Source organism: Peromyscus californicus, unplaced genomic scaffold (assembly GCF_007827085.1).
Source record: "Peromyscus californicus insignis strain IS unplaced genomic scaffold, ASM782708v3 Scaffold_6__1_contigs__length_162567912, whole genome shotgun sequence".
In the NCBI taxonomy this organism is placed as follows: domain Eukaryota; kingdom Metazoa; phylum Chordata; class Mammalia; order Rodentia; family Cricetidae; genus Peromyscus; species Peromyscus californicus.
The window spans coordinates 43,506,036-43,612,181 of NW_026294584.1; the positions used below are offsets into that span (position 1 = coordinate 43,506,036).

Sequence of the window (106,146 nt, forward strand, 5' to 3'; positions counted from 1 at the left end):
CTTAGGGCTCAGGGAGTAGAGGATGTAGGATCAGGCTTTTAAATCATAGTGGAAAAAAAACCCCACCTTTTGAGTATAATGCTTTTGTGTGTAGTGGGAATTGGAGGCAGGGGAAGGGTTCATATTGAGGGCAGAGAAGAAGCCAGAAGTGCAGCTGGAGAGGTGTGGAAGGCAACCTCGGGGAAGGCAGACACAGGCCTTGACAGAATGGAGAGGGCAGCCTTCGTCAGGTAAGGGAGCTACCTGGTACCAGCTCACAGAAGACACAATTTGTCCTTCAGCCATTCAGCCATCAGAAAATTCCTGACCTGATATGCTTTTTTATATGTGGTGCCTAAAATTGAACACAGGGCCTTGGGTGTACTGGGCCAATCTAATCCTCTGTCACTGATAGAGTCTTGGTTGGTCTGGAACTGGCTATGTATGCTAAGCCAGCTATATATGCCAAGCCGACCCCACACTCATGGCTAGCCCTCTTGCTTCTGACTCTCACGTGATGGGATCACAAGCACACACCACGACATCTAGCTTTCTTCCTCCCCCCCCCAGGAGAAAAGGCCTTTTATTGCACAATTGGAGTTAAAAAGACAGAACAATATGATCCAGGCTGGAGAGATGGCTCAGTGAGCAGGTAAAGGAACCTGCTGTCAAGCTAGACAACCTGAGTTCAATCCCCAGAACCTACAGCGTGGCAAGGACCAGCTGCCAAAGGCTGTCCTCTAATTACATGTGTCTTTCTCTCTCACACACGTAGTCAATTTTCTTTGGACCACCAGCTCCCAACTAATGGCACAGAGACCTGTTAATTATATAAGCTTGGCCTTAGCTTAGGCTTGTTCCCAACTAGCTCTTAGAACTTAAATTAGCCTGTTTACACTAATCTACCTTCTGCCACGCAGCTTGTTACCTCTCTTCCATACTGTACATTGGACTCCCTCCACATCTTGCTGGTGAATCCCTCAAGCAGATTCCTCTCTCTCCCCGGAAGTCCCGTCTATCCTCTCCTGCCTAGCCATTGATCGTTTGGCTCTTTGCTAAACCAATCAGTAGGTGCCTTGGCAGAGACACATCTTCACAGTGTACAAAAAGATTATCCCACAACACACACATGTAAAAATTATGCCCATCAGGGGTGGAGTAAGGTAATACTTTTATTTTTGATGAAGACAATTGGCAAGAATCCAGTGCTGCCAGTAGATCCTGTCTGGCTTTACTGAAGGAAGTTTGGGAGGCATGGGGGAGGTGGTTTCCAGGGGTTCAGGGAGGCCCCATTCAAGCTACTTGACGTGCGGTTCCTCTGCCAAGTGTTCAAGTGACTTCTTCAGAGGCCAATATCGCCTTCAGTTTTAAGTTGAACTTCCAAAGTTATTCTCTGCGATAAATTCCAAATGACCAATAAATGTATTAAAGGGATGTTCAACTTCCCACATAAAGGAAAATCAATGAATTTTTTTTTAAAGTTTTAGATTGATGTAGGTCTAATTTCTTTCTTACTTAAAAAAATAATTCCAGTTTTGGGCAGATGTGGGAAGCAAGCTCTCTGGAAAGCATTGTTCACGATAAAGTTGACAATGTTGGAATATTAAAAACGTTCATACTCCATGACCAGCAATTCCATTATAAAGAATTCAGCTCTTCGGCTTCAGTAGCAGAAGCAAGATAACAAGGGGTCATCGTCATTTGGAGATCGCCACCACTGTGGCTCTCCGACCTGCCGCTTTCAGAAGTCAGCCTTTGGTAAATGTGGCTGCCCTGCAAACCTGAGAGCTGGTGTACCTGGAGCACCATGGCAAAGGGACTAAATGTGGCTGGATGGGGCGAGCCAAACACCTACACACTGTCTACGGAAGACTCAGGCGTGGACTCCGTGAAGGAGCAATAACTAAAGTCTCGGCACCCGGTTCATCTTGAGAATTTCAATGATTGGTCATAAAATCAATGTCCTGGCTTCAAAAACTCTAAAAAACAAAAAACAATTCCCACACAAATGTCCTTTCAGAGACACAAAAATAAGCACACAACCAAGTAGAGTCATTAAAGAAGACCATGTGCTTGAGTTCCCCAGAATGTGCCTTCTGAAAATGATATCTTTATTGTTATGTTTTTTTTTTGTTTTTTTTTTTTGTTTTTTTTTTTTTTTTTTTGAGACTGTTTCTCTGTGTAGTTTTGGTGCCTGTCCTGGATCTCAGTCTGTAAACCAGGCTGGCCTCGAACTCACAGAGATCCTCCTGGCGCTGCCTCCCGAGTGCTGGGATTAAAGGCGTGCGCCACCGCTGCCCGGTTATTGTTATGTTTTTAGATTAGACGCACTATGCACATTGTCAGATGTTCAAATAACAGTTTTGCTAAAGAAAAAAGAGAATTGAACCACCTGGGAGGATTCTTAATGGTTCCATGCATATTATTTCTGGCTGAAAATAATCAGACCTATTGCTTTGCAAAACAAAGAACCAAATAGATTTAAATAAATGTTTTGATTTTTTTTCTTTTCTTTCTTTCTTTTTTGAAACATGGTCTCACTATGCAGCCTTGGCTGGTCTGAAATTCCCCATTTAGACCAGAGTGGACTCCAACTCACAGAGATCCGCCTGCTTCTACCTCCCAAGTGCTGGGATAAAGGCATGTACCACCAATTGGCTTCAGACAAATATTTTGGGACACACTTTTCTTTTTTTTCAAGACAAGGTTTCTTCGAGTAACAGTTCTGGTTGTCTTGGAACTTGCTGTGAAGATCAGACTGGCCTCCAACTCACAGAGATCCACCTGCCTCTGCCTCCCAAGTGCTGGGGTCAAAGGTGTGCGCCACCACCGCCAGGTGATATACTTTCTCTTAATTCAATCTCCTGGTATTTGCTATCTAACTTGGAACAAAATACGTTGGGAAAATATATCATCCTTCACCCTCTGAATCCACCGCCTAAAGTTCAACTCCTGGTATCTCGATTTGGATATAAATAGATGTGGATAGCCAGGGGTAATTGTCAAAGTATTTTTTTCCCTTATACTAGCTACATTTAACACACATTATTCAATAATGGACCTTTTTTTTTTTGCATGCACACATCTATGACGTAATTTCTATTCATAGTTATCTTTTTCCTCTCTTTTCAATGGTTGCATACTATTTCATTGTGCAAGATGCATGTCTCTTATCCAAAATATTTGGGACCAGAAGTATTTCAAATTTCAGATTTTCCCAGATTTTGGAATATCATCATACCTACACTTACATACAAGACAAACTGGCTGATCTATATACAGAGAAAATTACATGGAATAAAAATAAATAGCCGGGCGGTGGTGGCGCACGCCTTTAATCCCAGCACTCGGGAGGCAGAGGCAGGCGGATCTCTGTGAGTTCGAGGCCAGCCTGGGCTACCAAGTGAGTCCCAGGAAAGGCACAAAGCCACACAGAGAAACCCTGTCTCGAAAAACCAAAAAAAAAAAAAAAAAAAAAAATAATAAAAATAAAAAATAAAATAAAAAAATAAAATAAAATCCAGCTGCTAGTTACCATTAGAGGTAAAAGTTGAGATGAGGGGTAAACAATAGACAACTCTGTGTGTTACATTTTTTAATTCTTTGAGAATAGTATTTTGTGTATGCAACAACTAAATATGAAAAGTATACAGAAAGGTATTGTTAAGGAACAAAATTTCAACAAATGGAGGTTAAGATAGGATTTGTGATAGGGTAGCATCCCGTTGTGACACAGAAAAGAGCTTGGACGAAGGTGGACTTTAGAGTTAGAACAGGCTGAAGACACAAACATTGAGCAAAAGCTGGGTTGGTCGCCACAGGTTACTTTCCCTACAAGAGTTATCACACCCTTTGCATCGGTTGTTACGAATTTCTCTTTTATTTTTTGAGAACTGGCCCATTTCCAAGTTCAGTTTGGTTACATGATATCGCACATGAGTGACTCCATTTTGATCTCGTCTGCTCAGCTGGGGCCTAGTGCAGAAGCTCACTTGAAAACAGCAGGCATCACACTTTATTTAATGGCTAGTATGCAAATGTTCCTCAAAACTGAAAAATTAGATGCCATAAATAAGGAATTAGTAAATATTAGTGTATCAGTTCATGTATTGATACTCCTTTCCCAATACAATATAATAATACACTCAATTAGCCTATAGGCACAGAGAGATGGCTCAGCAGTTAAGAGCAACTGGCTGGCCGGGTGGTGGTGGCTCACGGCTTTAATCCCAGCACTCAGGAGACAGAGGCAGGTGCGTCTCTGTGAGTTCAAGGCCACCCTGGTCTACAGAGCGAGTTCCAGGACAGCCAGGGCTACACAGAGAAAAAAAAAAACTTGTCTCAGGGTTGGGGATTTAGCTCAGTGGTAGAGCGCTTGCCTAGCAAGTGCAAGGCCCTGGGTTCGATCCTCAGCTCAAAAAAAAAAAAAAAAAAAAAGGAGCCATTGACTGACTGCTTCTTCCAAAGAACCCAGGTTCAAATCCCAGCACCCACATGTCAGCTCATAACCATCTGTAACTCCAGTTCCTGGAGATTTGAGGGTATAGGCATGCAAGTGGTTCACACACAGGCAAAACATCCATACATATGAAATAAATTTGTAATAGCAGAGTTTTCTTTTTGTTTATGTATTTCTATGTTGTTATCGTTATTATTATTATTATTATTATTATTATTATTATTATTATATTGTGTGTGTGTGGTGTGTGTGAGAGCGTGCAGGTGCACATGTGCCACGGCACACCTGTGGAGGTCAGAGGACAACTTTTGACAATTGTTTCTCTCCTTCCACATTGGTTGAGGCAGAGTCTCTCGCTGCCACACTTCATACTCTAGGCTAGCCCCTCACTGATGAAGCATTGCCATGCTTACCACAGGCTGGGCTCTGCACCTGGCTTCTACCTATGTGTATGTAAGTATGTACCTATGTGTATGTAAGTATGTACCTATGTATGTATGTATGTGTGTATGTATGTATGTATGTGTGTATGTATGTACCTATGTATGTATGTGTGTATGTATGTACCTATGTATGCATGTATGTATGTACCTATGTATGTATGTATGTGTGTATGTATGTACCTATGTATGTATGTATGTGTGTATGTATGTACCTATGTATGCATGTATGTATGTACCTATGTATGCATGTATGTATGTACCTATGTATGTATGTGTGTGTATGTATGTACCTATGTATGCATGTATGTACCTATGTATGTATGTATGTATGTATGTATGTACCTATGTATGTATGTATGTATGTATGTATGTATGTATGTATGTATCTACCTACCTACCTACCTACCAGCTACCTGCCTATCTATCTGGGTTTCTGGTTTTTTTTTTTTGAGACAGGGTTTCTCTGTGTAGCCCTGGCTGTCCTGGAACTCACTCTGTAGATCAGACTGGCCTCAGAGATCTGCCTGCCTCTGCCTCCTGAGTGCTGGGACTAAAATTGTGCACCACCACTGCCTGGCAGCACCTGGATTTTAAAATGTGGGTTCTGGGTTCTGGGGACTGACCTCAGGTTGTTGGTCTTTTCCGGCAAGCATTTTTACCCCCTGAGCAATTTGCCAGCCCAATGATTGTATAGATGAAACTTATCTTTAGTAGTATGGAATTTTCTCAGTTTCCTCTGTAATATTTTCATTTATTTTATTCTTGTTTTTTTTGAGACAGGGTTTCTCTGTGTAGCCCTGGCTGTCCTGGAACTCACTCTGTAGGTCAGACTGGACTCGAACTCAGAGATCTGCCCACCTTTGCTTCCTGAGTGCTGGGATTAAAGGTGTGCAGCACCTACCAACACCCAGGATGTATCTATGCAGCCTATATTGGCCTCGAACTCATGATAACCCTCCTGCCTCAGCTTCCTGAGTGTTAGAATTTTAGGTAGTATGTGCTACAACACTGCCTAATTTTTTTTCATCACCTAATGTTTTAATTAATTAATACAGATTGAAATTGGGGACTTTGTTATTATTATTGGGCAGAAACAACTTCATCTTGTTGTACCAGGTAACATTACTGTTTCGTTCACACTTTAGACTTTTCCACACACTTCTAGGAAACTTTTTTTTTTTTTTTGGTTTTTCGAGACAGGGTTTCTCTGTGTAGCTTTGCACCTTTCCTGGGACTCACTTGGTAGCCCAGGCTGGCCTCGAACTCACAGAGATCCGCCTGGCTCTGCCTCCTGAGTGCTGGCTGGGATTAAAGGCGTGCGCCACACCGCCCGGCTTGGAAACTGTTATTTTGATGTCAAGAGGCTGTTTACTTAGACATCTTTTTCCTCCCTAGACTACTGATGCACTATAGAAATTTATTGCAAACACATATGTAATTGTACAAGTGTTCATGGAGGCCAGAAGAGAACACTTGACCCCCTGGAGCTGGAGTTACAGGAGGTTGTGAGTTGCACACCGTGGGTGCTGGGAACTGAAAATTGGTCCTTTGGAAGAGCAGCAAGTGCTCGTTCGAGGCCAGCTTGGTCAACACCACAAGTTCCAGGCCAACCAGTGCTACTTAAGTCAAAATTCAAATAAATTTTTAAAAAAGTAGCCAAGGACCGGGCGGTGGTGGTGCACGCCTTTAATCCCAGCACTCAGGAGGCAGAGGCAGGCAAATCTCTGTGAGTTCGAGGCCAGCCTGGTCTACAGAGCAAGATCCAGGACAGGTACCAAAACAACACAGAGAAACCCTGTCTCAAAAAAAACAAAAAAAAACAGCAAGAAAGGTCAAGTGTGGTGGTTCTCAACTGTAATCCTAGTGTCTGGAAGACTGAGGAGGAAGACTGTCATGAGTTTGAGGCCAGCCTGGCATACAGAGTGGGTTCCACACCAGCCTGGGTCAAAAATAAATAAATAAAAAAGTAAAAGAATTAAAAAAATAAATAATATGTATATATTTTATATATAAAATAATAATAATAATAATAATAATAATAATAATAATAATAATAAAATTATATATATATTCCCCAATCATATTCCAAGAGCTTGGTTGGCCACGTGCGGCTGGTGTAGGGAACAGTGAGAGTGTAGGTCTAGAACACATCCTCTGAACACTGCTGATAGCCTAGACATTGACTTGTGGATGGGAAATGATGAAGGAAGAGAAGAGCAAAAGTGAGATTTTTACACCACGGTGTGGGTGGCCTTCTTACCTCCTACTGCATTCTATAGAGCAGGGAGTTGTTGCACTTGAGGACTTTAGAGCTTGGGGTTGCGATTAGCAAAGGAGTTGTGGAGATAATATATATTTTCTTCCCAATTGACTTAGTATAAAAAAAGTACTTGTGTACTGAAATTTTTGCCACTCAGTGGCAAAGGCTTTCTTTGGAAGAGGAGAGGTGGGTGTGAATCTGGACCTTTTGGGAACGACAGTGGTTGTCTGTAGGTAGCAGAAGGGGGCAGCAAAGAGCTGCCAGGGCTGCAAGCTCTGGGGCGCCCCAAAGGTTGGGTAAAGAGCATTGGGGTTTCCAAATCAGGAGTTCACAGGTCAAAAGGAAAGCCAGGTTGGAAAGTGTGAGAGAGAAGCCTAGAAGGAATGGGACCAAAGCATAATGGAGGTGCTGGGAATGTTTGGCTTCTAGTATGACTTAAGTAGGTTTGGCCTTTTTCCCTAACAAAAATGAAGAAAGTTAATGTTATTGTCCATCACGGGGGAGTTTTGGCAGTTGCCAAACCACTTAGCAGATTTCTTTCAGATATATACTCATCATTTAGTATATGTCTTTTGCTCTGTAAACTGCTTGAAAATGTTCTATGAGCTTCTTTTTATGTCTTTAAAATTCTCAATACTTTAAATGTTTAAAATTTAAATAATAAATGTCTGTATGTGGCTATGTTCCCTCAAGAGCTGGAGTTACAGAGGGTTATGAGCAGTCTGATGTGGGTGCTGGGAACCGACTTGGGTCCTCTACGAGTCTGAACACTTTTTTTTTTTTTTTTTAATGAGACAGGGTTTCTCTATATAACAATCTTGACTGTCTTGGAATTTGATTTGTAGACCACATTGACCTCAGACTCCCAGAGATCTACCTGCCTCTGCTTCCTGAGTGCTGGGATTAAAGACACATGCCACCACCGCCTGGCGAATGACTTATTTATTTTTATTTTCTGTGCAATGGTGTTTTGCCTGTGTGAGGGTGTCAGACCCGTGGAACTGGGATTACAGGTAGTTGTGAGCTGCCATGTGGGTGCTGGGAATTGAACCAGGGTCCCCTGGAAGAGAAGCCAGTGCTTAATCTTAGTACTTTTTACAGTGTGTGTGTGTGTGTGTGTGTGTGTGTGTGTGTGTGTGTGTGTGCATTTTCACCATTGTCTATATTAGTTGTTGGGTCCCCCCCCCCCCCAGGCAGGATCTCTTTAGACTAGGCTGGCCTTGAACAGCTAATCCGCCTTTTAAGTGGTAGGATTACAGACATATGCAACTATGTCCTCCAGCAGGGCTTCACTTTTAAAACAAATTTTCTATTTTAGAATCATTTTCAGAATAACTTTACATTTACAGAAAAGTTGCCAAGATGGTAGAGAGGTCTCTGGTTATTCCCTTTCCCAGCTTCTGCTAACACTCACGTCTTGTCAAAACACAGACATTCCATCAAGGTTTAAAGGTGTCTTGTGTTAAAGGTGCGGCAAATAATCAAGCGACTCTGATGGAAACTTTTGTTTAAAGTTTGGCTGATTGAAACCATAAATTCTGTGTATTTTTCAGTCAAAGCGCCATGCTCTGAAATAGTGTTGGGAGTGCATTAACTCCACGGCAAAACTCACTTTGCTACAAATAAACATGCTTCAACAGACAAAGAACGTCCACGTCTGGAGTTTTGATGTGGAAGACCTTTGGCGTCTGGAAACTGTTCTGAGGGATTTAATTTGTGGTTGGGTCTCCTCTGGTTCCGTACAGCAATCCCCTTACCCTGTGGTGAGGCTGTTTCACCTTCTGGGGTTAAAGGGCAAAACCCTGAGAAATGTGCCTAGCATCATCCTGGTAGGGAGCAACATACCATCAGAGCCATTTTCTTAAGGGACCTATCATCTTTCTCCTTCAAAATTACAGCTTCCCTGGGGATTCGTTGATAAAGGAACATTTGGTCAAAAATGGCCTTTTCCTAGACCTAAGTAGAATTACTTGGGGTAATTGGGCCCTGTGGAGGATCTAAAGCTAGGGACTAGGGCCGGGGACGGTGCTCTTGGAGTCTGCTCTACCTCAGACCAGCTCTGGGGGGTTGTGTAAGCTCTTTCCTCTGGGGGGTGGGTTTGGAGGGGTGTCGTTTTTTCATCCCTAAAGCATGGGCTGGGGGGTTGCTCAATGACCTCTTTCTGGCTGGAGATTTTCTCAGTGACTCTCAAAAACAGATTGTATCAGGGATGATGGGTATGCAGTGTCTCATTGGTTGTGGTGGCGTTGGGTAGATATCTATGCCAAAACTTATCAAGCCGCCTGCTTTAATACAGTTTAGTATATGTTATTCTTTTCTAGAATTAGAAGATGGAAAACAATGGCCTGACATGATATGGATCCTTTACATGGTCAGAAACAGAAACAAGAACCTCTTACAACTTCCTGCTAAGGCGTCCTTACCCCCTTTCCAGCTTCTTCTATTATTACTTTAATTGTCCCTTCTCTCACCCTCTCTCTTCTCCTCTCCCCTCCCCTCCTCTCCTCTCCCCTCCCCTCCTCTCCTCTCCCCTCCCCTCCTCTCCTCTCCCCTCCCCTCCTCTCCTCTCCTCTCCTCTCCTCTCCCCTCCTCATTTGACAACAGCTTTCCCCAATGAGGCCTCCAGCCTCTGCTTCTGGGTTCCTATTATGTTAATTTTCCTCATTCAGGTATTCTCCTCAAGTGCTCTTTCTCCTTTGGACTCAGGCGGCTACCGAAGCTTCAGGCCTGTTCCTACCAACCTTTCTAGGGAAGAAGTGTGTCCCTAACATGTCAGGAGGCTGAATTCATTGGTATTACAAAAATTCCTCTTTGAAAGGAAAGATAATTGAACTCGTTTTTGTTTTTTGTTTTTGTTTTTGTTTTTTTTCTGAGATAGGGTCTCACTCCAGCTGTCCTGGAACTTGCTCTGTAGACCAGGTTGTCCTTGAACTCACAGAGCTCCACCTGGCTCTGCCTCCTGAGTGCTGGGATTACAGATGTGTGCCACCGTAACCCTTGGACTCAGCTGGGTGCATGTCTCCCCGGATCTCCCCCATCTTGTGTCTGCCCACCACTAGCAACTCAGACCCGCTCATCCCTTTCACTGCTCCTCTCGGCCTTGAGGCTTGGCTAGAGAGTCATCTTTCCAAGGTAGCTTGATGAATGCTCCAAGTACAACCCTTTTTATTTATCAGTAATTCAAGACTGGATGTATTATAGTCTTTGCTTCTTGGGTTTATCTTCTTCCTATTTTTTTTTCTTTTTAAATTATATTTATTTTATGTGTACAGTTTGTTTGTTTTTTTCTCCCTGATGCATACCTGGGTACTGTGTGTGTGCCTGGTGTACATGCAGGTCAGAAGAAGGTGTCTGATTCCCTGAGCCTGGATTTACAGATGGTCGTTAGCTACCACGTGGGTACTAGGAATCAAACGGGTCCTCTGGGAGAGATGCCAGTACTGTTAACGGCTAAGCCATCTCTCCAGCCCCTTCTTTCTGACTTTTAAGGGACAGAAAAACCAGAGGTTAGAGAGGTGGCCCAGGTGGAGGAGTGCTTACCCAGCATGCACAAAGCCCTGGGTTGACCTCCATCACCACACACACTGGGCAAGGTGGCACAACTCTTCAATCCTTAACTCAGGAGGCAGAGGCAGGAGGATCAGAAGTTCAAGGTCATTCTCAGCTACATAGGTAGTTTGAGGCCAATCTGGACTCGAAAACAAACAAAACAAAACCAAAAAAAAAAAAAGAACACAAAATAAAAAAATCACACCACACCAAATCAATCAACCAACCAAACAACAACAACAAATCTAGAACAAAACAAAAACATAAGGCAAAGAGAAATAAAAACTAAACTAATTTAGTAATTTCTTCAACTAGAAACTTGATATGCGTACCTTTCTCCTTCGAGCAGTTATTTGAGAAGCTAAATCCAGGGATTTCAAGTGTGTTCAGATAAAAAATTTGATATACAAAGGGAAGTTGAAAAATTCTTTGCAGCTGTTTGTGGTTGATTCTTGCCAGTTTGAATATAATGTGTGGTTGACTACAATGTAATAAATAGAATTCCTAAAAGCAAATAGGTCCCGTGTTCCTTGTAAGCAGCGAATAAAGTTAGATTATTGACGATCTATGTGTATAGACAAAGAAAAAAATCTGTCTAAAAACAATTTTTGTTAGTACAATCTTTGCTTCAGAAAAAAAACAAAAACAAAGAAATGAAAAAACAACAAGTCATGTACAAAAAACACATGCCTGTAATCCCAGCACTTGGGAGCTTGGCACAGAGAAATCGGGAGTTCAAGGCCAGTGGTGTCAGCTCCAAAGCCAGTTTGAGGACAATCTGAGGTTAAGGGAGAGAGAGAGCGAGAGCGAGAGAGCCGCAAATTGTTCAGAGAAATATATACCAAATGGTTTTCTTAGGTGGAGGGATTACTCGTGATTAAGTGAAACATTTCCTCCAAATGCGAACTTTTTCAACAAGCGCCTTTACTGCTATAACCGGACATTTTCATTTTGGGAAAAAGCATAGCAATAGAGGTATTAATTTGGTACAAATGCAGATGGATCACTTTAGAGACAGCGTGGAATTAAAAATTACAAGGCATTCTGTTTTGTTTATTTAATATCGAGTGAGGGCTGGACCGGGCCACATCTACAGGGACCTTCGGCAGATGTGGACCAAGTCACTGCAGTGTTTCAGGGTAAACACTGTAAAAATAAACGAATGAGCAAACTAATAGAATGTGATAGACAGGATGCCAAGTAATTACTATAAATGCTTTGCCCCCCTTTTTTTTCTCTTTTCGTCAGAGACCCAGAAAGGACTTTAACCTCTGGGTCTATTAATCTGGCTTCTATCACCAAGCAGGGTGAGTGGCACTTTATGTTCTAAATCATAAATGTCTGATTTGCCCTTGGTGTGCTTTAGCAATTTTGTTTTCTTTCCATTGATATTTATTATCTCACTCTAAAAAGGGAAAGTGTACAGATGGGTGATAGCATACCCTGGTATCTGCGACCTTGAGAGTTTCACCAGCAGGTGAGAATTTCACCAGATGGGAGTCCCTTGAATTCTTGGAGGGCCAACAGACACCCTCAACTCTGCTCTCTATAAAGTTCAGGAAGGGCTCTGAACTCTCGACTCTGGGAAAAGCCTTGAGCATGAGGTTGATCCTGTTATTGGGAGCCCTATTTGGGCATGTCTACTGTCAAGACACATTTGTGGGGTAAGTGACACTTTCTAGTGATCATTTGACTCTACTTACCTGGTTCATAAAGCTTCTCATTTGCTCATGACTTGGTCCTAGAAGAAGGGGCGCATGCATTCAGTGCTGTCAGAGTTACCTTAGATTAGTGGGGTGGGGGACAGTGGGAAAAGTAGGACTCGATAAAGAAGAGATGATTGGCCATGGAAGGAGGAAATGAGTGGAAACTATCAAAAGCCAAAAACAGAGACCTTTTATCTGGGAATAAAGAATAGGACTACAATTTGGGACAGTCACAGTCTTGGTGGCCTTTGTGTACCAGAGAACAGAGGAAAGGCTAGGGATTTTGTTATGACAGAGAAGTGTATTTGAATGGTAGGTAGTGCCTTGGCACTATTGGTGCCTGTGGGAGCCGGCAGGCTCTGTCTGGAGAGTGAGGACAGTCACTGTGAGAAGTTAGTCTTAAGGTTACTTAAGACTGGGAGTTCCTTCATCCTTTGCTAAGTGAGAATAGTCTTAAAGATAGGGCAGGCTGTTCTTTTGCGGGGAGGGGAGGAGGTTGGCTCAATGAGACACATCCTGGAGTATGAATTCAAGGCCTGCTCCTCCGTTTTTCTCATGGCCCTAGACGACATTTTAGTGGGACGTGACAGGGATGATTCCATTTCATAAAAATAAATTTTCACAAGACTGCCCTTGCCCATCTCCCTCCAATGGTCAGAATGTGAGGCTGATAGGCAGCTGTTGCTATACTTGTCTCAGATGTCACAGTAAGTGCCCCTCTCCCACCCGCTTCCTGCCTCTCTGGGCTCTGTCCTTCCTGTCAGCCTCGGTCCTATGTCTTCAGATTTCTTATCTGGGTAGTGGGGCCTCCGAGACTAGGAAAGCCAGGGCGGTAGCTGTCAGCTAATGTCTCTCCTGGCTTTAGGAGTCATCTTTGCTCTGAAACGCGTTGATTCTACCATTTGTTCGTTTTTTGAGACAGGCTCTCACTCTGTAGCCCTGGCAGCCCCGGAACTCATATATAACTCAGGCTGTCTCCTGCACTCCCAACTTGTAGCCTTCCTTCTGCTTTTGCCTCCCAAGTCCCAGGTGTGAGCGCCCCCCCCCCCCCAATCAGTCCTGGTTCCATAATTCTGTAAGGGGGTTTGGGAACATTTTTGCAGAGTATTCTAAGGGAATTAATGAAGCAGTCTAATACATTTGCTCCATGAAAATAGCTAGCCAGTTCAATTCGGGAATGAGAGAGTTAAATGAACTTTAGGGTTTCTAGAATGTTGACTAAGTGTACATCAGAAATCTATGAGGTTTTTGTTTTTTTTTTTTTCCAGTCACATTCCTCCCATTTTGGCTGACCAACTCGAGGGGCTGTTGTTCCTCAGAACACACACCAGGAAATATTAGTCCAATGTGTTACTTTTCCCAGCACCTCATTTTAAAGGAGGACTCCTTGGGGTCCACGCATTAACTAACAGTAATGAAACCTAAACAGAGGAATTTTCAGACCATTTGTGGCAGATGGATACTTGCAGGCAGAAGGTCCAGAAGACCTTGCATTCTGCCACTTGTGTGTTACACTAGAGTTCACCGAAAACTGTGGGGAGCTGGTATCTGAAGGTCTGGCTTCCATCCTCAGCCTTTCTCTTGTGACTCATTACATCATTCCTTCTCAGCAGCGCTGATGAACCGGAAGTCAGCCTGCTTGGGAACCGGACAACGAAAGAAAAGGCTCTGTTACTAAGCAAAAGTTCTTCTGCCCAAACTCTTTCCTACAATATGCTTGCCAGTTTGGGGATTTCTCTTTGCTGCCGTGAGATCCTTTTCTCCTTAGAGCATATGTGGGCTCATGCATGTGGGTACGATACACCATTTGATTTGCCTGGGCCTCAATTTTTGTTAGCTGTGCCCTGAGTTCAGTCTCAAAATAAAACAAAGAGCAACCAAAAAAAAAAAAAAAAAAAAAAGAAAGAAAGAAAGAAAGAAGAGAAAAAAAGGAACAACAAGAGAAAACTTCACATCTCCCCAGATGTGGATCTCATTCCTCCTCTAAGCACCAAATTAATTATTCTCCTTTCTCTCTTTTTCTTGTTTTTTCCTCCTTGAAAAGCAGGAGCAGACAAGTTTTAAAAGCCAGTGCTTTACGAGCAGCAGGTGTTGTTTGACCAAATACTCATTAGCTCCAGGGAAGGAAACTTTCATGGCAAGCTTCCTGCTAGCAGCAGGTCCACCTCTTAATTATTATTTAGATAACATTTCCTTGGAGGAAATAAAGCCGTTTGATCACCTCCTCGTCCTGGGGATGGGGGTCGGTATACAGTTTATTAGTTTCTGGCTTGTGAAAGAGATCATTGATTGTTGCCTTCATCTCCTCCGCGCAGAGACTGATGGAAGCAGAAAGCAACAGGAAACGGTGAACGAGCTTTGCATTTAAGGTCATGTCTGTAATTAATGTTTCTTAGAGACCAAGTTCTTGAGATCATCCCAAGTAATGAAGAGCAAATTAAAACTCTGGTGCAATTGGAGGCTGAGGAGCATCTTCAGGTATTTGTCACAGCGTCAGCTTTTGCTCCCTCCAGTAAGTAAAGTCAGCACGATTAACATCTATTTCGGACTATATTTTGACTCCTTGGAGGTGATGTGGAATGCTGACTCTTGGAGCCTGGGTTCCAAAAATCTGGACTTTAGTGCCCAAGTATGTGGCACTGAGCAGATGACCTTCTTTCCCTGTGATTCATTTTCACAACCAGCAAATACACAGTTCTTCTACATCTCTCACAGGACTCTTGAGAGAATGAAAAAAGGAAGGAAATTGTGAAAGCTACTTTGAAACACTGCTGAACACCTTTAATTCATTATTTCCCTTCTAAAATAATTTATGACGTTAATATCCGATGATGAAATGAATTGGACCACTTGACTGCCAGATTGATTTTATTTTTTAAGACCTCCCATAATTTAAAATCATCTGTTCCTCTGCCAGTTTTAATATCTAGCCGTGGGATGTGTGTGCTAAAAACATAATGTATTTGCTGATGCTTGCGTACAGAGAAACTCTTGTTGCCCTATAATAGTGATTCTGATTTTGTAGACTCAAAATAAACAGGGTAACAAATTGCATTATTGAAATCCATCAGGGTACAACTCTCTATTTCTCCCAGAATAATTTAGTTATTACCTTGGCTTGGCCCTTTGTCCCTTTCAGCTTGATTTTTGGAAATCACCCTCCATCCCAGGGCAGATAGTCCACATCCGGGTTCCTTTTGTCAGCGTCCAGGCGGTCAAAGTTTTCCTGGAGTCCCAGGGGATTGCTTATTCCATCATGATTGAAGATGTTCAAGTAAGTATGCCAGAGAGCAGCCTTCCAGAGGCCTGCTGGTCCTCTCCCACTCTGCCCAGAAAGGGACCTGGGATTCACATGGGTCTCCATCAGTGTTAACTACTACTGTAGGGTGGTGGTGGGGCACATCTATTCCTCTTCGCATTTCACGCAAATGGAAGAAAAGCAATCTGTAATTCAAACAGTTTTTAATTAGAGGTTAACTCAGAAAGGCCCACTGAGCCACAAGACGGCCTGAAGGCCTTCTAAGTACTGTCAGCCTGTGCCTGCAGCTGCTGCCTGGCCCCCAGCCCGAGCATACCTGATTCCTTTGCAGAGTGCTACCATAATAAGAGAAGTGTCTGACCCAGAGCCTGTAGACAAGATATACACACGAGGAAAGCTTGGTGCTGGGGACCAAGTGTCAACACCTCATTTACATCACCAGGCTGAATGCCTTGCTGGCAACTAATCATAGAATTGCTTTATCTTAGGTCCTGTTGGATCAAGAGCGTGAAGAAATGCTACTCAATCAGCGAAAAGAGCGCAGTGGGAACTTCAACTTTGGGGCCTACCATACCTTGGAAGAGGTAGGCATTTCAAAATGAGTATCCGAGAAACAAGGCCCTCTTTTCTTTCCCTGAGGAAAAGGCTACTTCCACGTGGTGATTTGACAACCTAGATATCATGCTCCTTTTACTTCCTAGCTTCTTAGAGTTTCCCTCAGATTTCATGGGCAGTGCCTGCTTAGTGCGGGAACCGAAGTCCTCTTGTCCATCCAAACAGCCACACAGTTATTTTGGAGGTGTCCAGAATGTTTTAAGTGAGTCCACAAATAGCTCTTTCACACTCTTCCCACAACACTCCTTTGCTGATTTTTAAGCTGCATGGGCTACAGAGTCACTCAAGAGCCATGATTAACTATGGTCTTGGATGTATCAGGGGCCACTTTGAGTCTGCCGGCTCCCACCCCCACAAGGGTATCGGCGGCTTCCAAACTGCACTTTGATCCAAGGTCACACACAGGGTAGCAAAGTCTGGTTTCTGCTTTTCTGGGTCTCCCTTCCTTCCTTTCTCCATCTGGGCCATGTGCTGCTGTGTAGGTCCGCGGACAGCACCGCTGCGCAGAGCCTTTCTGGAAGCTGGTACAGATCTGTTTATCTGTACTGTCTGACTGGGGGTGTTCAGGGGTGAAGCGCAGAATAGGAGAAGAGTGAGGGGACACTAAGCCTCCAAACAAAGAAGTTTAAAATGCATTTAAAAAAATTCGAAAATTTTTTTTTCCTTGCCATAATTTATTTCGTAGTAAAAAGCTATTTAAAATGATCTGGGGGCAAAATATGACTTGAATGGATTTGTTCCTTTGTTTCACTGCCAGAAATATCGGTGCAACTGAACATGGGGCAACATCACCTGTGTAACATATACAATATATGTTTCTTATTACCTTCCTAAAATCCTCCCCCTCAAGAAAACAAGTATCTTAGTTTGACTAGAGGAATAAAAAGGCGTACTCTCCCCCACTTGCCGATCTAACAAATAGGTAGGTGTTTGCGACGACGGCAGATGCGGACAGCAACTGTTTGCAGGTCTCTGTCTCTGTGATGGTCGCAATCTGGATATGTGGAGAAGGTACAGAATCTCAATGAGCCTTCAGAATTGGGGTCGGAGTAGCCAGTGGCTGGAGGATGTCCCCATTGTCCCTGGGCCCGCACTGGCGCAGCTGCGCGCAGCTGCGCGCAGCTGTATTTTGTTAGCGCAAGCCAGCCACATCTCTTTGGGTGCCACCGCGGTTTGCTGGTGAGGGCGAAAGGCTTCCCTGCTGAACAGGGTCTAGAGGGGGGAAAGCCATAGACGTGCAAACCAGAGACGTGCTATTGTACTTTGCACAGAACTGGAAATAACCGGCTCTGCTGCGGCAAGATGGCTTCTCTTTTTCAGAGTGACTCATCATCCCGGCGACGGCTTGCAGCCGCCGGCGGCCGGGACGCGGCGAGACCGGGTGTGGAGGGGCAAAAAGACCCTATTAGCTGCATTCACTTGGTCATTAAATTACAGATGCCTGTTTATCATTTGAACCTTTCAGATTTACCAAGAAATGGATAACCTCGTGGCTGAGTACCCTGGTCTAGTGAGCAAAGTGAATATCGGTTCATCTTTTGAAAATCGGCCCATGAATGTGCTCAAGGTATAAAGGCGGCAGAGACTTTTGTTTCCCATCCCTCGATGCTTCTAGAATCCCTCTCCTCCCAGCTCGGCTTGCAAAGCAGGCTTTTTTCCCCTTTTCTTTCTCTCTCTCTCTCTTTTTTTCTTCCTAACCGGTCTTTGCTGGTTTTGAGCAGCCCCACCACCGCCCGCCCCCCTTTCTCTTTTCCTTTTTTTTTTTTTTCTCTTTTCCTGCACGCTGACGCAGGTCTGCAGGAGAGAATTAATGCTCATGTCCTGATAGATGCGCTCGCGGGGAGCCAGGCCGAGCGCGCCAATTGGAGCCGAGCAGGCGAGGCGGCGGGCGCCGGGGAGGGGAGGGCGAGCTCTGGGAAATTAATCGAAGTGGGAGTTCTTTGCGGATTTTTCTTTTCCTCTCTTTTCTTGTAAAAACCAGCTTAAAAACAAAAAAGCACCTAGTAATTGCCCGAACTGCATTAAAAAAAATTAGTTTCTCAATGTGCCGAGGATGACAGACAACCAAATTCAAAGGTAATGCCCTGGAATGACAGCTGAAAAAACGGCTAAGGCTCACTGCTTCTGTCACCCCTAACAGTCTTCGGACTGATAGTTTCAAGCATTTGCACTTTGTTCAGAAAAACAGCGAAAATTGTTTCCCCAGACTTCCTAGAAAGAGTTTGTTAAGGGGGGTGTGGCGGGGAGGTAATGTCACAACGTCCTACTAAATTTGGAAATGTTGTGGCTAGGAACCAACTAACTGGGACAGATGGACTTCCAGAGCGCTTTCCCCAAAGCTGGCCTGGGAGGGGTAGTCTGCCTACTGCAGACGGCGGGCCTGGGAAGGAATGCCTGCTAGCCCTTTCTCGTCTGTTTTTCATCGGCTGGCCTACCGCTGAGTCAGGGAACCCCAAGTTCTCCTCTGCCTTAGTTTTTCCTGGCCTTCGACTTTCCAAGTGGTTGGGTGGTTGAGACATTTTTTTTTTTTTTTGAACTTCCCTACCTACTACATCTTAGCACCTTGAAGGAAAAGGCTCAAAACATTTTCACCCCAAACTTCCCCAAACCTGTGAAATGTCAAGTTTTTAGCAAGAATTTGCATTTCTCATTTACCTTAATCTGTTGCTTGGAATGCCACACTGAGATAGAAGGTGATGGTGCAAAAACAGTCTTTTCCTCCCCATTTACTGATCCAGGTGGCAAGGCCACTGTCCCAAATAACGCAGTCACTTAGATCCTAAAACTGGAACTCCGGAGAGCACCATGGGGGCTTGCCGTCCTGTTCTGGTGAAGGGCCCGAAAGCTCTGATGAGATTCTTAGAACTAAAACAATATAATCCACGCATAAACATGGTAAACAGGAACCAACCAACCAACCAACCAACCAACAAGGAGGCAAGGAATATCTCTGGCAGTCCTAATTTCACAACTATAGGATGATAGCCGTAACTATTTTTTCGTTTTTGTCCGTTCCACCCCCCCCACTCCCCCCACTCCCCCCCATACATTTGCTGACATGCTTACTGCCACAGGAACTAACCTTTTAAATAATAAGAATGACGTTCTACCCGAAACCTGTTTTTCCCCCAGCTAACAACATGTGAGCATATTTTCATCACATTATCTGTGATAATTTTTTCGCAAACATCAAGGGAGGAAAAATTTGCTCTGCTTCTTAATCTCCATTTAAGCTTTTGTTAAAAGAAAGGGACCAAACAAACTGAAGAGTCCAGCCAATATCACCTGTCTATCTCCTCTTGTTCTCTTAATCCTGTGGAGAACAGAAAGGGGACAGAGAAAGAGCCCAGGGAGAAGCCCTGACCCCGGAGAAGCTGTTTCCATTGCCATGCTTGAGCTATGCTTGTGTTGCAGTTCAGCACCGGAGGAGACAAGCCAGCCATCTGGCTAGACGCGGGCATCCACGCTCGAGAGTGGGTTACACAAGCTACCGCGCTGTGGACAGCAAATAAGGTCATTTTGCTTAAAATTCTTCACATATTTTGTCCTCTGGGAGTTAGGCTCACTAAGTAAACACACACTGTCCCGGTGGGCCTGATTGCAAGCACTCCCAGGCAGATCCTTCTCTTACAACACCGACAGGAAACAGAATCAGCCAAGCTTTCTTTTCTTTGGTTTACCCCATTTAGGATCACGGTACTGTGTCCCTGGACCCCTTGTTAAAAACACAGCAAGCCAGAAGAATTAAAAAGGGTGGCCAGCAAGGCCTCTGGGTGTCGAGTGTAGCGCAGGAGCAGGAGAGAAGCTTGATACTCGGAGGGAGGTGCCTCTCCCATAAAATCTTGAAAGGGCTTCAGAGAACAAATGGAAATAAGTGGAGGAAGAGTTTGCTTTGAGCTACAGATCTAAAGCGAAGTGAGCTGAGGGTGTCTGGGTCGTTCTGAATGTTACCCAGATCTGAAGTTGGGATGTAGCAGTCTCTCCCTTCCACATGGTCCTTGGCACAGGAGTCAGGACACGATGCTGAGTGGGTGTGACCTAGGCTGCTATCTCTTAAGAATTCCAAAATGACATGCTATAAATCAGAATGTTAATTCATGAGCAAAGGAAATCAATCCACATCAGATCATTCAAGCATGTGCAACCACGTGCATGCCGACTGATACATTTTTCCCTTCAATTAAAATGCGGTTACCTTTAGGGTATTATGAAATGGATATTTAACAGTTGAATAGTAATGCCTTAGGATGGCTGAGCACAGGAAATGAATAAATTTTAATCCAGCAGAAACTTCAACTCTCCTGCAATTGATTGTAGTCAAAATGCAATTCCCCAAATGGAATTTAAGCGCTTCTCCATATTTTCAGCAAAGTCTTCGCATATTTAAGTAATCTGATGTTGGTCCCGAGTTCTTTTGGAAAGTCACCCCATGGGAGGATTAAGGAATATTATGTTTTTATAATTTGGTTCACAGATCCAAATAAACCATACATACTATTGCCTACCACTGCAAAAGGCGTCACTGCAAATAACAGGGAAAGAGTGTTGCTACTTTTAATAGACAGGTGATAACTGACACTTATTTAATAGAAGAAAATCATTGTCACCAGAAAGGGAAGTTACAGGCACTGGTGCATTAGGCTGTGGGAGACTGTTCTGCAAGGGATTTGGAAGTTTCCCATTGATCAACAATGGTCCCTAATTCATGTTTGGAAAAACAAAGCAAAACAAAACAAAAACCAGACCACAAAAACACAGTGCCATAGTATTTTGCAATGTGTTTTCTGGCAAAAGGGAGTTTGCAAGACTGAAATGTCTATGTCTCTACTCAGCTTGCTTCTGATTATGGAACCGATCCATCCATCACTTCCCTTCTGGAAACCCTGGATATCTTCCTGCTGCCTGTCACAAACCCTGATGGATATGTGTTCTCCCAAACTACTGTAAGCCACTTAATGTTTTATTTATTTGTTGTTGTTTTGTGTTTTATACATCCACAGGACTTAAGGAGACATGCAGGAACTCGGAAAACCAAACAAAAGTAATCTTTCTGTTCCTGATTTACTCTAAGCAGAGTGCCTAACCTCTCAGTAGTGGCCTTGAAATGAGGCACAGGGAAGTGTTTATAGTCACTTATTATTCTGACGTGCGATGTCTTTACATGTCGACTCAGCCAGAGCCTATTTCAGCTGTTATGTGGACTATTAGAGAGCTGTGTTCGCAGTGAGTCACCTAGGAGACTTGTCCCAATTATCTCCAAGATGTGTGTGTGTGTGTGTCTGACTGATAGAAAAGAGGCAGATATTACCTGCTGACAATTAGATTGCAACAAGATTTAAGTAGGCGGCACAATGCATCCTAGCATTTTTACTCACGATTTGTCAAAGAAATCCTCTGTAATATCTCTAAAAGGAGTTATGTAGGCTCCCTCCCCATAAAAGACCATGACAAAACCACCACTGTGGCATTGTGACCTCATGTATATTCAGAATGAATCAGAGTTTCAAGTTTATTCTTGTAGAGAGCAGATAACAATGACAATGACGGTTGCATTTCCAAAGAGACGTACATTCTCTCCTCACAGCCCGACACACTGCATGAATGCCGGGTCCACAGGATGCAAGCCAGAGAAATGCTGTCTCTGATCTCTCAGAGGTTCTTAAAAAACATTAGAACATTAAACACGCTTGGCAGTTCTGTAGTAAGCTTCCTGATTTAGCCCCATATTTTCCCAAACTGTTCTCTCAGAAATTCCATCTCTTTCCCTTTTTGTTGTGGTGGTGGCTAGAATTTAACAGAACCATGTTTTGTGGAACATGGTTTGGCAGGCATTTATTGGAGAGAGGAAATACATAACGTGAACCCCGTGTGGGGACCATTTGACAGCTGTGGGCAAAAGAAATACTGTGCAGTCCTGAAGCTAGGGAGCGAGGGAAAGGAACATTCGGGTGAGGGGCTTGCTGATCAGAAGGGATGACCACCTTTTCTTTCCCTCATATTCGCATGTGGTTGGATTTTTAAAGAACCGTATGTGGCGAAAGACCCGGTCTAAACTGTCTGGAAGCTTCTGTGTTGGTGTGGATGCTAATCGGAACTGGGATGCAAATTTCGGAGGTGAGCACAGGGTGTGGTCCCCAGGGACGGTCAGACTGCAGCCTGAGCAACTAACTGGTTTGCAGGGGCTCTGCAGTGCCGTCAGCCTGTTTAGTCCATTTAGAATCCAAGTCATTTGAAAAGCTCTTTGAAACACTTCACTAAATCCTCTCCCTTCATGGGAGGGAGCACAGCACTGTCGCAGCTCTAGGCAGCATTTCATATGGTCTGCCTCACATCTTGGTTTCCCTGCAGGCTGTAGCACAGTCCAGCCTCAGAGCTGAAGAAGCCAGGCTTTGCACAATGGCCGGAGCGCAGGAAACGCTGAACCAGCCGCTAGAGGGGGTTAGGATCTATTAGGAAGACAAGCATTACATCATCTGGTAGATTCTTCGAGAAGGAAAACTTACAAAAAAAAAAAAGTACAAATGGAATTAAGACATAGATTTTTGAAACAGAGTCAAAGATAAAACATTTGCTTGCTTGTCTAGTTTCTGTTTGGGGGTCCACTGGTAATCTAGTTGGGGGGTTCTTTCACGCTTTTAGGCACCAGGTAAACTTCTATTGCACTAATCAAAGAACTGAAATTTGTTCCTTTTCCTACTAGCTTCCAATAACAGTATATTAGTTACTTTTCTCATTGATGTGACTGAATACTCGACAAACTGCATCTCAAGGGGAGAGGGGCTTATTTTGGCTACAAGATTGAAGGAACTTGCCATCTTGGAGGTGGTCGTAGCATCATGAAGGATGTGGGTGCCTTGTGTCCCGAGTCAACAAGCAGAGAGAGAGAGATGCTGGGGCTCAGCTGGCGCCCTCTTCTTTCCATCTTGTATTCATTCATTCAAGTACTCCAGCCCACATTCAGGACGTAGGGTGGGCTTTGTCTCCTCAGCTGGGTGTCTCTGCAAAGACCCCAGAGCCCCCCAGAGGTGTATTTCCTAGGTGTTCCAAATCCAGTTAAATTGACAAAGCAGGTTACGCATTACCCACCCAGGGGCTGGCTGGGGGCTGCCTCTGTTTCCTAATGCCCGGCACAGAGTCTGCGACACAGAGCAGTCATGAAATATTTGTAAACCAAATGAATTATCGAGGGTTACAGAACTGAGACAGGACCCTCTAGGGACACGCAATGGGATATGCATGAGTGATAACTTCGTTCATTGCTTTAACAATTTATTATTCTTATTATTTTTTGCATAGGAAAAATAATCAAAGCGCCAGAGCCTGAATATTGAACCATATCCAGTAATTTGATGTCCCTTCCCTCTCTGATTCGTTATTCTTCAATAATTTTAACATAAGATGGCAGAAGTCATATTTCCATGGATTTTTGCCTGGTTCACTTAGAGAGCTTGGGAAGTCTCAGTCCCCACCTGCTCCCTGAGAGATTTTTCAAGCATCCACAGCTCTGCCAGGCCTACAGTGACCCCATTTCAGCTCTCTTGAGCAACTATAGCTGTGAGAGAATCAAGGCCAAAGGTGGCCTTTTCAAATGTTGTGATTTCTTCAGGGCAGAAAGAATGTCAGGGGTTCCTTACATTTGTGGCCTTGTGACTTGGAAGTTTAGATGCACAGAGACTTCTGCTCCTGGACTCCACAAATTGGAAGAGGCCCCAGAAAATGAACTTGCAGGACTCCCACCCAGTTCAGGAGCTCTTTTTCCAACAACTCCCACAGAGGGGAGACGATCTGATCTGATAGCTCTTTCTGCTGTATAGAGGAGCCATATTTTAAAAGAAGAGATAGGCCTAGGATAAATTCAGTTATGCTTCCGAGCCGTGCCCTCAGAGGAGGAGATTTGATCTAATACAAGGATGGACTTTCTCTGGTTTACACAGGAGGAGCTTATTCATGCACGTGGTAATCTTCACCCTGCAGTGTCTTTAAAGCTACTGGCCTAACTAGGCTTCTTCTTCTTCTTCCCCTTAGGACCTGGAGCCAGTAGCAACCCTTGCTCTGATTCATACCACGGACCCAGGCCCAACTCTGAAGTGGAAGTGGAATCCATAGTGGACTTCATCAAGAGTCATGGAAAAATCAAAGCTTTCATTACCCTCCACAGCTACTCCCAGCTGCTCATGTTCCCCTATGGCTATAAATGTAGCAAGTCAGATAACTTCGAAGAGCTGGTGAGTTCCTACATTTGTATTTTGATTTCAACAACCACATCTGTTGGGTGGACAAGTTAAGCTCCATTCATTAAGTTAGGTACCAAGACGGAGGTATGCTAGTGACAGGTTATGAAGGTGATGAGCCACACACCCAACATCAACTGAGTTTCTTTGGTGAGTAGAATCCATAAAAATTAATGTTACCTTAACATAGGTGATCCAAGAATCTGCTTTCCTTTTTTCTTTTTTGAGGCAGGGTCTCACTTTGAGCAGCCTAGTCCAGGCTCTAAAATTGCACAATTATGACTCTCCTGCCTGCCTCGGCCTCTTGGGTGCTTGGGTTACAGGTGTGTACCACCGTGGCTGGCCTCACCATTAACTCCCAGGGTGTACTTCCGAATCAGCCACCTGGATGTGGACTCTTGGACTGCTGGCCAGATGCCCTAGGCAGTGCAGCTCCCTGTCACTCACCTTGTGGCTTTTGGCTCGGTGACCTGAGGAGACAAGGCACTGGTGGATGGCGTGTGCTTACAACGCTCTCTTCCCTAACTCAGTCCCTTCTGTCGTCTTCCCCACTTCAGAAGGAAACAGATTGGCTGCAGCCTTGGGTCAGATGGTAACATCCCAGGAAGCTGTTCACAATTGAGCAACAGTTATTCCCAGATGAAGAGAATGTGCAAATATTTCCAATTTGGCTTTTAGGCTTGATTTTGAAACCCATCTGTTAGGGATAAGCCTGGAATTGAGACCTTTTGGACAATCTACCTTCAAATAGATTTTTTTTCTCAGCAGCCACAGGCTGACACAGAATAGATAATTCCAGTTCAAATGTATCTTCATCTTTAGACTTGTTAGGACAGTTTTCAGGGCTGAAGGGGACTTCTTACCAAAGTTATATCCCGGGGGGGGGGGGGGGAAATGTCAGGGTTGGAAGGAACCTAGGTGTACTCCCTGCTCCCATTGTTTTTTAAATTTAATATAATTTATTTTTTTTATTAAAAATTAGCATACAAAGTATAAGGTTTCATTTTGGCATTAACATTGTTTCTGTTGATTCTTGCCCCCATTTTCTTCCCCATCCCTCTGCTCCACACTGTTCTCTTTCCCAGCTATTCTTCCTTTCCCCTTTCACACAGCATGCTCCCCCACCCCATCATGCCTTTGGAAACACCTCTGTCCCTCTTGAGGTCTCTGTTCTACTTTCCAGGCCTATATCTACAGCCAGATAACATGCGTTGTCTAAATCCTGTGCTCAAGCGTGTGTGAGAGGAGATAGCTGTGTGACCTGAGGCCTAGAGCTGGGGTCTCTTCGGTCAAGGGAGCCTGGCCGTGCTGGGGGAGGGCTGAGAGTTAGACCTTCCTGTTTCTGTTGTCCTTCACCCCCAGCCCTGCTTTACCATCTGGCTATATTGACGAAGTTTCTTCTGTTTGGGAGATGAATCTCTGAATGACTCAACCACTAGAGACCCGCTTCTCCTGGGTCTACCCTTACTGCATCCAGCCTCCGAACTACCCTGATTCCTTTAAGAACTCACAAGATGGGGCCACACTCCCTCCCCAGTTGCTATTGCCTGAATGCCAGCTTTGGCTGCCTGTGTTCTTGAAAAGTAGTCCCCAAAGTGAACGTGAAGCCCACATTCGCATTTGGAGCAGAGTGTGGCTGTCACAGCTACCCCGCCCTGCAGTGTACTCTCAGGACGCATTTCCTGGGGTGCAGTCGAGAGTCCCCTGACTTCTTTGGCCCTTGCTGTTGTCTCATGCTGGGCTCAGTGACAACTGAAACCCCCAGGCTCCTCTCCGGGCCAGGTTTCCCCCATCTGGTATTTGTACAGTTGTTTTCCTGGACCCAAGTTCAAGACCTTACATTTATCCTTAGCAAGGACAGTAAAGCCTCAATCAGTCAAAATTGGAACCCTTGAGTAATGGAAAATATTTTGCTGAGCTCTGCTTCTTGGAAAAAGAGACAATCATAGGGAAATACGCCAGTGTAGGGATCAACTTGGAGGAAAAAAAACCCGACTTCCCAGGTACATACTGAGGTCAGTACATATATGTTCTTTTTAGGCCCCCTAAGCCCACTCAACTGTTTGCTTTATTTTGGTTAGGTTTTTTTTTTTTTTTAATGTTTTTTAATTTTTTTTTTAAATTTTTTTTTTTTTTTTGAGACAAGGTTTCTCTACGTAGCCCTGGCTGTCCTGGATCTCACTCTGTAGACCAGGCTGGCTTAGATCTCATAGAGATCCGCCTGGCTCTACCTCCCAAGTGCTGGGATTCAAGGTGTGCACCACATCACCCGGCCAGCCCACTTTCTAAAAAAATTTAAAACCACATTTGTTTACTTTGTGTGTGTGTGTGTGTGTGTAAGTCAGGGACCAGCTCGCAGGAGTGGGTGCTCTTCCTTTACCACGGGAGTCCCAGGGGCTGGGTTAGGTTCTCAGGCTTGGCACCAAGCACCTTTACCCACTCAGTGATTCCTCTGGCCACCCACACTGTTTTCATTTATGTTTCTGAACAAGGAGAGCTAGTGGTACAGTGGTGACCTCCGGAGCGTTGCAAACCCCTGGATGATGAAAGAATAACTGTGCCAGGTTGTGTGTTCGAAGGCAGGGGTAAACGTGTGTTCACTTTCTAGTGAAATGGTTGTGAGGAAAAGCAATGGTGTGCTTCTGTGTCAGCTGACGAAGGACTCTACTTAATCAGGCCTCTCAGGCTATAGTCTTCTACTGGTTTCCCAAGAGACAAGTTTTACCCATTCACTTTTCCTTCTAGGATGAAGTGGCCCAAAAGGCTGCCCAGTCTTTGACAGGACTTCATGGCACCAGTTACAAAGTGGGGCCGATCTGTTCCGTCATCTGTAAGTAGCTAATTTGCTAAGAGTTTGTATGAATGACCTACTAAGGCGAGAAGCACCATTTGAACTTGGGCTAACGCTTTTAAATGCCCTCCTGTGAAAGGCTAGACCTTCCCACACAGAACCCCATCTTCCCTGTTTCCCCTCAGTAGGCCTAGGCTCCCCATGAAATATGTATTATGTGATAACGAAGGCCTTCCTGGATATGTGTGTTTTGTGCATCTCCTAAGCTTGTCCAGGACCTTACATCTCAGTGCTGTTATATACAATTGCTTAGCCTAAAAATGAACCTTTATCAGAACTTACTCCGAAACTCTTGCTGTTTTACCTAATCTTCCCTTTCCTGGCTAAGAGGGGCTCCTGCCTTGAGTAAGCTCATGAACTGTGCGTGGGGTTTGAAAAATGGACGTGGCTCCTTTAAGAGGACCTGGTTAGGGGCTGGGGTGGTGGAACATGTGCTTAGCATGCACAGGGTCCTGAGTTCAGAAGCCCTGGGTTCAGTTTCCTGTATCAAAAACCCAAAAGCAAACCAAATAGCAACAACAGGAACCCGCTGGATGGCTCAATAGAAAGATGCTGAGACAGGAAGCTGTCTGTGCACGGGGAAGAGGAAGGGGACAGGCAGGGGTAAACCCAGCCTTTGTGAGGCTCTTCTTCCTCCCAGTGGGTACCACGGGAGGTCTCGGTGCACTCTGAATTCTGAACTGTTTAAATGCCCCTTTCTTACCGATAAAGTTAGAAACTCGAAACTACACAGCCAAGTGTCCATTTCCACGATGCTCCTGTGCCCAAAGGTCCTTTGGAAGCTAGGAGAGCACATGCCTCAAACGTACACTCATTCTACTCAACAGGTTTCATCCAGCCTCTGCCATGTGCTAAGCATGACGCCAAGTACTGCAGATACAAGAAACCTACCAAGAACTCAATTTCTTTTGCATTTGTGTGTGTGTGTGTGTGTGTGTGTGTGTGTGTGTGTGTGTGTGTGTGTGTGTTTGTACATACATACATGGAGGTCAGAAGACAACTTGTGGGAGTCAGTTCTTTCTTTCCACCTTCTGTGTCCCTGGAATCAAATTCAGATCATCTGGCTGGTACCAAGTGCCTTTACCTGCTGAACCATCTTGCCTGCTCAGCGGTCATATTTAAGAGAGCAGAACAGGAATTCAGAAGAATATTAGTGTGTATGCGCCATAGTAGGTTGTGGGTGGCTCAAGAGTATTGTAAAGCTAGGGTGGGGGTCTTAATGCTCTGAGGAATCTTCACGTAGGAAGAAAGCAGGGTGTTAAAGGTTGGCCGTTAGGTAGCTATGAAGGAACAAAGGAGTAGATGTTCTGAGTAGTCAGACCAAGGGTGTTGAAGTATGAACTGCATGAAGGACTCTGAGAACCACAAGCAAGTTTGGGCTTGCTGGGATGAGAGATGTGAAGAAGGAAGCCGAAGGGATATGGGCTTTGTGTGCTATGTGAAGACTTGGAGTTTAATTAGAAGGATTCTGGAAGCCATTTTGGAGTTTATAGTGAAGCAGTTGAGTATTGAGTGGTGGTTCAGTTCTGATGGACTGGAAGTAGGTGCGTTCCCCAGCAGGAGCAGGGGGAGTTAGGGCTGGAGATGATGGCCCAAGCCAGAACACAGCATGAGCATGGGCAGTGTCTGGGACATAGAGCCATTGGCCCCCTGTCCTTTATTGGAGGTGGAGAGTTCCTTGCTGAAGGTCATTGGGTTGTGCCACTCACTGAGAGGGACATTCTGGATCATTGGAAAGAGCAAGGGTTTGGTTGTAGAAATGTTGAGCTTGAAGTACTTACAGGGTTTGCAGCTTTCCGATGATATGGCCCTGAGATTCTGCAGACAGGGGGGTGGGGAGGGAGAGACAGAAGGGAGGGAGCTTGATTAGGGAGAGTTGTGTGGAGAGGGTGGTAACAGCAAACAAGGAGGTATTTGGAGTGGGAAGAACCTTGAGAGTTGAAAGGCGGTGGAGAGCTAAGCAGAGGGGCCTTGGGTTTCAGAAACCAGGGGGAAGAGCAATTATTTAAAAAAGGAGACAGCAGAGAAAATGATAAAGGCCATGTAAAGGTCAACACACGGGAAAGAACATGTTCCTCTGAATTTTTGTCACTAGTTCGTTAGTGACCTTAGCCAGAGCAGGTGGATGAAAAGGGAACAGGGAGATTCAGAACGGGAGGCTGTTCTTCCTTTGTTTCCTAGGATACACGCACACACATAGAAATCTATATGTGTGTGATGACTGGCGCAGTGTAGATGCCAAGAAGTAGGGAGGGTGAGAACAGGGAGTGCAGGGGTCAGTCACTGGAGCAAAGGGACCTGTCCTCTGCTATGCTGTGCCTATTGATACAGCCGCAGCCACGGGGAAGGGGAGGGCGTGTTTGTGGGAATGCCCACTTGTTAGTTGTCTTTTTCACCTGTTGCTTTTCTGTTTTGGAGACTATGTGGAGCAGACTGGTCTCAGACTCACAGAGGTCCGCCTGCTTTTGCCTCCCGAGTTCTGGGATTAAAGGCGTGGGCCACCATACCCAGCACTTGTGTTTTTCTTAATGGGAGTTTTAGAAAACAGCGGAGTGAGATATACTCATGAAATCCAAAACGCTTCATGGAAATGCAAAAAGTACTTCTAATGATATAAACAGTCTGGAAGTTTCTCTTCTTAGACTATGGACTTTTGGCTTTATGTTTTTTTGTTTGTTTTTTCTTTCTGTATCTACAATACACTAAAAAACTTTATGGGAAAAATAATTCAGTACTCAACATATTTCTTTAATTTTTTTCTTTTCTTTTCTTTTTTTTTTTTTTTTTGTTTTTTTGAGACAGGGTTTCTCTGTGTAACTTTGGAGCCTGTCCTGGAACTCACTCTGTAGACCAGGCTGGCCTTGAACTCACAGAGATCTGCCTGGCTCTGCCTCCCGAGTGCTGGGATTAAAGGCGTGCGCCACCACCGCCCGGCACAATATATTTCTTATCATGTTCAATTTCATGATAAGAAATTTAATGATTTTTTTGTTGTTGTCCATGAACACAAACGTATTTAACTGGAGGCAATGCCCGTGCATATCTTGTTTCATCTTTTTAAAGTTAGCATCTCTTCCTGTTGAGTGTTTTGTATTTACATGCTAGTTATTTGCTATTTCATTTTATTGATAAATCTTAGTTATTGAGTCCTTGGATTTATATAATTTTATATCAGACAATGCTACTATTTATATTTTATAAGCTCCTTTTCGGAATATATTCCCATGGCAAGATTAGCCACCCAGTGTGAATGAATGGCACTGGAGTTTTTATTATCTGTGTTGTAGGCTCTTTGCTAAGATTGATCTGCAAACTGTTGCTGAGACTTTCAAAACCATATGGACTTGGCCTTACCTTTTTTTTTTTTTGGTAGGATCTCATGTATTCCAGGTTTGCCTCGAACTTACTATGTAGCCAAGGATGATCTTGAACATCCAATCCTCCTGCCCCAGACTTTGGAGGGCTGGGATTGCAGCCATGGGTTTATGTGGTGCTGGGGGTTGAGCCCAGGACTTCATGTATGATGGGAAAGTACTCTACTGACTGGGCCATATCTCTAGCACTCAGGGAACTCTCCAAAGCTCCTGAGTATTGGAGTGGGCACAGAGAAGTGGACCTAACCTAGGACCTTGATGACAACTCACGTCTGAGAAGTACATGCCTTTGGCAGCCTTGGGGTGGAGGCTGGAGTTTAGGATGTTAGTAGAATGCCTTCCTGTATCCTTGAAGCCCCCATCCATGTCTCATCCATTTCATTACAAGGGATTTAAGCTTTTCATTTGCCTTGTCTTGAAGACCTTGGAAGGCTGAGGGTTAGTATATTTTTCTTGCTGAAGATACAGGTATCAAAGAGTTCCAATAAGCAAATATAAGACACACACAGGTTTGCCATATGATCCCTTAGAACCTGGTCCTTCATTCACGCAACTCCTGACTGCAGGTCTGCCCGGTGCTGGCTCTGGGATCCTGCCTCCTCCCAACCAGAGAAGCACTGCCTCTCAGCACGAGTGCTCTAGGAACTAGCTAAGTGCTTGCCTCATGACTCAGGTCGGCTTGCAGCTCTGGCCTGAGCACCTGCTCTCCAAGCAGTAGCCAGCTGCACATCTTTGGTAGGTGAGACATTTCCTGGGCAACTTCTTGCCTGCAAAGGGCTTTGAAGAGCTTCACATGCTCACAAGAGTTAGAAGAGAAGTAGGAGAAAGAATACAACCCTCGGGGACAGAAACCTGGCTCCGAATCATAGTCCTGCCTCTTTGGAACCAAGTCACCTTTGGCCAGTTGCTTATCCTCCCTTGTTTCTGTCCATCTGTAAAATGGCTTCCTGGGAGACTCAAAAGATAGTATGTGGAATGAAAGCGTTCACTGACTCTCTAGACCTCTAGAATTATTGGCTGGAGGCATGTTCCCCTCCATGTATCTCTGATCCTTGATGTGATCTCATTTGACCAGATCCTACTCATTCATTGAAAATGACAGTTATAATAATAACTAACACTCAGTTGATTTTATTTTTCACAGTACTGGGGATTGAACACGTGATTTACTGTGTGTCAGCAGGCAGTAGTCTATAATTAACATTTGCTGGATGCTCATTCTACATATATTGTCTGATCTCAGTTTCTTTTTCTGTATAATGGGTGCAATTCTAGTGCTTCCTCAGGCTGAAATAGGCATGAAAGGAGCCAACTAAGGTGCGTTCAGTGAGCACAGACAAATGCTGTGAGCATACTCACTGCTTTTTCGTGGCTAGTTCTCTATGCAGCTCATCCCCATTGGACACACGAATCTTCTGGAACTTAGAGATAAGTTGGCTTGCTTCAGATCACCAGCTAGTGATTTGCAGGGTCCAGATTCCGTCTGCAGCCCAGCATTTTTATCCTCTCTACACCTCTTAGTGAGATTGGTTCTGCTAAAGGTACAAGGTGGTAATTTTGGAAGCCACGAAGGTCCATTGCAGTCAGTCAGTAACCATTTAGTATTTTCTATTTGCTAGGCACTGTGGAGGCTGCTGGGGGGAAACAAACTCACCCATCATACAAACTCTTGGGCCTCACAGGTTGAGCACCCCAAATCTGAAAATCTCAAACCCAAAATGCTTCCAACTCTAAAACTTTCCCCCTGCCAATGGAAGGCCACAAGTGGAAAATTCCATATCTGATCTTACATGATAGGTCTGAGTCAAAGCTCAGGTACACCAACAGTACTGATAAAATTATCTCCAGGCTATGAATATATAAATTATATATAAAACCCAAATGAATTTTACCTTTAGAGTAGGGGTTCACCCCTAAGAGATCTTGGGATACATATACAGATATTCCAAAATCTCAAAAGTCTGTAATTTAAAACACTTGTGCTCGCAGCACTTTTGGATGAACAGTAGGTAACCTGTAATTCACAACACTGACCTTGAATCCTCCCTGTAACAGCCTCCCTGGTCTCTGTTCTTAGGTCCCTAGTGGCTTCCTCCAACTCTACCCCAACCTGACCTCCCTGGGAGGGGCCTCAGGGCCAGTCCATTGCTTAGCTTTTCCAAGTCACGAATGCCTCAGGACTTTGTAGCCTAATGCCACCTTTCTTCATCATGTGTCACATCATCACGCGCCACATCAATGGCCAGACTTAACACAGGTGCATAGCACTCTACTGGCTTACCCATGATCCCTAGCACTGGGCATGTGATTCGACATCACGTAAGAGCTTGCTCCATCCTCATGCTGAGAGTCCCCTGAGGCCAGGGACCAAGTCACTCACTTAATTTGTAATCCGTTCTATCCCACTAGAGAAAACAATGTGTGTGCCTTCTAAAGAAGGAAATGACGTGGCCTCCCTAAGCTGGGGGAGATGCCAATTAGGGCATTAAGCAAAGTTCGAGATGGGTAAATAAAGTTGGAAGCTCCACGATGACACCAAAGAAGGGCTAAATCCAGTGTCCACTTGAACACCTTTTTCGTTTTTGAACATACTACGCTTGTGCTTTTTTTCTGTCATAAGCATGAACCCCTCATAGACTCTATCTGTTCCTCTAGTCCATGCTTAGAGGGCCTGGTTTATCTTTGATCATGCCAGAGGTCAATGGAAACAGTGTCATCAGATTTCATTTCCATTTGCCCCTCAGACCAAGCCAGTGGCGGAAGCATCGACTGGGCCTATGATTTTGGCATCAAATACTCCTTTGCCTTTGAACTGAGGGACACAGGCTTCTATGGCTTCCTCCTGCCAGCCAAGCAGATCTTGCCCACAGCAGAAGAGACCTGGCTTGGCCTGAAGACCATCATGGAGCATGTACGAGACCACCCCTATTAGACAAACACCATTAAAGTCTCTGTGGTGTACAGCAAAACCGGCTTCTGATTATTCCTTCATCTGGAAACAGTAGTTAAGGGTATTTCCTTTCTTTTTTCTTTTCCTTTTTGGTGGGACTGGGATTTGAACCCAGAGACTTGCCCTTGCTAGGTGAGCACTTCCCCGTTGAGCTTCATTCTCAGCTCCTGTTCCTCCAGTTTCTGTTGTCCCAAAGCCACAAGTCCCTGTGTTGTACCGTGTCCTTTTCTTTAACCTGTTCTAAGGGAACTGTTCCCAACACCCTTTAATTTTTTTTTTTACTGTGGTCACTTATACATGATAAAAATCTGTTGTTTTATTTTTTTCAGACAGTGTCTTATGTACTTGAGGTTGGGCCTGAACTCCTGAGCCTCCTGTCTCTACCTCTAAAGTGCTGGGATCCAGGCACATGCTACCACACCCAGCTCTTGAAAATCTTGGAGGGGGAGAGGCTAACAAAAATATTTTAATATTTAGGTTAAGCATGAGGGTTAAGGGAAAGGGACGTGGGGCTAGAGGCGTGGCTCGGCAGTTAAGAGCATGGCTGCTCTTGCAGAGACCCCCTGTTTGACTCCCAGCCATGTGGTGGCTCACACCATCTGCAACCCCAGTTCCAGGGCATCTGGTGCCCTCTTCTAACCTCCACTGGTACCAGGGCAGGTATGGTACACAGACATCCATGTAGGCAAACACACATATAAAATCAAATAAAAAAAATTTTTAAAAAGAAAGAGAATGAGAAGAACTCAGAAGAAAGGAAGATATACCCAAGAGTTTGGATATAGGCTTTCCAAAGAAAAATCCCCCAAAGTACGAGAGACCAGCGTAGCGTGGGCTCCTCAAGGGAGAGTTGGCCCTTGGTCATTCTTTTTTTTGAGACAAGGTCTCTCTATGTATCCCTTGCTGTCCTGGAACTCTCTATGTAGACCAGACTGGCCTTGAACTCACAGTGATCCACCTGCCTCTGTCTCTCAAGTGCTGAGATTAAAGGCATAAGCCATGATGTTTGCCCCTTGATTATTCTTTTTTTTTTTTTTTTTTGGTTTTTCGAGACAGGGTTTCTCTGTGTAGCTTTGCGCCTTTCCTGGAACTCACTTGGTAGCCCAGGCTGGCCTCGAACTCACAGAGATCCGCCTGGCTCTGCCTCCCAAGTGCTGGGATTAAAGGCGTGCGCCACCACCGCCCGGCTGCCCCTTGATTATTCTTAAGGGTACAATTCATTAATATTAAGTGTACAACTCAATAGTATTAAGTGTATTTACTATGCTGTGCTACTATCACCAATATCCATCTCCAGAACTCTTTCAGATCGTCTCAAATTGAAATGCTTGCTCACTCATTAATTGGTAAATTGACATTGCCTCCCCCCAACCTGTTCTAACCATTATTGTGCTTTCTGTCTATGAGTTTTGCTAGAGCAGGTACCTCATGGAACCGAGATCCCATATCATTCATCATTCTATGTGGGGCTGATTTCACACAGGGAAATATTTCCAAGGCTCATCAATGCTGTAGCAAGTGTCAATCTTTTTTTTCATTCTCTCTCTCTCTCTCTTTCTTTTCTTTTTTTTTTTTTTTTGAGTTAGGGTCTCACGAAGTAGTACAGGTGATTCTCCTGTCTCAGTATGTCAAATGCTATAATTTCAGGTTTCAGACATGACTATCATGTTTAAAATAAAGCTGAGCCCCTTTATTTTAAACAAGTGGGTCTCAACCTTCCTAATGCTGAGACCCTTTAATACAGTTCCTCATATTGTGGTGACCCTCCAACCATAAAATTATTTCATTGCTACTTTGTAACTGTAATTTTGCTACTGTTAAGAATCAGAATGTAGGGGTTGGGGATTTAGCTCAGTGGCAGAGCGCTTGCCTAGCCAGCGCAAGGCCCTGGGTTCGATCCTCAGCTCCAAAAAAAAAAAAAAAAAAAAGATTCAGAATGTAAATATCTCTGATGCAGGATATCTGATATGCCATCCACTGTTTTAAACAGTGCAGCGTTTCAGAGTTAGCAATGGATTTGAGTTCCTTCAGTCACTCAATGCTAATCAACAAAGGTGCTGGGCATCTGGCTCCCGTGTATTCTTTGGTCTTGCTGCCTCGTGCCCCACTTAAGTTGGCCTCTTAGCTTGCACACAAATTCTCTTTAGATATGCACGTCCATTCGTGGTTTAGATCTATCCATCCATCCATCCATCTATCTATCTATCTATCTATCTATCTATCTATCTATCTATAGATTTGTTTCTTGGGAGACAGTGGAAAGTGGGTTTCAGCATCTAGAACTCTGGATCTAGAACTAAATTGTTCTTTTTATCGTGCTTCTAGCTGGTTCCAGTCTTTGTTTCTTTTACTATTAACTTCAACTCTGTCTTGGTGTGAGCTAGAGCCCCGCCTCTGCGGGGTACAGGGCGGTGTGGGTTCAGTTTAAGTGTTGGGCTGACAGAGCTCTGAGACAGGAAGAGATGATAGGGTCCCCAGTTCTGCTCTATCTGATGGAGGCTCCCCTTGGGACTCAGTGCCTCCTCCTCCTCCTCTTTCTTTTTATTAGGTTGGTTCTTGGGCCCTGTCAGAACCAGTATTAACAAAGACATGGCCAGTCATACTATCCCCATCTATGGAGATATGATTAACTTCCTCATCCCTCACTGTTCATGATGATGTATCCTTGACCTGCCTTTAGCAAGATTCCTGTTAGGGTAACTTAGTAAGAATCCCTCTCCCTTGATGCTTCCTCTTAGTAAATTTCCATCTACTGATTCCCTCATCCTGCTGTCTTTGCTGCCTTTGGCCTTGAGAGAAAACTAGCCCCTCCTACTACTATAGTCATGGTCTCCATGGCAACGATTTCCATACCGTCTTCCTTACTGTTTGACAAGTGTCAGAATAAATTTCAGCACTCCCAGCCATGACCTTGGTTCTATGTACTACCCCTCAGCAGGTGTGGAAAGGATGAGTGCATGGGGACAGTGGGAGGGGATGAATTGGGGTTTCTGGGACAAAGCCATATATGCCTGAAAATAAGCCATGGATGTCATGAATAGTGTTCACTTACTCTACTGACTCCACACTCACAGGGTAGCAAAACCCTAGGAAGACTTATTATTTAGTTTGATCAGAGCTGGGTTTGAGTACGGGCATGGTGGCACACACCTTTAATCCCAGTGCTTGAGAGGCAGAGGCAGGAGGATCTCTGTGAGTTTGAGGCTAGCCTGGTCTACATAGTAAGTTCCAGAACAGCTAGTACTATAAAGAGACCATGTTTAAAAAAAAACAAACAAACCCTGGGCTTCGTGGCTCAGGCCTGTTATCCCAGCACCTGGGAGGTTGAAGCAGGCAGATTGTGAGTTCAAGGCTAACCTGGAATACAAAGTGAGCTCATGTATCAAAAACAAAAATAAGTAGAAACTGTGGGACTGGAGGGATGACTCAGAGATCAAGATTGCATCTACTTTTGCAGAGGACTTGGGTTTGATTCCCAGTACCCACATGGTGGCTTCCAACTGCTTATAGCTCCAGTTCCAGGGGATCTGATGGGATCTGGTGGGATCTGATGGGATCTGATGCTCTCTTTTGAGTTTGGAAGGTACTTACACACATACATGGTCTATGTAAACTCACACAGGCACACATACATACACATAAATATATAATAAAAATTAAAAAATAAATTCAAAACAAATATCATCAAGCCTTATCTGTCATTTAGATCCCAAGGAAAACTGTTAATGTATTCAGAATAACACATCCTTCCTAGACTGTTTACCCCCCACATTCCTCTTTTCTGAATGGAATCCTAAGAATTAGGCCCTAGACCCGTGAACTCTCCCTGTGATCTGCTCTGCTGAATTCTCTTGCCAGGCTTCTTAAGTGTGTGGTCTTGGAGTTGGCTCAAGGTTCCTTGATATGATAGCCTTCACTTTCCAAACAGTTTTTTATCACTCTAGAGGTAACACCATCCCAGGTTTACAAACTGGCCTCTCTTATCAGTATGAATTCCAACCGGCGGTGTGGGATCTTTCCATTTACTCAAAAAACACCACGTAGATGCCAAGTGATGAGCAATGTGGCACCCTGGGTAAGACGTTCCCAGCCTGTGGAGCAAGTTCCTGCCTTGCAAATGGAGGCTGGGCCTTCATCACTAGAAAGGAATGGAGGAGGCCTTGGCTGGGGCCTGCCTTGTCAGAGCTGGAAGGATGCTGGAGAACCATATTAGCATTTTTGAGGATGTGAGTCTGCCTCAGGCTCCTTATAAATACAGCTTGACTCAGTCAGTATGTGACTGGCACCCGTGGGACATGAGGTGGTTACTGTTCTTTGGGGCCCTTGTTGGGTCAGGCATCTGTGGCCGAGATAAATTCTTTGGGTGAGTTTCTTTTGAACTTTATTATCATTATTTAGTTATTTCAGCAATTCGGGAGCCAAATGGAGTGATTATACTTTAGGTGGTAGAGCTTAGGGGAAGGACCTGGGCTTTTAGATCTCTTCTGTCCCTGTCATCCTGAACCAGCCACTTCTCTCTGAAACCTGATTTCTTCAGTGAAACCAAAGCTAGTGGTGTCCCAAGGCCCTCCCCAGCTCCCCAATCTCCTGCTAATTCTGTATTTCCCCCTCCTTCTTTCTAAGGTCACTTCTAGGCATTTCCTTCACTATTAACTAGGAAGGATGGCCAGAAAGACTTTGTCAGGTTTTTGCCAGGCTTAAAGGGAAAAGCTGGGCCACAGACTTTGGGGACAGATACCGTGTCAGTGGTGAAGCCTGGGTATCGCTGGTGCTTTCTCAAAGGCTTCTGGAACAAGGAGGTCAGATAGGTCTTGCCTAGCTATAGCTATGGCAATGCACACCAGGACTCTGTGTGTGTGTGTGCGCGCATAGGCTCCACATGCTCTACACAGAAAACTGTGGAGTTGATGGAGGATAGGACATCGGAGAGGAGGCAGGGAGATGGAAGGGATGCTCTGGTACCCAGGTAGAAGACTGTATTAGAATAACTCATCACCACATAACACTTGGCCTTTTGCAAAGAGCTTTCGTGTGCATTGTCTTGTGGATCATGTAACAGCTCTGTCAGGCAAGCGTGTTATTTTCCTCAATTTAAACATGAAAAAAAACCCTTGTCTTAAAAAGGTTAAGGAACCTGCCCAAAGCTACTTAGCTTATAAGCGGGGAAGCTGGAATGCTGAATGCAAAGCTTATACCCTTTTTCTGTAACAGAGGTCAGTCAAATGGAATCCTCTATCTCGCTGGTCTACCTGGATATGTGAGGAGTTTATTCTCTGTTATATTATCTGGCTAAAGGGACCCGAGGATTGTTTATGGAAGCAATTACTTACATGGGACTGAGTCATTTTTATGGGGATGATGGTTCATACCTGCCTCTGCTGCCAAATAGCTCGGAGGGGTTAGGCATAGCAGGTGGCCAGGGAGGAAGATTTTTCTGCAGGCAGCCCAGCAGTAGGTGTGTGATGACTACACTCGCTGCTGTGTGGGCTGACGCATGGAGCTGTCAGGCTCCCGCTGCAGTTATTCATGTGGCTGGAAAATCTCTATTTTTCAGGATATAGACCTTTCTTGTGATTCAGTGGGCACCTGAGCTGAGACAATGGGGCCGGGTTCTAGAGTATTCACTGCAGGAGTTGTGCACACAAAGGGCCGTGTGCTGGAGCTGATGACAAACGGTTTTAATCAAACCATGCCATGTCATCTCCAAGTCTGTTCTTACTTCATCATAGGTGCCTCAGTAAAGGTAGAAGAATCTTTGCTGGGATCCATCAGCATGTCCCAGACACCCAGTTCAGTGAATGTAGAGGGTGCAGGGCAGCTGGCCTCTGAGCATCTGAATGGTTGGGAAGCCAGGCTGGAGACTGGTTAACGGACACAAGATGGTGGTTTCTCCCTACCACCCTATCCCCTGCCCTTGCGACATGGTTCTCCTAGCTCCCTAGTCTCTCTTGTTCTGCTGGTATCACCTGTCCTAGTTTTCAGATATCTTAAGGATGAGACAGTGACCAGGATAGGTGGAGGTGTTGGGCAGGTGGAGAGCAGGAAGGAGCTGCAGAACTGGTTGTCGTGTCAGTGGTAGCTGGCAAGCATCCCAGGGTTTCCTGAGGCCATCTCTGAATACTATCAGTCATAGCTGCTAAGCTTGGGCAGGGATATAGGCGAGAAAGGCACAGAGAGCCGACCACTTAGCTGTCTTTCCAGTAATAGGGGAGGAATGGAAGCTGTCAAAACAATTATTGATTGTCCTGAGCATGGGACAGGTGTGAGGGTGAATGAGCAGACGTCACCAACTATGATGCTAAAGACATCTTGGTGTACTGGGAGTTGAAGAGAGCCAAAGAGCTGTTAAAACAGCCACACATAACAGGAGGGGCAGACAAGCACCTGCGAATCCCAACATTTCCCTTCACCGAGGTCACTTTCTATCTCCAAAAAGAACTCAAGGTCAAGGTCTTTGAGCGGAATTCCAGCTAGTGCAGATGGGGTGAGCTCAACCATCTGCATTGTTAGGAGCTGACAAAGATATCTTCCAAACAGAGATAAGGTCAATGACAGCAGGAAAAAGTTTGCCCTTCACATGACACCCACTGGTTTTAGACGTTACTGTGCTGATGTTCGTAAGGATAATGGCAGACCCTACTCTCCCACCACTACCAATTTTTAGTGCTATTGTACCAAGCTTTGGTTAGGGAAAGCTTCCTGAGTCACATGACCTTGTCCTGAAGGTTAGGTGGGAGACTACCAGGCACTTGAGGGAACACCATGTGCAAAGGCACATAAAGGCAATTGCATGGAATGAACATGCAATTCCAGGAGAGCTGGGACCAAGGAGGTATGCAAAGGTGGGGGAGAGATGGGGAAGGTGCCCCATTCTGTACCAGATCTTCCGCCTTGCCTCTTCCTGCACACTACAGATGTTGTGTCTTTGACCTTGGTAGCTTGGCTCATTAGAACATGATAGGATGGACTGTGAACTCAATCCTTTCCAGGGCCAGTAAGGTCACTGCGTTCCATTGTCATGGACTGTGCTTGGGAGCATGCAAGTTCTGCTGTGACATCACCACATTGGAGAAAGGGACACGTGCACACATTACGGCCTGGATCGATGTGCCATCTACTCTTCATACTCCAAAGAGTCCTTCAGCTGTCCTTTCCTTCCCCGTTCCTTCTCTGCCACCCCCTTTCTCTGTGGCCACTCTAGCCAGTGTTATTTTGCAAAGGCCTAATTTTGCCACCCAAGATGCCAATCCTTCTAGCATGTGCATTGAAAAAAGAACACTTTTATTAACTTTAATTATGTGTCTGTGTATGTACATGTGAGTGCTCAAGGAAGCCAGAGGCATCAGATACCCCGGGACTGGAGTCACAGGCAGTTGTGAGCCAGTCAACTGTGGGTGCTGAGAACCTAACTTGGGTCATTTGCAAGAACAGTACATGCTCTTAACTGCCAAACTGTCTCTCTGGCCTCTAGCATGCTCATCTTAAAGATACCCCCTTTTCTGGAGTGTTAGAGATGGTGGTTACAGGGTGTGCATTTGTCAAACTGGTCTTTGTCCTCAGTTAGAAGTGTTTACTCTCCACTGAACCCTCTTCGAGGCTGCTTGCCTGTGACAGAGAAATGGTAGTTTGATACTCCATCTTCCCTGGGCTGTAGTCCAACTCTTTGCAGGTCCATTGGGTTATGTATTAGTCAACTTTCTGTTGCTATAACAAAATCCTTGAAACAGAGTTACTTCTCTGTTGTGATAAAATATTCTGACAAGATCAACTTAAGGGAGGAAGGGCTTATTTTGGCTCACAGTTTGAGGATGTAGTCCATTATAACGGATAGTCATGGTGGAAGGGACTTGAAGCAGCTGGTCACTGGCACCCATAGAAGGGAGCAATGAGTACCTGTGCTTAGCTACATTTCTATTTTTGTTCAGTCCAGGTCCTAAGCCCAGGGAGTAAGGCCGCCTCCTTTAGGTTGTCTCTTCCCACCTAACCTATATAGTTCCTCACAGATGTGCCCAGAGGCTTGTCTCCTGGGTAATTCTAAGTCCTGTCAGGTTAATAATTATTGTTAACTGTCACACTAGATAACATACAAAGAGAAAAGATTTATTTCACTTGTAGCTTTGGAAGCTAAAAGTCCAAGATTGGGTAGCTCTGTCTGTTCTGCCTTTGGCGAGGGCTCCTGTGTGTGGCATTATGGAGGTAGCATGTGTGAGAAGGGGAGATCATGTGGCAAGACGGGTGCCTTGCTCAGTCTTTTAAACTTACTTTCTTAGGAACTGACTCTACAAAAGCAACTTCCAAGGGCCCACTAGACCCCACCCCTTAAAGCCTGCTACCTTTCAACTGGAGATCAGACTTGCAGGATCTGAATCCTTGGGGCATGGTCAAACCATATCTGAACCATAGCGGGTTCATCGGAGAGTGCCAAACTTGGCTTCCTCTAGGGTCCGCCGCAGTTTTCATGGGATGTTGTTAGCTGCAGCCTCCAGGAAACCAGGAGGAGGGCTAGGGTGAAAGGAGGTGAGCCTTGGGTATTGGCATCTTATCCAGCCCAGCCACCTGCGCTGAGAACAGCTCTACGGTGAGCCTTGTCTTTAGGTCCTGGCCTAGGTCTTCCCGGAACTTTCCAAAACTAAGTGAAATTCCGGAAGTCCATCCGGATTGAACCGGTTTTCTGGTAAGGAGCCTCCACGTGAGCCTCACATTTTGTTCCCTGTGACAGAGCCATTTACTCTGTCAACAGGTCCTTCAGCCCACATCCCTCTCCAGCAGCTCCTCCAGCATTCACTCATGGCAAAGGGATGACGCACGTGACAGAGTCGAGTGCGGATTCATTTGGGCCGTCACCTAGCAACGCCTAATGGGTCCGCTGGCTCTCCAAGCGAGCTGAGAGCTCAAAGAAGGCTTTTCAGGCCTAGCCTTCTCCCACCCACGCAGGGCTCGGGGGCCTCTTCCCCTGCCGACGCTGCAGAAGCTGATTCATGCACAGGACAGAGTGCAGGCCGGGCGACAAAGGGGGCTTCTTCCGGGCGCCCTCAGGGCCCGGTAGGCAGCCATGAGGCTCACGTTGAGCCTCATACCCTAGTCCCACCCAGTTCCATTGTCAAGCACACGCGTGGGGCTGGGGGACACGGTTAGTGCTCTCATCCTGGCCTTCCCAGGATAGAGGGTCTGTTCCCAAAAGTTCCCAGCTCTTCCAGGCATGAAGGTTCCGTCGGGGTTTCAGCCCTCGCCTTTGACAGTGAAGAAGTGTTTCTTTATGTCTTGAGTTAGCCTGGAGCCTAACTCAGGGACATTCCTTTCTGCAAAAATATATATGTTTTTCATTATAAAGTAATATGACCACATTACAGAAAACAGATACAGGAGGGGAAAAAGTAAGCCATCCATAATCCCACGACCCAAACGAGCACTGGCAGCCTTTGCTCTATTTCCGTTGTCTGTTTTCCTTCCAGCCCATCTGCTTTTTCCATCCTCAGAATCATGGCATACATACAATTCTGTGTCCTGCTCTTTCGCTTAATAGTCCCCTTAAAGTTATACATAAGCACTTTTTCATCCTTGCCACATAGTCTTGTTTTTAATGGCTATACATTATAACCAAAGACTAGACCATTTCCTTCCATCAGCACAGCCCTGTCTGGGATGGTGGGTTTGGGGGTCTACTTGCCAGCTGAAAACTTACCATTATCTTCTACTCTCCCCCCTTTTCCAGGGACCAAGTTTTTAGGATTAATGTCAGAAATGGAGACGAGATCAGAAAACTGACTCAGCTAGTGAATTCAGACCGCTTTAAGGTACGTGATTCTCTTCACCCTCTGGAATGTTCCAAGTCTGAAGGCGACACAGTCCTTGTATTTGTTTTTTATCCTTGTGAGTTTTCTGTTCATAATGGAGTATGAGTTCACATGCCATTCACACGAGCCAGAGGGATGCTGGTGGTGGTGGTGGTGGTGGTGGTGGTGCTGGTGGTGGTGGTGGTGGTGGTGGTGCTGGTGATGGTGCTGGTGGTGCTGGTGGTGGTGTAGGCCTGCAGAGCTCAGTGTTGCTGTGCTGTTAGATGGGAGGCCTAAGCCGTGGCCTCCCTACTTCTTGTAGCCCTCAGTGTTCCTTGAACTTTATTAGGTACTGAATGCTGGGCATGTCTGACCAGATATGCCTGTGAAATGGGCGATGTTCATCCTTGGGCAGGACATGGGGATCACCCTGGCTTTTGACAGTGGTTCTGAAGAACATGAGCTCATTTCATGTTTTACCCGGACTGTCTTTTAACCTGATTGTGTTTCTGTTCGCCTTAGCTCAATGTCTGGAAATCTCCCTCCACTTTTGATCGGCCGGTGGATATCCTTGTCCCCTCAGTCAGCCTGCTGCCAGTCAAGTCCTTCCTGAAGTCTCAGGGCTTAGACTACTCAGTGACAATTGAAGACCTACAGGTGGGTAGGCCAGGCTCTCTTGCCAGTCTTGCATAAGATGAAGCCACCAGTTAGAGTAGACCTGGGAGATTTAAAAGTGGCCAGGGTCATCCTTTTTCACCTCCCCAGGTGAAGACATTGAGACCAAGGGAAGCAGAGGTTAATAACTTGTTACAGGGTGAGTGTGCCATAAAGATAGGCCGCTAGCTGCACAGATCTTCACCTAAGTCTTGACTTTGCTAACCACTAGCCTGTGTCCTTGGGCAAGCGTTTACCCTCATGGGCCTCCATTTCATCGTTGCTAAAACGGTGACGATTCCTACTTCAACTATTCATCGAGACGATGCTTCTATTAACTGTATATAGTACATCTAACAGCAGTTGACACGTTAGATGCTTCCCCCTTTTCTTATATGAAGTTAAAAGCAAGTGTGTGTGTGTATGTGTGTGTGTGTGGGGGGGGGTGCTGGGAACCGATCAGAATAGGTGTTTTTTGAGAAAGGGGGAATGTCACCAATAGCTCCCAGCAGAGGGAACATCGCCATCCAGCCCTACATCCTACATTGAACAGCAGGACAGTGTCCCTGACTAACGCTCTCTCCTTCATCGAGGTAGGTTATGGACTAATTGGTGATTTGGCCCAGGATTTTCCTGATGGTGTGAACAGCTGTGAGCTTATTAATCATCCTCACATGTCACAGACATCTGCCAAGAACCTTCAAAGTATGAGTGGTTATAAGAATTTCTTTGTTTCTGAATGGTTTCCCAAGCTGTGGGTTTCAGAGGTACTGGATACCAGATGCAGGCTGATGTCTAGAGATTTCATACTATAGAAAAACTGAATCGCGCATATGTTACTTCCAGGGAGCAAGTGGATTTTGAATGGGATAATGTAAATCGGATATTAAAAAGTAAAGTTTTATAGATATATGGAAAAAAATCTGACCCTCCCTCCTTTTTTAAAATGAAAGACAGGATAGTTTATTATTTTTAATTGTGTCACACTGACTGTGATGATCAACACACATAATTATAGAGAGCTCTTCTTCTGGGTATGAACCCTGCACTAGTTTTATGTACTGAAAAAGTTTCAACAGAACCAAGAATGTTAAGGAATAAAGACCTTAAGCAGAAATGAACCCAGATAATTCCATTGTCTTACCCCACAGAATTAATGTAAACCCTTTGGGAATTAGCAGCATTAGAATGCTATGTAGTTCAGATTGAAGACACTTTGGATATATGCAGCATGAACTTTCATTCTCTGGAACTGTAATCTTCGGCTTGTATCACTTAAATGCTCTAGCCCCGTTAGACCTTGGACATGTGTGTTGCTTGCTACCCTGAGGGGGATGCCATCTTGGCCAGCCCATCTACCCAGATGAACCTCTGTCTCCAGCGGATCCCTTCACCATGTTGCTGTGTCTGGTTTTTTTTTTTTAAGGCCCTTTTAGATAACGAAGATGAAGAAATGCAGCACAGTGAAGGGCAAGAGCGGAGTGGGGATAACTTCAACTACGGCTCTTACCATTCCTTGGAAGCTGTAAGTGTTTCCCAGCAGCTGAAGGCCAACACTCTCTGCTTGCTCTCTTTTGTAACCTCTCTCTCTTACATCCAACTTCAGCACGGTATCGCTTCGCAGAGGGGCTAACCGGTGTGCACTTTTATCCCTTCCCCACTGGTTTTTGAACCCCCATCAGCGCCCCTGTGCCTGTGAAACACAGCTGCAGTTTTCCCTGCAGACACCCTTCTCCAGCAGCCTTCTAAAGAAAGCCATGATATGATGGCAGCCTTTCCAGTCCTTGTAATTCAACCTTCTCCTCCATTGGAATCCCTAGCCCAGAGTAAAATGCCATTTACTCCAGGCAAGCAGTCAAGCGGTTATTTCCAAGGTTAACCAAATATTTCCACTCATTTATCATGACTCCTTATAACGTATATTTGTTCCACAATGCAATTTGGTGCTGTGTGTAGTTAGAAACCACTTAATATAGCTGACTTTCAAGGTAAGCCAAACTTTCAAATGAGGAACTTGGAGCTGAATAATTTCATATGATACTGGAACTTGAGAAATCAAAAGGGACCTCAGAATGGAACAGCATCATTCACGATTCAGGGCTCGTATGTCCCAAGTGTCTCTTTTGTTAGTTTGCAGACTCTACTAGCTTGGGAGCCCCTCCCAAATCTAAATTGCTCTTCTCCTCTTCTGCCTTCATACGTGCTGATCCTTATGTGCAAACGCCGTGTTCCTGGCAAATTTCTCAAGAGGCGTATACCTCAAGTTGTTTTTCTTCTAGATGAGGGATTAGTTCAGGGGCTGGCCAACTGTTTCTACTTCTTCCCATGATTGTCAGTAGCTTTGTTTATTGTGTACACTTCCAACAATTCTGCCCCTTGATCCCCCTTGTGACCAATGACATACATCTGCAAAACAGCTGGATAAAGTTAGGAGTTCAGTTCAGTCTCAGGCCACGGACGAAAGCAGAGCTCAGGACCCACACAGGGATCAAACCCATAACACGTTAGCCTCATTAGTGTGGGGGCTCTCCCCAGCTGAGTTAACCAGTTGCAAATGTCACCCAGGGACCAAGAGAGGCCATGCCCTTACCTTCCTTTACCTACCGATCTGCTTGTCTCAGTTTCTCATCTGCTTGTTTCTGCTCCCACTGACTTGGGTGCCCCTTGTAGAGTGACCCTCAGCTAGCTCTTGTCCCCAGAGACCTGTGGCTATGCCATCTCTCTCCTGGCCAGCTCATTCGGGGTTCTTCCTAAAACCAGCTTTGAACAGCTCAGATCCTGTGGCCACTTAGGCTTTTCTAGGTCTCCAGTGGGATTCCACATTTGCTGCTGCCAGGGCTTCTGGTTTTAGGTCTGTGAATGGCTGGCATGTGAATTTGCACCCCACATCTGGTATAGCTTGGAGGTTTTTAGAACAATTTCCCATTTATCTACCTACCTACCCACCCGCCTGCCTACTATCTATCTATCTATCTATCTATCTATCTATCTATCTATCTATCTATCATCTGTTTATCTCTCTACCTATCTTCTGTTTATCTATCTATCTAGCTCTATCTATCATCTATCTATCATCTGTTTTTCTCTCTCTATCATCTGTTTATCTATTTATCTATCTAGCTCTATTTATCTATCTGTTTATCTATTTGTCTATATCTATCTATCATCTGTTTATCTATTTGTCTATATCTATCTATCTATCATCTGTTTATCTATTTGTCTATATCTATCATCTGTTTATCTATTTGTTTATATCTATCTATCTATCATCTGTTTATTTATTTGTCTATCTATATCTATCTATCTATCATCTGTTTATCTAGCTATCTAGCTCTATCTATCTATCTATCTATCTATTATGTTTTTCTATCTATCATCTGTTTATCTGTCTATCTAGCTCTATCTATCTATATCTATCTATCTATCTATCTATCTATCTATCTATCTATCTATCTATCTATGTGCATAAGGGTGTACATGTGCCATGCAGCTAATGTGCAAGTCAAGAGGACAATCAGTTTTCTCCTTCTACCATATGGGTGCCAGGAGTCAAACTCAGAACTCACGTTGTCAGCTTTTACCTGTTGATTCATCAATAGTCCCAGCCTGGTGTTTTAATCCTGCCCCTCTACCTGTCTCTGTCTCTGTCTCTGTCTGTCTGTCTGTCTGTCTCTCTTCCTTTCTCATTTTGAGACAGGGTTTCTCTGTGTAGTTCTGGCTGTCCTGGAACTCACTTTGTAGCCCAGGCTGGCCTCACACTCACAGAGATTTGCCTGCCTCTGCCTCCCGAGTGCTGGGATTCAAGGCAAGTTCCACCACAGTCAGCTTGTTTTAACTTGTTGTAGGTGACTGTCATTTCTCGTGACCCACAGCATCTACTCTGCTTTTCTTCAGTCTCTCGTGTCTGTGGGTTGGGAGAGTTTCCAAGATGTCCCCCTCCCCTTTATTTTGAGACAAAGTCTTACATAGCACACTAGCATGGCCTCCAACTCCCCATGGAGTTGAGGATGACCTGGAACTCAGGATCCTTCTACTTTCTGAGTGCTGCAGTTACAGGTGCATACTACCACCCCTGGTTTGTGGGGTCCTGGGGACTGAACCCAGTGGCTCATGCATGCTCAACAAGCATTCTGTTAACTGAGTTACACACCCAACCTTCCAAGCCCTTTGCGTGATAAACAAGAATTTTATTCCTCCGTTACTCTCTGTCTTACTTATTATTTTTATGAGCCAGGGGCTCTCATTGAACCTGGGCTCAGTGGTTAGCTAGACTAGCTAGCCAGTGAGCTGCAGGGATCCTCCAGTCTGTGCTCCCTCATCACTAGAGTGGTACACACCGCCACGTGCAGCTTTTTATGAGGGTCCTGGGGACCTGGACTCAGATTCTCTTCCATGGCAAACATTTTATTCATGGAGCCATCCTTGCATTTATATTTATTTTTTATTTTTTATTTTTTATTTTATTTTATTTTATTTTTTTTGAGACAGGGTTTCTCCGTGTAGCCCTGGCTATCCTGGAACTTACCCCATAAATGAGGCTGGCCTCCAACTCAGAGATCCACCTGTCTCTCTCTGCCTCCTGAGTGCTGGGATCAAAGGCATACCACATGTGGCTTCTTTTCTTATTTTATATTATAAACAATCTATTTGTATTGTTTTTGTGGGACACACACACTGTGAATTTTTTTTTCCCTAGTGGAGAACAATTTGGCGAGCTCTGCCATTCAGAGCCTTGGTAGGCAGGCCTATTCTGATGATCCAGTCCAGGATAATGCAAAGAATCACACTTTAGAGCAGTATCTGTTGAAGTCTCTCTGCTTTACTTAAGTGGACTATACTTTTGCAGACTACTGACATGTGTTGTTCAGACAGCTCCCTGCCATAAGCACTCCATGCTGATAATGTGGCCAACCCCAAGGTCAGGGTCCCAGAAGAAACTTAAGACTGACAAGATACGGTTCACAGACACCCAACCCATAATGGAACAGAATTTTTTTTATTTTTTGGTTTTTCAAGATAGGGTTTCCTTGTGTAGACCAGGCTGGCCTTGAACTCACAGAGATCTACCAGCCTCTGCCTCCTGAGTGCTGGGATTAAAGGCGTGTGCCAACACTGCCAGCTTGCACAATGGAACAGAACTTTAAAATACCATAGAGTTGGGTCTAGTAGCACATGCCTGTTATCCCAGCTTTTGAAAGAGGGAGGTAGGAAGACTCCAAGTTCAGGACTAGTGTGGGCTACATAGGAAAACCCCAACTCAAAAAAGAAAATAATGTTTTTTAAAAGTGTTCTTGGTTCACTTTTCCACACTTCAGATTTACCACGAGATGGACAGTATTGCCACAGATTTCCCTGACCTGGCAAGCCGAGTGAAGATTGGAGAGACATTTGAAAAGCGGCCTATGTATGTTCTGAAGGTGAGGCCCAAGGCCCTTCCGAGGATCCCAACTTGACACTGGATCCCAACTTCTGGATCTGAATTTCCAGGACCCAGCTGTGGTCTGCAAAGGAGGCAACTTTTTAGACCCCCTTGGTTCTAAGGAAGAGATTGTAGCTTCCAGTCATCTTTGCTTGTTCAGATATTTGATCTGATTGAATGCCCTGCTTTTATCTCCTGTAGGCTTGTTAGAAAGAACATATCCCAGCCGGGCGGCGGTGGCGCACGCCTTTAATCCCAGCACTCAGGAGGCAGAGCCAGGCAGATCTCTGTGAGTTGGAGGCCAGCCTGGTCTACAGAGAGAGATTCAGGACAGGCACCAAAAAATATACAGAGAAACCCTGTCTTGAAAAACAAAACAAAACAAAAAAAAACAAAACCACGACAACAAAAAGAGCATATCCCATTCTCTGTTCAGACTGAGAGCGTCAAGGCAGAGGCTGTTCGGAGGCCCACAGTCTGCTTTCACTCCCACCTAGCAAGTCAGGATAGGCTATGAACTCCGTTCCGCTTTTAGGGCCTCTTCTTAGAAAAGAACCCGGTCGCTTACATTAAGGTAGATGTAATTTTAAGCCCAGCCTCAGGTTGTTGGCTGCATGGAGCCCTATTTCCAGATATTTCTAACAGATTCAGATCTGTATTGGCAAAAGAGGCAGAGAGCTATGATGATGACATAAATCACATAAATAATCCAGATGAACACATAGAAAGGAATTTGGGCATAAAAACCGTGGAACAACTGTTGATGCGAAGAATTCGCCAAACTCTTAGCTTTGTAGAAGCCAGGTTTATAGCAGGAGGAGAGACACACCACCGAGCTGGTTCCTTTAAAATAATTACATTTAGATTATTTGCCCATCTGATAGAGACCCTGCCTTCATTAGCACCAAGCTCTGACCCATGGAGCCCCAATGCTATGGCAAAGGCAGGAAGCAGAATTCATTACTGCTGTTTACAAAGAGCCATAGTGAAGCCCTCTTCTCCGTAATTTAAAACCGAATTCATTTATTACATCAACAGAACAGTCTGGTTCATGTACCCTTGTGTCTCTCTCTGTTGGGAAACCATTTGAGATCTTTCAAGAGACACACTATTATTTCTAATCGCACTAGCATTCTGACCCACAATACCAATTGTTTCTCCTTTCCATTTACTCCCAGAGCTGGAGAGGTTTGGGCTGCCCAGAGCTGCAGCCAACCAATTAAGCTCCCAGGTCACGGATAGGCCTGATAAATAGATGGTGCCCTCAGGAACATTTGGTCCCTGAATTATCTTAAATGAATTAAATGAATAGGAGCGGGCTGGGGAGAGGTGAGGAGAGCTGTGGACGGGCAGGTCATTTTCTGGCCCCTTTTCCCTTCTGCAGTTCAGCACGGGAGGAGGCAAGAAGAGACCGGCCATTTGGCTGAATGCAGGCATCCATTCCCGTGAGTGGATCTCACAGGCCACGGCTATCTGGACGGCGAGGAAGGTCATGTCGCCCGGAATTAGTCAAGGATTTTGGTGGGCCTGGGGTGGGGGACAGATCCATCCCATGGAGCTGGGCCCGGGGGATGAGGTAGGAAGGTGCTTTGCACAGACCTAGTAAGTTGGTATCTTCTCAGATGGGAGAAGGTCAAAGCTCCTCTGTCAGTGATGTCACTGTGGTTAAGTGACAGTGTTTGTGAACAAGCTAAGGTACTTCAAAGGTGAGCCTGAGACCCTGACTCACTGTGGGCCCTGCAAAAGGGACCAGAGTCTCACTCGGCACCTAACTCAGGTGCGTTTCACCTTCATCCCCTGCCAAGCCCTGCAGGGTTCCTGGGTTCTCATATTGCCTCCAGACCTTTCAAGACTAGTTTGAGCCAGTGCTGGTAGGGAAGGGCGGTCGGTGTGTATGGAAGGAATGAACAGAACTGTCTCCTCTCCCTCAGCCACTTGTCATTGTCACTCAATACTGTCATGCAGTCCTGGCCCCAGGCTTTGAGAGACTCAGAGGGCTTTTCAGAGAGCCTGAGGTTGCTTCAGAGAGGCTTCAGAGGGTGGAGACTATCCTAGGAGCATCATTATCGGGGTGCTGGGCACCTCAGGAAAACGCCTGGATAGACCTACAAACCTACCCTGCCATGATGTAGCTGACTAGTATGTTATCTCTGCTTAGATTGTGACTGATTACCAAAAGGACCCAGCTGTCACCTCCATCTTGGAGAAAGTGGATATTTTCTTGTTGCCTGTGGCCAATCCTGATGGATATGTGTACACGCAAACCCACGTGAGTAATTCTAAGTGGCCAGGGTCTGGATTGAACTCACCAGTTGGATTCCATATTTTGCTAGTGCCCTTGGAGATGATTTCCACCAACCTGTATGTAAGATGCTCCCTTGGGACTTTTTTTTCTAGTCATCCTCTGAGCTGAGAATCACCAGGGAATATATTATTTATTTATTTTAGAGAGAATAATCTAAGGAACTCTCTATTGTGGGTCTTGAACAATTTTCAACATTTTACCTATCTTCTATTCATCTTTTTCTCTCCTACACAATTTATTTTCTTGACATATTTTAAAGCAAATCCCAGACATCATGTTATTTCATCTACAACGACCTTAGTATGCATCTCTAGCTGATGATAATAATAATAAAAAACCCAAACCCACCACAGCACTGTCACCTTTGAAAAATTAATGGAAGTTCTTTAATATCCTCTAACACCCCCATTATTTTAAAAACGTCCCTTAGGAGTCAATTTGCTGGAGTCAGGATCCAATAAGGTCTGTGTACTGTAGCTGCGACTGTGCCTCTGAAGTCTTCATTCATTCAGCAGCACCCCCAAACACATCCTTTTCAAATGTCATTCATTTGTTGGAGAAACTAAGTAATTTCCTGTATAATGTCTCACATTCTGCGTTTGGCTGATGGCTTCTTTGTTGTACGATTTAATTTGTTCCCTTATTCCCTGGTTGAGAGTATGATTGAATTCAGGTGACTGTCTTAGAATATAATAGGCCCTGTGCATGTCTGTGGCATGGGTGATCTTCAGTGGCCATTGCTTCTACTTCTGCATAAGCCAATAATTATTCAGTGCATTCAGATGGGACCAGCTTGGTTCTTATATAGAAAGTTCCCATCAGGGCAGTTTGAGGGAGTCAATGTCCTTTTTTTTATTTTTTATTTTATTTTTTTTGAGACAGCATCTTACTATGTATGTATTCCTGATTGGCTTGGAACTATGTAGAGCAGGCTGGCTTCAAACCTACAGAGATCGGCCTGCCTCTGCCTCTCAAGTGTTGGGATTAAAGGTGCGTGTCACCAGGCCTGGCCCTAAATCCCTTCTTAAAGCCAGAAGTATACACCATCTCCTCTGTGAGGGGCAAAAGCAGAGTGCCCAGGCAACTGAGCCTGGAGTCTAGATGTCCCCAGGCAGGGTCACATGCAGCTCAACCCCTCTATTGTGGTCTTAGCCCCCAGAGAAACCCTTCACTGTTCCTGTATCCTGACATACCCCTGAGGATTTGGTGGCTTTTTCAGAACCGATTATGGAGGAAGACACGGTCCCGGAACCCAGGAAGCCGCTGCATTGGTGCTGATCCAAACAGAAACTGGAACGCAAGCTTCGCAGGTAGGTGGGGAGCTGCTTTCCAACCCCACCGGCAGTGGATGAAGCTGTCCACGCATGCCTGCAGCGTGGGATAGGGAGCCAGTTTCCATTCTGGTTTTGTTTCTCCATTCACTGAGAGACCCTGGGACATCCCTCAGGCTCTGTGTCTATGTGTTCTGTTTTGTTTTTAAGTCTTATTGTTGTGATTTTGAAAGGGAATGATTCAGTAATCCCTGTCCTCCTGAGAAAACAGTGGGCCAGACGGTCTTTGCATTGTGATTATGACTATGTTAATTTTAAATATCCCTTTTATTTATTTGATTTACTGTGGTGAGGCCTTGTGCATTCTAGTCAAGTGCTCCACTACTGAGCTGCCTTCTCAGCCCCTACATATTTTAAAAATCACACACTTCTTAGATGCATGATTCCAAGGCCCCTCCTTAACCCTGGCCATTCTAGCTCTGCCTGGGCAAATTGTAGCTGGGTAGAAGAGTTTCTGGTAGCAAGTTAAAAGAGAACAGTTGGCATTGTTACTCTAATAGGCAAGAGCCTGTAGCAAAACTTAAATTCCAGCAGCTAGCAGTCATGGAAGGTGAGTGAGAATTAGGTGACTTGGGTCCTGAGTTCTAGCCGTTTAAAAAAAAATATCCCCACAAAAGTATCAACTATTGTTCATGCATTTTGTTCTTCGAATGGATTTTTGTTCATGAAACTCAAGGATAATCTCAAGATTGCATGGCTAATGAAAATCACCAAATAAACTCACCTTCCACTTTTAAATCCAGTAGTAGTTCTTTCCTACTAATAAACACCCCCCCCCCCGCCCCCAACACACAGACACACAGACACACAGACACAGACACACAGACACACACAGACACACACAGACACACACAGACACACACACACACACACACACACACACACACACATTTCAAGCTCCAGGCCAATGTGGACTCTGTAAAACCTGTGTGTGAAACCCAGTGTTGAAAACAAAAACAAAAGAAAATAAATTATATGTAACTTTATTTTACTTTTTGCTGTGCTGGGTATCAAATCCAGGGCCTGTGTGTGCCAGGCCAGCCCTCTCCCATTGAGCTCTGCCCCAGCACCCCAGTATTTTGTTTTGAATTTATTTTAATTATATAGAACTATTGAATGGATTTATTTTAATCATGAAATTATCATAAAATCACAGGGAAAATAATGATTGAAGGATGGTCGCCAGCCAACCAGCCAGTCAGTTCCTAAGTCATGACTGTCTCTCTCTTATACACACATGCACAGACACGCGCACGCATGTGCACACACGCAGACTCACACACCAAGGCCTGTTTATTGTGAAACAATGCGGAAAGCAATCTGTCTAAATACCTGGTGAGTAATCAAGAGACTTTTTTTAAACCACAACAATAGATTATGTTTGTCAGCAGTTGGCCGTTAAGACCTGAACCAAGAGAAGAAGTTGACACCAGAATAAATGGAGTCATTTTCATTATTTATTGGTATTCCTATTAATTATCAAGCACACTTATTAATTACAACTCGTTCTTGAGTGTGACATTAATTATTTATGACAACTGCTAATAGCACAATACGAGGTCAACTCTATCCTCTTAAAAAAATTCTAATACTTTTCCTTCTCATTTGTGGCAACACCTCCCACTCCCAAACCCCTTCCCTGTCCCCTCCTCGGTATCTGTACCTGCCATGAGTAGATTCCTGGGGGCATCTAGACAAATACCTGTCTACCATTCCAGTCAAACTTGGGGCGTACAGTCCTCCTTTCTGGCTTCTTGGCCTGTGGGCTCCTCGTTCCTGATCAGCTCTCCTCCGCAGGAGAAGGGGCCAGTGATAACCCTTGCTCTGAAGTGTACCATGGCTCCCACCCCAATTCTGAAGTGGAGGTGAAGTCGGTGGTGGATTTTATTCAGAAGCATGGGGATTTCAAATGCTTCATTGACCTGCATAGCTACTCACAGCTGCTGATGTATCCCTATGGGTACACAGTCAAGAAGGCCCCGGATGCTGAGGAGCTGGTAAGTGATGGAGGGCTTCTGCCCGATCCCAGACCAGCTTGACTTTGGCATGGCCAAGGTGACTGACTTAGAGCTTTTGAGGGCAAATACAGGAGCCGTAGTGAGTACCTCCCTGACCTTTGGCTGGTGCCGTCAGACCCACTAGGGACAGAAAGAAGACAGTCCCTCTCCCATTTCAGTGAGTTCTAAGACTTTGTCCAGCCTGTATACTTGGTTTTCTAACTAGAACCTGTCACAGGTTCACTACTCCATGATAAGAAGGGTGCCATCTTCTCTCTGGTTAGGGAAGAAGTGAAGGAGGATATAGGTCATAGCCTGGGGGTTTTGTGTCACAGCCCATGATGTACTCCTGGAATAGGAAAGGTACCTGTAGATGGACTAGTAGGAGTAGGGTCGGCGTTTTCAGGATTGCTGCAGGCCTATTCCTCCATGCTGGTCTGCTGAGGCACCACCCTATTCCCAGGTCACTGCCAGCCCAGCAGTCTGTGGGTTGAAGAAGCCCCACCCAGACTCAAGGCTAGATGAGGACCAGATTTTGGCTCTCTACTCAAGGCTTTTCTCTTGAACATACTTGGCCTTCTGTCATGTTCTTGAACATGACATTCCTCTCCCTTAGGATATCTCAGTAATCTATCTTAACTAGAGTCCTACGAGGTTGGCAAGCAGCTCTCTAGGCCTTAGGAACTAAGCTTGCACGAAGCTCTTCCAGTCAGAGTATATACTACAGATGCTCTCAGAGTGCCCACTGATCTCTGTCCACCTCCATCCTCTTACTCTGCCCAATCCCTTCCCAGGATGACGTGGCGAGGAGTGCAGCCAAAGCCCTGGCTTCCCACTCGGGCACTAAGTACCAAGTAGGACCGACTTGCACCACTGTCTGTGAGTATACCTGGGTGTGAGTTATTGAGAAAGCACCTTGGGAGGAAACTTGAAACGAGCTGGGAGGAGAGATGCAAGCTTTATTTCCTGTGTTGTTGTCTGATGGCTTTAGTGGTTAGTAACAGACCAAAGTTTATGTCAAGACTTTGTGACAAATGGCTACTGTAGGCAGTCATCTTCATCAGTGTCGATACTGGGCTTATCATGTACCCTTGATGAGTTGGACCTGTCAGTGGGTAGACTCTACATTCCTCATTTGTATCAAGGATCGTGACATGTTTTATCAAAGAAGTTGTCAAAGCCTATGCTCCTTTTTTGTATGTGTGTTTCTGTCTGCATGTGTACGTGTGGGTACAAGTAAGTATGTGTGCATGTGGAGGTCAGAGGTCAGTGTTGGGTGTCTAATCTCTATTGTTTCCTACTTTATCTTTTGAAACTGGGTCTCTCACTGGTCAGGAAGTTGCAGGGATCTGCTTGTCTCTGTTCACCTACACGAGGGTTACAGACCCACGCCACCATGTCTGCTGGGTTATAGACCCATGCCACCATGTCTGCTGGGTTGCAGACCCACATCATGGGTTATAGACCCACGCCACCATGTCTGCTGGGTTATAGACCCACACCACCATGTCTGCTGAGTTACAGACCCACATCATGGGTTACAGACCCACACCACCATGTCTGGTGGGTTACAGACCCACGCTACCATGTCTGCTTTGACCTGTGTGAGTGCTGGGGATCCGGACTCAGGTTCTCATGTTTGAGTTGTTTCCCCAGGCCCCTACCCATTTCAAAGGAAACTGCCCAGCTTTGTCTTGGGAGATGGATGGTAGGGATAATGGGTTTAGAATGAGTAAGTGGTAGGGAGTCCTCTGACTATGATTAGTACCTAGGAAAAAAGAAAAAAAAATCTACCAAGTCCCCAAATCTTCACCTGGCCTCAAAGCTTGTCATCCATAGCCTCATTTTGGAGGACATATTTGTTTTGGTCTCATCTGAGCATTTTACTGGATTTCTGTTGACGTCTTGCCGATTCTCTTATTTTGGCAGTCTGTCTTCAAGTGATGGGGAAATGTCATACTGCACAGCTCTGCCTAAATGGCAGACATGAATGTCGACATGGGCAGAGCAGTTCTGCTCCCGTGTAAGGGAGTGTGTCCCTCCACAGTGCCTTCTCCATAGCAACCACAGTCTCGGTACCTTCGCCTCTGATCTCAGCACTCTCTTCTCTGTGTGTAGCTACAGCGCAGTTAGCATGATGCTGGTGTTTGTCTTGCTAATTGCAGCAACAATCCATTAATTATTCATAGTTTATTGCTATTAGTGTTGTTAAATGGGAACTCTTCAGAGGACACATCTGGAGCTTTCTCCACCCTCTGCTTAATCAGCCAGAAGTGATCACGGACCGAGTGAGCAAGCTAATGGAGACTGGCTAGGAGTTCCTTGAGGAGGTCTTCCCAGAGATCTTTGTGGGTCACCGGGGTCCCTGCTTTGGGGTCAAACATCAGTTTAAATAATGGCCTCGTTCTCCCACATCAAACACATTCTTTCCCCCAGCGTGAGCTGTGTCAAGTCAAGGAATACTCACCAGATGCCCTCGGACGAGGAGGAAGGCTCTCCCGAGGGTGCCTGAGAGCCATAAAACTTCACATCTTTCGAGACTATCCTGTGTTCTTCACAGGTCTCCTGTCCTCCATTGCTTTCTGGAGCAGTTGGTTTTTGTGTGGTAAAGTCTGTCTAACCAGGGGCTCGGCCTGCGCCACATCCGTGGGTGACATCTGCGCCTTTAAGCGCTTGACTTTTCTTTTTTCTTTTCTTTTTTTTTTTTTTGGTTTTTCGAGACAGGGTTTCTCTGTGTAGCTTTGCGCCTCTCCTGGAACTCACTTGGTAGTCCAGGCTGGCCTCGAACTCACAGAGATCCGCCTGGCTCTGCCTCCCGAGTGCTGGGATTAAAGGCGTGCGCCACCACCGCCCGGCTGACTTTTCTTAAGAGTCTTCATTTCAGATGCAAGAAATTCACACTTTGTGGTCTTCTTAAACAGAGCATAGGGAAGAGGGTTCAGTCAACTCCCCCCCACCATTGAGTGGGTTTCTGAAGATTAATTATTACATCCTGAGGACCTGATAGGTCATTTTGGACTGCAAGATCCTTCTGCTAACTAGCCCCACCCCATGTTACTGCTTTAAGTCTTGTGTCTGCTTTTTTTTTTTTTTTTTTTTTTTTTTGGTTTTTCGAGACAGGGTTTCTCTGTGTAGCTTTGCGCCTTTCCTGGAACTCGCTTTGGAGACCAGGCTGGCCTCGAACTCACAGAGATCCGCCTGGCTCTGCCTCCCGAGTGCTGGGATTAAAGGCGTGCGCCACCACCGCCCGGCTTCTTTTTTTTTTTTTTTTAATTAATGCTTTTTAAAGTTATTGTAGAAAATAATGAGCTTCATAGTAGTGTTCTCACGCATCTGCTCGTAGGTGTCTGTTACCTGCCACCCACTCCTCCTACTGGTTTGCGTCCGTCCCTCAGCGTCTTAGGTCCCTCCCCCGTCAGTCTGTCAGTCTGTCAGGGCCCATGTTCTACCTCAGCCAGCTGCCTCTTGTACCTCATTCCTTTTCTCCTCACTGATTCTGATTTACTAAGGGCTTCTGATCTAGTAAGTTCTTGGGCTTATCTGCCTAGGATAAATCATGGGTTTTAAGGATGTTTGTGACAACGTTATTTATCACCACAGAAGTCTGGTGAGCATCTAAAATCCCCACTAGGAGAGGGCTAGACAAAAACACAATTGGCGCTTTCATACAGGGAAGCATTAAGCTGCCCTTAAATGAATTAGGTGGATCAGTGTGTACTAACAGGGAATGATCGTCAAGTGATAATTGAAAAATAGAATGTGTAGAATGGTGTTAATAGTATATCCCTGCATGCACATGCACGTGTGTGCGTGTGTGTGTGCGTGCGTGTGTGTGCGTGAGAGAGTGTGCGTTTTAAAAGATCTGGGGTGATAGCTTGGTTAGTAAGGGGCTGCTGTGCAGACGTGAGGACCTAAATTTGACCCCGAGACCCATATAAACCAGGCATCGTGTAGTGCACAATTAAGCTAGAGCTAGAGATGGCGACAACGTAGCACAGCTGGTGAGTCCCAGGCCAGGGAGTCCCTGTTCTGAAACATCAGGTAGACAGGACTGAGGAACAGTACCTGAGCATGACCTCCAGCCACCACATGCTTCTGCACATACACGCATCTGCACATGCATATGTACATGTGTGCACCCACACATGTATATGTATACACACAAGCAAGAGTAGGTACACATTGAGCAAGGAATTAAATAAAGTGGAGTTTATGAACATGATCACTTTGAATACCAAGCAGAGTCCTTTCTGCCTCCTTCCAATGTCTTAAGTGTGGTATGGAATCCTTGAGTTTATCATTAAAGAACCATTGGACATGCTAGGAATTGTTTGCTTTTAGCTGGGGCATTTTCTCAGGGCACACATACTGTGGGGATCGCACAAGGATTTCTGAGAGCATAGCAGAGCCCATTCCATTCCCTTGGGAACACGCAATCTCAATGGAAGCTGTATCTTTAGAAAAGTGTGTCCATGAGAAACAGTTCTCAGGAACAAGGGAAAGGAAGGGACTGAGCTTACATTATCAGATGTGCTAATCCACCAGATGGACCGCAAGGCGACTGGATGGACCACTTAAAAGGACACCGCTTACATTCCAGCTCTGCCATGTTCTGCCTGTATTTCCTTAGCTGCTTCCCCACCCTGCGCCTGGACTTTTCCCAGCTGTAAACTAAGGGCAGTAATGGCCACTGCTGGATTTTAAAGATTAAGATATCATGACTAGAAAGCCTTTGATGTAAGGACTAGCTCATAACAGATGCTGAAAAAAGACTATCCGCTATCGTCATCGTTTTATTAGTGATGACTGTCATCGTTTTATTAGTGACAGTCGCCTACATTTTACACTTGTGGGCAAATTCCTGTTCTAGTAGTCTGACTGGGAAGAAGCAGAAAAATAGATCTCCTATCTCTTTCAAGTCTTCCTGCCAAGGGAAGTTCCAAGGAATGCTTTTCCTTTTCCTGTGTATCAGTTATCTCTTACTGTGTTTAAAAAAAAAAACAAAAACAAAAAAACAAAACCACACAAAACCAAAAAACAAAACTAGGCTAAAACTTCTCAGCTTAACATGATAAACATTTATTTTCATACCCTGTTTATGCGAGTCAGGAATTCGAGAACATCTTGTGTGGACAGCTCTGGGGCAGGGTCTTGCAGGAGGTCATAGTCAAACTGTGTTCCCAGGTCACAGTAACAGACTTCAGGGCTGGGTGGTCTGCTTGTAGGCACTCCAGAGCCTGGTGAATTAATGCTGACTCCTGGCAGGAGGTTGCATTTCTTCACTGAGCCTCCTCACTGGGCTTCCAGGGCACCCTTACATCAGTGGCAGCTGGTCCTCCCCAGAGCAGTGACCAAAGACAACGAGCCACAACTTTCTGTGGTAGCCTGTTAACTGTGGCACGAGGCCAGCCTTGTTCTGTCTAAAGGAGGATGACATAGGCCGCCATCTCAAGAAGACAGGGGTCACTGAGGCTTGAAGGAGATGCCTGCCTCACTCTGTCCCTAACAAGATAGGTTTGAGTTTCCTGGAACACTGCGGTGGTTTAGTGAGAAGATAGGAATGGGGATTCTATTTTTGACATATGTATATATGCATTATATGTTTGTGTTTATGCATGTTCACATGTATACGTATATATGAACATGCATGTAGAGGAATTTATTGCCTTTTTCAATCACTTTCCACCTTACTGAAGCTGGGTCTCAAGACCCAGAGTTTGTTGATTCAGCTAGCCTCGCCAGCCAGATTGCTCCAAGACACTGTCTTTGCCTCTTGAGCATTGTGATTACAAGTGGGCCATGATGCCTCACCAACATTACGTGGATTCTAGGGATCTGAACTCTACTACACAAGCTTGCATGGCAAACTGTTTGCCCACTGAGTCATCTCCCCAGGCTTGGGGATGAGGATTAGTATCTCTTAGTTTAGGCTTAAACAGACCTTCATGGTGCAGGATGACCTAAACGTTATGGATGGAGCCAAGGTGCCTTTTTGAACACAAGTGTCTTAGGACCTGATGACTTTCAGGAAGAGCTCTGCATTCTAAGGAACTCCATCCTGTAATCAGTCTTTCCTTTGGGATGCCAGCTCACAAATAACAAACAGAAAGACTTATTAATTGTGAAAGCTTGGCCTTAGCTTAGGCTTGTCTCACTCGCTCTTATAACCTAATCCGTATTTTTATTAATCTACATTCCACGTGGCTTTTACCTCTTTTCCATTTTGTGTGTGCCACTCATTCATGTCTCCAGGGCATCTCCTGAGTGCCTCAATTCCTCCTCCTCTTCCTTTCTCTCCCCGGAAGTCCCACCTGTACATCCTGCCTAGCTATTATTGGCCATTCAGCTTTTTATTACACCAATCACAGCAATACATCTTCACATAGTATACAAATATCCCATGACACCATCCAGGCAGAGTTCTAGCCTTTTCCCATGGAACCCTGCAGGGAAGGAGGCTTCAATGGTATTCTCTTCTGACTTCCAGATCCAGCCAGCGGGAGCAGCATTGACTGGGCATATGACAATGGCATTAAGTATGCATTCACATTTGAGCTGAGAGACACCGGGCACTATGGCTTCCTTTTGCCAGCCAGCCAGATCATCCCCACTGCGGAGGAGACCTGGCTAGGACTGAAGACCATCATGGAGCATGTGCGGGACAACCTCTACTAGTCAAAGAGAGCGCTCTTATTTCACCCATAAGCCACCACTGAGGCCACTGTTAAAGAAGATCACTTCTTCACGCATGGGCCAGAGCCTTCCGGGCTGGTAGGGAACTTAGCTGACTCCTCTTCAGCACTGCTCCCTAGAGATCACACATCCTGGAGGTGGACCTGTGAAGAGTGCTTGCATCAGTGTGGTGTTTGGTCCTGCTGTTCTGCTGAGCCTTCGGTATGCCTCTCTACCCATGCATGATTGGGCAGGCTACATTCACGGTCATTACTTCCTGGTGGCATATGGCTACCTCACTTTTAGGACATGTCTGATGGCTCTCTAGTCTCTACATTTAGCCAAGTCAGGGATCTGGCTCTGGTGGGGAACTCTGGGAGCTGCTGGGGGAGACGATTCTAATCTTTAGAACTCCTTTTATTTTCTCTCTTTCTGACATGTTTTCCTTTTAGATAAGGTCTTACTATGTTGCCAATGCTGGCTTAAAACTCCTGGGGTCAAACAATGATCCTTCCTACCCCAGTCTCTCCAGCAGTGGTACCCAGCTCTTTCTATCCCGCTTATTATTCCTACTCCTATTATTATTATTATTATTATTATTATTATTATTACTGAGACAGGGTCTCTCCATGTAGCCATGGTTGTCCTGGAACTTGCTATGTAGACCAATCTGGCCTCAAACTTACAGAGATCCCCCTGGCTCTGCCTCCAGAGTACACTAAAGGGATTAAAGACGGGCATCACCACACCTGGCTCCTCTTAATTATTTTTTTCGGCTTGACTACACAGTGGAGCTCTTGTCCCTCACAAGGCTCAGTGTTCAGATGATGCCCGTTCTTTTTACCCCCTTCTCTTTGTATTTGGCGTTACTGGGATCCTCGAGAGGGTCAGTTACCCTATAGGTGAAGCAGGATCAGGGATGAAATGGCGGCTAGACTGCAGGACTACTCGATTAGCACCATCTGTTTGTCGGCCTCGTTTCTACTCTGCCTTTTGAACTCACTTCAAAGATCTTGCCCTCACCTCACAGGCCCTAAATCATCCCTATGGCCTGGATAATCTCAGGGCCTCAGGACATTCCAGCTTGGGCTCTGCTGTCCCTGTGTTTCAGCCTCCCGGTTTATTCCTCCTGTGTTTAAAGTCACCTTCTATTTTGCATCCTGGACCCTGAGTTCCTACCTGGAACAAGACTCCATCCTCAGCCAGACACCTCCTGAGCTCTGCTTAGCACATACCATCTGCCCCGTTTGTGTTGTGGGTTTTGTTTTTGTGTTTTTCTTCCCCCTGTTTTCAATCATGTCTGTAAATCTTAACCCTCTGCCTAGGATTTGGGCAGCATCTGGTGTGTCCTCATAAGCCAATAAATATTCAATATGGCTCCACGATCGGCCTTTATTCTTTGCTTTCACCTGAATGGAACTGAGCCACAGTCTTGAATATGCATCTCTTTATAATGTCAAAAGTAAATTTTAATCCCTGTGCCTATCGCATGACATGTACACAGGCCTATTTCATCAGGCAGAGGGGCCTCTGGGGCAATGTTACCTTGGTGATTTCACTCTGGCTGGTTCTAGTTCCTTGGTTTTCAGCCCAGAAGCTTGATATCCACAGCTTCTGTGTTGATTAGACCCGGGGTTGCTGACTCACGCCTTCCGAGCCCAGATGAGGCAGATGATAAAATCAGAATACGAATTTATTAATTTACATCATGGCATGTAACTGTTTAATGGATTGGATCCTCACGTCGCCTGAACAGTATAGTCTCAGTACATTCTCTCCCTGTAGGCAAGATACATGGGCAGCCAAATTATAATCAGAAGGCTGCTTACTGAGCAGACGTCAGAGCAAGGAAAGTTAATTACAGTCTATGATTAGAATTTTTAATGGCACCCAGCTCTAATAGAATTATATGTCTACTTCTATAACCAGAACACACCTGCCAGCTGGACGTCTTTGTAGTCAACACAATGCTTGCCTCTGTGACCCACCTGTAACCTGGCTCCATTTCTGGCCACTGCCCTCAGATTGAGATTTTCCTTCAGATTCCTTAAGCAGGGCATGAAGAACCATATTAAAAAAAAAAAAAAAGAATGATATGTGTGACTAGAATAAAACCAAGGGAATTAGTTCTTTAAAAGATACGGCCAAGCAAATTATAAGTCACAACAGTCCTAATCCACACAACAAAGAATGTATGCAGACCTGCAGATCAGTAAGAAAACATAAATAACCTGGTGGGAAAATTGGGCAAGATATTTGAGTAAGCATATCATGTAAGAGGAAGTATGTCTGACAGGCTTATTTATGAAGGGATGACTAGCAGTGGAGGGCATTCAGAACAAGGCTGCCATGAGCACCAACCCTCTGCTCATTCTGTTGACAAAAATGCAAACATTGGAGTGGATGTGAACAGGAGGGTCTCTTACACATTCTTGGTGGGCAGATGAATTAGTAAAACCACTAATGTGGAAAACATTACCTCACTATCTCCCGAAGCCTATGATCCAACCACTTCCACCCCAGAAGCAAACCTGAGAGATTCAATGGGAGATTTTTGCAAGAATAGTCATAGAAACACTGGCTAGCCCAGTGAAGACCTAGAAATAACTCAAAAGATCATCAGTAGGAACTCTGGTAAATAAAGCATGGTATGGTCACATGGATGAGTTAGTCCCTTCTATTCTCATTGTCATCATTATGGATGGGAAGTCCCATGGACACGGGCTTGATGAGGTACAGGCCTTTCTGACTTCATTGTCTTTCAGGAACTTTAGTTTTATCTGTGCAGGCTTATAGTAGCTCAGATTTTCTTTTTTCTGTGAGTCAATCAAAATTTAATAGGATTTCTTTTTTAGCGCATTAAAGCTGCATACCCACACGGACATATACACACGGACAGACAGACATGCCCATGCAATGTATACATATGTAAGGAAGACACACAAATTTTGGTAAAATTATTTAAGGGAAGACCTAGCAGACCTGCCTGGATCCCTTCTTCCCTCCTTGCTTTGAGTGTTCACTGCCAACAGCTCAAATCTCACTTCCTTATTTAAAAAAAAAAAGCCCCCCCTCTCCCCCCCGCCCCTGTGTGTGTCCATCCATGCAGGTCAGAGGACAACTTTCAGGAATCCATTCTCTCCTTCTACTATGTGGGTTCTGGGTCTTAGGCTTGGCAGCAAGTGTCTTTACCACAGAGCCATCTGGCTGGCCCAAGGCTTACTCCCTTGTTCTAAAGACTTGATGTTGGCCAAATAAGGTCTGCCTCAGTTAGGAAGCTATGCTTTTTCCCTTTACCCCTCCTCTCCAATGTGGCTCCTGACTATCTGGTTCAAGGGTACAAACAGTTAATTATTTGCCTCAAGGTAGGCCCAATACTTGGGCATTAATGTGCTCCACATGTCCTGGGGGGGTCAGGATGGGGTCCCTAGACAGCAGAGCCAAGCAAGTCACTCATGCTCAACTCCCTCGCCCCCCTCCACTTTGCTTGTTGCTGGAGACCCCCACGCCCCCTCCCACACACAAAGGTATCGGTATCGCTTACAGAAGACTCTGGCCACAGGCTCTGCTTCCACGGCGATGGCTTCAAACAAAGGGAAGAAAACCCAGGAGTCCATGATGATTATCACAGCCAGGGAGAGGCAGGAGGATGGGGAAGGCTCCAGAGAAAGCCCCATCACTGATGAGCATGCCATTCACCAAGGCTCGTGATTAATCTGTTTCTGTAGACCTGAATCTACTTTAGAAGATATGTATAAAGATAGGAGTTTTAATTTTAGAATGTTCTCGTTTATCATGAATTTATTGCGCTTCCTTTCGCGCTGGGGATGGCCTCGGCTGCTGCATTGTAACAGCAGCTAAGGACAAAAGCTCTTCCTGCATGGAGACTGTAGCTGAAGAGCAGGAAGCACCCACATTCACAGCGCAATGAAGAAGTTCATTTGGGTAAACAATAATAAATAGATAAGACAGGTCACTTAAAGGAGAGTGATGGATGGTAATGGACCTCCAGACTGAGAAAAGCAGAGGAGATAGCACTTGGGCACTTGTTTTAAATCATTTTGAACATTATTCTTTGTCTATTTCCCTAAACCACGTGAACAGGGGGAGTTAGATTTTATTTTCTACAGTTTATGGAGGGAAACATCTCATGGGCTGCACGTTTCTTGTCTTAGATGAATAATTAAAACATTCTGTTTTCTAAATGAAAACCCCACAGAAAAAAGAAAATCTGAGCTACTATAAGCCTGCACAGATAAAACTAAAGTTTCTGAAAGACATTGAAGTCAGAAAGGCCTCTGTACCTCAATCAAGCCCGTGTCCATGGGACTTCCCATCCATAATGACGGCAATGAGAATTGAAGGGACTAACTCATCAATCTTGGGGCTCTGGGTGTGTGCTCATGTGACAAGTGCACGTGTGTGTGTGTGTGTGTGTGTGTGTGTGTGTGTGTGTGAAGGCAAGTCCACAACCTCTGGTGTCTTCACCTAGGTTTAAAATTTGCTATTTACATTTGTGTGTGTGTGTGGTCTGTGTGTGTGGGGTGTGTGGTGTGTGTGTGTGTGTGTGTGTGTGTGTGTGTGTGTGTGTGTGTGGTCTGTGTGTGTGTGGGGGGGGGGTGTCTGAGGACAGTTTGCAGGAATGAGTTCTCTCCTTCCATTAAGTGGTTCCTGGGGATTGAACTCAGGTTGTCAGGTCTGGCAGTAAATGGCCTTTCCTGCTGAGCTATCTTGCCAACCACAATGCTTTTTGAGACAGAGCTTCTCATTGGCCTGCAGTTTGCCAGTTCAGCTGCTGGCTAGCCAGTGATCTCCCCAGGGATCTAATTGTCTCTACCTCCCCAGTGCTGAGGTTAAAAGCGTTTGCTGCCATACGGGGTCTGCAGACCAAATTCAGGGACTGATGCTTGTGTGGAAATCACATAGACTAAGGTCTCCCAACCCTGAGTTTTCTTCACAGTCTGTGTGTATGGGTATGTGTGTGAGTGGGGAAGAGGCAGGACTCAACTATCTCCAGGTCTTACTCCAGAGTCTCTTGGGAGCAGACAAAGACGCTTGTGAAATTACTGATTAAGGACAGCAGCCTGAAGCTGGTGTGGAGTTTGCTGCTGCCTGTGTGTGCTTGAAACTGAACCACTCACAGGACTGCAGCCACCTAGATGCCGTGTCATTCAGTCTTGTGGTCACGAAAGGTGAGGAGCCACAGAATGGCCCAGCTCCCTCAGCCCTGTGACCTTGCACCATGATGTAATCTCGGGGAGTCTCAGTCTCTCATTCTTTTTTTCAGGGGTGAACTGCTGGAGATAAATCCAGGGCCCTCTGCTAGGCAAGTGCTCTACTCCTGGGTTGTGCCAAGCTCTGGCTATTTTTTTTTTGACAGTCTCACCCATGTGTCCCTCACTGATCTGAAACTTGCTAGGTAGACCAGTCTGGCCTCAAACTCAGAGAAATACCTGCCTCTGCCTTCCAAGTGTTGGGATTACATGTGTGCATGACCACACCTGGCTTTCTCTCTCTCTCTCTCTCTCTCTCTCTCTCTCTCTCTCTCTCTCTCTCTCTCTCTTTCAAGACAGGGTTTCTCTGTGTAGCTTTGGAGCCTTTTCCTGGATCTCGCTGTGTAGCCCAGGCTGTCCTCAAACTCACAGAGATCTGCCTGACTCTGCCTCCCGAGTGCTGGGATCAAAGGCGTGCGCCGCCACTGCCGCCGCCCGGCTCCCACCCCGGCTCTCTATCTTTAAAGTGTGAATAGTGTTAGTATTTGCAGTGACTTACCAAGACAGTTAAGGGAGCTGGTCAAGTCTCTCGTACCTTCGTGGCAGTGGGAGCAATCAGCCCGTGTTAGAGCGGCTCCCCTCCCCAGCTGGTGGAAGACGATCTATAAATCAAGTCACTGACATTTTCTTCAAGTGAGGCTTGCTTGCTTGCTTGCTTGCTTGCGGCTTAGGACACTGAAGGGAAGATCTCAATAGTTTACAGAAAAGCACAGTTGAATCCCAAGTCACTTATGGTATTGTTGGGTTTTAAAACGTTGGGCCTGCCGGGCGGTGGTGGTGCATGCCTTTAATCCCAGCACTCGGGAGGCAGAGGCAGGCGGATCTCTGTGAGTTCGAGGCCAGCCTGGTCTACAGAGCGAGATCCAGGAAAGGCGCAAAGCTACACAGAGAAACCCTGTCTTGAAAAACCAAAACAAACAAACAAACAAACAAAAAAAAACTTTGGGCCTTTCCCCCCAGTTTTTATGTACAGCTGCCTCCAGATTCAAACAAAGGACCAGTGCCTAGAATCTTCCTGGGTCTAGCTTCCAGCACAGCCCTGTCAAGCACATGGGGTCATCTCTTGAGTTTCACAGGTCCTGGGAAGGCTCTGACCTAACTCTGTGCTGGGTCAGGTTGAGGCTGTGTTGCAACTCTGGAATGTCCTATGGAGGCTCTGCTTCTCTTACGTTTCTTTACGAAGACCAACAAGGCAGCTCCATTCCCATCCTTATCGCCGGCATCATCCTCATCTTTCTGGTTGATGAATTCTGGAGTCTTGCCAGCCCAGGCAGCTTGTGAAATAAATTCCCCCTGCTGTTTGCACTGAGCCTTAAATCATGAACACCAGCTGTTTTGTGTATTTGAAATAAAGCTCCAGGTGTACTGGGGGGCATCAAGGGAGCACTGGCTGTCCCCCACTCCTCCTCTAGGATATCTATGGGAACTGTGGCGCAGCTTACTCCTTTAACACAGAAAGTGAATTTTGTGTCCCGGCCCCTCGTCTTCAGCGAGGCCATGCTCAGCAGCTAGTGAATGTCTGCAGATTTGATTTGCTACACGTGGCCAGTCAACAATCACATAAGCCATACTCTCAACAAGTTAGGCCAGCAGGGAAAGAGTGCTTTTTTCCAACAAAGACAATCTGTGGGATTCTGGAAAATAGATTGGAATGCATGTCCCTAAGTTCTGAGACAGACAGCATAAATTAAACATGGAGCGATAAGGAAAGCTCAATACTGGTTGAGTTTGCAGTTTCCCAGTGATTTATAGTTCTCAAATGCTTTATAGCTATTGGATAATTAAATTATTGCAACCACCTGGTGATGTATGCAGGCTGAATACTATTATGCCCACTTCAGTAGGAGATGAAGAGGGCAGTTGTGGGTCTAAGCGTACACACTTGGAAATGAAGCTGTGTCCGGGTCCCCGCTAAGAAAGCAGAGTCCAGCATCTAACTTTGTTTTGGAACTTGAATGCCTTTGAAGTGTGTTTAGTCCCCTAACTTCACAGCCTTGGATTACCTGCCTGCCCTTCTGCCATCTGTGTCTCTTCGGGTTTGCAGCTAAGAAAGGGAGTTTATGAGGAAGTGCGAGTCAGGTCACCCTGTCATTGCTAGTTGAGGAGACTGCTGACTGGATGACATGGCTCCTTTCTGGTCCTCCCCGATCCGTGTGCATGTGTTCAAGATTTCCTTCCAGGGGAACCATGAGCAAAGTTTTCAGATGGAGCGCCTAGAATGGGCTGAAGTCTACTATTTCTGCGTTCAGGCCTTTCATCTGACCTTCTGACCATTCATTCGGATGGTACAGCCTGTAGAAACACCTGCCTCATCTTGCCCATCAGCCTCTCCCACTTAGATGATAAAGTGTCCATGCCTGTCAACAAGCAAACAGATGTAGTCTGTTTCAATATTTAAACAACCTGGCCTAGACTTGAAAAATCCATTAACTTGGGTCTAGAGCTTCAAGGCAAAGGCACAGTTTTGTGTGGTTGGGATCCTCAGCACGTCATATAAACACACCGAGTGGACACTCACAGCTGTGTCAATATCCGGTGCTTTTCCACTGAGCTAACTGGAAGTGATCATCTTCCGCACTCAGCTCTGAGCCCTTGACAAGGCTTTGCCCTTTAAAAATTTTTTTATGGCAGCTTGGTGGTGGTGGCGCACACCTTTAATCCCAGCACTCGGGAGGCAGAAGCAGGCGGATCTCTGTGAGTTCGAGGCCAGCCTGGTCTACAGAGCAGGACAGCCAGGGCTACACAGAGAAACCCTGTCTCAAAAAACCAAAAAATAAGTAAGTAAATAAATAAAAATAAAATGTTATGGCATTTATTTATTTGGGGGGTGGTGTGAGTACATCATTGCACACATGGAAATCGGAGGACACTTTGCGGAAGTCAACTCTCTCCTTCCATCATGTCGGGCATGGCTATCACACTCAGCCCATCAGGCTTGTGGCAGGAGCCTTTACCTGCCGAGCCATCCTGCTGGCCTGGCATTATTCTTTTCTGATGGATGGAAAAACACAAGAGGTCTGGAAAGCAAAGGCTTTGTTTCAGTTTCAAGTGGACATGTATTAGAAAACTCAGGCGAAGCCAGGCCCCGTGGGAATGGATGACCTGTCTCATCATTGTGAGGCGATTTTTCTAAAATGCTCCCGAGGCAGCTGGTGAGTGGACAGGTTAACTTGGTTAAGGAGTCATGTCAAAGAAGACACCAGATCCTTCTCTCTCTCTCTCTCCTATTGCGGGGCCATCAACAGGATAAATGTCTAATGGGCACATCTCTGTACGCCCTTGAGGTTTCCTGGCAAGGGGCTTCTATGTAGTCTTCAGTTTACTCTGGAAAACGAAGGAGGGACTTTCATGGTCAGAAAGACATTTGCTCTTGCTGGAAAGGGGACAGACTGCCAGGTTGGGAAAGGCCTGTCAGTGAACAGCATCGGCCTGGGAAAGGCTGCGGAGAGGAAGGAAGGGCCAGGTGCCAGCTTCCTCAGGGACCGACGGTGCCATGACCTTGGGAATGAAATGGGCACATGGGGAGGGAAGAGTACAGGGATGACTTCCCTCACTCCAAGAGGGGAAGTAAAAGAAAGTGATCATTGGCAGAGGTGGACACTTTTCTCATGGGCATGCCTCATAAAGCTTTTCCTTCAACAATACCAAGATGAACTTTTCTGATCCTTGAATCTAAATTTTTAGATTCTTCCTCAGATGTTGCCCTCAACACTTAAGCAACACAAGGCCCAGTGTAGATTTTTCTTAAGAATTAATGCCCCAAATTCTGCATCTTTTCTTCTTTACCGTGTGCACGCACGTGTGCGTGTGGGTGCATGCATGTGTGCATGCGTGTGTGTGTGTGTGTGTGTGTGTGTGTGTGTGTGTGTGTGTAGGTATTGGTTCTCACCTGCCGTTGAGGGTTGTGGGGACTATCCTCGGGCAGACTTGCCTGGCAAGCGCTGTTACCTGAGAACCCTCTTGTTAGCACCACACCTCTGTGCTTCAGCATGCTGAAGCGCATCTCAAACGTCTCCTGGTCTCAACACCCACGTCATTTCTGTGGAGTACCACCACTTTCAACTCCATTTCCAGTGCCTTTTCTCCATGTTTGGAAACCCATTGAGAGACACTCCTTTTCCATTTCTTCACATCCACACTGTCTTTTCAAGGATGTTAGAACAATAAACAGCCCTGGAAGCTGTAGATAGTGTTTCCCTCAGGAGTGAAGGGCAGATTTATTTACTGTCCAGTATAATAAAAATAATGTCTGTTCCTGAAGCAAAGGACAGTTGGGTTCACTGCCTATTACAAAAGTTCAGGGTCTTTGGGTTTCAGCTCTGACATGTGACGAGCTTAGAAGCCTGCCTCTCCTGCTTTATCAACAAGCAAAAAGCTGAATAAACTGAAAATCAATGACTTTTCTTGGACTTACCAGAGAATTGAGGTCAGAGGGCAAACTGAGGTCCTGGAATCTAGAGAGACAGCACTTTCAGAGTCACAGATGTGATCTATTTACCCAGAGCAGAAGCCACGGTGGGTTGGAAGATCAGGATTGTACAGTAATTGAGATGAGGTTGGAGGTTGAGTGTGGTCTTGCGTGAGTGTGAGAGGCCCTCCAGACATGCAGTCTCAACCTCTCTCCTTGTGGTTTTTGCTTCGTTTTGTTTTTGTGGGTCTTTCTCTAGAACCTCACTAGGGTCTCCTGGTAAAGAAGCAAGAAAACTTTCCTGTTGTCTCAGGAGGGACGAGAAAGCCAGCCATTTTGAAACATACCTCGCATGTCCTCCACAGCATAGCCTCACTCTGTAAAGGAGAGAATGTTGAACGTTTCAACCGAAAGACATGATATGTGAGGCTGGAGTGATGGCTCCATGGTCAAAGGCCTGGCTGTTTTTCCAGAGGACCTGGACATGGTGGCTCACACCTGTCTGTAACCCCAGTCCTAAGGGAGTCCATGCCCTTTTCTGGCCTCTGCAGGCACCAGGAACACAAGTGGTACACAGATGTACATGCAGGAAAAACACTCATGCACATTAAAGAACATTTTAAAAAATGAATACGTTTCTAAGGTGACGGACATGCTAGTGACCCTGATTTGAACATTGTATATGGATTACACATGTCAAAATGTCACCCCCACCCCGTGAAGGTACACAACAACAACCACATGCCAACCTAAAGATAGTCTCTGCTAAGTGCTGAGTAAGACTTCCAAGGCTTCATCTGACTTTAGGGGAGAGACATGACTAAATCCAGCCTCCTCTCATCCTTCCTCTCTCACCTAAGGGAGAGAGGGGGAACGGCAAAGCTGAGACCTCTGGTCAAGCTTGTAGTCCGGGAACTCAAGACTCCTATTTGATCCTAAGGCTATAGTCTTTTCTTACCCTTGTATCTCATTACCATACCAGTAGGGCTCACTCTGGATTAAAGCTGAAAGAGTGATAAGGTGCTGACTTTGTCAGAGGATGCTGCTGAGGAAGCCCAAAGATCAATCAATCAATCAACCAATCATCATCATTAATAATAATAATAATAATAATAATAATAATAATAATAATAATAGATACTTGAGAAATCTGAAGGCTCTAGTATTGTATATCTATGTCAAACATGAAACACAGCCCAGCTCCTACCAAGATTAATGTAGAACCTCACACCAAAGGCCTATTTACTTCAGTTCTATTACTCTGTATGTTGTGCTCGTCTTTCAACAAAAAATTACAAGGCATGCTAACGGCAAGGAACAAAACATGGTAGAGACAAGGCAAGCATCAGAACCAGACTCATTTTGGGGAACCAGCACCTAGGGAAATAAAAACAACCACGATCAGGAACTAGGAAGATGGCTCAGTGCTTAAAAGTACTTGCTCTTGAAGAGGGCCAGAGTTTACTTCCCAGCACTGATGTTGGGTGGCTCATAACTGCCTGTAACTTCTGCCCCGGAGTCTCTGACACCCATTTCTGGCCTCCTAGGGTACCGACACACAGGTGTACATATTTATACACACATAGATAAAAATAAAACATATCCTTAAAACGCCACAGTGATGAGTATGTTAAGGCCTCTAATGGAAAGAGTTCACATACAAAAGCACGCGGGTACTGTAAGCAGCAGAGAGAAAAGAAAACCCCAGAGGAAGTGCTGGGAGTCAGGAGTACTGTAACAGAATTAAAGGATGCTTTTGATGGATCTGTTATTAGTAAACTAGACGCGGCCAGGAGAAAGAAAAATGGAGATTAAAGATAAGGTCAATGAGAAAATTCTGGAAGTAAAATGTAAAAGAGGAAAGAAAGAAAAAAAAAAAAACCTTCCAGACAAAACAATAGAATAACTAAGAACTGTGGGACAATTTTTAAAGGTATAATATACGTTGAATTGGAACACTAGAAAGAACAGAGCAGAAGAAATATTTGAAATAATATGGCTGAGAATTTTCACAAATTAGCATCATCAACACCAGGAAAGCATACCTGGAGACATCATAATTTAATTTCAGAAAAGCAAAGACATCAAGGGGGGAAGCCACCCTCCACAGAGTCAAGAATAAGAATTACCTAGACGCTCTGTTAGGAACTACACAGGAAGAGTGGGGTGAAATATTTGCAGTGTTGAAAGAAAAGCCCACTCTTCTAGAATTCTGTATCCAGTGCGATTATCCTTCAAGAGTCAAGGATCAATACTTCCTCAGACAAGCAAAATCCTAGGGCATTCATCACAGCAAACTTGCTCTGCAAGCAATATTAAAAGAAGTGATTCAGGGCATAGGAAATGATAGAGGTTGGACACTCAGATCCATACAAAGAAAGGGAAGGGGAGGGGCAGCTGAAGGAAGAATCAAAAGAGTTTCTTTTTGCCATTCTTAATTTAGTGGATAACTTCTCAGTCAAATGGCAGTGTGTTGTGGCTGTAGCATATGGAGTAGTGAATGAGTTTAGCAGCATTATAAAGGATAGGGGAAGGGAACCAGGAATGCCAGTTACAAGGCACCCGCCTGGTAGTAGAGTGCCATTTAAAAGAGTGTTATAAACTAGAAGCAATTACAGGTTAAGCATGATACAATAATGAGGCAAAATCTGACAGCCATGAGGAAAACCCAAGTCTACCATTATAGTGGGAGACTTTAAAAACTCATCTTTCGGCAATTTATAGGCAGCACAGGCAGAAAATCAGTAAAAAATATGGTTGACCTGTTAAGGCACCATCCATCAGCTTGCTATCCTTGGCATTTATGGGATAATCTTTCCAACAGCAACTGGGTATGCATTCTTCCTGAGATCCCACGGAATACACACTAAGGTAGCCACATCCAGGCTCGTAAAGACATCAAAAAGTTCATAAGAACGGGCATCATAAAAGGTTTCAGGCTCTCTGGGCTCAGAACCCTTCTGTAATTCACCCCCCGGCTTTGCGGGTGTCTCTGATCTCTTACGTTGCCTCGTGAGAACGGGGGCTCCGAGGAGAGCCACAGGGTCGATACTGTCTCTGAGTCAGGGCTTGTGTGCCTCTGGCTGGCATCGGTCAAGCTGTGCCAACTCACTTGTTCACTTTATAGAAAGTGTAAAAAAGTCCCCAACTCTTCAGTTCTTCATTAAAAAAAAAAAATCTTTACTTTGTGTATTATGGTATATGTGTGTGTCTGTGTGGGTGTTTACACGTGTGTGCGGATGTGCGTGCGTGTGCGTGAGTGTGTGAAGGCCAGAGGTTGATGCTTTCCCAGTTGCTCTCCACCTCATTTTGGGAGACAACAGGGTTTTTCAGTGAACTTGGACTCCATGGGTTCTGCTGGTTGGCCAGCCAGTTAACTCCAGGGATCCCTCTGTCTCTGTCCCCTCAACACTGGGGTTACAGACATGTGCCGCCATGCTTGTGTGTTTCCATTGGTGCTGGGATCCAAACTCAGCCCTCCTCTTACACAGCAGGCATTTTACCAACTGACACATTGCCTCAGCCCTATTTTGATTTACAACTCTCTCTCTCTCTCTCTCTCTCTCTCTCTCTCTCTCTCTCTCTCTCTCTGTCTCTCTGTCTCTGTCTCTCTGTCTCTCTCTGTCTCTGTGTGTGTGTGTGTGTGTGCGCGCGCGTGCGCGCGCGCGCGCGTGAATGTGCTTGTGGAAGCCAGAGGACAAATTCAGAAGCCATCTACCTCAGTTTTTGCCAGTGTCTCTCTGGCTTGCAGCTTGTTGAGCAGGCTAAGCGGGCTGGCCAGCAAGCCTCAGGGACGTGCTTGTCTCCTCCACACTGGGATTACAAGTGCATGCTACCATCCTGGACATCTTTAATGTGGGTTCTTGGATTGAACTCAGGTCCTCATGCTGGCGAGACAAAAACACCTTACTGACTGAGCCATTTCCTCAGCCTCCCTTCATAATCCGTGACTACATCTTCCCTAGTTTTTATCTTTTTTCCTACCCAGATCAATACTCAGATACCTGGGTTAAGCCAATGAATGTCCAAGGGAGGCTAATAATTGGCCTCCAGTATGTTGGTTTCATCATTATTTTGGTTGCATCAAGGTTATCAAAATTCTTTAAGACTGAGAAGTTCAGTGTTCCATTTTCCGTTCATTTATAGAAAGCACACACACATGCTGCTGTGTAGACAGACAAGGAAGGTGAGGAGCCACACTGGCAACCTCCCCCTCACTCCCCCCTCCCCCCACCCCTCTTCCCACCCTTGTACAAAAGTTGGCTTTGTTCAGGAGACTGAATTCCGCACACACAGGGAACGTAGCTGTGTAATTTATGTTAGTCAAGGCCAGCCTGAAGCCAGCATGACCCAGCAGGAGTTTGAAAATTATTGATCCCAAAGGCCTGCCTTCGGGTAAGACAGTCCTGACTCTACGTGACAACAAGGGACAGCAAGAAAATCCCAGCCAGACACCAGGCTCTAAAGGCAAACTCCTGCTCACAGCTCTGCTCAATTTCCCCCCCACAGTACAACAATTTCAAGGATAGTGAAATTCCCCAATGTCTATCAACATTTACTTAACAAAAAATCAATGAAAAATCAGATTCTGCCACCCAGCCCTGTGTGAGAGATATTTCCAGAAACAAAGAAATGACAGGGTGAAGGCTTTCAAAATTAATTGATGCACGATTAGACCACGCTTCAGTTTTTTTTCATGCTGCATTCCTATAATTTAAAAAATTAGCATGTCACACCCAAGCTGTATAATTACACAGCTTAGAAAATTCTGCACAAATATCATTGTGTTCATAGTTTGTATTTTATAAAACATAAAGAAAAACTGAGGTTGAAAAAGATGAGATTAAAAACACAGGGCAGAAGTCCCGATCCTTTCTCCTTTACCCCTGCAACAGGAGCGACGCCTCACGTCGGAGGTGTCTGAATTAGAGTTCCGCTCCTGACCCTCTGCAGGATTGCTTTAGTCTCGTAAATGAACATCCGTTCTTCAACTCCATGAGGGCCGCATGTGCTGCAGCCCACAGACTTGATCTAACCTCTGCTTGTGCTGTACAGCCTTCAAGCTAAGAATGGTCTGTTCATTCTACAGAGATTGTTAGCTGGATCCTGGGTAGCCATACCCACCTCTACCCGCACCCCAAGCCCCCTCAGGCAGGAGCTGTGGGACAGAGGCCCAGAGCATGCTTCCGGCACAGTCCTCAGCCTAGAGACTGATGGAATGGGTTAGAACTGGGGCTCCCTTGGTGGGTACCTGGGCCAGCTGGAAGGGCAGTAGTCTAGAAAAGTTGAGAGAGAACTCAGCTGGGTGTCTGGATGGAGGCAACCATGTGGCAGAGGGTTGTCTAAGAGCCTGTCATGAACTGCAGGGGCAGGGAGGAAGGGTGCAAGATGGTGATGTCGGAGGGTTACACTTAAGGACGACATCAGGTGGGTTCTCGGGCTGTGGGGGGGCGAGACTAGAGTCTAGTAACTGAAAATGGACATCAGGAGGGCACACAAAAAGTGTCAGAGCTCTGAGCGAAGCCAGCATTGCTGAAGGCCCAGGAACTGGGACTGTGTTCTACGATTGGAAGGAATCATTCCAGTGAATGGAAGGACAGAACGAGCCACAAACGACAGAGCCTAGACCCTGGTCTGCGCTATTCCCAGGATTCCTGAAGTAAAGCCGGTGAAGGGCCAAGCCCCAGCCTGCAAGGGGTGAGCTGCGCATTGTTAGCTACCTGGGAAGAATTCGAGTGTGTGGTAGATGGTGACAGGAGCCCAAGATGTGATTAGCTAAAACCGGGGAGATGTGGTTAGTGGCTATGGTTTTTCCTAGAGGGTGGGAAACCCCGTGTGGGATTCTGAATGAGGAAGCAGTTCTAGAGCCCCCGGTCTCCAGCAATATTAGACCACCTTTTGGTAGCTCATTGTTCTCTTGGCTATCCAATACTTAATTCCCTCTGAAAGCACATCTTTCGAATAGCTCTGGAAGGTAGGCTAAACCTGTTTTTCAGTTAATTCAATCACATTTGAGTATCCTGAGGGGGATCTGCTCTTTTAAAGAATTGTGGAAAATTCGCTTGTTAATCCAAGAATCCGATGTGAACCGGGGCGCGCTCCTGTTTTTCTGTTGTTTTAAAGATTACAGTTGACGTATTTATTTCTGTAAAGCACCCAAAGGGGACTTGTGGAGATTAAACATAATTTAGTCTGGGAGTTTTATTTGTGAGCATTGAGGCACCTCATGGATCTTGGAGACCCTCAGGGTGGTCGCTGACAGAGGTGGGAATTAATACCTTTAATGACAGGGATTCAGGGCTCTGTAGCATCAGGTTTCCTGGGGCCTTCCTACCCTTGTCTTGGCTACTTAGCTCCTTCTCATCTTACCCAGCGGCTCAAATGCCACTGTTGGTTCTTTTCTTTTTCTTTCTTTCTTTCTTTTTTTTTAAAAATTCTGACTGTATAGTTAAAAATCACACACATATAGATTATATATAATATAGAAGTTAAATTTTTTGTGGCATTAAGTATGTTCATAGTACCACGCAGCTGTGAGTACCCACACATCTACTTGACTTGGCCAGGTCCTCCATCTGAAATCTCCCCTCGGTAAGTAACTCTCCCCACTCTCCTCTTCCTCATCATCCTTGGTAAGTATCTCTTTATACATTCCGTGGCTCTGAATACCCAGTCCCACTTTGTAGACCTGGAGAAATAGTCGACACCTTGTTTGAAGAGTGAAACCCTTTTCTTTTTTTTTTTTTTGGTTTTTCGAGACAGGGTTTCTCTGTGTAGCTTTGCGCCTTTCCTGGTACTCGCTTTGGAGACCAGGCTGGCCTCGAACTCACAGAGATCCGCCTGCCTCTGCCTCCCGAGTGCTGGGATTAAAGGCGTGCGCCACCACCGCCCGGCATGAAACCCTTTTCTAATCACTTGCTATAAAGAGTCCTACCTATGTCTTGCAACCATGTTACTTGAATTTATAAACCTAGCTAAGGTTGTACACAGATACTTCCTAACTTTTCAGTTGGGGGCATTTTTTTTTTCTTGGATTGATTTCTCACTATGAAAAGTATGAATATAAGCTTGACATGATGGCTCGCACCTGTAACCTTAGAATTTGAGAGGTGGAGGCAGGAAGCTTGCCACGGGATCTGAGGCCAGCCTGGGCCATAGAGTGAAACACCATATCTTATCCATCCCCCTAAGAAAAGAAAGAAAGAGAAAAAGAAGACTTTAACATTCTAGCATTTTCTGTAAGATATTCGTCCATTCATTTAAAAATATGTTGGACTTACACAGGCTGGTTTTATAGTCCATGTTCAATTCAGCCCCAGAACAAGGAACATCACCAAAGAGCTTCACGCCTCCCCAAACGTATACCCTCCATTCCCCAGACAAAACAACCAGTCTGCACTACTGATTTCCTTGCTTTTCCTCTTCTTTTTTTTTTTTTTTTTTTTTTTTCGAGACAGGGTTTCTCTGACTTTTCCTCTTAATTATCACATCGGTATATATATTTTTAAGGCCACATATTGTTCTGTGGGCCTGTATAAATGGAAACAAACATTTTCTGACTTTGTCATTTCACTTTACATTTTTGAGGTTTGCCCACCTGGGTGCATGTACCTGGGATGGATTCCTTTCCATTTCTTTGTTTTTGTTTTTGAGACAGGATCTCACTCTGTAGTCCTGGCTGGCCTGGAACACACAGAGATCTGCCTGCTTCTCTGCTTCCTGCGTGGTGGGATAACAGAGGCACACTACCACACCTGGTTGCTCATTTCCACTCCGTTTCCAGTCTTGTGCACATACTCTGGAACATCTATCTTTTTCAGGCTGGTAGGCAGGACAAGAGGACACAGTACATTTTCTACCTTACTAGCTAGTGGGATGCCAACAAAAAGGATATTTTCCACATGCTGGGGAGAGAGCTCAGAGCCTCACACTTTACTAGGTTGGTGCTCTACTATGGAGCTGTCTCCCCAGCCTAATTCTACCAATTTTCTGACATTATTTCACTTTAAACTCTACCAAGAGTACATGAGAGACTGTATGCTCCACATCTATCTTCGTTAACTCTTAACACTGGCTGAGTTTTTAAACTTATCCTAATTTGGTGACATAATATGGTAATTTCGTTGTGGTTTAACTTGCTGTTATCTGACTGAATTTTGTACATTTATAGACCATTTATGAGTCCTCTTCTGTGACATAACCTTTCATTAAAAATAATTTATAGAAATTGATTCACATATGTTCTTTATATATCTTGGATATTAATTCTTCATCAGTTTTACATGTTGCAAATATGTCCTCCTAGTTCTTAATTTAGAATGTTAAAAACAGATGTCCTTCCCTTCTTTAAGATGTGGTCTTGTTAAGTGGCCCAAGCTGGCCTCCAACATATTATGTCGCTCAGGCTGGCCTTGAACTTTCTCTATCAACCTTTGAGTAGCTAAGATTATGAGTTCGCACCACTGTGCCAGGTTTAGACAGTCTTCATTCATTTTTTTATTAACATTAGAATAAATTTTTAATTTTATTTTGAGATAGAGTATCACTGTGTATACCGGACTGTCTTTCAACTTGGGATCCTCCTGCCTCAACCTCAGTAGTGGTAGGATTACAAGAGTCCACACCATGCACGGCAATATTTTCTTTAGCTGTGTTTCTTTTTCTTGATTTTCTTTCTTTTAAAAAATGGGGGAGGGGGGAGTCTCAGTATGTTGCCCTGTCTGGCCTCAAAAAATCACCCAGCTTGAGCATTCTCATCACTGAAGCTTTTGATACAACCAGCCAGAGGCTCCTCACTTTAATGTAGCTGATCTTTACCCAGCTTTCCCTTTATACAAAACTTAATTTCATTTTGCTTCTTATGTTTTGTTTTAAAAAGCTATTTCTTACCCCAGTGTTATTTATTAAAAAAAAAAAACCCTCCATGTTGCCTTCCAGAAGCTTTATAGTTTTGCCTTTGCATTTCAGAATTTTAATCTACCTGGAATTGATTTTTGTATGTGGTATAATAGAGATTTAATTTCATTTCTCCATACAGATCTATACTCGTCCCAGCCACATCCATTGTCTAGTCTGTCTGTCCCACATTGATCTGCTGTACCATGTCTACAAAGATGAAGTTTCCAAGTGTGCATGGGATTATTTCTCTGCTTCCTGTCATCTGTTTGCTTTGCTAGAGTGTCACACTGTCTAAATAACGGTGGACTGAGAGTGCCTCTCATCTTCAGGGTCCACTGGACTTTTCTTATGGTCTTGGCTTCTTCAAATACAGTTTTTCAGCTTGTTGAATTTTGTGTAACCATTAGGCTTTGAGGTGAAAGGAAGTAGACTGAATCTCTGGATCCTGGCCTGTTTAAGTTTAAATAAACAACAATACAGCTGTCCTGGAGGCTAAGGCCTCGCACACAAGCTGTTGGGAGCAGAGGCAGGGGGATAACACATTCAAGGCTTCCCTAGTTGGTTTCATTCTCTTTAATGGTACAGTCGCTGAGGGAAGAGGAAAGAGAGAAGAGAGAGTGATCGCAGAGGGGTGTGTGTGTGTGTGTGTGTGTGTGTGTGTGTGTGTGTGTGTACATAAGCGCAACACACTGTTTAAAATGTGTAACTGTAAAAAAAGGAAAAAAAGGCTAGGCACATATAGTTCAGTGGTAGAGCGATTGCCTAGCATGCATGGGAAAGGACCAAGAATTTGGTTAGTTGAGCCAGAAGAAGTATCAACTAGAATTATAAATGAAAAATTAAATACCCTATTTTGTTGATGATAAAATAAGACTGATCATAAGAAACCGTAATTTTTATGCACCATCAAAACCACTGCCACTTACTAGAAGATTTGACCCAACTATACAATGCATCTTGATTTCAAAGGTTTTGAAATAAGGGGAGAATTTATTTTAGGGTTGATGTATTAAGCAATTGAAATTTAAAATTCAGTTGATCAATTAAATTGCATATGAAATGCAGTTGACGAGAAAATTACAAATATCTGATGTAAATTCATTCTCTTACAGGTAGCCCAGAAAGATAATGAAATAAGAATACAACATAATGGCTTCAAGTCTGAGAGGACGGCATGAAATGGCCTAATATCATCTAATCAAAAGCTCCAGATGGAGGTAATGGAGACTGGAAAGGAGACAACGTTTGAAAAACACAATGACTGAGAAAATTTGAAAATAGTGCTAATATCCAAATGTAGGAAACTAAATGAATCTTGAACAGAACGGAACAAAGCAGTCTGCACTCAGGCATATTATGATTTCTGAGGTGTAAATAAATGATAACAAAACTGTAGAACATGAAAAGCAAAGAGACCTTCAAAGCAACCAGAAATGAGCAAAAACCCACCAAGGAACTTGGAGAAGATAGACCAACTGATTAAACAGCAAAATGGAAGCCAGAACACCGCAGGGTACATTTTCAGTGTCGAACAGACAACAATCAAGTGGAATTTATACCCATTAAAACTCCTCCAAGAATGAGCAGAACAAAGGCTTCTCAAAGAAATCAAAACAATGACAAGAAAATTTTCAAGAGACTCCAAGCAAATGGAAAAATCACCCTAGATATGAGATGCACTTTCTGTGAGGAGAAGCCAGGGCTCTGAGGACCCAGGGGCAGGCTTGCTCGGCTCTCAGCTGTCAGCTGGCTTTTTAGGACTCTATGAATCTGCAAATACTTTGGTGGCACCCCATGTTGCACTTAGAAAGATGTTGTTGAAAAGATTGTGCCCTGCATCCTACTTGCTCTTTTTGGGCAGGATTGTTTGGGTGTGTAACCCTGCCCACTTGCAGGAGGTAAAAGTCCTTCAACAAACTTATTTAAGGACATTTCCAGCCCTTCAGTGCTTTTCCCCAGGCAGCACAAGCACGGTCACCTGATCTGTGCTCTGCATTGCCAACCCACCCGTTAGAAATAATAAGGGCCAGGACTAGTTTACACTGTTTTACTTCCAGATCTCTACCAAGTGTTTGGCACATAGTGGGTGTTCCAGTAGACTGCTTATTGAGTAAATGATTAATGAACCATTAACGAGGAGTGAGAAGCCAGTATGAAGTATTTTGTTAAACATATATACGTGTTTCAAATTTTGCCATTGGCTGTGGTACTCAGAGGGTGGATAAATTCCCACTGAACTCTGCTGTCTGAGACTGTAGGCATTCCCTAAGTGGGGCTATTTAAATTAATGAAAATGAAACACAACTAAAAATTTCTCAGGCATGTCAAGGGGCCAGTTGACTGTCCTCCTGATGATGTGGAGGTAGAACATTCCCATTATCGTAGAAAGTTCTATTGGAAGTGCTGCCATAGAATTCTCCAGAATTCCCAAGCGCTTCTCTTTCTCTCTCCTTACCCTTGTTCTCACTCTAATTCTCTCTCTCTCTTTCTCTTTCCAGCTCTCACCCATTCCTAAACCAAGTACAGGGGTATTTGTCTCATTGTTAGTGGCTTAAAATGATGCTTTTGAACAAGAGGATGCTGGGTGCTCTTGGTGACTAGTACCATTCCCACTTTTTTCTTTTGAATTTCTGAGCTATTATTTACCGGCTCATTCTTTTATTCCCATGGCTACTAAAGCAGTACAATCGCTTTCTTTCCTAGGTCCTTAAGCCCTTTGCTAATGTTACTTTCTGAGCGTTTCCAAAGCTGGGGTTCTAGGAGAGTTTGGCAGGTCCGAACAGCTGACCCATGAAATAATGGAGTAGGGCAGGGGGGTGGAGAGCGGGGCCAGCCATCAATAGAAGAGTGACCTCCTCAACACACATGGCCAGCTAATTGGCTATTGTGGGAAAGGATGGGTGGAGAGGGGCTGCTGAGAATCTCTAGCGACAGTTAAGTGGCCTTTGTGGACAGAAGAACTCTGTTGGATTTTTGGCTTGGAATCTTCCCACCTCTTTCAGATTTTCTTGTTAGATTCACCCTGTGTCATTCAGGCCCCATCTTTCACTTCATCCTTTCAAGATGACTACTTTGTGTACTGGCCTCTCCTTTGTTCTTACCATTCCCAAACTGTAAGGAGACTGTGTAGGGCTTCTGCAGGCCTGAGAACTGGACTTTGCTGTTTGTTGAGAACTGTACAAATGACTGCCATGGCCTTCACGGCCTGCAGAAATTGCTCCGCCTGTCTCGGCAGAGTGACAGTGACTGTCTGATGGCAGAGACGAGGCGTCCTGGCTGAATTCCTCCTCTTACACAATACAGACCTCCTTTCTTCCACTCTCCCTTCACCTTCCCTGTTCCAGCAGGAGTACAGACCTGTAGCCACGAGTTAATGCCTTCTAAATAAGAAGACAGTACGTGTGCCAGGTGTCACAAGCCAATTCATCCAGCTTGTCTCCTCTGATACTCCAGGTCTCCTGTGAGGTAGGGAGGGAAGGTCCTTTCAACAGCACCTGACTTGAGAGTTAGTTCCCTGAGAGTTGACAGGTCAAAGGCCCCAGTTCCTTATACAGGGTCTAGGCACCCAGTTCCCTGTCCTGAGACCTGTGACCCTTCAGTGATGCTTACTTTCTTCTGTGTGAGGAGCATATGGCCCAGTGACAGTGTCAATGCGTGGAAAGGGGAGAAGGGCAGAAAGGAGCAGTTGTGTAGAGGGGACAGCCTAGCGCCACTAGCTACTTCTCTTTCTCTGGAGATGGAGGATTTGATGCTCGTGAGGAGGTTGGCGCAGGGAATTTCCTCCCCATCCTTCAGAGGGAAGAAAAGCTAAGGGTCTTATCTTCCTTTTCCCTTCTTTCCACCCTCTTCCCAGGAAAGGAGGGAGGAGGTTGGTCTGGTTCTCCAGGGCCTGGCATGTGGGTTCCACGTGCCAGCCCTAGACCCTTAGAGCCTAATGTCCATTCTCAGGCCCGGCCTGCTGGCCTTTAGGTGACTTGCTGTCGTGAGGCCTAGGCTATGGCCAAGATGGAAGAAAGCCCTTGAAGCTTGCCTGGAGAAAGAAGCATGCAGGGCCCCCTAGGCAGAGGAACAGGCCCTGGGCTGTCCCCTGTGGACAGACGGACACTTCTGATCTGCACCTTTATCCTGGCTGTAGCTTGGGGCCAAGTGAATTTCACAGGGTGAGTGGCTGCTGCTTGGTAGGAAGGAAGATCAGTTGGGAGGGAAAAGACCTAAATGCTCTGAGTGTGTGTGTGTATGTCTGTGTCTGTGTGTAGTGTGTGTGTGTCTGTGTGTATGAGTCTCTCTCTCTCTCTCTCTCTCTCTCTCTCTCTCTCTCTCTCTGTGTGTGTGTGTCTGTGTGTATGAGTCTGTGTGTGTGTGTGTGTGTGTGTGTGTGTGTGTGTGTGTGTGTGTATGTATGTATGTATGTATGTATGTGTACTCCTGGGTGAGATCAGACAAAAGTTTCAGCTCCTATCCAGAACCCCCTTCAAGCTCTTTGATCTGCCACTCATACTCCAGGGCAGATGTTTGGCCATGTTATTCTCCTTCTCCAATCTAGAGTTCTAAATCTGAAGCTCAGGGTTAAGTTTTCAGGGTTCTGAGAGGATCTCCTAAAATTGAGACTAGTTGGGGAGAGGGAACGGATCAGACGAAGTGGGAGGGGACAAGAGAGGATAATGGGGAAGGGGTTAATAGGATCAAAATCCATTTATGCATGCATGAGAAGATCATAACGAAACCCATTAGTAAGTACAATTAATATACATCAATAAAAAAACAAATTAAAAAAACTTCTAAAATCACATGCAACAGATTGTATACATGTTCTTTAGGGCGGAAGGTTTATATTTCTCCTCAAATCCTTGAAGAAATTGTTAACCCTCATTAGACTATACACTCGTATCAAAAGTAGAGTGCTGTTAGACTCCTTTGAATAGTAGCAAGCTTGAGCATGCACACCAGGCCTCCCGATGTCCCAGAAGGTTGAGCTACAGACTATCCAGCAAGAAAGAGACACAGCTTAGAAAGGGAGTCACCTGCCGGGTCCCAGAACCAGACAGGCAGAGAGCCCACACTATCCCATCCCAGACCCTGGAGCTCATGATGTGGGACCCTAGCTCTTCACTGTCCACCTACCTACCCAGCTCAAAGGAAAGAAGCATAGCTGCTCTGCCTGGAGAGGCTGGGGTGGTCTGGTCCCCCCTTCCGTGGGGTTCAGCACCTACAGCTACCATTGGTTCCCCAGCCCCTTTGAATCTATCCGTCCCGCCTCTCCATCCCTTTCGCTCTGTGTGTGGGAGGGTAGACACGTGAGCTCCGAGTCCTTGCTGAGTCTCCTCCATGCTGAGTCTCCTCCAGTCCGGTCTCCCTCTTCTCCCTCCTACCTCTTTCCACCGGCCTAGCATTCCTGGAGACCGCCATCGCTTTCTCCCCATGTTTTCCCAGAGACCAGGTTCTTCGAGTCTTGGCCAAAAATGAGAAGCAGCTGTCACTTCTCAGGGATCTGGAGGGCCTGAAGCCCCAGAAGGTGAGGATTGCTCCTGGGGACAGGACTGTCACAGCGCTGGTGTGACTGTCCACCTCGGCTCCTTGTCTTGCCCCCTTACTCTCTCCCACCCCAAAACTTTCCTGAGGTCTCAAAAACGTTCACTAGATTGTTGACAAGTCCACATGTTCTCTGCCACGCGTTAGGGCCATGTCCCCATAAAGTTGGGTGGCCTTTGTTGGCTGTGATTCCTTTAGCCTTCCCCTCTGTCGTGGATGGGGGAAAGATGAGCACGCTCTGAAAACAGCCGTCATGTCCTAAAGCCACAGGAGAGCACAGATGTCCCTGCTGCCACGTAGCATAGGGCTGCTCACATCTGCCTTCCAATTGGAATGGCTTCGTTTGGCAAACTTGTGTTGTATTTGGGTCTGTGTCTGTCAGCCTGGGTATCTGTTTCCAAGAACATTTGTCCTCTACAAGTTTTCACAATGGAAAACATTTTCTTTGACAATTATAATAGAGGGCTTTTGTTTGAGGGCTTGTAAAACAACCAGCTTTTTCTGGATGTGGCCCCAAGCTCTTGCTGCTATTTGTAGGAGTGTCCCTCTCAATGAGGGATTCTACCGCTCTCGGTGTCTCCATTTTACAGATGTATAGATGGACGTAGGGTGTGGGCTCCAGCGTTGCCTCTTCTGCTTCTCAAGGGACCAGAAGAAGACATGCCTGCCTCTTCTGGCCTGGGTTCTTATCCAGGCTAATGTCCTAGGTGACAGGAGCTCTAGGGCTCTGTGGATCCAGGTGAAATACTGACAACGAGTGAGTCGAGATGGTAAAGATAACCAGGAAACAGAGAAAGAAGCTTGGTGAGGGGGGATTTATTCCTCTCTGCAAACCCTAGGATTTTCTTTATGGAACTGGATCCCTTTGAAGTATAAAAGAAACCTAGTCCCCGGCCCCCAGGATGCCTACCAAATGAGTATATAAGGACAGGCAATAAACACAACTGTGTTTTTTTCTTTTCTTTCTTTCTTTTTTTGTGAACAAGGTGGACTTTTGGCGTGGTCCGGCCAGACCTAGCCTCCCTGTGGACATGAGAGTTCCCTTCTCTGAACTACATGATGTCAAAGCTTATCTGAAGTCTCACGGCCTTGCTTACAGCGTCATGATAAAGGACATCCAGGTGAGGTCCTACCCTGGGTCACAGTGAGGATCTCACTTTCCACATTTTTTTTTTTGGTTGGTTCACACCATGGAGAAACAAACAAACAAACAAAAAAACAAACCAAAGCAAAACAAAACAAAAACCCCCTTAGGCCAAGTGCAAACATCTTGCTTGTGGATATCCAGCTGCATGTCTGAGGATACATTATGGAAGAAATGAAATTGTACATTTCTGAGCTTGGGGATGTAGCTCAGTTGATAGAATATTTGCCTAGCTTGCATGAGGCCCTGGGCTCAATGCTCAGTTCTGCATAGAACTAGCCATAAAACTGGGCATAGTGGCACATATCTGTAACCGGAGTGCTTGGGAGTCAAAGGCAGGAGGATCCTGAGCTATGTAGTGAGTTCAAGACCAACCTAGGGCACCTGATAAGCTGTCTCAAAACAAAAAGTGAACAAACATGACCACATGTATGCACACACGCAAAACCAAAACAAACTAAATAAAATATAAAAACAATACACATTTCTAAGAGGAATTTTAAGTCTGGGATAGAGTTCCCTCATGGAGGCAAGGAGTGCTCACAGTGTGGCAGTTGTGGATGTGCCCGCTTCTGGAAGACTTTGCAACTACCAGCAAAGGATACAGGAAATGGAGACAGAAGGGAACAGCAAAGGTCCTTCCTAGCCCCTCTAATGGTTTCTTCTTGTCCTCTGTTAGGTCTCAGACACTCAGTACCAGAGGGATTCTATGCGGGGGAAGAAGCCCAATGCGACCCTGCTGACCCTCCCTCTCTGATCCTAATTCGCTCTGAGCATCTCCCCCAGATGGGATTCTTCCAATATCTCGGGGAGCATGGCAGACCCTACCCAGGTTAGGGTAGAGAGAAAGGCATCTTAAACTCCCAAACTCCCTGGCCTCACTTGATTCCAGTCTTCCACTGTCTTTGCTAAGCACCACGAAAATCGATTTCATCTGCCCTGTGTTCAAGGACATCCCAAAGAGCCTCACCAGTCTGGGAGGATGGATCAGTTGGTAAAGTGCTTGCCACTCAAGCTTGAGGACCTGAGTTGGATCTCCAGCACCTATAGCAAGCACAGAGTCTGCCTGTCATCCCAGTGCTGGGAGGTGGAGGAGACAGGAGGACCCTGGGGGTTTCCGGCTAGCCCGTCTAGCTGAATCAGAGAACAAGGGGTTCAGTGAGAACCCTTGCCTCAAAAAATAAGGTGGGGAGTGATTGAGGGAGACATTGGCTTCTGGCTCTCCTGTGTACGGCCTGCACATATGACCTATGGGGAGGGGGTGTTGGTAGCACAGCCTCCTCCCGTGACAGATCCTTGGGTACCACTCCGATGTTAAAGCCTCGCAGGCTGCATCCTGTGTACCTGTAGAATTGTAGCCACAGAGATTCACTCCTCACCACACTGCTCAGCACTAATCTCCTCTAAAGGCTTAGAGTGTGGGAACATGGAGCCTCCCAGCGCGCACACACTTGACACTGCATGCCGAGGGATCAACGCATTAGGCAACATTCCTTTCCCAGGCCAGCACAGGGCTGGGGCACTGGGGTCCATTCAAAGTCCTTTATCCCTCATCAGACACATCTGTTTCCCGCTCAACATGTGGGGGTGGGATGTTTCTCTAATTAAATCCCCCACAAACAAAAATGGGGAAACTCACACAGACAAAAGAGGCTACCACATCAAAAGAGCAGAACTGAGTTCTCATTTTTAGCCCATGCCTCTATTTTGAAGTTCCCGTTTTCCTCCTTCTGCTGCGCCAGTCCTGGGAACCCAGCAGCATTTGGCAACCAGACACTCAGAAGCCTCAAAAAACTTGGTTGATTTCTGCATGTCAGGGACAGCCCTGGGGTCACCCCTGAGCTCCCCTCACCGACCCCTCCAGAGAGATCCTTTCCTGAAGTCCCCACGCCTGAACTCCTGTGGGATCCCTTCCCAGGAAAATGCCCTGAACTCTCTGCTCTAACCTCTGCAAGCAGAATTTCCAACCATCAGCCTGCAAAGCATCAAGCTGGGACTGCCGCCCTTGAGGTCACTCTGTGGCTTCGGAGGGCGCCAGGGGTGGGGAGAGGCTGTTGTTCCTGGTTGATTTGTGGTGACAGTGGGGGAGGGGTGCAGGCCAGAGGCTCAGAAGTACTGACAGAACCAGAAGGGATTTGCACACCAGGTTGATATGGAGAAAGCTTATTTGAGATACCGACACACAAGCTCGACTCCAGGACTAGCAGCGTCCCCTCAAAGTGAGCCTTCAATAATGGTAGCTTGAATGATGTCAGTGGGTCTAGGCCTGGCATGTGTGTGAGGGAGTGGGGAGTATATTGGTCTCCCCCAGATTCAGCTGCATTTCTCTTATCGATCGGTGCACCCCTGGCCTTAATAAGTGCTTGCTGAATTAATACATAAGAGAAGGCAAAGAAAAAAGAGGTGTGTTTGGCAGTTCGAGCCAGGCACAGCGGATCATGGAAAGCTTTGCAGGTTTTGATTTGTATCCAGAGGCTGGGAGGACTTTTGAGGAGGGGACCAGGGACTGCAGACACACATATGCCTACTGTGTGCTGAGTATTGGGCGAGGCCCTTGGAAACACAGGAACTGCAAACAGAAACAAACCCACCAAACTCAGGGCTGTATCCAGGGGAGCTGGAGAGAGTGGGGGGCTGGGCGGGAGGGGAGTAAATGGGTGGTTACAGTGGAGTGGGTGAGTGCCCCGATGGAGTGTGCACGGGTTGCTATGGGAGCGAATACCAGAGGCACGTCACGGGCGCTGTGAAGCGGTAATTACCCATGCGTGTGTGTGCGGCTGAGCACAGAAGGGGGGCTTACGGGGAAGGAGGCCCCCCACCCTGATCTGACTCCATGTAAAGGGCATCTTTGGCCCTGTGAAGTGGGAGGGGTTTATCCCCCCAAACCGTAGATAGAAGGGGAGACTTAGGGGGGGTCCTTTACAACCCCAGATTTACATTTTAGAGAAGCTCCTCTTCCTGGGGTTGGGTTGAGCTGGGGACAGGGCCCGGGAGACTGACAGGAGGAGGATGGTGGGGGAAACTGCTGTGGGCCAGGCAAGAAACGATCTGATTCCGAGGGTGCTTCATTTGCATTTAATTTTTCTTCACCTCTTCATTCTTTTCAGTCCTTCGGTGTTTTTTTCCCTCCCTGGGATGAGTCACCACCAAAAGCCCTCACTTGAGCAATCAGCGCTTCGGATTTTAATGGCTTTTTTCTGATTGCAAAATTAATAAATATTCATGTTAGATAATTTGGAAAACAGGAGAAAAGCGCAAGAAGAAAACAAAGATCACCCATGCTCTGACCATCCAGAGAGAAATACAATTTAGTATAAATCCCGCTCCACCAGCTCCTCTCTCTGTAGACTTACCCACATCAGCATACAGATAGGCAGCTATTGAGCTCTCTGAAAAAAAAAAAATCCTCCTGATCCGTCTCTTTCCCCTCTCTAGTTACCGCCCTATTTCTCCGTTTCCTTCTAGAACAAAACTCGAAATACTGACTTTTTGTTTGTTCTGACTACCAATTTCCTTTGGCAGGCTGTCTGCTCCTCCCTTCACCAAAAGGGTCCTGGGCAAAGGCACAAGGACCACTTGGTCCACTGGTGTTCCAGTTGTCCAACTTTCCCTGGTTGGTGCAGCTCGGGCGGTGTCTCTCCTCTGGTCTCCTAGGATGCTTTCCTGTTCCCGGCTGTGCTAGCTCCCTGGTCGATCTGTTGATCACAGGAACTAAGACAGTCTCCACACCTTGGTCCAGGGCGACAGAGCTAGGTCCCTCCCACCTCCTCAGGACCGCTTATGTCTCCAGCCGGGGTTTTCCCTGAACTCCAACACCTCTCAACAGTCTGCATGGCTGTCTGAAGGTCCTTGCAAACTCTCCAGGTACAACAGGAGCACCCCAAGTCCCTGTCGGCTCCTCCACAGCCTCTGGGAGCTCAGAAGCCTCCTGGGAGTCATACTGGACTCCCTTCTCAAACCCTCCATCCAGCCTACCAAAGATCCTGCAGGCTCTTCTTTCAAATACTTCTGATGCATCCCAAACTACCACTGTGGGTCATATAACTATCACTAGGGGATTGTACAGGGTCCCACAAAGGGTCTCACTAAAACTCAAGATCCTCCTGCCTCAACCTCCATGAGAAGAACTGGGATCATAGGAGTGCCAGGCTGTGTTCCGGGAACTGTCTGACTGTTCTTCCCAACTTTGTCCTTGCTTCCCTGTTGTCCATTCTCCAGGCAGCAGCCAGATGAGTGCTTTACAAAATACATGAATCCGGTTATATTCCTCTCCTACTCGACACTCTTCAACTGGGACTGGGTATCCCACCGCTCTGGGAATGGAGCTAAGAGGATGTTAAGTTCCAGGCTGGTTATATAGTAAGACTCTGTCTTAGTGAGTGAGTGAGTGAGTGAGTGAGTGAGTGAGTGAGTGAGTGAGTAGATAGATAGATAGATAGATAGATAGATTTTAAAAAGCAGGAAGAAAGGAACACAGGCAGGCAGGCAAACTCTCCGGGGGGTTCTTTCCAACTCAAAATAAACGCAAAGTTCTTGAAAAGGCCAAGGCTCCAGGTGAGCCACCCCCTGCCGAAAGTCACCCTTGCTGCCTTCTGCTCTGTGCCTTCTATCTTCTTTGACGTTCCTAGAACTTGCCTGATGCACTCCTCCCTCAGGGCCCTTGGCGGTATCCACATCTCAAGCCTTTGTGTCTGCTGGTGTCATCCTGGAATGCCGTTCAGGCAGGTATCCGCACGGCTCATCTGCTCACGGCTTTCACCCCTCTTTAAACTGTATCTGTCCCCTCTCCTGCTTGCCCAGCCCCCTGTCATGGCCGTCACCCTCCTCTTCCTCCTAGCTAAAGTTAGCTAGTATTTACTGGGTGCCAGGCTGATCCTAAAGTGTATGATAAAATAACCCTCATTGTATGAGGGGAAACTGAGGCAGAGCCCAAATTAGAAACAGTATTAGTGTCTCATCCGAGACAGCCTGACTAGGGGACCACACTGGGCCATTCAGGATGGTTGCTTGTGTGTGGTGTTTTAACTTGGGTTTCACTCTCCAATGGTTCAGCCTTGACTGCTGAGGGGCTCCATTTTAACAATGTCAGGTCTGTAGCCCCTCCCAGATATGGTGCTTACAGAGCAGACATTAGGCCTAGAGTAGAGGGTCAGAAAGAATCCAAGAGAACTTCCTGCTGAAAGCACACAGCTCCCCACTGTGAGCTGTCTGTGGAGGTCTGTGGTTGGAGCAGACTGCATGGGGACTGGCGTTCTTCAAGCCTCAGCTCCACCTTTGGGGTCCTGGGCTGCTTCCTTCCCTCACCACAGGGGTGGGTTTTTGTTTGTTTGTTTGTTCGTTTTTGTTTGTCTTTCAAGGCCTCACCCTTCCTCATCCCTGTAATGAATGAGTTCACATTCAGGTCTCACGGCCCCTGTCAGGTTAGGGCTTCCAGGAAGGGCAAATGGCTGACTTCTGAGCTTCTCAGTCCAGTGCTTCCCCCTGAGGAGCCTGATGGGGTTGTTTGACATCCTGAACCCATGCAAGGCCTCCTCCTCAGCTCTCAGCCTCTTCCCTCACCCCCAGAAGGGAGCAAACATTTGTTGAGTTTTCAGGCCAGGGTAGATTAATGTTCCTGGAATTGAGGGCCAGCTGTAAGGGCTGAGGGTTCCCAGCTCCTAGGAGGGTGTCCTGTACATTCACGGGACTGGGAGGGTGTTTGGAAAGACATTTGCAGTTTGGTGCCAACCTCCCATTTGCCTCCAACCTGACTATGGAACCAAGGCTGGACTCTTCAAAGCTGTTTCCTATGGGTGTCCCTGGCCATGTTGGAAGAACTGGACTATCTAGGACTTTCTTCCCAATCTCCCCACCTTCCATTACCAACTCAGGCCCTACTACCCCCTGGGGCATTAGAGCTCCCAACCTTGTAGCTGCATTCTGGTGGGTGTAGAGAAAGACCAGGCCTGCCTGGACTCAGCTGTCAGCCTTCTCACAGCTGCTCACGACAGCTGGTTGTACCAGCCCTCAGTGACAGACAGACATTTGTCATGGTGGGCTGCTGCGATTTGGGTGGATTTCCTGGGAGGAAGACACATTCCTTTATGAGAGCTTTCCCAGGGCTGTGCTTGTGAGTGGCCCACAAGGACAAGGTCTCCTCCAGCCACATCTGACTTACCCAGTCATTCTGGCTTTGCCCAAATGGGAAGCCTCAAGTTGGGCCAGCCTAGCTAGAAACATGGCAGTTATAATTACTGAACATGTAGTTGGTGCTGAGACAGTAAGTCATAGGAGCCCCAGACATTGATTTCCAGGCCCATTTAAAGAATCTATAATCTATTAATTTGAGGGTTGTGAGCAAGTGGACAGGGGCCCCTTGGAAGAACGAGTCATTGGGCAAGCAGCCTCATGTAGAGCAGCGGTTGGGGACCCTCTCTCTCCCCCCGCCCTGGGCCTGAAGACATTGCAGCTGGTACTTCACATTAGCCAGTCAGGCTTTGGTTCTGATATTATTTATTCACTTCAAAGTCCTTGCTCACTGAAGTAGTATAAGCATGTTGCCAAAATGTAAAATCAGAGTATGGGGGAAAATCTTCAAAATTCTAATCTTATTCGAACAGGCATCATTAGCATTTTGTTATATTTATTTTTGGCATTTTAATGTCTTGTTTTCCTGTGCTTGAGGATACTTGAGTTTTCATTACTTGAAAAAACTTTTTAATTGCGAGAATAATATGATGGAGTTTTTGGCTGTTAACATTTCGCATACTTCTGTTTCCTCTCTTTATCTATATTTATTTATATACACACAGATATGCATATCTGTGTGTATATGTTATTACTGTTAGTCTTTAGTTTTTGAAGCTTGGCTTGAGGAATCCACTGCTGGGAACTAGAAGACCTGGTTTTCATCTCGTCTCTGACACTTCTTAGCTTTGCATTGAAGGGCTGTCACCTCTCCAATCTGTTTTATCTCTAAAACACCCCAATCCTGACTTCATTCCTTCCCTGGAATCTGGTCATCTGACCAGATCAAGTGAGAGCGAGAACAGAGAATAAAGATACTTCATAGACCAAAAGGCACTGGTCACCAAATAAGGCAATGTCCAAACTGTGACCCAGAGCTTCAGGAGGTCCCTTTGGGTTGATGATGATGCTGGCTCACATTCTCAGGCAGAAGGGCTTGGGCATTTCCCATACTGAACAATCAGTGCTAGTCCTGGGGTGCCTTAGGTCAGGACCTGTCTGTCACGCTCTTCCCTGAGCTGGGAACAGTGTCCCAGCAGGGATTTCAGCGGTGGGTAGAGGGAGCGGTCAACAGTCAGCCTAGGCACTTGAGCGCCCTCTCTTCCTATGGTCAGTGGGAACCATTACATGAAGGTGAATGCCAACCGTAAGCCAACACCCCAAGACGTGGCTTCTGGCTCATGTGTGCTGTGTCTGCCAGGCAGTTGACATGATGAGTGAGAATAATTGACACATTCATCATGATTTGGGCTGGCTTTGTCCACGTGTGGCTTTCTGAATGGCTTAGATACCAGTTGTCTAGACTACTTCCTGGAAGAAGAGTTGATGTTGGAAGTCAGAGCAGTCATCTGCTCCCCTAGGGTGGTCAGTGTCCATGGTCCAGTGTTACAAAGTACAAAAACAACGTTGGCAGGAACCTGTGAGCATCCTTCTAAACACACCTTCATACACATCATTCCCGTTTGTCCTGTGAGGCAGCACAGCTGAGACTGTTGTCTTAGTTCTTAAGTTGAGGAAACCAAGGCTACAGCAAGTACCACAGGGGTTGGGAGCAGAGACACTTAGAGCCTGTCCCTTCAGACTGACTCCTCTACGATCATCTGGGCAAAGATAGCATGGATGCTAGGACATGGAGAATCACCCTTCAACCATACACCCTTCTGGTGCATGGCACACGATCATGGTGGTTCGTTCCCTTGTGTTGATGTTGTGGGTGGAGCTCTCTTCTGCCTCTCCAGCGTGTCTTCCTATGTGCTAGGTGCTGCTGGATGAAGAGAGAGATGCCATGGCGAGGTCCCGAAGGCTGGAACGCAGTACCAGTAGCTTCAGCTACTCTTCTTATCACACACTGGAGGAGGTAGGACCACCTGGGCAAGCTCCCATGCTTCAGAACCCCTTCAGACCGCCAGGATCAGGCAAAGACTAGAGAAGGAGTCCGAGACTGTAAGAGACTGTAAACGTGGGGAGTACAGAGAAAATACATTAGGTAAAGGGATGTTTGGGGGCAGCAGCCTAAAGGGGTCCAGAGTCGGATAGCGGGGACTACAGCTCAGACGTACAAGAGGCAGGCTTGGAGCCTGGGGAATGGTTCTTTGGTTGGCACACTAAGGTGTGGACACATGACAGGCCAGAACAGAGCAGGTAGAGACTGCATTCATAGCGCATCCCCTGACCAGTGATTCATTGACCTCTCTGTGACCAGTCCTGGTGTTCTGTGGCCCCAGCTGTGGATTCTTGAGGTCTGAGGGCCAGTAATCCAGACATACTGGGAAGCCATGCTTGTAGAAACAAGCAGTTGCTCGTACTTGGAGGAAAGGTATGATCATAGTGACAGGCAGTTAGGTCAGATGTTAGTAATGGTCACTGTGTTTAAGGGAGAACATACAGACGGGTACAGGAACTTCCACTCCAGAAAGCAACTCAAGGCATAGGTCTCATTTGCCTGCAAAGGACATGACATTATTGATATTGTCTCCTCCATCACTCTTCTATTTCATAAGCCCTGTAATAGAGAATCCATTTTCTTTCTAATGTTTATGCATTGATATGTACTGAAAGGACAAGAAAATGAGCTAATATAGACTGTCACTGTTATTGATGTCAACAATAAATAAAATATTACCCTTCCCTCCAAGCTGCTGAGTCTAGAAGGAGTGAAAAAGATATAAAACAGCACTCCAGAGTTTATGAGCTCTGTCGGGTGGATAAAACGGACCACAGCGTGAAGACAAGGGAAGGAATTTGCAACAGAGAGATCTATGCAGGCCGTGTCTAGGAATTTATTTATTTATTTATATTATTTTTCAGACAGGGTCTTCCTATGTAGCCCAGGCTGGCTTGAATTGCTAATCCTCCTGCCTCAGTCTCTCAAGCGTTGGGATTACAGACATGTGCTACCATAGGCAGCTCACACCTAGGATTTGAGTGGGCTCAATACATGCTGTTCTCTCAGGTGAAGGACAGTTCGCATGGACGTAAGGAACCTGGCATTCTAGCCAGAGCACAAGTCAATCTCCCTTAGCTCTGAGGGCATCTTCAGGGTTTGCACATCTTGATCCACATTCTTTTAGACTCTCAGGAGAAGTAGGAAAGCAATAAAAAAGGTGGGATGGATGAACAATATTCATTGACATGCTTGGAACTCACCCCGCCCCCCATTTAACCGCCAGTCTGATAGACTTCGTTGCTTTCAGATATATAGTTGGATTGACAACTTCGTAGCTGAACATTCTAATCTCGTCTCCAAAATTCACATTGGCAACAGCTTTGAAAATCGGTCCATTCTTGTCCTGAAGGTAAGAGCCTACTGCATCAGGCAGTAGACCAGAGAGTGAGTGTCTTTATCATAAGATGGAGTTTATAAGTGGCTGGGTGGGAGTTTCTGAATAGCAAAGATATGCATATACTATATACTACCGATCCATGAGCTTTGTGCAATCAGGAAGTCACCTCTGCAGGTACGGACAGGTGGCAGTGCTGGGACCTGGGCAGGAAGTAGTGGAAGGTTGCTAAGAGACAGGGCTGTGGAGTGGCAGCTGTCACCTCAGCTTGGGGTGACTGTGTGTGAGTCAGTGCCTTTACTGTGCCAAACTCGATTTACCTGCTGAGTAAGAAGTGAGGTGCACATGGGTTCATTCGATAAGGACTGAGGTCATCTGGCTTAGGCAGCCCTACAGATAGGCCTGCAGCTCTGGAGAAACCTTCCAGCCCTTCATGGGGGCCACTGAACAGAGCTTGAGCAAGCTGTCATGATGGAAACAGGATGGGCAGCACAACCCTCCTAGAAAAGAATCCATGGCCTCTGCTCCAGCGTGTGAACTAGATGGGGTGCTCGACATCGATTGTCAGGGAGGGTAGGCACTGAGGTGCTCACTGGGCTCTGGTGGATGCTTCTGAACAGTCACATGACCTTGCCTAACCTTACCTTGACTTCACTTGCCTCTGCTCTGATCTCTCATCAGGCATTGCCACAGTCTCTCTCTCTCTAAAAGGATGTTGCTCCTCAAAGTGTGGCTTTGCACTCCAGTCCTCACCCTCTGAAATAACATGTATTAGAACTGCAAACTTCACAGGCCTCCCTAGACCCACTGCACCATAACCTGCACATTAAGATTTCCATGAGAGCACGTGCCCATTAAAGGCTGAGAGGCACAAGTCTTAAGGTTCACAAGTCTTGGGAAATTCTGTGTTCCAGGTTGGGTGGCTTTGCCTTCCAAGAATCCCGCTGTAAGGCAAAGGTCACCATGTGTGTTCGTACTTCACTGGTGTGTGTGTGTGTGTGTGTGTGTGTGTGTGTGTGTGTGTGTGTGTGTGTGTATGTGTGTGTGTATCACCAGCATGTTCTCCTTGTCTCAGGTTGAGAGCTCTGGCATACTGATTCATTCCAGACAGTGAAGGTCATCTGGAGGGACAGCACCATGGCTGTCTTGGTCATCCCTCTGTTTGTGGTCTGATTCTTTTCCCCAGTTCAGCACTGGAGGTTCAAATCGCCGGGCTGTCTGGATTGACACTGGGATCCATTCCCGAGAGTGGATCACCCACGCCACCGGCATCTGGATCTCGAAGAAGGTCAGCTGGGACTGGCAACTGGGGAATAGCATCAAGGGACTGGGACCAGAGGGAGGGAACTTTTGGGTGTTTAAAGGGACCTCTAGTTAAAAAATTTGACTTGGTTCCTTTAAATTCAGGGTTCTCTGTCCCCTCCTGTCCTTTGGAACATTATCATATGTTCTGGTCTTTTACAATTAGGGAGTTTGGCTAGCCTCTGAATTCTAGTTGTTTAAAACTCAGCTTTTGGTTCTGTGTGGGGTATGTTTGATGACCCAATGCTACCTCTTCCTGTGTAAGATTCTGCTGCACCCCAGGAGACCCTGGAAAGGACCGCCTACTGTCACCCTCTCTTGCAGATTGCCAATACATATGGCAAAGACCACGTCTTGAAAAAAATATTGAATGCCATGGACATTTTCATTGAGATTGTCACCAACCCTGATGGCTTTGCTTTTACTCACAGCATGGTAAGGGTGGCTGGGGATCCCCAGTAGTGGTCCTCTGGAGTGTTGGGACAGGGAAATGTCATGGCAGACTCTGGAGCTGGCTTCTTCAGGGGCTTTCTACAGAGAGCCTGCCTGGTAAAAAGAGGACTGCAGGGGTATTACCGCTATGGGGTTAAAACCATCTTTCCCAATAACATGCCCACTGCCCGAGGAAGCTGCCATTGGCAGCGTAAGACTGGATTTCTCCCTAAGCCCTCCCTTGAACCACAGAAGATCCATTCTGCACACAGCCTGGCACAGCTCCATGTCAGCCCATCCTGTCCCCGGAGGCTCCTTCCCTTTGTTCCTTCCTGCCCCACTCGGACCCTCTCCCCTTTTCATGGGCCAGGATGTCAGCTCTTCCGTCCCTGGGAGTGGGCCCAATTAATGAGGTTGCATGCCCTGGGCTTTTTCAGAATCGCTTGTGGAGAAAAAACAAGTCAAGCCAACATGGCATTGCCTGCATCGGCGTGGACCTCAACAGGAACTGGAAGATAGGCTTTGGAGGTATGGCAATCTGTTCCACCCAGGGCAGGGCTTGAGGAGGAGTGCTTGGTCCTCAATAGGTTCTCTCATACCCTCGGACTGGGTTGACTCCTAAGTTGGGAGGCATGGACAGTATCATTGGCTAATATATGTGTGTCGTGGCCAGGGTCAGGTGAGCACACAGCTAAGATTGACTGTGGTATGTGGGTGAGATTGCACGTAGGATACGTGGATCTATATGCCAAGTCTTTAAGGGAACGTTTAGCTATTAAAATGAAGACTCAATGAAAGTATCAAATCCTCAACATGGCAGAGAAAGGCTCCAGGAAGCTAGCTCATTCTGGCAGAGTTATACCATCCCATGGCTGGCTTGGCAGCTTTCTCCTGGGTTCTTTGATGATCTTTTCTGATTGTTTCTCTTTCACATGTGCCAAAGGTGCAGAGACTAGATAGGGAAACCAAGTCTTCTAGAACGTTCAGAGGGAATATTAGGATCCCAGCCAAGTAGCGATTGGATGGGTGGGATTCCAGGACCAGCCGGGGTAGTCTACAGGATCCATACAGCCCGCAGCCCCAGATACAGTATCTATGCTCCACAGTGGAGACAAGGGGTGTCTCCCCAGGGAGACCACCCACTGCTGTTAACAAACAGATCCATAGATTGGCAGTCAAGCTAATGACAGAATATTCTAGCTCTAGGTGTCTGTGGCTCTGTAAATTTGGCTTTTTGGAGTTTGTTAACAGTAAAAACTAAGGAAATTTCTAAAGGATGGAGAGCAAAGGCCCCAGGTCACATGGTGGTGGGTGCCTGAGGATCAGGGTCATGTGTAACCACTGTGGTAAGGGATCGTGACTGTAAAATTGGACTTGTCTGCCTCAGATTAACCTTAGATTAACCAGGGTTAGCCTAGGCAGGCAGCCATGGCTCTAAGATATGACAGTACACACAGAAACCAAGGTAGCCCAGTTTAGAGGTAGATAAATTCTGTCTTGAAGAAAATAACATTTGTGGGTCTGTCTGTAAACAAATAAAATAAAAATCTGTAGATACACAATGTAAAAATGGTTATGGGGGTGGGGGGCCCAAAGGGGTGGAAGAACTCCCATAATCCCACTACCCGAAGATTAGTGCTTTAATAATTCACCATGTTCTTTTCAGAGATTTCCCCTTGCTACAAATTAGATTTTTTAGAGAAGGAAAAATAAACAGCTAATGAATCCATTAGCAGATACTTGTGAGACAGGCAGGCTCAGAGGACCTTGACTGTGGACGTCAGAGAGGCAGGCAGCTAATTCCCATTTGGGCAGCGGAGATTAGTTTATTCTGCTTAGCTCAAACCAGAACTAATGGCCTGAAGTGTTTCTCCATATTTGGGCAAAGCCACCTGGCCGTTGGCAGGGGAACCGCTCTCCCTGCGTGGGCTGCAAACACAAAGCTCTCAGCCTCTCCGCTCTGCTCATCTGTTGCTATTTGTCATTCATCGAGTGGAGCAGGTGCAGGAGCTCATCAGACACAACAAACAGGCCACTGTGAGCCCAGCCCGCACCAGCCCGGGGGTGCTCTCCCTCTTCTACCCAGGGTCCCCAACCTTAGGCAAGGACCACCCAACCGAGAGGGCGTGTGCTCTTGGTTGACGGAATGGCCTCTGGGCTGCCTCTGGCCAGGAATAAGGAGTGACTCGGCGGGAAGATTTTGTTTATGGTTTTTATGTTGTCTTCCTTGTTATGTCGTGGGTAGTCTGGAGACCATCCCTCAGAGCGCTGTCATCCTCACCTGAACTCCTGGGGAGGAACGGTGTGGAGTGGCCTAGGGACAAGAAGGCTGTTCTGGTTCCTTCTCAAAGCTTCAGAAGTTGGAGGAGAATACTTGGTCTCTGAGTAGGGCTTGGATGTTAGATGCAGTCTAGACACAGAAGGGGAGATAGAAGTGGGAATTTTTCTTCCCCATGAGTTTGCTAACCCACAAATCTTGACCAGCCCTTGTCCAGCACTATATGACATGGCTCTGGAGGAAGGAAATGAGTGGGCAAGGCACCTAAGTCCTAAGAGGGGTAACAAACTCAATGGCCAAAAAATGGAAGCACAGGCCTGGGGGCGTGGCTGAGTAACAGGCACTTTACCACCACCCCCATGTACACATGCATTCATGCTCGCGTGAGTACACACACACACACACACACACACACACACACACACACACACACACACTCATCTCTTTGCCTTCTCCTCCAAGTAGGTTCCCTGAGAAAAATTCTCCAAAGCCTCTTCGGTGATTCTCAGGCCAGCCTCAAGCAGCTCTGGGGACCCATTTTGTCTGTCCCTGGGCCACAAGGCCATGGGACTTCTAGGACTGTGGCTGGGGACCAAGCTTCAGTAGATACTGAGTTTGAGCCCCTGACTAGCATGAACCCCAAAAGAGCCAACGAAAGGGTTGCTGCTCAAGAGGAGGCTGGGATTGGGGCAGAGGGCCGGGGTTGCTTCTGGATGCACCTTCCCAGGCAGGCCTGCCCCTCCAATGGACAGTCAGGACTTAGCCCAAAGGGAGCCATGGGCACTCCCTGCAAACCTACAGAGTTCCGGAGCCAAGATGTGGCTCCATTCTTCATCCTGATATATAAGGTGAAGGAATACAACAGTAACACCACCACATAACTCCAGGTTTATCTGGCACACACAGTCCCAGGTGGGCAGCTGCCTATCTGACATCTCTCTTCAGTGGTGACAGAGGGACCCATCATGTTGCTTCTGTTCAGAAGGTTTTGCTTTGGACACACAGAAGAGAATGTGGAGTCACCCTTTCTTCCTCCCTTCCTTTCTTCCTTCTTTTCTTCCTCCCTCCTTCCCTCTCTCCTTCCCTCCCCTCCTTCTTCTCTCTCTCTCTCTTTCTGTTTTTCTTTCTTTCTCTCTCTCTTTTTTTTGGAGCTGGGGTCTCTCTGTGTAGCCCTGGCTGTTCTCCAGAACTCACTCTGTAGACCAGGCTGGCCTTGAACTCACAGAGATCTGTCTGCCTCTGCCTCCCGAGTGCTGGAATTAAAGGCGTGCATTACCAGGTCTGGCTACCTTTTTCCTTAACAGCTTCAAAACAGAACAGATACATCATTGCTGCTTACATTTTCATTGGCCAGAAGCAGTCACATGACCTCAACCAGCTTGCAAAAAGCGATCGCAAGACATAAGGGTGTTTCACGAACACTGTTTTGCCACACCTGGGTACTCTGACCCTTTGGGTGGTTTTATTTTACCTTCAGGAAATGGTTCTAACAAAAACCCCTGCTCAGAGACTTATCGAGGGCCCTCACCTGAGTCGGAGCCAGAGGTAGCTGCAATTGTGGGCTTCATCACAAGCCATGGGAACTTCAAAGCTCTGATCTCCATCCACAGCTACTCTCAGATGGTCATGTATCCTTATGGCCACTCTCTGGAGCCTGTGCCAAACCACGAGGAGCTGGTAAGATTGGCTGTTTAGAGTGTGGGAAAGCAGAAGGCCTCTCTCTAGGAAAGCCCATCCCTGGTGCACCCCCAGGTGGTTCAGACTTTGACTCCCAGGATGAGGGTCTGGACCAATGATAGGGAGACCCCCTAATAGGAAGAGTCACTAGAGCTGTTCTCATGTGTGGTCAAGTTCAAAGCTGGAGGTCTTGTACTATCCACATGGCCAACCTCCAGGGTTCCCAACCCCACACTCCACCAGCGGCTGAGCACACGGGGGGCCGGGGAGCCCTGCCTCTTACTCTTCGGCTGTCATTTGCAGTTCAATCTTGCCAAGGATACAGTGAAGGCTCTGCACAAGGTGCACGGGATCGAGTACATTTTTGGCAGCATCAGTACCACCCTCTGTGAGTGAGCGACATCTGCCTGGGGCAGGGCAGGTGCAGCCTGAGCAGGACCGCTGACCTCGCTGGGCTGGGCGGATGGTGGCATCCAGGCAGCTGTTTGTCTGCAGCACCAGATCCTGCGATCTGGCCTATTTCAAAGTTCCTTGAGGGGAAAGATTCTCAGTCTGTTGGCCCATTTCTGCAAGGGGGACAACCGGTTGGGGGTGGGCGGGGTAGGGTCCAGGATGAGGTCTGAATCAGGAAGTCTGATGTGAGCAGACCCAGGTGGGCTGCAGCGCCCACGTTGCACACAGGCTTCTTCTATGCCCTGTGGCCACATCTTCTCCTTCTTTCCCGGGCACCTTTTGGCCCTTTTCTTTTTAGATACAGCCAGTGGGATCACGGTGGACTGGGCCTATGACAGCGGCATCAAGTATGCCTTCAGCTTCGAGCTCCGGGACACTGGACAATATGGCTTCCTGTTGCCAGCCTCACAGATCGTTCCTACAGCCCAGGAGACATGGATGGCGATTCGGACCATCATGAAACACACCCTGAATCACCCCTATTAGCCACATTTCTCAGGCCAGAGCAGTTGGGGTTCACCCCTTTCCCCAAGGCCTGGGACTCCTCCTGAATCCCAAGTTAAGCATCCCTTCCCCATACCCTTGTTGGACCCTTAGCAAATAAAAGCGAGTTTGAACAGCCTATTGCCTCTAGGGTTGGTTGCTACTTCTTTGTGCTCAGGGTTGAGAAGGGACAGAGTCTGCTTAGGCATTCCTCAGGGCAGCTTGACATATCTGGGACACTCCCCCACCCCCTGCTGTCTTCAGGAAAATGTGAGACCTGAGCTCTGCTGTTTCCCCTCTTTGCCCGCCCCCCCATCCCTGGGAACAACCAAAATATACATTGTCCCAGCAGTTTTTGACATGTTAATGTCATCCAGAGGGGGACCAGGCTTGATTTAAACAAGAGAATCACCAAGGTGAAATTTCTGTCCACTCGAGGGTTGCACTAACCCCATGTCTGAATCTGAACAAGTCCTTGGTTTGTGACCATCAAGCAGTTACTCTAGGTTAGGCATGTGCTGAGTAGGACTTTTCTCTGATAGAGAAAGGGGGGCATCGTTTTGAGATCCCAATGAGGTGGGTTCCCTAGCACCTACCATTGGGGAGCAGGGAGAGAGAGCCTGCTGTCCTAGAAGCAAGAAATCAAATGAAGGCTGGAAATATTTATGGAAGTCTGAGGCAGAAACATTAGTTTGAGAACAAGACTTTCATTTGCAAAAGTCAGGCCCTATTTGAGTGTGTGTGTGTGTGTGTGTGTGTGTGTGTGTGTGTGTGTGTGTGTGTGTGTTTTAAGGATTCTGGATGCCCATAAGCCAGTTCCTGAGTGACACAGAGCAGGATGAAAACGGAAAGATACAGGAAGAAGCCTCTTCTACAGCCTGCAGAAAGAGAAACACTTGATGGGCGGAGATGATTTTAGATGATCAAACTATAATCACTATTTCAAACCTAGACAAGGTCCATATTCACTATGATGCCTAAGCAGTAAATTACTAAGGGAACTGGGTTGATAGTAGGGGCAGCTGTATGAGCTGCAGCTGTTAAGAATTTGGAGCAGGCCGGGTGGTGGTGGCACGCACCTTTAATCCAAGCACTTGGGAGGCAGAGGCAGGCGGATCTCTGTGAGTTCAAGGCCAACCTAGGCTAGAGAGTGAGTTTCAGGCCAGGTGCCAAAGCTACACAGAGAAACACTGTCTCGAAAAACCAAAAAAAAAAAAAAAAAAAAAAAAGAATTCTGAGCAGAAGAAAAAAAAAGTGTGTGTGTGTCTGTGTCTGTGTCTGTATGTCTGTGTCGATCCTGCAGGTGAGAGACAAGGCCAAGGGCTATACAGCCTGTAACATGATGGCGTATTGGCCATTAGAAGGACATGCAAAAGACCAGCTGTGAAAGCCCCAGACAGCCAGTGCATTTAACCCCTAAAGAAGCCGGATTACCTGCAAGGAGGGACCCAACGGTGGAGGAGGACAGAGCATCCTCGGTAAAGTTTCCACAGAAAGCTGAGCTGTTTTTATTTTTAAAGCTGGAAGTGGTTTAATCGAGCTAGAATTTCCAACCTGGAGTTTTCTGTTAGTGGAAATACAGGGTCATGGGCTGCATTAATATAAGCTATAGATAAATAAAATGAGCTCTGCTTCTGCACACTGAAGTGTGGTTATAACTTTTATGCCCTCTACACAAATATTTTTATTTTATCCTCATGGGAGAATACATTACTGGTATTAATAAACTCATTTTTAAATTAAAAAAAATTTTTTTTGAGGCAGAATCTCACTCTGTAGTTCAAGCTGGCCTGGAACTCATTGGTGTGATCCTGGCTAGCCTTGAACTCACAGCAATCCTCCTGCTTCAGCTCCTTGTGAACTATCACACCTGGCTCAATAAGCTGATTTTTAAGATAAGGGAAGCTGTTTAAGAGTATTTCAAAAGCTTTCAAGGCCACACAGAACTTGGTTTGTGTAAGTCTGAAACTTCTATCCAAGCAGGCCACCGATAGCAGGGTCTGTGGAGACTGGTTTACCATGAAGGTATTAGGATTTCGTCTTCACAATTAACCAGCATTTCCAGGGGGGGGCAAGTGACTCTACGGAGCTGGAGCACCACTGTCCTGGAGGTAGGAGGACTGGGCTGACAGGTGTTTTAGTAATGTGGTCTTAAGTTCTTGCCTAGCACTTACTATGGGCCACGCACAGTTCCCAGTGCATCATGGGATTCAACACATTGCTTCCTCTTAGCTGTCATAGGCAGAACTGTTAATAACCTTGTTTTCGATGAGAAGGCTCAGACTCAGAGATAAGAGCAGTGAAAGGGCACACACTACGGTAAGGCAGGGCGACTGGCCCTCAGAGCCCAGAGTTCCTCACGTGCCACAAACCCTGAAGCTACCTCACACTCAGTCTCCCGGAAGACATCAGGAACCTGTTTTCACAACCAGGTTGGCAAGAACTCCTGTGCAGGGAAGAGTCCCACAAAATCTGTGCTTGATGGTGAGGGTAGAGGTGGTCTTTTATTGTTTGTTGTCTTTTGAGACAGGGTCTCACTGTGTAAACCAGATTGATCTCAAACTTACAGAGAGATCCACCTGCCTCTGTCTCCGGGCTTGTATGGATATGGCCTTCAAAGGTCTCATTCTCAAAAGAAAAAGAATAAAATAAAATAAAAAACAGCCGGGCGGTGGTGGCGCACACCTTTAATCCCAGCACTCGGGAGGCAGAGCCAGGCGGATCTCTGTGAGTTCAAGGCCAGCCTGGGCTACCAAGTGAGTTCCAGGAAAAGGCGCAAAGCTACACAGAGAAACCCTGTCTCAAAAAACCAAAAAATAAAAAAAAAAAAATAAAAAAAATAAAATAAAATAAATTAAAATAAAATAAAAAACAAAAACAAACCAACCAAAAGAACAACAAAAAACAAATAACAACAACAACAACAATGATTTAAA

General features: G+C 45.9%; 3 protein-coding genes across 5 annotated transcripts; all 3 read left to right on the plus strand.

The window, feature by feature from the left end:
• Positions 1–12,289: 12,289 nt before the first annotated feature.
• Positions 12,290–33,689, plus strand: Cpa2 (carboxypeptidase A2). Its single transcript, XM_052721696.1, has 11 exons — positions 12,290–12,354; positions 14,793–14,874; positions 15,536–15,670; positions 16,144–16,239; positions 17,736–17,837; positions 19,685–19,783; positions 21,103–21,213; positions 22,294–22,384; positions 24,296–24,495; positions 27,247–27,331; positions 33,471–33,689. Exons 1-11 carry the CDS (start codon positions 12,290–12,292, stop codon positions 33,656–33,658), a joined length of 1,254 nt encoding a protein of 417 aa, XP_052577656.1. The 3' UTR covers positions 33,659–33,689.
• Positions 33,690–37,971: 4,282 nt separating this feature from the next.
• Cpa4 (carboxypeptidase A4) lies at positions 37,972–63,199 on the plus strand. Its single transcript, XM_052721697.1, has 11 exons — positions 37,972–38,039; positions 43,389–43,470; positions 43,972–44,106; positions 45,530–45,628; positions 49,419–49,520; positions 50,907–51,011; positions 51,681–51,791; positions 53,047–53,137; positions 54,956–55,155; positions 55,950–56,034; positions 61,643–63,199. Exons 1-11 carry the CDS (start codon positions 37,972–37,974, stop codon positions 61,828–61,830), a joined length of 1,266 nt encoding a protein of 421 aa, XP_052577657.1. The 3' UTR covers positions 61,831–63,199.
• A 19,565-nt stretch (positions 63,200–82,764) lies between these two features.
• Positions 82,765–103,349, plus strand: Cpa5 (carboxypeptidase A5). Of its 3 annotated transcripts, XM_052721374.1 has the most exons (11): positions 82,765–84,566; positions 85,837–85,918; positions 86,922–87,056; positions 95,064–95,162; positions 96,499–96,600; positions 97,772–97,873; positions 98,212–98,322; positions 98,757–98,847; positions 102,075–102,274; positions 102,578–102,662; positions 103,026–103,349. In XM_052721374.1, exons 1-11 carry the CDS (start codon positions 84,451–84,453, stop codon positions 103,211–103,213), a joined length of 1,311 nt encoding a protein of 436 aa, XP_052577334.1. In that variant the 5' UTR covers positions 82,765–84,450; the 3' UTR covers positions 103,214–103,349. The 3 variants fall into 3 exon arrangements, with proteins under 3 accessions (XP_052577334.1, XP_052577333.1, XP_052577332.1); XM_052721373.1 differs by lacking the exons at positions 82,765–84,566; positions 85,837–85,918; positions 86,922–87,056 and adding an exon at positions 89,864–91,804 and having other exon boundaries at positions 103,032–103,349; XM_052721372.1 differs by lacking the exons at positions 82,765–84,566; positions 85,837–85,918; positions 86,922–87,056 and adding an exon at positions 89,865–91,804.
• Positions 103,350–106,146: the final 2,797 nt, after the last annotated feature.

What these genes read in the sequence shown, in the direction of transcription:
- Cpa5 (XM_052721374.1), top strand. Translation starts at nt 84,451, where the DNA reads ATGCAGGGCCCCCTAGGCAGAGGAACAGGCCCTGGGCTGTCCCCTGTG. An exon ending in TCATGATAAAGGACATCCAG is followed by an intron (nt 87,057 to 95,063) that starts GTGAGGTCCTAC and finishes CCTATGTGCTAG; the next exon opens with GTGCTGCTGGATGAAGAGAG. An exon ending in CTGGAAGATAGGCTTTGGAG is followed by an intron (nt 98,848 to 102,074) that starts GTATGGCAATCT and finishes TTTTACCTTCAG; the next exon opens with GAAATGGTTCTAACAAAAAC.
- Cpa2 (XM_052721696.1), top strand. Translation starts at nt 12,290, where the DNA reads ATGAGGTTGATCCTGTTATTGGGAGCCCTATTTGGGCATGTCTACTGT. An exon ending in TGTCAAGACACATTTGTGGG is followed by an intron (nt 12,355 to 14,792) that starts GTAAGTGACACT and finishes AATGTTTCTTAG; the next exon opens with AGACCAAGTTCTTGAGATCA. An exon ending in CGCTGTGGACAGCAAATAAG is followed by an intron (nt 19,784 to 21,102) that starts GTCATTTTGCTT and finishes GTCTCTACTCAG; the next exon opens with CTTGCTTCTGATTATGGAAC.
- Cpa4 (XM_052721697.1), top strand. Translation starts at nt 37,972, where the DNA reads ATGAGGTGGTTACTGTTCTTTGGGGCCCTTGTTGGGTCAGGCATCTGT. An exon ending in CTATCTGGACGGCGAGGAAG is followed by an intron (nt 51,012 to 51,680) that starts GTCATGTCGCCC and finishes ATCTCTGCTTAG; the next exon opens with ATTGTGACTGATTACCAAAA. An exon ending in ATGTGTACACGCAAACCCAC is followed by an intron (nt 51,792 to 53,046) that starts GTGAGTAATTCT and finishes TGGCTTTTTCAG; the next exon opens with AACCGATTATGGAGGAAGAC.